The following is a 144,179-nucleotide window of genomic DNA, read 5'->3' on the forward strand; positions in this document are numbered from 1 at the left end:
TCTGGAATTCTAATAAGGACGAACTTATGACAAATACAAAAGGCTATAGTACTTAATACTTAAGTGTAACTCATCTGGCTGTCCTTGGCTGAGGAAAGGACAGTGCTGGGAGAAGATTAGTCCTTTCACAACCCCCTCTCACTCGTGAGGAATGAGCCAGGGAGGCAGCTGCGAGGGTGAAGACGGGGTGGAAGGAGGGGTCAGAGAATAGATGCACACAGAGTTGTGGGCAGCTAGCAAGTATTTGTAGGATAGCAGACAGGCAAGGTTAGAATAATGAGCTGTAAAATAACAGGCAATTGCTTGTTCACTTTTCCTCATATTGTATTGCTTTTAGAAAAAAAAGGGTTGGTAATATTGGAGTCGAGGTGATCACTCTAAAGCCAGTGTCTGGTTAATCTACACACATACCCAGAAGGCAAACAGATGGGGAAAAGGGAGCTGGAGGAGTGAGAGGTGTGCATAGGGAGAAAAAATGGTTTCCATGCTTTTTAAGTCCCAAAAGTTAATTTAAGATTTTTGCTGTGGTGGCCCTGTAACAGCAAGGAGTGTTTTCATGCGACTGCTGTGCTCTTATCAGTATTTCATGTCCTAATGGCGTTCATGCTCGGTGTCAGGAATACCGTTTTAATAAACCCTCTGTAAATTGTAGCACCTGGCTGTGAGCTTGATTGAGCCAGAACTGCCGTGGCAAAACCAGCCCACTGATCCTCACTCTCTGCTTAGGAGATTTGCAGCTCGGTTACCTCACAGATTTTTTTTCAACTGTCTACAGTAGCTGTTTCCGAATACTTAGGACTTTTTTATAAGGCAATGGTTTCTGGGGGCGGGAGGCTTTGTACTTTAGAGAAAGTGCCATTATATAGGGCTTTTCCCCTATGGAAAGGTCATCATCTTCTTAGACCTTGTTAAATAAGGAAAATAAAAAAGGGAATGAAAAGGATAAATCTGCAGCTTCATGTCAATGGGGAATTCAGTAGTGGGAAAGAAGAGTGACAGCTACAGAGAAAAATGATTAATGCTCAGTTCTGCAGGGGAAGCCATTCAGAACCACAGACTGCAGCCATCCTGGAGCGGAAAAGACATCTGTAAATAAATCGCCTGCGGACAAATGGTAAAAATAAATAATCAAACCAAATTTATTCAACCATGTGCCCATAAACAAAACCACAGTCCACAGTACTGTTTTAATAAATTACTTTCAAGATGTACCAAATTAAAGACAGTTTCAACTGTTACAAAAGGCAACTGAAATAAGTAGTCGAAATGCTATCTTTGTTAACAATAATACAGTTGGATTTCGCATTCATCTGAATATCATATCTTTCAAAATGTTATGTACGAGGTGAGCAGCACACATTTTCTTCACGAAGCTAAAGATGATAGGAAATTAGATTTCCAAAAGTTAGTGTCCCAGAACCTGACACAACAGCTGTTGTTTGTCATGCAGTGTGAATGAAAAAGGTTTCTCTGTTCTGGGAATTTTGTTGTCACTGTGCAAAGAAACCTCAACAGAGATGCTGAAGTTCACACTGTCAAAATTCTGGGAAGACAGTTTGGCTCTAGAGTCCTTTCTGACGGGATTCTGATATCCATGGCAGAAGTCCACCCCAATCACCTAATCTGAATCAGTATGATAGGCACCTCTGAGGACACCTGGGAGATGAAATACTGAAGTTAACCTACACCTCTGAGAATTTAGAGGCAACAGCAGAAGAAGATGTTTATTCATATTCACTGGACACACTTCAGAACATATTGCAAAATGTGTATGTTTGCAGAAGCAGAATGAGATTGAGCACTGTAATGCTTTTCTCGTCTGCATTTCAGAATGAGTTCTCAACAAATTGCAATACAGTATGTCCTGAACTCAGCAGCTCATATGCTTACTAAAACTAAATCCTATAATTGCATCACTCCAGTCTTAGTTTCTCTGCATTGGTTCCCAGTGGAGCCCAGTGGAGTCCACAGTCACAAGTAAAATCTTACCGCTGCCACTCAATGGAATGGCTCATCGCTTGATTACACTTGTAATCTAATTTCTCTACACAGTAGCAAGCATAGATTTTGATTTCTCTTCTCAAGCTTCTTATCAGTTTCCAAAAACTAAGAACTGTTATTTCAGAAAGTGAGATTTTACTTACCTATCCCCTAGAATATGGAAAGACATTCCAGAAGTCATAGACGTTACTAATTCTGTAGAACCTCTTAAATCATAATTGAAAACCCATAATTTCAATACCCTGACTTTCATTGGCTCATCCTGTTATTATTGTACATATTTTTACAACAAGTCATTTTTTTAACTGCTTTAATTATTTTTTAACTGTTTAATATTGTGAAGCACATGCAGATGTTCTGTTTGAAAGGGGTTATAAAAAAGAAGATTCTTGTTATTATGAACCTAGTGGAGGACATACTTGAGATGTTTGAAACGAGCTATGAATTTCAAACATTTGAGGATGATTTGCATTCTAATTTGATGGTCAGTTCATAAAAATCACTCTGTATATTACAAGGTGACCTGATTTGCTAATAATGTTGTAGGAAGACATTTCTGTGGACACTCTGGGCAATCTCAACCACTCATCTACTGAGCCCAGTATTAGAACCATTCATGCTAATCAAAATGATGGTTGTAGCCAGTACAACAGTTTGTCACAGCCAAGATGCACCAGAATGCATTTCAAAAGCTTTGACAAAAAATGTCAGGTTAATAAAACCTTATACTGCTTTACTATTTTTACATTAAAATGCAATCCTAGAGCATACTAATATATTGACAAAAACATGAACCAACAATTATACTTTCACAGAAGCTATAGAATTTTGGAGTTTGGCATATAGACAGAAATCAAGGTTTGTTCGGAGGCCAACGGTTTCTTCTTATATAGTGGGTGTGGCTGCAGTCCCTCAGACAGTCTGGCAAGAACATGTTCAGTTCTTAGAAAAGCCATGTTTTTTAGAAAACACTGCAGAGAAAAATAATGTACAATTTACAAACAATGGAGAATGAGTAAATGCACATTATGAAAAAAGTTAAACCATCATTTTTGGGTTGCTTTGGCTGGTTGGTTCAAGTGTGTTGAACGAAATTTGTTTTCAAGAAGCCAAATGATCTCTATAGAGACTAGTTCAGAAGCAAATCTTTAATTCCCTACATGAACACTTTCTGTGAAAGAGAACCTTGGATATTACCACACTCCATACAAGGTATTACAAGGTAATCCTTTCAATTGGCCTGGTCTTAAAAACATGTTCAGCCCTGTATAACAAACTCACGGCAGGAGGAATTTCATGACTGTCACATGACTGTTTCACTCAGCACTCTGGGAATCCGAGTATATTCTTTGATTGATCTGTGACTTATCTGGTCAATCATTGTTGTGAATCTAGAATGCACTCAAGATAAATGGAATGGCCAGTCTTTGCAAACCAATAAACTGGGCCTAAAAAAATTAATTTGGTCAAAATGCACTTCTGGGGATATGACACCTTCTGGAAGTTTACTAGGTCATTAGAGACATACTGTTTTCAAACAGCATTTTCTTCCTTTGTCATAAGTTAATCTTCAGATTTGCCTTTTCTGGCTGTACAGTCTGAAGACAAATACATCGCTTTTTCATTTGCAACAGAATATGTGCACATGCTTTATACACTCATGAATGTGAAATCTGAGATTAATTTTAATTGTTACACAGTGAATTTGCGCTAAATGCCTACAAATGGAGCTGCATACTGGCACACTTTTTTCCCTTGCAGTCAAGAACATTAACTTTTCAGTACCAAGGTTTCATTCAGTTAAACTTTTTAGATCATAGCACCCTTCTTAAATATGAGATTCACATGGCATTTTAAATTTCAAACATGTTCTTTCATTCATTAATGATACACCTTTATGGATCATGTAAAATATTTAGATCCAAACCTAAATTATTGAAGTTTCAAGGAGTTAAAATACAAATATTGTTTGAACAGTATAACATTTGTAAACTGTACCATTAACTGAGAATTTACAAGGAGGTTCTGTTATATTTTCTTCAGCTTTTATGTGCGTCTGAAATAGTTAAAAACAGAAGCATGATCCACAATATGTATCCATCCACTTCCTAACCACTTCTTCCAATTCAGGGCCACGGGAGAGCCAGAGCTCATCCCAACGCAACAGGAGCAAGACAGAGTACACCCTGGACAGGACGCCAGTCCATCACAGGGGACACACACAAACACTCACACTAGGGCCAGTTTTATCAGAAGCCAGTTAACCTAGCAGAATGCTCTTGGACGGAGGAAATCAGAGCACCTGGAGGAAACCCATAGGAACACGGGGAGAACATACAAACTCCACCTAAAACCCCAGTGCTACATGGGAGCAATGCTAACCACTGTCAGCTAACCACTTGCCACCAGCATAACAATATGTACACTTATTTTACCACATTCTGTTTTGCTCAATAAGCAAATATCTCATAAACCATTTGTAATTAAAAACCAGCAACAATAGTAACAGAAAATAGAAATAGAAATAGAAATGTTTTTCCTCAGCTTTAAATCCCAATGAGAAAAATCATCCCTGGGCAATTCATATGAAACAACACTTAACAATACTACACCAGTAACTGGTGACTATTAGAATATTACACTTGTCAAAGCAGACATAAGTGCTTCTACTTTACCTGCACACAACGCAGAACTCAGATCTGAGAGAATGTTCAAGCTTCCACATTTACAGGTGCCTTCAATCAAAGGATGAGGATCATCATAACCTTAACGAAACTACACGAGAGAGGAGACAGAATGAAAACCAGAAGACGACCTCCAGAAGTTGTCCACAACCACATCTGGAAGCCCTTGCTTTACTTATTTTTGAAACTTGCCGACTTCGGACGACTCTTCTGTCACGCCTCCAGGTTTCGTCTCGCAGTGGCAAACCCAGCCCCTGCCCACAAAGAGAATTGGCTCCTTGGATCAGCTATCTTCTTTTGACTTGCAGAAGAACTCCGCCGCAAATGAGACGGGCGTCCCTCACTGTCATCACAGCGAGTCTGTGAAGTCAGAGGGGATGCTGCTTAGCCAGGAGCAAGGACATCCACAGGCGACTCAGCCAAAGCCTACCATAGTCATCAGGGTCCCATTTTGGCTCTTGTCTTGCAATGCTGATGTCAAGTTTAGATACTGTACATGCGTATGAAGGCCTGCCAAAATATTAGAGTATGCCGCTACAAGTATGAAGTAATGATTATAGTCATAATCCAGCTGGTGCATCTATTACACCAGATGTTCACAGATGTGCTTGGAGACATGGGATGACTACATGTTATTCCCACAGAATGCAAAATCTCCCATCCATCCCTTTGGTTTTACAGATTACTGTGGCCTGAATTCCATCTCCTGATGGTGTTTTTTTTGTTTCATCTGCCAACAGGCCCGGTGAAGGAGACCTAGCCCATCTCGTCCAGACCCAGCGCCCTTTCAGTTATCAATTATTTATCGATAGAATTACTAAAAAAAAACATGCTTCTTCCCATCTATGCTCCCTGAGGTGTGCACAAAGGTAAAAGAAAAAAATGTGCAAGCCAGTAAAGAGGACTTCCACCAGCTCCCCAGGGAATAAGGAAAATAAACAACTGGGATCTCCCCTCCAAAGTAAAATGATCATGTGACCACGAGTGTCCATGAGTGTTGCTGTTGCCTTTCCTGCGATGAATCATTGGCATGTGCACCAATCATCACTCTCCCATGACAGCACAGAACAATTTAACATAGGTCACTGAAGACAAGTCAGGTCAGCTACTGCTTTACAGTCCTAAAGGATCGTGGCAGAGTTCAACACAGTTGGACCCCAGATTTGAACTATTGCATTGAACACCCCATGCACAATTCCGAGCACGCAAGTTACAAAACCCCAATGAGCGTCAAACCTGGAGACAGGTACACTTTACACAGCTCCCAGTGATAAATAATTTATCATTTGTGTTCTAACTTATAGACAAACCAAGTGCAGTGTGTCTTGTGACGTGCCTCAAATGTCAATGATGTTCAAATCCGTGTGTCTGCCACAAAGTAATGAAAACAGGCAGTGATGTGCATATGTTTATTTGAGTCATACGCTGATCTGCTGTGTGCTTTTCTTTGTTTTGTCTTTTGCACTTTTTAGAAACCCTCAGCCTTGTTTGCGTCTGCCTTCCCCCCATGAGCACCTGGATGTTTGTGTGAGGGCAGATTGGCCGTCTGGGAGAACAGAAAGAACCCAACCACTGACAGTTTTCAGTGTCGCCCGGTTTATTTCCTCGCAGACAGCCAGGGCAGAGGGAGGTCTCCTGGAGGGCTGTGTGAAGACAGAAAGAATTGGTTGGTAATAACCGGGAAAAGAAAAGAAGCAAGAGAGGCTCTTAACCTCTAGAGTTGGCATTCCTGCAATCAAAGGGGGCCAGATCCTTAACATCCTCCCCACTCCTTCTTTGCCACTGATAGCGGTGCCCACAGAAAAGACTTTCCAACACAGCGGAGTCCCTGGAAATGATTGAGAGAGACTGGGCTGTGAGACTACCCAGAGTGCCCCTTGAGGTTTTTTTCCCTCTTCGGCTATGGGACTTATTATTTATGGAATCTCTTTTGGTTTCACTTGTCTTTTGTGTCCCATTCTCTTTTTACTGTCATACATTAATCTTTTACACAGTCAGCCCAGACAATTAGTGAAGGGAAAAGTCTGTGTATTTTCAGAAGTGCTGAAAGTTTCATTTGCTTTAGTGTTGGTCGGTATACTGTACATACAGGTATGTATCTACAGGTACCAATATTTCATAGATAGTAGACTAATACAGCAATGATTGACCCTACCATTTGTATGCTGTCCTAAATTGGATAAATGCAGGTCTATACTAGTTTTATGTTGGTCTATGGGTATGCTTTTGTCTTTGGGCAATCTCTGTGGAGAGGAAGGTAATGCACCTTTTAAATTGCTAAGCAGCGTAGATAGCCATAGTATTCGTACAGTACATACCTTTCATGTCAAATATCTCAAATACAACAAAAATTAAAGGCTCACTGTCCATAATGTGTCTTTTAAAAAGCAGAGGAATTGAAATCGCCTTGAGGATGAGTCTCTTCAGCTCATCCAGCCACAGTGTGCCTCAGCCCATTAACATGAGGTTTCATCTGGCCATGCTTAAAAATCCCTTCAGATCAAGCAAAGGAAACATCTAACGTAGGGACAGACACACGCTACACTGCAAATAAAGCAGCATTCAAATAGAGAGAATAATTGATTTTTAATGTGTAATTCTAAAGCAGTTTCCTGGAGTGAGTGCGGCTCAGGGATGTCTGCTCTCCACACATATTAAAAAAAAGAGGTGAAAGCCTATATGAACTGCTCACAGCCAAAGTTGTCAAGCACAGGAACAACATAATTACCAGATATTTTTCTGTAAATTCAATCAAAATATAATTGAGAGCTCAGCTGTTACCTACAGTCAGACTAAAACATCAGACAAAGTAGTCAGACAAAAACATCAATTATCCGAAAAATCTTTAATATTTTAATGGATTATTGCTTTTATAAAGTCTGTGACTGTTTTTGAAATTCTGGGAACTCTAACAATATCATTACTATCATTATAGAATTTGTGTTATTATTCCCATGCAGAAATTCTCAGTCTTCAGATCAGAAAGGTAATGGAAAGCAATGTGACATACAGATGCATACATATATCAGAGAAATCACTAGGTCAGTATTGGAACTATTCATGACTGTTCATAGTTTACAACACATAATAGCTTTTCAGTTCAGCAACCAGTGGGTAGGATGGGAGAGGACAGTGCACACTGTGGGATCTATGACTCGATTAACCATTTTACACATTACGAGCCCCACATCACCCACAGGAGAGACAGCTTTGATTGGAGGAGAGGTGAGGGCCCTACTGACAGCACTGTCTACTGACAGATAAGCTCACAGACAACCAACAGGGGTCACTGTTTCATGGCAAGCCAATGAAACCCTATTCAAGCCTCCCTGTCTTGGCTGCCAAGGGAAATCATAGTTGCTTTTTGCTAATAGCAAGTGTGTGATGTATGGACCTCAGACTTTCATCAAGTCATGAAAGGCTCCTTCTGTACAGGAATGTCTCTTCCTAGGTGCAATATACAGCAACATAGCAAGGAAGACAGGAAATAGGAAGGCAGGGAAGGAGGCAGCATGCATCCCAGACTGGAGTGAATGGGAGACCAGTAGGTCAGAGCCAGGATCTGTGCTTAGGGAGCAAATTCGGGAGGTGTTGACCTGGACAGTCCAATTAGAATCTTACTGAAGACATTGAAAGCTGACCTAGACACCTCCTTTGCTCCCTACATATCTGCTGTGCATTCAGCACTGGTTAGGGAGTCTTAGAATTACCTGCAAATGAATCAGAAAGAAGAAGAGAGAAATGAAAAAAAAACAGAGATGTGGTGTTTACCTGCAGTGTACTGCTCTGCTCTGGGCCTCACCAACAGACAGTGAAATGCAGCAAAACTCCAAAGATGACCTGGCATTTAGTTTGTACGTATAAGCCATGGAAGACAAGTTGAATGGCTTCATTACCACTATACACTACATTGTTCTGGACAAGTATACTAAATTATCGACAGACGTGCACCCAGTAAAATGCACTTTAATGGCATTGGTCATTGACCACCTTTTCTTTGTGCAAATAACACAAAGCTCTCAGTTCGGTGACCTTAATTCATCTAACATAATGGGACTAACATGATGATGGCCAATAATGTAAATTAATAGCCTTGCTGTTGAGGCTAATATCCTCGGATTTGTCAAAAAAGTACTTGAATTGGCTCCTCGGTACAACTGCAGCCCAACGGGCTTCCTCTTGTTTTGTAACCATTTCAGTCTTCTACAAACCCATAGGCACAACAAAATGAAGTTGCAGGAAACCCACTGCAGTTCGCAAAGAAAAACACACTCCCTCTTTCTGTACAGTGTTCAGACTGTTGTCTGAGCAGAGAGAAAGAACTAGTGTCTTTCCTGTTTAAATAAAAGTGCCTCCTACGCCACACACACAGAACAAAAACTTCACGTTGTTGCTTTTCTCTCCAAATCAAGCCTTTTATTTCTGATAATTATGTTGGGTTAAGCTTCTCTGCTGCGCTTGGAAGTGCATGATTAACTATTCAGTCTCATACAATATGGCCCACAGGCACACAGAGCACCATACAATGTGCTGAACAAGTCTAGAGGACAGCAGGTCAGTCTGATGTGTTATGTGATTAAAACTTGACAATAGTCAGCAAATGATCTTATAGAACAGATTCCCAAACAGAGGTGGGTAGCAAATCTCTAATGGCTCCCTAAGAACAAAGAGGAGCTTCTCAAAGTAAGTTTAATGTGTGTATCAATACTCTCACACACAGGATCTGCTCTCAGGACAGTTACTGGTAGCCTGCAGTTTTCACCAGTAGTTCTGATTTTAATCTTTTATAATTAGTAATGCCCAGAACAACTACACATACGTGGACGGGACTAAATGTCAGGATGGTTAAGGCAGGTGAACAGATGAATGAAGTTATGAAACAGCAAGAAATGTCACACTCTACAAATGCTGTTTTACGGCAACATGGTCCCTTCTGTACGGTACCATTTACAAAAGTCATTCGGACAAAATTAGCCAGTTTCAACTCTAGATGTCTTCAACACATTGCGAATATCAGAGGGCAAGTCCAAACTGATGATCCCACAGCAGAACAGAGGACAGGGCAACCACTGGTGAGCAACATCCTCCAGAAGAGAAGGCTGACGTCATGGGGTCAGAATGGGAGCAGACCGTATGCTAGGTCAAGCCATGCAGTAACAGAGGGTGAGGAAGGGCACGACCAGCAATATGTGGAAGGACGAGCTATTTGCCTCATGTGTCACAGGGCTCAGAAAGAAAGAAAAGAATATATTTTATGTTTTCTGTAAAACAAGAAATAAAAAGTATATACTCAATAATGCAATGATCCCAAATGAATAACATTATTCAATTTGATAACATTTCTGAAATGGGGGAGGGTGGTCAGTGTAACGGGTGTAGTGAAAGGTGATTTCTAAACCAGCACAAGGTTGAGAGACAATTTTACAGATCATCCTTTCCTACATAGTGTATGAGTGACATGCTCCCTGGTTTTCCGAACAGACTACAGCAATCCCACACTCGCACACAGCCTGCTTGTCTGTAAACTGCACCTCCTACTGTGTGCAGCAGATTAAAGCAAAACACCTGCCACAGATTTTACCACAGAAAACAGATTACTGTCAAGTCACCTTTTCTTTTAATCCTAACTCTGTGTAAGATACATACTGTGTATATATACAGATACATAAGAATTTAAAGTTACAAACTGGTAAATTCTTATTAAGCTCTTCAAACACATCAAAGAAAACAATGTTTGTTGGTGTATTAAAAAATAAACATTCAAATATGTATTTTTAACATGCAACCAAAAAAGCTTTTTATATACTGTATATACTTAAGGCTCTGGCTCTCCCACAACCCTGTATAGGTTAAAGAGGTTAGGAAATGGATGGAGGGATGGATGTATACCTAATACACAAGGGTGAAATACTGCCTTCATGCTTGTGTGAAGGTATCGTCTGAGGATGAGTTTACTGTTGTCTGCTCTTGTGCACTGGGTACACTGCTGCACCTTTGCTTATAGTGAGGCTGAACAGGAATGTTTTTACATGGGGTCTGCATTCCAAAAGGATACTGGTGGGCTTTAGGGATGACCCCTTCACACTATGTTAGATGGTAGGTCAGTTCCCTCTTTTTCATCACAAGAATAAAAGGGTGTTTCATTAACAGAAGTGTATGAGCGCAGGAGAAAGGCAGAGGTAGACATGAGGTCTGGCCCTGGATTAGAGTGGTGTCTCAGATATGAGCACCTGAGTCAAACCCAGTACCTCATCCCTCTGAACCCAACTACTTTTTTTAAGTGTCCGGAAAAGCACAAAGTGGATTCAACTGCTTGAAAAGAGTCCCTAGCCCTTTATTCAATCTCCAACATAACTCTAATCCTAACCCTAAACACAGATGGCATGTGTAAACTGCAGGAGAGGTGAAGATTTGGAGTTTGTAAGTATAGAGATTAGCAACCTGCTGCACAGTAACACTGGCCACACCACTCAGATTTTTTTGTCCTGATTTCAAATCCCTCGTTGTACCTGAAAAATTAACTCGAACCCTTTTGTTTCCAACAGCAACAACAAAATGGCTCTTAGAAAACCATTGCATATTCCTTTTCTGTTTCTTTCTCATTTTCTCACAGTCTTTCCAGCACAGCAGTCATGAATGAATAACAAACAGGATTAAAACAAATCATTTTTTTATGCAACAAAGTAAAACAAAAATGCTGAGACGTCCGACGATCCTGAAGATGACAGTAATTGCAAGACCAGGGAGACTGAAGTCCCTCGCTGTGCTGCTGACACCTTCATTAATAGCAAATAAAATCAGCTCAGGGATGGAGACATGGGGTGTCGGGGCTGGAGGATGGAAACAGTCTGCAGGGAGGGGGGTCTTAGGGGTGCAGTAAAGTCAAGAACAGTTCCAAGGGTAACAGAGCTAGGTGATTTATTGTCATGAATGCACTTATGCAAGAGATGCAAATGAGAGCACTAGATTATGTGAGTTGTTGTGACTGGGAAGTAAAGTGTATGGGCTTCAAATCCTTCCTTTAAAGGCAGTGTTTTTACAGAGTAAATATCACTGCTGCTCGTTAGCCCACATACTGCATTCTTAACTCTATACTGAACATTTTAATGAACATGTCATTAACAATACATTTTCAGCCTTAACCTTAGACCCATCTAATACCTAACCTGGTATTGTCTTAAGACACCTTTTCAATCTTAACTCCTGTGACACTGTAAATAACAGAATGTGTTAGTCATAAGGAAAACACGATGGAAACAAAAATATTTAGAAACGAGAGGTGCTCATTCGGCCCCTCAGTCCTGTTTGGTGGCAAGTCACTGAGTTTGGTTGCTTTCTGAGGATCTCACTCAGCTGTTTCTTGAAAGAAGCCAAGGAATTGACGTTGGAAACATGGCTGGGCAGCTTGTTCCAGACTCCCTTAACCCATAACACAACTACAGCAGACAATAATCCCATAGTCCCTGATTGCACAGATAAATGAGTTTTTGTTGCACATGAAAGGATTTACAGGTGGCCATTGATAATGCATTGGTGATACCAAAACTAGACTCATGTGATGTGTGCAGGAGCTCTCTCAATTATTACAGACACAGAAAAGGAAATTGCTTTCTAATCTGGCTGTGTGTACATACACAAATAAACACCCACACATGGATTTGTCAAAAGCTAACTGACTCTACTCTACAGGAAGATAACAGCAAAAATAAAATCTAAACAGCTATGTCTCGCTTACTGACGGTGATACAACTCATTCCACATCAAGCAGCCCAGGTAAATAGAGCTTTAAGATTCAAATCACTCTAAATTTATCCTTTTGACAAATATTCTACAAAAGAGTCTTTTTTCTCTTAAGGTCTGAAGTACAAGTTATGAGAAAGTGCCATTAGGATTGAAAACATAAGGCTCAATATTTTACGTATTTTAGGTGTCTGAGACGAGCTGCAATATACTGTACCATGCTGTCAAAGGCTTCAGTAAATGTCAACATGAGAACCTCAGGTCAATACACTACCTGCACGGAAGGAAATAAGAACTACAGGTTGAATCCCTAACCTTCGTACATTGTATAAAGGTTCTAAAATTCTTCAAAAGGCATTTTTAAGCACAGAATAATCTGCACATGTGATGAGAGCAGAAAACGCTTGAAGGTCTAGGCTGGATCCTGATCTGTATGACAAGTGCTTCAAGGAAGTGCCAATAAAAGAGCAGAAAGTGTCTCGTCACCTTTCTTCCTGTTTCCTCTAATGGCTCTTTGGAAGTACAGGACACGCAAGCAACTTCACCTCACTGCCAGATCTGGAAAGGCTTGGGGGCTAAAACAAATCTCCCCTACTGTTGCCAAAAAAGGCGCAGCCACCTCAAACGCAGGTAGTCTGATGTGACTGGCAAAGTGGTGGAGCTCCCTGAGGAGAGGAATCCATGGAAATATCTGAAGATGACTAACGCTGTCCTGGGATTCCACTGGCACCAATCCCCTCTCCTTCAAGATATCTCCAAGTACCAAAACCAAAATATACACATATATTTACAGGTGAAGCAGCAATTAGATGCAAGGAGTGAGTTCTGGCTGCATTAGCCTATTGGCTGTGACCTGGAGTTCATGTCTGACTGTGAGATTGCGAGGCAATGTAGCATGAGGCTCTATCGATTAGCCCGGGGAAAGAATGAGCGAAAGAAAACGAGGAAGGAAGTGATTCGCCGTTATGCTCCCCTCCATTTCTCTGCCTGCCCCTGGCCTTGCTTCATTGCACCTTAATTGGAGCTGATTCGCTCCTGCATTATTTATAGCGATAATATCAGCCACAAACAGCCCTCCTGAATAATGCAGCCCCCGGATTTTTCATTATTTACAGACAGTGCCGCACGAGGGGCACCGGCAGCCACAGACGCCTCCTGCTGCTAATGAACAAGCAGCTGCAAATGTGACACTGAGCAGGGAGTCAGAGAGGGGGCAGCGCGGTGCCCGAACACCAGGACAAGAGGCGTCAGCGGACATGGGCTGGAGAGTCCCCTCCCCGCTTCATTTCAGCTCACACCGTTGCACTGATGCCGAGATGGATATGCTCAAGCATCTCAGTTTACTTTGGGACTTGTCTGGCCCATATGTGCTACTATAGGCAGCTATTACTATCGCTACTGCTTCTGCTGGTATTAACATTGCTACTATCTCTACTTCTACATCTAACACTGCTGCTGCCACTAACACTACTAGAAATACTGCTGCTTGTTCAGCCATTGTTCATACAGCTACTGCTGCCCACCACCACTAATGGCATACTACTTCTGCTTCCCAATAACAATCCAAAGCAAGATTTCAGTACTAAACCACTCAGAGGCTCAAAATCAGTTAAAATTTGTATTTTTGATTTTTGTTCTTAGTGGCGCGCTCTGCTACACACATGGCAAAATGTGATACAGCAATCACTGTACAAGAAAAAAAGAAATAGGGAGGTGTGGTACAGCATGATACAAACCATGGGAGAGAAAAGTGCAGGCCATTCACATGGGAAAATTATGAGGAAATTGCTAAATTATCAGGTAGGTTTGCCGAGGTGACCTCTTATAAGAGTGGTTCTGATTTTAGAATAAAACCAAAACATTTTGCAGCCCATATTTGCCCTTTTCATCTTCCTCCAGCAGTGCCTAAGGGTTCATTCTGCCCTGGGGTATTCTGCATAGTGTTTTTTTCTTGTGTCAATGCCACGGCTGCCCGAAACGCAACTCTCCCTTCCCCTGCTACGTCTACAACTCTGTGCCTGTAAACGGGATTGCTGCTTTGGTCTGATGAGGAGTGGGTGCAGGGCAGTCTAAGGGGAATATACATTAGCATGAAGGGGTAATAGGACTACTTGTGTTTATCCTTCTAACCCCCACAACGACTCCCCCCATCCCTTTTCTGCTCTCCTCGATTTGTATTCTGTGGCTCTCTGTTGACGACTGTGTATCCAGGCAACCACATCCTCCCTGGTATAGGAGGGGTGCATGGGATAGAATTCTGCTCACCAGGCTGATGTTTGAACAGCAGACAGAAGAATGGCCAAGGGGTGGAAAGGGAGTTGGAGTGAAGGATTTTGAGAAAGAAAGAGTGGAAAGCAGGAGCCACTAATGCCCCCATGGTCTCTTCCGTTTACTCGGGGATTGGTTTCAGCTAAAGCTAAGCCCTGTGGCTCCAGCAAGGTCTGCAGAGCGGTACAATTAGTCCATCTCCAGAACCTAACTGGAGGGCTAAAACGAAGAGAAGCAAGGCTGTTCTTTATCCACTGAAGGATGTGCTAGAGGAGTCGGAGGATCTTAAGGATTTGCATTGCTGAAGTAAACAGCATGATTTCATTAGGAAAACAAACTAGACAAACACGCACGGACACCCATGCAAGGGAATGTCAGGAGCTCGGATAATTATATAGGAGACACTGAAAGTACACTTGTAATAAACCCCAGTTCATTTGCCCATTGAGTTTTTGTTTCTTTGGAGTAGCTTTCTTTTGTTTCTTTCTATTCCAATAGGGGGCAGCGTGGAGCTGTACACACATCAACATTAATTCATGAGTTCAAGTTCCCAAAGTGGACCACAGCTACAGTATTCTTAAGCAAAGTACTTTACTTTGGAAGATGCAGTCAACAAAATTGTATAAATGCATGCACTGCTGGACTGTGGTTGACCCACAATTTCCTAGCATTACATTTAGAAAGAGATTAGTATTCTGTGTTTAGCACTGCAGCTTGAGAATTACTTTAACCTAAATTCCAGCTGCCCAAAGTATTGTTTGAAATACTGTCGATATTGCTTGAAAAAGCATTGCATATTTCATGAGTGAGCATGGAGCTGTGGATTTGAATCTCAGAAGGGTCACTGCTGTTAAACCCCTGAGAGAGGGGCTTTGCTCCGATTGTTGCAGTAAAGCACCCTACTGTAAAAATGGAGCTTCCCATTGTATTTGAAAATGAGAATTACTGCTCAATCAATTTTTTTATTTCTGTAGCCATTTTATTTTCTTTATCTGCTTTCCTTGGTTTTATAATCATCTTTAATTTTATTTTGCGTAATGTTCTTTTTTTATGTATTGCAAAACACTCTTAGATGATTCCTTCAAAGGCGCTCTATAAAACAGTAACTTCTTCTTTGCTTTATTATTATATTCATATATTAACCTTGTGTTCATTTTTTACTTACTGTATGCTTGCGTTAATATATAATCATATCTGTGTGCCATATAGAATACTGCCTGAAGCAATATCATAAATATGATCTTTCTGGTACAAATGCAGAAATTATCTCAGACCTTCAACAAGCCCACGAAATGACAGTCACAAAGATTAAAGAAATGTGCTATCGGTAAGAGCTTAAACGGATAAAATGGCTAGAATTGGAAATAAATTAACAGTTGCTGTTTTTTTAAATAATTGCATTTCTTCTCTTCTGACCTTCTGGTAGAACTCTGAGAACTTACATATAAAAAATGTTTTAATAGAAGCTCAGTAGACAAACCAGAGCCAATGTTTCAAACAGGAGCAGAATTGCATCGTTCTGAACTTCTTACACTCTACCTCCAAAAACAGTAGAAGCAAGGCTACACAGCGCCTACGCAAGAAGTAATATATTTAATCTCACAAAATAAACAAAATCTTGTTGCACTGCAGAAAAAATCTACTGTTTCCAAAATACTTAGATATCACTAAAGGTTCTAAGAACTGTCACGCTATGCATGAAGAAACAGTATAAAACACTGAGATCAAGACATTTTTTTAATTGGTCTTGATACTATTTTCACTTAAAATGCAGCATATAAATCTAGAAGAGGACTATGCTTGTATGTATTACAGTATGTATTTTTATATTTTACAGAAACTGACAACTTTCTCCACAGTGCTTTGGCACCCTGCCTCAAGCTCTTCAGATGTCCCAGTGAGATCGGCAGGTCACCAAGTCCCAGAGGGACACCACTGATCAGTCCATTTCAAAAGCACTGCAGCCAGGAATGTCAAGCTTGAGGGTCAAATTCCTGTAGGTCTACCAGGCATTTTTTTAATCAGCATATGATTAAGATATAGCTACCATCTTATCCAAATATTTAAGTAATAAATGTTGATCAAACCATAAGAAAGGTAAGAGATGAGAGGACACTGGGCTCACATAGGTAGTTAGTAGCTGAATCATTTCAGGATCTCAACCAATAATTTCAGGCTTAAACAATGTGGCTGGGAGGCTTGGTCCAGACTCCCCCAATCATTTGCATAAAAAGGTTTCCTCAGTTTTTGGTTTTAAATATAATCCCATGTAGTTTTCACCTCTGGATCATATGTCACTGTTGGCTCTGAGAAACTCAGCTGGGTTGACTTTGTTGATACTTTCGATGATTTTGACTGCTTTGAAAAAGGCACCCATGTTGTCATCTCTGTTCGAGACTAAAAAGGCTTAGTTCTTTCAGCCTGTCAGTGTAAGACACTCATTGAAGCCTCCCACATTTACAGTATATATGGATGCTTTTCTCTGGCCTGATTCAAGAGCAGGAATATCTCTCTTGTGTGGTATTAAGGTCACAGTCAGGCAGAGCTCGTAGTGCCTAATGATTGAGGTCCTGTGATGTCACTGCTCTAGGTTGTCAAGAGCACTATAATCCTACCACTGTGGCTTGGGGCTAGGGCTGGTCTTTTCAGCCTAGTGATTCACTGATTGTTCAGCCTTTGCTTATTATAAGGGTGAGGGTTAAGTTTGTGTGTAATGAGGAGCTATCACCCCAAAATCCACTAAAGAGTCTTAAAAAACGCAAAGTGAGATTAGGACATACAGCCTTTCTTTCCTTTCCCAGTCTTCAAAAGCCTGTTTTTACCTGCAACAACAGTAAAACTCAGTAATAACTCAGTAATAAATGCCCATCAAAAGGACCACCTTCGAACATCGTAAAAAAAGGGCAGCAAAAAAAATGTTAGCTGTAAATGAAAAGCTAACCTATTCGCTTCCAGTGTTCAGCAACATAAACTTTTATGGGTCCATAAAACTCACTCCCACAGTATTTCACTACCATTTACCTGTGTACCCAGTGGGAAAATGTCCATTTCCACAATTGGAAATGTTGGCTAAGTCACCTTCTTTCTTTGGCATTTTGTGCTTCTTACAGAGGAGACTGGTAACAAGAAGCCCACATTCCCCTGTGATTTGAGTGGTCATTGGGTTTCAGATGGCAGGTTTAAGTGGCTGTAGCTTTAGAGAGGCTGAAGTGGCAGTAGTTAGAGAAAATGGACGGCTTCTACATGGGACACAGCCCATTATCATCGAACGAAAGTGGAATCATGCTGAGAGGCTGAAGCTGGAAATCATGTGTTGGGGCAGCCGAGTGGAAAAGGAAGGACTTGCAGAAGCCACAGAAAAAAGGGCAACAATGAGAAGGAACTGACAAAACAATCTCTTCTTTCATCTTTCGGAACATTGCACAGATCCATACTCATCCCTCCCAGTCTGATGTGGAAAAGAAGCGTGAGGTTCTGCCTTTTCCAGGCTTGATGAGTACAATGCAGTACAGGAGTACACAAACCTGTTCTTAACAAGCTGCAGCTTGCCCAGTGCTCAAACACTCTGATCCCAAGCAAATAAAAAATGCATGAGCATATAGCACCTATTTTATCTTCTTTGTCAAAACTTGTTATTTATACATGTGTTTTGAAGAACAGTAATAAATATACATATTCTAAAAGGGTCCCAAAGATACCTGTGAAATGCTTTCTCATGTCCACCCACGATCTGGTAACAAACGCTTTTGCGTCTGTTGCAATCAGCATTAATATGAAGCTCCCACAGGGCTGAAGACCAGTAGTTTTACTGGGGGACAGGTGCTGGCAGCTCTGTGGGGGTGATGAACTATGGCAAGCACTGCAGTGATACCATTAATGTTTGGGGGGGAATCACACATTAGCTTTGCCATTCACCTGCTTTGCAAGGAGTTTGGCCAGATTTCCTGTTATTAGATGTCGGCTTGCTTTGGAAGCCTGCCCAGTCCCAGGCAGTGCCCAGCAATGCTGGCTGAATCCATATTAGCAAGAGGCACCCGAGGAGCCTGCTTTTGATGCTGAAGAAAGGCTCTACTGAAATCAAAACACAAGGGAAACGAGTTTCCTAGGAGGACGCAGTCCTGTCATTTTTAAGACCCTGCGTTTAATTAATAGCCCTCAGCAAAGGCCTTGAAGGTGTGACTTTCCTCTTCGAAACGCAACAGACCTCTTTTCACAGAAAAGCTCCAAGCCCAGAACAGGCACTGGTGATTTTATGCGGGGCTAAGCTGCCGAGAAGCGAGGTTGTAAAATAAACAAGTCTCTGCACTAGGAGGTTTAATCCAGAGGTAACCAGTCTGGGTTGTCCACAACGCTAAAAGTTTTGCCAACTATTTCAGATAGCTGATCGTTTTGAATGGAATTGGTCTGTTTGCTCACTTTCCATCCCAGAGGACTTCTGTTTACTTCATTCACATGACTCACTCAGTGTCAGGCAGAAGAAGTATTTCTAACTTCCCACTGGGGTGGAAGGCCTGAGGTAAACTCAGATACATGGGATCACTCCTGATGGGAGCATTTTGTTTTTACTTCAAAGTTTTTACTTTTCGGCTTTCCTATAAGCTACACGGATGTTTTCTAGGTAAGACAAGTGGAGTGGCCTCTTTAAAACAAGAAGCCCCTATAACTCCTGCCTGCTTGTCAGATTCCCCATATGTAGAATTAACCAGCCTTTACCACCACATAGTAATGCAGTGCAGTTGATACACGACATCAAAGACCTCAATCTGCATGTCAAACCATGTGTGCAATCAAAGCATTAGTTCTGCAAGGATTTTACTAACAGTCAAGCATGGTGAAAGGCTGTCTGACTGTTGGGGGAACAGGAACTGATCAGCAAAGAAAGCAAATTGGTTCATCTGTTGTGCAGATCTTAAGCTGGTTTCAGAATTGTTTGTGTGTAAAAGTGAATTAGGAGTAATATATTCTATGCAAGCACTAGAACTTTTACAATCACATCAAACGCATCATAGTGCTCTGAGCTCTGCTTCCGATGTGCATAACCACAACAGCAGAACATTATTAATTGATGTTACATAACTGGTCAGCAACAATGCTGTTTTCTGTCTGTAAAATCCCTGACGGCTCTTTGAATAAAACCCCACAAAAGAGAGATAAATTAGCTAAGAAAAGTGCTGCCTGCAGATACTGTATATAAGATTTCCATAGCTCATCTTCTTTCTCCTTCACCCCACTCAAGTACTCTGTATCTAAAAAGGCCAGTATTCATTTCTGCTCGCACAATAAATAAGAAGAGCACTCTCTTGCCAAAAATGTATTTCAAGCCAGCAGACTGTGGAGGGTGTCTCATGTACAGTATAGTGACTAACTTAATGAAAAAAAGTTATGCCTCTTACGGTTTAATACGCATTATCAGGATGATCGTGTTTGCTAGGACCGCACATCTTGGTATGACTTACCTACGTCAATGTCTTTTGATTAAATTGGGCTTTTGATTAAATTCAGCTTTCACTGCTTTCCAAGGCAGCCTGGGATTTTACTGTAATTGTCATTCCTAAAGCTTAGTGCTGTAAACCGCAGTATATGGTACAGCATGAAATGTACTGTTTAACCCGAAACACACTGTTCAGGGTCTCAAAATGTTTTAGTTCCTTGGTGCTAATGTGGCTTTTCTTGCAAAATCTCGAAACGACTAGGGAAGCCCCCCACCACCATAACTTTGAATCACATAAATCAGCGGACCCCAATCCTGGAGCTCAAGTATCGTAATCCAGCAGGCTCTCCTGGTGTCCTATGTAAGACCTATAGAGATGTGTTACGTCATCCCAGCTGAGCAATTCAGCCTCACTCTTCAGTTACACTGTTTATCATTTAAGAGGCTGGTTCAGCTCACAGCCCACAAGGCTAGAGGTTGGGCAAACCAACACCTGCTGTGTTTTACAATCTATCCATCCATGTAGTCCAGTACAGGGTCACAGAGTCCCAAAGACTGACCTGACAGATAATGAGTACCAGGGAGGATACCCCTGTTCTCCTTGGGGCACACACACTTACACTAATGCTTTTACACACCAACATAGGCACGCACGCATGCGCACTCACATGGGGGAGAATTTTAAAAACCGCTCACTGACCTCGTCCGCAGCCCCCTAGAGAAAACCTACGCGGTTTCACAATCTTCACAAGATTTGCCTTCTGTCTGTGTTTTGCTTCCAGATTACGTTTCTGCCCAAATCCTGAGTATCCCTCAAGGGTCCCACATGGCAGCTCAGCCGCCAATCTGACTGCTTACGGCTTTATTTTAAAACACGGCGTTCGCATTTGTTTATCTTGGGGGGGTTTTGTTTCCATTTTTGCCTTCAACGGCCTGCTGGTCGTAATCCGCTCCCGGCTCCCTCTGTGCATTCTGGGAACTGGTAGTAGCAAACAAAAGGAAGCAGGAAGTGGCCTGCCAAATTTTACGACCTTCAGTGGCACTTAATTAATGGTGTTTAAATGTCCTCTTGTATGATGTTCTGTGCTTTTTGTAAGATTCCCATGTATTTAGGCGAATGGAAATTAGAGGATCCATCTGAGGCACTGATTGATGGCTGTGTAATTATCTCGTTATTCAAGGGTTTTTTTGTAAGCCACTTTCAAGCTCTCCTGTTGAAGAGGAAGAAGTGGGACAGAAATGTGAAGTCTCTTAATGTGTTTGTTCTTTTTCTTTTCTTTAAAAAAAAGTGATCCTGCTGTCATTTCACATCATTAGCATGAAACTCTGACTTTTGACAGAAACTCTCTTACTCTTTGTCAGAGACCAATTTGAACTCTTTAAGGAAGCCTAAACACAGTACATATATATACAGTATATATATGAAATGACAAGTTAACAGTGAATGTCTTAAATTGTCTGCATTGTTGCACACTCTGTTACTCAGTGTTTGTCCTTACTTATTGCTTATGCATAAACACAATTTGATGGTACACATCTTAATATCTTTTACAAAAATGTTATGTTTTGTTTGAAGCTCACAGCTACTCCTGATAGATCTGCAGTTTGTAGCATAAAAAGTAGCCTGGATGTGTAGAGAGGAGAGGATGATGTTAATGATGAGGCCTGACAATCATAAAACTGCTACACTAGATTAGCTGCTACAACGCTTGATCGTGTTTTTGAAGATCGTGATCAACGTGAATTAAACATTACTAAATGACAAGCTTGTTTTCTTTTCACCCAAACGAAGCCATATTAATAACATTCAAAGCTGGTACAGCGGAAGAAAAAAATAGTGGAGACTTTAAGTACTTATATTGTAACTCCTGATCGCGTCTGCGATGTAGAAGACTGTTGCACTGCAGTGTCTATATATTTATTCTGTAAATGGAGTTCTTTCAACAGTGGACCATTTCAACAGACCTGTTGTTTACGAACGCCATCATTTACATATACAGAGTCCTACTACATTAAACAGAGCAGCCTTGATAAACAGGTGACGCATGCGACATGGACACTATTCAGCCCATGTGGATGCTAGTGACTTATTGATCTTATCCAGCTGTGTGAAAAAAATGCACTGCCTCACTGTGCTGATCATTCATATAGACAAGAGGAGGGAAGCGGTGCTGTAGGAAGTAACGCAGTGAAATCGTTAAAGCTCAGGGACAAGTAGGAGGATAGAGAGATACAGGAATCAGGGAGGGGGAGAACAGTATAGAGTTCAAGAGCTTTGAGAAAAAACACCTGAGAGTTTCAAGAGTAGACACACCCTCCCACAAATGAACCAAGTTGAGTGTTAAAATGCTTTTGTTGGAAAATGTCTTGCAAAGCAACTTTTTTCCCCTTGATTTGCTGACTTGCACACACATAACACTCCTACTCCATCTTCCTCTGATACCAAACTGGCGCCCTAGCAACCCGTTGCTATTAGATACTGCTAGGCCTGTCGCCATGGCAGCAGGTTCTCACTCTCCACTTTTTTCTCTCTTATGATCTGAAAAGGATAAATAAGTGAAAAGATAAACTACCTGAAAACAATTTTGTAAGTACTGCTTTGAAGAGATGCGAAGGATGGAGGAATTTAAAGATGTTTCAACCCTTTTCAGGGTCTCAGGTCAAACGTATTAAACCATGCCATCATAAACCCTGTCCACTACTTCTGTGTTTCCCTGGTACACGTCTTAAATAGCTCTAAGCTCTTTAGCTGCAATCTGTGGCTTTATTGTGAACACTATCATGGAGCCGGGAGACAGCAATATTCTCAAAATTGTGAACTCATCAGGAGGCTCAGAGGAGATGGAGAAGTCATCTCCCTCTATTTTATATCACCGCCTACCCCAGCTGTGCAGCAAAGTTTCCAGAAATAAAAAAAAATGGGCAATTTCTATTTCAACCTTATTTTCATACCTCGATAACATTTCATTCTGGCATCTAAACACTTTTTTTGGTGAACAATCAGCTCTGATGACAATCATAATACTGAAATGCATGTGCTTATACCTATTGGAAAAATAAATCGGAGCTGTATATATAATGCATCTCGGATATAGTGCATCTACAGTGTAAACACGTATATTGTTTGTAGCTTTTTATGCAATTGCTTTATAGTTTTCAGGGTATATTGAACAGAAAGAAGAATATATCACCCTTCTATTTCTGCTGCTACTTTAGTGATTTTCCATATGGGACAGGGATGGTGGAGAGTGGAGCCACTGGAAGAAATCTAAAAAACCACCTGCTCTGGAAAAGGACAGAAAACCTGATGCCTGTGACTATTTCTCAATCTGTAGTGATGAGATTAAATTCACAGCCACTTTTGGAGTTAACTGAGGTATCCAATGACATGGGAAAGTAAACAGCTCTGAACAACTGCTAATTTCAAAGGAAACTAATAAAACACGGGAAAGGCAAGTCTAAAAATAAGATCCTTCAGGTCTATAATTACCTCTTCTAGTGATCCTGAAAACACACACGATATTTCTTCTCTTTGCAGAGTTGTTGGGATAATTGGTTTTTTGGGGTTATTGTTGTTGTCCATAATTATTTTTAATGCTTAGATTACACTTACCTTTGTTTAACTTCTAATTAGTCAATTAAGTACCAATTAGCATTTGGTAGCTTTGCAATTTAAAAAGATTTCCCAGTATTGGCTAACAAAAAAAAGCTCACATTGACCTACACAAGGAGAAGAGCTGTGAAAGCTGTCTGCCCACCTGCGAGGCTTTCCCAGACTCTTCCAGAGCGCTGCTCTTCCTTTTCCACAGTCTACTGTTCTCCAGTTCCCTTATTATTGGCAAAGTGTGCTTATGGTACGGCATTCCAAATTCTGCACGTCTTGGCAAGATGTGTGGATAAACGAGAGTGAGGAAGCGCAGAGAGAGTCTTCTGACTCGCCAACCTTTGAACTACTCATCTCTTAACAAATCACTGACAACACAGCTCTATATGGAAGGTACAGCACCACCTGGAGGAGATTGCAGGGAACTGCAAGCAAAGGTTTTGCCCTGGATAACCTTTCCCTCGCTACCCTTGACATGGTACTCAACTAATTGTGCTCTTGGAGAACCCATGTCATACTCAGCAAGTGATAGAACCCAAACTCAGCCCTCTCTCAAGTGAGTCCCTAAACCCATTGAGCCACTTTGGAAGTCTTCCCAAGACTGCATTTCCTTAAAATCTTCACACAACAAAGCAAGAATCCTGACTGAACTGGAAAGGAACTCCTGAACAAAATCAAGCTAGATAATAAGGGAATAATGATACTTAATGAAGATGGTGTCACATGTTAGACAAACAGTAGTTTTGCGTTGTGTCAAAGTAGTGATTAAAGGGGTGAATTGCATATGACACAATGTGAGGTATTCTCACATATGGAATCAGTTCTATGCACGAACAATATGCTGAAAAGCTTAGGAATATATTACTTAAGAAAAGGTTTCTGTGTTTTTGATTTTAAAGAGTCCATATTTAGAATACTTTTTTATGTACGAATAATATTAATACGTTACAAGAGGAATGGATAAAGTCTGCTGATAGCCATTCTGAACAGTAAATTCTGTCACTGAACAAACATAAGAATGAAAGCAGAGAAAGGTCTTAGGAGTCATATTTACCCAACCTTCTTTGACAGTACTTAATGAGAAAACCAGCTCTAGTGCAGGTGAACATTAGCCTTTGATGCTATGTGGTAACACAGAACAGAACTGAAATAGTGCCAGAGAAACTCTGAAAATGAAATGAGTGCACGTTCATTTCCTTTGCATTGAAATATAACTAATAACTTATGCATGTGGCTCAAAAGGAAATAATTTATGAATGTGCTTTTATCCCATGCAGTGCACTGCATTTGTCAAATCACTGTTGAGCCACTGTAGGAGACACTACTTCCACAATAGGACCTGCTGGAATTTAACCCACAACTAGTAAGATTCCTTTACTTTTGCTTGTGTGCCACTACACTACTGCTCCAGCTGCGATTCCCAGATGTAACTTCTTTGTGTTTGCACTCCCTGTTGTGTCACACATGCGTGTGTTGACTCCTCTGATATTTCCTTCTCCGTTCCTCTCTACAAACCTGCCTTCACCGGGCTGACATAGTTACAGTCCAAATACTAAACAGCATGTCAGGTCGCTCCCTCTGTCCCTGCCTCCTGGCTCTCCCTGTCTCCCCTGCTTTGATGTGCTAAATGTTCCTGCGGTTTTCCAAACTTGTCTGCAGATTTTGCCAGTCATTCCTGCTGCTGTTTGCATCCACCTCAATTCTGGCCATGGCCACATCTGCGTTGCACAGACATGCACGATCTCTTAGAACATTTCCCTTTTTTTCTCCTCCTACATCAAGCACCACTGACGTACTTACACCAGCAAGAACCTACTTAGAGTTGATACCCGAGCTCCGGATTTTCTCTTTTTTTCATACCACATGCAAAAATTCAAAAGCTTTCAGGAAATGCCTTAACACTTCACTTACTGAGACCTGTGGCAATGTAGTTGACCTGGAAGTGCCTCAAAGAGAGAGATCACAGAAACATGCTCGATAGAAACAGTACTTGAACTTGAACTGACCAGTGAGAAATGAGAGTCTTTCAGCTTATCTAGCCCATTGGGTAGTAAGCAGCTAATAGATCCTACAATCTCCTCCAGCCCACAAAAACTTTGTGTAAAGACGTGCCTCTGGAACATCCAGGGGGTTAACAGAATTAATGCCCTGGAGGTTTCTGAATACCTGAATCAGGTCCCCACACAGTCCTATCAGGTCGAGACTAAAAAGGTAAGCCTGTCAGTGTAGGACAATCTTTTAAGCTCTCAAGTGTAAATCAAACATTTCACGTTGCCCCGGGAACAGTTTATCATGCCTAAAAATAGTGAAGAGACAAACAGATTTGAAGGACTTCTCTACTAATTTCCATGGCACAGCACAAAACATCTGTCCAAGGCTTGACAGCAGTTATATGAACAGGATGTCCCACTGTCTCTGGACATGTCCCAGCCAGCTGGGTTCCCTGACTCTGTGCTGTCCTTCCAGGCTTGATCTGTTTATCCCTGGCTGCCTGGGTCCATTCACAAACAAGGCAGAATTTCGAGGGGTGTTCAATATTCGTGTGCAAACTCATTCACTCCCCCTCACCTGTCTCTTTTCACTAAGCAGCGGAACAGTTCACATAGGTTCATCCCCAGGTCGTGTGGCGGGCAGGAACTGCAGGAGGACTGGAAGGAAAGCCTCTTCTTCTCAGCTTCTACAGGTCTGCAATTCTTCCGTTGCTGCCTCCCTCCAGGATTGTTTCCACCGCTGCACAAACACAAAAGCTGCAGTTGTTTTTTCTCATTGCTTTGAACCCCACATTGTTAAAAGAGTCCCAGAGAGCACAGAATGCAATGCGGTGATTGTAGTGATTGAGAGTTAAGGCTGGGGTGAGACAGAACCGTGTAAAATGTGACTTGCCCCAAACAAAAGGTGGTTCACACTTCAGTTTCATCGGACAACAAAAACTACTACTTCTGCAGATACTTCTCATCTTCTTACATTTACTTCACCTGTAGCTTTCTCATCTGACTGGTTGCATTAGATATCCCACGGGCAAAGAGCTATTAATCCTTATTACACAATGTTTGGCAATTGGGGGGGAAACTGTATACACACATTGTTAATGGTTTAAGAGCAAAAGAAAATCAGATTCTCCATTGAAAAGTATTATCCCTCCCCTGACAAGCCAGTCCCTCATAAATACAGTCTCCTTAAATAAATGACAATTTTCTCATTGCTGCAGTTGAATTACAGCATCAGTGCATCACAATTGTCAAGCTGCTCATGCCTCATTAAGTATATTACTAAATTTAAAAATGTAATAATACAAGATAAGTTCCTGCCTGCACTTTTTTTTGCAAAAAGCGTTCGTGCTGTTTGACGATTAGTTTATTCATGACAGAAGAACATCAGAACAATGGGCCAGTTGACTGCTGAAGATATAAACAGGCTTTTGTATTTTATCGATCGTGTCAATCAAGATGAAATTAGTGACGGAGATTCTGGTCCTGAACGTGTCATCTTGTACCTATGACTAGATCAGTACACGGGATCCAAATGAAAAGTATGCATAGTTTATACGCAAAGAATTAAGGAATTATCGCTTACTGACAGGAGACTAACTTTGTTGCGAGAATTTTCCTGAGATAACTTCCCGCATTAAGAATGTTTAAAACACTGGCATACTAACAGCGACAAGTTTAACAAAGTCTCGTTAATGAAGGTGCCATGATTAAGTCACGGAAATAATTGATTGTCTATCCTTGAGAAGTTGCAAAGTACAGTATATCGAACATTCTTCAGCGTGAAGAGACAAAAGGGCAAGACATAAAGCATTCTGCCATCAGGTCCCCCCCGTACCCCGCCTCCTCGAGTGTCAGATATTTTCTGCTATAACGTTCGCCTTTTAAATTGTATTAATGGGTGGGCGGTTGAAAGGATAGATGGATATTAACAAAAGAAAGAAAAAAAAAGCACCAGGACATATTTCAGAGAAAAGATAAAAGCGTCTGGGATATGTAAAGTACAGTAAATGGGCGTTTGAGTGATGTGCCCAATCTCTCCACCCTGCAGCGATGGCTCTGTCACAGTACTCCTGTGACGCGAATATCGGGGAGAACTGCGCACGACATATCGCACGTAGAATCCATTCATGATGCTCTATTTCACCAGAAAGAGTAGGAACATAAATTTGGCACTCTAAAAACGTTCAGGAAGGGGACACTATCAAGCTCACAAGGACACTCATTCCGGGGTGGTGGGGAGTTCCATAATTTTAGAAAGCATCTGTTTTTTCTTTCCTCGCCAGAAAAAGAAAAAATAAATAAATCCGGCAATAAAGTAAAAAAAGGCATATGGCAACAATTTTTCTCAGTAAAAAAAAGAAATCACGAAAGTTTATGGTGTATAATATCATCAAACAATACCTGGGTTTGTACGTGGATGTGTTTCGAATTCATTAAAAAAACATCTTTCGATTCACCTGAAAAGTGACAACCGACTCCACACTGATGGCAACTAGAAACTTGCGCTGCGAAAGTGCTGCTTCCCTGCGGTACTGAGAGCGATTTTCTAAGTGACAGCTGCTGCCATTCCTGTTTGTTTATCTTCTTGTTTTTTCCCTTTTGTTTTCTTTTCACACATTTTTCACCGCCTTCCTCTACAGCGTCGTATCGGCAGACAGTTCCCAACCGTAAGACCAAGTATGCATGAACAAGTGCCATTTTGAAAAACAAAATAGAACTAAATAAGCACTTTGTGTTCTCCAGGCTCTTACTAGTCAGAATAACGTTAGACCCGGTCTGTGAACCCAGGGGCAAATGGTTTGTTGGGGGTTTGAGGGGAGGGGGACAATGGGACTCTCTTCTAAGATGACAGACCTGTTGCCTTAGGACTAGAAACATGATAAGAGCCTGGTCTGTGCAGCAGCAGCAGCACCAGTCTGGCTCACACCTGGATGAATGTTTTTGGTGAATGATTGTGATCTTCCTTCATTTTTCTGTATCAGCTACATTGGGTCAAGAGACCTAAGCCCTTCAACCTTGTCACCTCATGGACAAGACGTTATAAATCTTCAAAGAATGAAGACCTGATAGACTAGGTAGCGATCAATAGAATGCTTTTACAAATTTACATAATATCAGCAAAGGGGAGCGGACTAGAATTCTCTCTCCCACGGAGTCCATCGGTTTGATTGCCATCTCAGGAAGGAATTCTGAGATGGAAGGAATTAGAGGAAGGATGGCCTTCCCAATGAAAGAGAGGAGGATAAGTGTGAAGTCTCAATTCTCCCTAAAGAGATACACAGAAACTCACTCTAAAACACCCATTGTATAGGCAAGACACCGTACATATATATCCAATTTCTTTTGGCATTGTTAGCTGTGTCATTCTGATAAGGGCAAAACAGCTGTGCTTGGCTCCTAACTTTGACTTTACACACACAACAGGAGGAATTAGAATCCACTCCAGACGGGTCCACCCCCCTCAGCACTGTGAAACTGCAAGAGCTAATTAATATTGATTCCCATAATTCGTAGCGACTGCATGCTCTTAAAGCACACCATAAACCTGAAAGGCGTTCCTTGTAAGATGTGATATATATGTGTATATATATTAAGCAAGTAATTAAAGGAACAAGAGAACGCTGCACAATAGAACGCTCTCCTGGTGTTGCTATGGCAATGAGTTCCTAACTCCCACTGCCTGTCACCACACTGCCTCTGGGCTTCATTGCCTTTCTCGCTCCAGGGGAGAGAGAGACAACCGCTCTGCATTAATTAGACTGATGAAGGAGGAAGTTTCTGGGGTGGGGGTGGGTGCGGGAGGACACACTGAGCAGAGCAACAAATTGCACCGCCACCCCGCAGCCCAACAGCTGAGCAGCCCAGAGACAGGGGGCCATGGGAAACCACTGCAGAGCACAACAGAGGGTTTCTGGGAGTGGGCAGCACTGTCGTTCAGCCTGGCACTGCCTTCAGAAAAGCTCTCACCAGCAGAACAGAGGGGTTCTGGGAGAGGACGGCACTGTCGATCTCTGAGGCTTTTCCTATTTGGTTGCAAAACGCTCGCTTGTTTTATGGGTAGCGAACCTAAACGGCCCTTTGTGCATTTAAGAGAGATTATGGCAAATAGTAGCGCCTTCCCTTTAGGAGTTCCAAATTGAATGCCATTTAAAAGACGTTTATTAGATTCAGCACATTAGCAGACTGTTAACATCTTCTTACAGATGGCATTTAAAGTCACGCGTATTAGAGGAATGCTCAGTAGATGGCACTTATAGAAGTGTTGTTAATGCGTGATTCAGAGTTGACGCTGCAGCCTGTTTATTATGTAGTCATAAATGATCATTAACAATCCCCTCAGCTAAAGGCTTGCCAAGCCAGCAGTTTCCTCATCTGTACTCTTATACCTGTTTAAAAAAATAACATTTTTTAGCTTAATGCATTGCTTTCGTTAACAACTATGAGAGATGTTCTAAAAAATGCAAATAAGCATTAGTTCCAGCAAAAGACTGCAGTACTTATTAAGCTAAGCCGTGACTCCAAGTAGAGAGCGATGGACCGCTGATTAATATTTTCATAAACTATTCCCAGTCCTACTGAAGCAGGTATGCTTCCTGAACAGGAAGTAAGAGGTTACTGATCAAAACACTCCAACTGACTTGACACAACCCTCTGTGTGACCCACTGCGGGCTGAGAACAGAAGCTCTCCTATAGTATCCAACATGGGCAAGACACAGGGAGACAGGGGAGAGGGAGGACAGTCAAACAGACTGATGAAGCAGACAGGAAGCATTGCGTGCTTATATAGTGATTTGGGCCTCTACTGACTGGAGAGCCAGACATTAAGATCCCAGGTGGGTTCGCTGGTGCTCTACCCCTGAGCAAGGTTCTTTACCCTGCTCAGAAAACCCAGCTATATAGAAGGGCGCTTAAATGTACTCAGTAACCTCTGTTTACAATTATATACCTCTGATTACAGATGTTTACTATAGTATCTTTGGATAAAAATGTCAGAGAAATTATAACTTTTACTGTAAATTTCTACATTTCAGCCAATGGATTCAATAGTTAAATCTTTAGACCAAATGGCACATTCCTTTTGTTCCAAAAAGATCTGGTACATACAGGTTCCTGTACATAGTCAACTCTTCCTTTTCCTACTAACATCTGTTGGTTTCACCTCCTGCTTAATTCCCAAGCCTGAGCCCCTTTAAATATAGGTGAGAGATCTGTAGAAATGCAAAAAAGAATACTCTTCAAAAACTGAAAGGAATAAAAAAAGCACTAAGGTGCGAGGATGGAGGAAAGAGGTGATTGAATACGATATGCATCGTTCTCAATGATTATCCAAGAAATGCAACTGACGGAGGAGCGCACCTTTCTGATGGAAATGAGGCCTACCTACAGTAGCAGCCACAGAAGGCCAAAGTCAGCTCACCAGGAATCGCCATGGCAATGTACTCCAAAAGAAAACAGAGTCAAAGAAGAAAACTAAGGGGGGAAAAAAACACATGAAACAAACACAAAAGACAGCAGCATCACGATTCTAGTCCCTCAAACATCTTTATCATGATTATTATTATTATCTGCTCTATAATAAACACCCCCTCCCAGCTTGCTAGCTCAGGGGGTTGTTGAGACAGTGTGTGGTACAGGCGCTGATATAAAAGAGGCCCTCACCTCCAGGCTTCATTAACTGCAGAGCCAAGAGAGAACAATAAAACCGTTGGTTTGTATATTCAACAACACACTTTCTCTCTCTGTGGTTCAGGACTTTTGCAAAAGGTCAGCTTTTCTTTCTTATCAAAAGGAACATGTTACACAGTAAATTTTCTTCTGATCACTTTTTAGCAAGGAGAATGTCTGGATAATGACTGGAGGGAGATCTTTGTTCTTTTAAATACTTAAACTTAGCAGTCTGATGATGCCTGTCTGTTTTTAGAAAAATCTGCTATACGGATTTTGGATAATGATTCAAAGTTTTGGTTTTATTTTGATAAATCATTCATGACTGGCCACGCACCTCAAGTGAATCTGAGTCCTAAATCACCCCAGTAGTGAGAAAGCGGAAGGAGTACAATCAGGATCAGATGGTTTAACCTGTTAAAAGTCTGGCTGGTGAAAATCAAGAAAGACAGAACCCAGAATGGAACCGATATGTTCTGTTTATCAAAAGAACACAGCTTCTTCTCATTGGTATTTTGATAAGGAGGTGTATATGTATTCCAAAAAATATTTTGTAATTTCCTAAAAAATAAATTTGTAAATTTCTTTTATTATAAGGGATGTTTTTTGAGGCACATTACAGTTTCTTCACCTGAATGCATTGCTTTATGCAAAGGGGAATATAGAGCCCAGTCATCCAAAGGACAGATTATCAGTATTTTGTTTTTTCCAGGTTGCTTCAGTGACAAGTCATGATATACTGTGCAGCGTTTCTACAATTAAAAGACAGCATACAGTACAAGGTGTAAACTCTTCCACTCCAAATTCCACGAAAACAACGAGTTAGTTCCACAAAAAGGATAACCAGACAAAGATAAACAATAAGGATAAGTCCCCATATCATTCAAGCAAGATCATGTTATCGCTTTAAATGCTTAAACAAGTTTTGCTATGTTGCATGGCTCTCCAGTACAGAGGATCAAGATGTGTGAGAGCCCCCAGGAAGAACATTTTCACGCTTAATGTCCTATTATATCTCTCATGCACGCATGAGCCATGCATGGTTCAACTAGCACAGGAACTGTCACACTTGCAAGACCTGCCCACCCTAGCTTTGTCAGAGCGGTTGAATAGACGTTTGGTGGAGTAGGTTTTCTTGTGTATTAGTAGGTGGTGGAGAGAATGAGTGGTTCAACATATTGCAGATATGCTTCATAATCACACTATTAAACAATCCACTGCACATTTAGATTATAATCCAGTTAATCAGAATTAACGTTCATCTTTTAACTGCATCACAGTGTACTTGTCCCAATAGAAAGCACGTCAAACTCATAGCTGACCTAAACTGTACTCCCCTAGTTCCCAGCGCGGTTCATTTGTCCACATTGCTGTTAACCATATGAAGTGGCAATTACATAAAATATTAAAACATTTTCTTAGTGCCAACTCGAGGGCTGGATGAGAACAAATAAAAAAAAAGTGTTTTGCTATTCTTTTAAGAAAAAAAAACTCTCTAATGGGACTCAAACATTCTAAAACATTTTTTGTCATCTATTATATATGATAATGTATACAGCTAATCATGTCCTTCAGGGGGTAGGTGCAACCACGCTATTTCCACAGCTGTGAGGGAGATAGTCCCATACGATTTAACTGACAGAGCCAGCTGCCGATATTGCACTTCATTATAAACCGCTTTCAGTTTAAGGAGAGCAGGAAGGCCTTGGTTTTAATTTTTTAAAGAATTTGTGATCACATCCCTTTGATTCGTGGCAGGTACCCGTGGTTATGATTTGCATTTTTTTCCACTCATTCTTTCTTGCATGGCTTTTGCATGAATAATTTAAATCCTCTGAAAAATATAGTTAAGCGCGAGAGGGACTTGTTTTTTTTTTAAGTCGCTCCTGAGCACCTGTTGGTTCCTTATTACTTCTGGTGCTTAATCAAGACCTTCATCAGAACATGCCGGCCCCATACAAAGCTTAAAAAAGAACAGCCTGACTAGATTTCAGTGATCGCTGGTCTGAGTCTGAACTGTATCTTCAGCCAGCTGTAACTGAAACCCCCCAAGCAGTAGAGTACAGTTGGTTGGATGACCATTGCATGGGTTTGATTCGGTTATTAATATGTTCAATATATCATGCACCAGCAATCCCAGTGACTTGGAAGGCAGCTGATTCCCTCCCCTAATCAATAATAACTCCCAGTGTGTAAAATGATGAATGGAAAGTGCATGTCTGGGAGGAAAGCATGCATCATGCTCATTCCCCCAGTGTGAGATTTGCAGTGATGCGCCAATTGGACTGATTGGAGGTCTCATAATTGGGGAAAAGGTAATGGAAAGACAATCACTGATTCCCAAAATAGAAGTGATAACACAACTATCACCAAAATGCCAAACTTAAAATGGAGCAGACATAAACATGTAATTATCTATGTTAAGGAACAAGTAATAGGTTTATTCCATGCTGAAAAAAAGAAGAAAGAGAACACAACGTTTCGGCCGTGGAGCCTTCTTCATGCGACACTCTTCTTTTTTCAGCATGGAATAAACCTATTACTTGTTCCTTTACAGCCTACGCATGCTGATGCAGCTACCCACATTATCTATGTTAACCCTGTAAATCATACAGAGCCAGGTGCAGACTATCATGGAGAAGGCAGAAGGCACATGTTTGGAAAAGTGGGCTAACTTCACTGATCTGGAGGATACAATATATTCATATAGTGGGGCACTGCATATGCTATACCAGTCCCCATCTGTGAGCTTGCATTTTCTGCCTTGAATTGTGAATTAATATGGACTCGATTATCCTTGTATACCCCCTCTAATTCACTATGAAAACTCTGGAATGGGACTTTGTTAACTAACCTGGCAATTCAGAAAGACAGCTGCTTGAAATACATGAAGGAAATTTCCCCCTTGGCCTTTTTTGCTTCAGTTTTTGTGTGTTGCACAAGGCAGTTGAATACATGGATGACAATATTCTTATTTAGAGCTGCAAAGAACTCTTTATTTCACATTTAAGTCATGCCCTTCATGAGGTATTTTATGCAACAATCTCCTGGTGGTCGGGAGTACTTCCATTGATAAAGGCCGGTTTTAAATGACAACACACTTCCAGTGCATTAGCTATTGTTGATCAGATAATTGCTCTATTATCTGCTCAATAAAGCCAATTAGGTCATATGGCTGTATACACATACACTGAAATGATTGGTATATATGCATCACAAGGGAAGCTGACAGGTAGCTAACCGAGAAAGGTGGTTGATAATTAGAAGTTTGAACTACGCTTGAAAAATATTCCTGCAAGAGAAAAAAGAAATTCTTTTGAAATCGCTGAAAGGCTGTTAACAATACAATAAATGGCTGAAGGCATAAACATTATGTAGACATAAAGAGATTCCCAGAGCTGTCACTACAGACTACAAAAGAGTGTGTCACCGAGATCTGTAAGAAAAAAAGTCAATACCATTGTCCAAGGAAAAAAAAACATTGCCGGCCAACATCAATATTTTTCTGCCTTCCAGAAGAAATAGTTCAGCGTTGTTTTGTTTTGCAATTGAAAGTAAGTAGATGTGATGTTCCTGATTTCAGAGACTGACAAGTGCATTGCATTCTGTGTACTGTATATATTTTCAGTTCAGCTTAGACTGCAGCTCCCTCTTTTAATAATTATTTTCGATTCAAAAGTTCTCAAACACTTAGTTCTCCATTTTAATGGTCTCATTCCCAAGCGCTGTTAAGACAGAGCTGATGCAGCTCATGAACTGTGAGGTGGAGGAGTCCTGGAGGGTGAGCTGGGGCTGATGAAAGCCTCTTTTCCCCTGACTTGATCTCCAAAAGGTTTCTTTCAATTGAACATTCGCGTCAACAACCTAGAAATTTCAGGGGCAGGCCTCTTTAATTGCATTATTTGCATGTACGTGCAGAGCTACTCTGCATAAACTATTTCACCAGCAGTACATGAAAGCTTTGATCTCCTTCGGTGTCTAAATCTTTCATTTTCCTGAAACATAACAAAACAACCAACCATAAACTATTTGGTGGGTGTACCCATTTGTTCTTATTTTTCTTGATGCTGGAATAACATTTAAAAGTGTCTTCCTTCTTTAATCTCTGCATAAGCAAACAGAAATTGATGGCTTTCCTGGCCTGTAGTTGCTTTGTGCTGCAAGGAAGAATTCTGTGAGTCTGGACTCTTTATCTAAGTTTGCTAATGTAAAGAGTGTACATGTAAATAATGTAAAGAGCATTTTTCAGCTTTTCAGTGGTTTTACCATGCTGACAGTCTGCATTTACACTGCTTTGCCTTGGTTTACCATGGTATATACTGTATTATACTACACTGTGCTCTTCCAGTGATTTAATGGTGATTTACTATGCTTTACTCTGTTTTTACCATGCTGCACTACAGTAAACTCTTATAAAGGTAAGTGGAGTATTTGTGTCCAGGATGTGCTTATGAAGAGTAATGGAAAGCACTGATGGCAGAGATAATGTCTTCAACCTTTTGGGTTTGAACCTGAATTCCAAAAACACAAGAATTGAATGAGTAAGTTCAAGCTCTTTTTATCACGTTGTCCAATGTTATACTTAAGTGACTACGACCAGAAGTTCTACTTCCTTTCTGGTAAAGCAGAACAGGTCCATTTCAGAGGCTTAAAAAGAAATAACTCAGTGAGTTTCATACATCATGAGCTTTACAAAACATTATTTTCTTAGCGATGCTCAGTTAAAAGAAAAAAAGACGTTCAGCTGTCATCACTCATCGGGGAATAAATCAGTCTTACTTGTAGCAGCTTTTGTCCTTGGGGAATGCATCATGACATCTACAGCCCTTCAGGAAAAAAAAAGTGAAAAACAGAACTGTGTGTTCTTAAACCACTTCAAAGAGAACCAAAGCCTAGCCTGGCACACTCAAGACAGCTTAATACGCCACTGAAAATAGACAAGCACATAGAGGGTTAGAGTTCGCTTGATTCATCGGTGATGGGGAAACAACCATTAGACCTCTGCTAACTCTTTATTTCGAATGTTGTAAACAAGGGTTTAAAAGATCTTCAATTCACTCATAAATTCATTGTTCTGTGGCATGTAAATGAAAAGGGTTGACAGGATAGAAAATGCAATTCACTGAGCTTCCGAGACTCTTAAAGAAGAATGCACACTTTAATAATGGAACAATTGCAAAAGGCACCATAAAATTTGTAATACAAAGTTGTTCACGGCATCTGGACTAAAGTACGTCTCCTTACCAGCTCAAATCAAATCAGTGAGACATTCTCTCTCTCTGTAGGTGTGCCCTCCGTATTATGTGCCATTACAATATTCTGATTAACATTTTCCATAATGTATAACTAAAAAAAATACTTAGCTTCAGAGTGAATTACTTTGTATTACCTACCCCTATTACATAGCTATAGACTTTCCCTTCTGCGTGCTTCAGAACTCATAAGTTATTTGAATAATTTAAACTATTATTCATGACCCTCAAACAACACAATACAAGACATACTGACAGCAATGACAGGAATTTATAAATCACTGTTTGAAGCACAAAATTCTCAGCTGCCAGAACCTTTTCTTCAGATCTACCTTGTCTAGTGTCTATAGACAGAAACAATATTGTTAATTAGTTACACACATTGGTAGCTGATGTATGAGCTGAAAAGTGGCTTCATTTTTTATTTAAGCTTAATGAACTGTCCCTAAAAGTTCTGTTAAAATAAATGGTTATAAAGAAAGCACAGACTGTGAAGAGATAGGGTGCAATTCTCGACTGGTTCTGCAAAGTCTGCATGTTCATTTATATTATGATTGTGCATGCCACATTCCCCTTCTTTGAACTTTATTGAAAAAGCTACAACGGCGTGCTGCTCTGGGAATTAATAATTTTAGCATCAGCGTCGATAAGCACAGGCCTGGCCCAGAATGCATTCACAGTACGTTTATCACTCTATATAATTCAGAGTTGATTTTTCTCACAGGAAACAAAAAAAAAGTATTTTGCTTAAGTGGGCATTCTCGGTGAGGCCAAAGAGTCAAAGAGCGGGGCAGCTTTGAATGGCTCCTGGCAAGCTGTGCCAGAGCAGCACGTTGAACAAACACTTATGAGGCATTTGCAGGAAGAAAATTTGAAAGTTACACTCCTAATTACAGAGGAATGATGGGGGGGGAGGCAGCTTTGGACGTGAAACGAAAGATAAACCAGAATTCTCCTAAGATGTTGCGTGTACGGTTCTCGTTGAATTCTCTGAAGCTGCTAGCTTGTTTTTTTTCACCTCCTGCATAAAACATTGCGTGAAAGCATGGTAATTGTGTTGTTCGAGTGGGTGGAGGTCTCAGTGGCGTCGATGGCAGGAACATAGGAAGCCCCTTTGCGATTTTACGTGGGATTTGTCGTGTGCACGTATCAGAGATCAAAGTGGGTTCAGAACAGTGTAATCGAATCCTCAGAGCGTATTAATCATGAGCTGTGAGAAAGAGAACTCGGAATAATTTAATAATTCGGCATCTCTTCCATGCTCATGTGGCTTTTACCGTCAAGTTTATGAAGTCGACACTTCCACCCCAGCACCCCTTCCACCAAGGAATCATTGAAAAGGAGGAGCAGGAAGCGTCATTCGTGAAACAAAGTTAAAAAAAAATAAGGTCCCTAACTATAAGGTCCCTGACTTTTTGAAGATTAAGACCATCAGGAAACAAAACATAACTATAAAAGGAACCTTACCAACTTAAAGCAAATCACTTTCTTCCCATCCAGAGTTTTGCGTTTCATCATTAAAAATAACAAAAATGCAAACCACTATTGTGTTTGTTTGACTTCCGGTTTGTATAAAGTAAGACTGGTCTGAGCTATTAATTGTAAGTTTTAAAATGTTAAAATCAAGCAGTGTGCTTACTTAAAACAATAGAATTCTTAGTTAATATTCCTCCTGGAAAAAAACCTCAGTACACTATACACTCAGATGACTTCTACAAACACTGTGCTTCTATAACAGGCTGACGTTTTCAGGACAAGTAACCTTATCTACGTACAGAGCCACCAACAGTGACACAGCAGGAGCTCTCTCTTGATGTAGGATTCCTCTCTATTTTCCAAATTATCAGATATGACTGTGTTTGAAATCATACAAGCCCTAATAACACGTTTCACACCTAAATACACATGGGATACGACATAATTTTTTTCAATCTGAAAGGAAATATATAAAACTGTAAATTTACATGTCAAACATCCATTACATTATCAATCACTTTGACAGAGAGAACTAAGACAGTTTACAGGGGCTGTGGTTGTACAGTATGTATACGCAAAGGTAGTCCAACATCTTTGCACCAAACAAATGTTAAACATTTCTACAGGACTGAAAAAGACAGCATTTTCAAAACCTCAGGGTACTAGAACTGCAAAAACCCACCATGAATGCACTCTTGGAGGAAAATAACCTCGAAAATATTATAAATATAAACCTCAGAATTTGAGCTCTCTTAAAAAAAAACAGTAATAGCAAGAAATACAGTGTGACCACCACCTACTGTTTGGAAAACTTTTCCCTGGTTACAGTGAAGTGATACGACTAACAGAGTCCTACAGGGACTGTGGAGTGTATACAAGCTCTTTTTAAAATTATGTGGGGTGCTGCTGTTTCCAGATTCAAGAGATGGAAGCACTACCATTGCTAGCTAGAATCTCCTTGCAGATGACAAGGCAAAGGGTCTAAAAGGTCAGAGGTCAGAAAAACACACCAATGGATGAGAAGCTGGCTTCAAAATAACTCTCCCCTTTCCCCTCCTCCTCCCACCAACACTCCTGAACAAGCACAAATGGAAAATCCGATAAGAAAGCCCAAGCATCGAGGAGAGGTTCAGCGGGCCAAAAGCCAGCGCTGGGATCAGCATTATTAAACTGGTAGCTATGTATCAAGGGAGTGATTGACAGCAAGCTGATAGATTTCAAGGAGGAGAAAGACTTTTGTGGCAATAAAACGAGATTTGTGATGTGCTTTGGTTCAAGCATCAGCAATCAAAAAAAATGACTCCAAACTCTTGGATCTAACCTTCCACGTTGCGCTGCCTGCAGTTGGGATCACTAGGGTCTAATGGCTAAGCCCAGTCCCTGAGCCCTCCAATCACCTCAAATATATCCACACCTTCTGGTTCTTCAGCTGTAACGTGTCTGTGGCATTTCACCAACAGGCCACAGCACAGGCAGAACAGGTGCACACCATCTGCATTAATCAAATGCTTCAAACAAAACCTCCATGCCTCTCGAATGCCAAACCTGTTCATTTTTAAAGGGAGAAATTCTCTAACTCAAACATCTCCAAGCCTAATCCTGAAGAGCCGCAATCCAATTAGTTTTATAGGTCACTCCAAATCACCTTACAGAATGAAAGAACTTGGAACGTAGTTCATCAACTAAGCAAATAACCTGGTCCTGTGGATCTTCAGATTCTTGTGCCAAAAGTTCTCTGAATTACTTTTGTTTAAAAGACCTCATGCTTATTGGATTATAATTTACTTGTGCCAAGTCTTTGGAAACTGGTTCAACTGATTACCTTTAAAACCTCCTGGACAGGGGCTAACCAGGATCAGGGCAGTAGAGTCCTGCTGTACACATTTGGCCAGACTTCATAACTCCAGTCCCCCAGAATGCGGCACAGTTATCCCACTGTGAACACCATGCAGAGCTGCATTGAATGATTAGTCGATTGTTTCAGGCAGTGGGCCCTGGGAGGAGCATGGAATAACCCCGATTAACACACAAACAGAGGAGCAGCTGACAGTTACCGTGCCATTTAGTCAGCACTGCCAGGGGAAGAAGGGAAGGAAATAGGTTTACCCTGTGAGAACAAAAAGGCCTCAATAACTACATTTTCAGGTTGTCATGTAAAGATCCCCCAAAGCGAATGCAAAACCAATTTTATTTAAAACAATTACTTTATTGCATTTGCACCTGATTTTCTATCGGGAATAGCCAGCAGCTGGTGACAAACACACAGGAAGATCAATGCCTGAACTCTCCCTCCAGATCAATTATTATTAACTCTTCCATTGAAACAGAATCCAAATAATCAGTTTATGTTCCTTCTTCCCGAAGAGAAATCTTATTTTCCACACGCCCCTTCACTACTGCATCACAAATATTGCTTTGTGATAAACCTTTGTTTTGCAATGCCATTGTAAATTACAAATTGAATTTTGGAACTACTTGAGCTGCCCTTAGAATTTCTCTCTGTTTTATTCTGGCTCTGTCTGCTCTGCAGCTCCTCTGTTAAAGATGTCCACTTTCCATCTGGACACACTGTGACATTGGCTGCAAAGTGAATGCAGTCTGACACACTGGAATCCAGATGTAGGACTACTCTGCGTTTATTGTGGAGATACTGATGCATAACATTTTCTAGGCTATTTTCAGAATTTACAAATGTTTCCCCAATAATATTGAAGTAAAACTGCTGCAACTACAATTTCGTCAGCTGTCTACACCATTTGAAGACATGGTCACATGGTCCTAGTTACAGATCACTTGACCAGATTTCTTTGTGGTCAAAATGCAAACGTACTCCTTGTTCATGCTAATAGGAGATGGGAGTGAGAGTGCAGGTGACAGGTGGGATAGGCGGGGATAGATATCTCAGCTCTGGAATAACTGTCACGCTCTCACAAAGTCAACTGCATAATTCGTATAAACACCGGCGCATTCCCATGACCCCTGTCAATCAGACATCAGTCCGATCCAATTCCCGAAAAGTTAATCACCCTATCACGTCTTTCGCTTCCCACCCCACCTGCTGTTTAAACCTCCCCATCCTTCACTTCACCGTTTGGTATTAAACAGTCTTCTGTTTTCCTAGCTCCTACCTTTGAAACCTTGCGATCCCCTTTCTTCTTCAAGCCTCCTGGAAATGACACTGATTGCATACCCGACTACGTCTTCATCTCACCCTCTGGATTTGATTGTACTCTCTTACTGCCTCTCGGATACAACCCTGCCTGCATACCCGACTCCGTCTTCGCCTTGCCCTACTGGACTCGTTCACTACCCGACCTGCTTAGGGTTCTTCACACCACTCGTGACAATAACATCACAAAGCCTGAAGGTCCATATTCTACTAGCAGTCCGAACGTTTTATTGTGTGATCATTAAATATTGCCACAAGGAAGCGAGCAAAAGCACAGGATAGAAATTCGAATAAGAATATTGCTGGAGTGATTTGACATTTTTCAAGTTTGACAGCTGGACGAGATCCGTGGACCATATGGCTGCTGAAAGCCAAAGAAGCCAATTGGTCTCCTCTTTGCAACCTTTCTTGTGGTTTCATGTTCTTGCTTTGTGTTATGGTGTTCGGCATGTTCAGTAAGTTCAATACTGGGGTCAGTCGCACAAACATGGGAAGTTAGATGTAAGTAATTGTACTGATCCTTAATTTGGTGGCTGTATGAGGGGTGAGCAGTCTCACTTCTGGACAGCCACACTATGGTGGATCTTATGAAGCATCCTTAAATAGTAATTTCTGAAGACGTACAATAGTTTGCTGATGCACAAGGTTGTTCACTCAGATCGCTTTGGGCTGAAGACATGAAAATGCCCTGCAGGCTCCCAGCATGAAAGCAGGCCTCTCCTGACTTAACTGAGCAAAGTGCTTAAATTTTCACGAGGGAAATAATCCCGACCAGCCCGTGAAACTTGCTGGACGGTGGCTTTCCAGGAGCTGCAAGATCATTCAAACTGCTGAACAGTTCCCCAACATTACTGATACTAGAAATCTCACAATAATAAAGAAAACAGCACACAAGAAAGGTTTGCAACTACAGAGCGATGCCCCTCTGGACTTTCTCCCCTTTTAACCCACATACTGTAGATACAACTCCATCCAGGATCCTCACAATGAAGGCCTCTTACATATTCAGCAGTCTTTTTCAGAAGGGCCTGCTCATTTTGCAGGACTACCTTTTTATCTGGACAGCAGGTGGGGTGAGAGAAGCCAAGGCCCAGACTCTCAAACCTGCCTTGTGATCTAGAAGAGCAGTGCTTGGGGAGCCCTTCACCTCTGGCATCTCCGTGATGTGAAACTCTCCAGGACAATTAGCCAAGGGAAGAACACCTGAACGCTCCGCCTCTCCTCCCTGCGGTTCTCCCGGAGGCATCGGCGTGCTGCCGTTGCTAAGAGATTTTTTTTTCTTGTCTCAGCTGCGCCGCAGCTTCTCAATTGCACGTTTGAATGCGATCTATTCATGTAATTTAGCCCAATCAGAAAGACATCCACATTTAAATGATTGCATTTAACTCTGCTAATGAGAAACAATTATGGCTCTGATTGTAAACACCACCAAGAATCTAGTGGAACACATGGCTTATCCTGTATTATCCATCTGTCTGCATGTATAGCTCACCTCTTGCTCATTTTTTAATGCCTAGGCTTTGCTATCCCACAGTCCTTCAGCTGTGCTCCTGCCTGTCTTTACTGTGTCTAAATCCCATTTTGAATCCCATTCCTTCCACCCCGTCCCTCCGCTCCAGCCTCTACTCTAAGTTTACTCCGTTGGCCAGTTGTCATTTTCCCCCTCTTCGCAGAGCTCTAACTTACACCGGCCTTAAGCATCATGTTGAGCCTTCTAATTGCCAAAAAATATTTAATGAGCTGTTTTGTTACTGCATGTTTGAATTCTCCATTCCTTTTCATTCTATATGCCCACCCTGTTCGGAATCACCTGTGGCTTAAGACTTGTGGTTATTGAAATGCTGAGGGTGTAGCCGATCCTGGCAGGGATTTGAACTCATGCCAGCAGCTCTAAAGGAACGTACACACTCTCATCTCTGAAAGCTCCGGACCTGCTGACAACACAGAAACACACACCCTGTCACCCAGTGCAGATCAAAGGCATGTACTCATCACACTTTGGGTGTCTTTATCAGAAACCTCCACTACTGTTCTGGGGGTAGCAGGGTTGTTTCTTGTAAAAAAAGGGCTGGTGTACTACGTCGATGAGTTCCATCACATGAAAACCCCTCTAGCAGTGGGAGAAATTTGAAGAGATAATTAAGTTTTGGCGACTGTGTATCAATAAATATTTAGCAGTATTGCTTCTAAAAATCTAAAAAAAATAATGCAGAAGACATTGCTTTTTCGAGTACCAGCACTGTGAGGACAGTCGGTGTGCTGTGCCCATGGGATATTTTATGGAATCCTTGCAATACCCTCCCTCATTTCCACTTGCATTGACACTGAGAGTGCTTTGGAAGCCTAACTCTTGTCCATACTGTGTGTGGAATACAAACGCAGCTTCTGAGAGGTATGAGTTGGGATACCAGAAAGCATGCAGTAGGATGTGTGAATGTGGGTCATTCCAAACCGGAAGTAAAGCTCACCAGGTAATGCCTTATACTGAGCAAGGTAGGTACTGTGGAGTGGGTTAAAGTATTCAGGTGAGTGGAGTGGGGGTAATTGAGAGGTCCGATTGGTTATCTTGTCCTAAGTGAATTACACCTTCCCACATAGGTTGAGGTAGAGGCTTGTGCACGAGGTACTCTCTGCTGGCGGGGAGCCTATGCCGTAACACCTGCAGACTCACTTCATGGACGCACCCACCTAAAAGAGCCATAGAGTGGGAAAAGAAGGCTCCACAGGGAGCCACAGAACCCTACAGTAGAGGTAATACAAGCAGAAGGGGCGTCACATCTCCCTCTGATGCAGATGCCTAAAACAAGAGGGTCTTACCCTACCAGCTGACACCCCCCCTAGTCCTCCAGGGTTTGGGTAATCCTGTTCCCAGCTGGTCACATGACTCAAACAGGCACCGTCTGCCTCAGAGAGCACAAACTGTGCTCTGAGCAGGAGCTGGAAATGAAACTGCAAGGCGGGCTGGTTTGAAAGACCCTCAAGTTGACTGGCTGTGCTCTCAGGTCCCTCCTGCACTGGGTTTTATGTTGTGCTGCCTCCCAGCTCCCAACCCTTCCCCAGTCAAGCCATCTCATCCACCCCAAACCTTCAGTCGCAGTGACATGGATTGTTTTTTACTATCCATATTTCAGAAGATCCAGAAGCAGGAGAAAAAAAAACAAAAAGAACAAAACATGAAAAAACCCTGAGGCATGAAAAGCACTTTTGAAACAAAGATATCATTTGTCACTGGCTGTGTGTAAATACGAGAAGAAAAAGGAAGACATATCCTGTGGACATAATTCAAAGGACTTCAAACAGTCAGACAGTCATTTGAAATTCTGATGCGTTTCTATATTTGGGAAGGGAAGCAAGTGCCAAGCAATCGCAGGCGCAGAGTGTAAGGCCTGTCTTTTTTTCTGCTTGCTTTTTCTCGTCTCTCCTGCTCGATGCCCCGTATCAGCGGGGAAAAGCAGTCAGCATGTGTTGTGAACCGATTTCACCTGCCGACTCTGCCTCTCTTTCAAAGATGTCTGAAGTGCATATTCTTGCTTCTTGCGTCTAATCATCCACACAAATGGGAACAGTTTCAAACACGAAACGGGTGGTATGGTGTTAAACTACAAAAACATAACGTATGGGGCAGGAGCTAGAAGTTTCCATCGACCTGCCACAGCAGGGACGGGCTCCGCCAGTCCTCGAAGCGCCATCTGCGTTTTCATTCCAGCTCTGATCCTAATAATGTCATCAAGCTTGTTATTTGGAGAAGCAATCAAATCACTCGTGTTTAGGTCTGAATCAGTTGCTAATTGAAAAGTGATCGTAAAAACCAGCGGGAGTCCAGCTTTTGAGGAGTGCATTTTACCCCATCCTTGGTGTAGACAATGGGACGCAAGAAAAAAGCCAATAGAAGCCTGGGATACATCAAGAAGACGTCTTAAAACTCTATTTCTACAAACTCTAGAATTCTACAAACCTCACCTACTGTGGAATAATGTGTTTTCATCACAGTGCTACAGGAAACACATTGCTGCACTAGAGGCTGTATAAAGGCAAGCAGCCAGACTAATTCCTGGTCTGAAGGGAATGACATACGCGGACAGATTAAGTGAACTGAATCATTTTACTCTGGAACAGAGAAGATTACAGTAAGTGGGAACTTGATTCAGGCATTCAAAATTCTGAAAGCCATTGACCAAGCTGACACTGGGGACTTCTTCAAGATTAGCCACCATACAGGGACTGCAAGTGGAAATTAAGTTTAAGAGCTTTCAGGACAGAAAACAGGAGACACTTCTTTACACAGAGGACTGTGGGAGTTTGGAACCTAGATCCATGGTTGAACCCGATTCTGGGGGCCCTTTAAGAAATTACATGGTAGAACCATTGATGGATTATTAAATTACCAGCAGCCAAATAAGCATGATGAAACAAATGCCTGCTCTTCTTAACATCCTCTCTCTTTTAATTGAAAAACCTGAACAACTAAACAAAAATGTGCAGTCTGTCCATAGTATCCCATGGTTATAAGTGGTTTTCATAACACTATTCCACACCTTTTTGTGCCTTACCATTATTTTATAATTTACAGTATATAGGTTTTACCATGACATTCAGTAGAACACCTTAATGAAACCCTATAACTGCAAGAACTGCTGTTTTTCTCCTCAGAGCAATTACAATCAACACTGAGTTCTGCTGCCGGACCATTTCATTTGTCTCACCATACGCTCTCTACCGTCATTTCCAGTCAGGGAAAGATAGAAACACTTGCCAGGCTTCTGATAAAGCTTACATTGCAGAGAATGAAAAAAGTTTCTTTGCATTTTGAAGAGTAGTCACTAACCACAGGGATATTGCCAGCCCTGGGGCAGACAAACTGTGCATTTATTCCAACGCTGTCGATAGGCCACTGACCCCATGACACTCTGTCTTCACCCCCTTCTCCTGTGGGGATACAGTGCTAACAAGTCTCCTTCACTTCCTGTGTTCTCTCCTCACGGGGGTGAGTGACTGGGCTCTGTTTTACTGAGTGTGTGTCTCGAACTGGAGACCAGCCTTCACCCCTGTCCCACGCTGATCATCTGCATTTAATAAAAAAAAGGATGCAAGCAGCTCTATTTTTACAGCTATTTTTGTTCAGGCATTTTATTTGATTTCTATTTTATTCCTGCAAAGATCTGAAAGGACTGTTTCACCCTTGTTTGCTTCAGAGTTTCGCAAAAAGGAAGAAAAGAAGACTGAGCATGCCTCTCTCTTTCGTCTTCTACGTTTTGTCCACAGGCCTGTTTTTTTCAGTGGCTATAGTGACACCATTTTCCTTAAGATTTCTTTTTTATTTCTGTAGTATACACTGGAGGCATTTTATTTTGTTTTTGAGATCGAATCACTGACAGCTAGACAAAATTGTGAAGGCAAGTCATTTCCCCAATTTCAAAGCATTGCATACTCTGTTGCTGTATATGTATGGGATGCCTGTCCATCGCAGGGCAGACAGACACCGATATAAACACCCACACACTCACACCAGGACCAGCTTTTCCCAAAAGCCAATTAGCCTACAAGTATGAATTTGGACCGTGGAAGGATTCTAGAGCACCTGGTTAAAACCCACGAGAACATGGGTAGTACATACAAACTCAATGCAACATCTGAGACCAAGGTTTGGTCTGTATATGTACAGTATGTTTTGAGCATACACATCTTGCTCAAAGCCTCCACTTGCATTTTCTACTGTTAAAACAGCTTTGATCTTCTAGAACATGAACGCAGTAACTCAAGGTGAACTACACGTGAACAGCCCATAAGAAGTGCTGTAGCAGCTAATCCATCACATTTACCTATCAGATCTGATTAACCAACTGTCAGGTGCTCCTCATCATTAACATCTTATGTTCCCCTCTACACATCCATTACAAAACACTATATGTACAGCTTAATGCAGATCTCTCAGGATTAACTATGAGTTTAAAACCAAAATGGCTTTAATAAAGGAGAAACATTTTGTGAAAGGGCAGAGCAATACCAAACGTTATCATGTAGCAACTTTCTATATTACAGTATATATCAAGAAAAAATGTGATCACTGCTTCTGTGTAGCTGGATGAGGTTTATCTGAAAAAAAAAACCAAACAAATGATCCTACAATCATTTAAAACTAGTGTGCAACAAAAACACTTCACTTACTTTTTCAGTGATTTGTACACTGCATTTCAACCGGCTCTTAAAAACCTGACTTCAAATTCTGCCTTTTGTGTAGATAAACCCATAATTACACATACAGAAAGGAAGAATGTCACCACAGCATTGTGATATGACAAAAATAAAGAACAAATTCATACTGAAAGCACCTGGTGACTTCATTTAAAAAGATCATATCCCTTGAAGATGCTATGATTTGTAGTTTGAAGGGCAACTATATTTATAAACCTACACAAACTATCAAGTATACGTAGTGTATTCATATATCATGGAGTATGCAGTGTTTTTGCAGGTGGAATAAACAGTAAAAACATTATATAGAATTCCCACAAACAAATAAGTATTCCAAAAATTCTGTAACTTAGCCTCAATAATCACACTTTTATTGCTTTTCTTACATTATAGCAGACTAATACCAAGGCATCCAAATATGTAAGTTTATGGTCTGCTGTTAAGACTGTCTCACATCCAATTATTCTGTTGTTAAGGAGAAAACAGCACCAAGAACACAGTCAGGTCATTGTGATGCTGCACTGATGGGTGAAACCAATCTAAAGCTGAATGTCTGGACGACGTATTTGTCTTTGAGGGTCCTAACAGTGCAGTCAGCTGCTTATGATGTTATTTTTCTTTAAATTTAAAATGTTTCTTTTCAACCCCTGGGCTCAATAATTATGCCTTCATCTATGACTAACTCTTCCAGTCTTCATCTGTTGAATTCTAAAACATGGTTGTGTATGTAAAGCATGAAACCTTTTTGGTATTAAAAACAGTAGCCCAGGGAATAAAGACTATTTGGATTAAAAGGGAAGAACTTACTAATTACAGAGTGCAATTTAAAAGGAAAGGCTGTGAATAATTTTACACCAAAATAACCATGCTCATTCTTTAACACAAATCTTCAGCAGTTAACAAATCCACACATTATATCAACATTTTATCATTATATCAACACTTTACAGTGAATAATTAGCAATGTAATAAATAATGCACCTGATACCATGTTTTAGAATAGTTGCTTCAGTGCCATCATTCAATATAGCCAGTAAAAGGCTCGATTAAAAAAAAAACAGTGGTTAACAGATGAGGTTAGAATGGATACTCAAGAAAGAAAGTGTTGCTTAGCTAAACTGTAGTCTATCTAAACAACACATAATAATGGCTTTAGTACTATCGTCAGCATCCTACTGACAAGAATCAGGCTCTTATTTGCCCAGCAGGGATTGTTGCTGATTTCCCTAGAGGTGAAAGAGGGTTAGGGTGGCGGATGTAGACAGTCCTACCAAAACAAACCGAGAGCAACTTCAGGTAACCAGCGCTCATAGCGTTCAAGCAGCTTGAGTCCTTTTTATTTTGACTTTTTTTCCCCCAGATTTCAGCAGGGAAAATAGTGCCTTGTGAATGCACTCACAGCGCAAATTGGAGCCACCTCAGCTAAAATCACAGCCAATTAAACAGCGTGCGGAGTGGGGCTGGAACTCTGAAAATTACACTCATTAGTCTTCCGTACGGGTCAGGGAAGGAGGATTCCATTTAATGATCATTCCCAGAAACAGAACAAGCCTCATGGAGCAGGACAGAAATAGGAAAGCAGAGCGGATTCACAGGTGCTGGTCTCATGATTGCATGCTGAGCAGGTTTTCCGCTATGCAAACAGATCCCTGCGGAATAACCGGAAGCCTGTCTTGTTGTCTTGTACATTCCCCTCTCTAAATATTCATAGTGGACATCTCCAGTGGGCATCTTTGGAATTAACTCCAAAACATGAAGCGGAAGACACAAGTGGAAACTACAGGAAAGTGCATTTATAACTGAGACTGGGACTGAGACTACACAAAGGGTGGTGGGAGTCGGAAACAAACTGCTTACCCACACTGTTGAAGCAGATACCCAAGAAACAGCTGGATGAGAGCCTCAATGAGCTAGATGGGCTGAATAGTCTCATCTTGTTTGCAACCTTTCTTCTGTTCTTTTTCATGCTTTCCCATGCTTCGCCCTCAGCTGTTCAAACCCATGGTTTAATTCTATGCATTATATTTTTGGTTTTCGTTATCAAAACTAGCTACAACACCAGAAGCATGCAGAGCTTACAACTAAGACTTCGCAGTATAGCGCAGTGCTCTGAAACAGGTGGCCATGTTAGTTAATCCAAAATTCTTAGGGGGTGCAGGCTTTTCTACAAATAAACACTCTTATCCAGACCTGCTTCAGGAGGGTGGAGCTTGGCTTTTGTTTCACTTTCAGACGGACAAGTTGGACTGGCTGGGCTCCAGCATAACAGCCGATATGAAAGCGGAGCTGCTGAAATAATGTGTCAAAAAAGCTTCACTCTTTATGGGATTGATTCTGTGTTGCTTTACGCCTAGATCTTTCCACATCAGGCCTGCACTGCCACCCTAGTATCTAAAAGCTCCCTTTCATTGCACCTGCTCTGCTCTGGGAGCCTGAGCTGTGCAGACAGCAGCACTGTCCTCTAGACAGCAAGAGGAGCCAGTGGTGGGCAATGTGGCCCACGGCCTTCCTCCTTGTCCAGTGACCTCTTTATTACCAATATTACCAATACGGCACAGCGGTTAAAGGCATGCAAAAATGTCAAAACAGTCAAAAAAACGAATAAAGCATCAGTAAGGAGTCTCACCAGAAACCCTTTAACAAACAATGCCTGAGAAAGACAGAGCATTGGAAAATGCTCTTGCAAAGGAATTTAGGTTGACACAACAGAACACAGCTGGCACTGATTCTTTGGAGCTGGCATTAAGCAGTGCAGGAGCAGCAGCTGAAGACAATTTCTTTCTATGGTTAAAGAGATCCTTATAGGTACCAAGAGAACAATCACATCTGCTCCAGTGCACAGCACTTCCACACTTTCTGGTAGATAACTTTCGTTGGAACAAAGCTGTTAAGAGAATAGTCCTGAAGCCTAACAACTGAAATCCCATAAGGCAATAATGTTGTATCAATAAGGCATTTATTCTGAGTTGCACAATTGAACACATACATCACTTTAAGCAGCTTTGTCCACTAGGTGGCACTATGTTCAACATCTCGGTAGGACATTGGTGACAAGGCATGTCTCCACTGGTGAGGACTGCATTTCGTACTGAAAGGGAACCAGGTATCAGTCAAAGGCAGGCTTGGATTGTCCTGAATCCTTAAAAAGTATACTATGAGACCTTCTCTAGAGACCACACTAACTTCAAAGCAAGAAGCAGCAACACAAATTGCATGAATGTTCAGAATCAAAAATTAATCATTATAGCCCTTAAAATTTTGAACACATGAAGGCTAGGAGTGATACTGAACATTTTCCTGTTTCATCTCAAAATACTTCCATCCTTCATTGACAGAGAAGATCACTTCTGCAGAACACGTCCATCTTTGGAGGGTACTTATAGCTCAACACCTTTCAGGTGTGTGAGGAACAATTTAATCTCAGTTTCAATTCTGTAGCACAAAAATGAGAAAAAATGTCAGCAGGTTGGTAAGCCCGAGTCTTAACAGTAATGGCCAGTGAGAGATGAAAAGGATCTTTCCTTGCTGTAGTTATGACTTCAGATTCAGGACACAGAAAAGATACAGAAAATTGGGTATTGGAGCAAAATCCACTGAGAATTACCAGCCTTTCAGTACAACAACTATTCTTTCTGTACATTGTCTGCCAGGGCACTGCGAGTTCCAAATGACCAGACACTCCAACCTTATTCAACTGCAGCAGTATTAAAGAAAAACATCCTACCTAGTATTTTGTAAGTTTCTTTAGAAAAGGTCTGCACAAATTCTGCAAAGGAAATAAATTACAGTGTAAGTGAGGCTGCATATCCATTTTAAAACTGCAGGCTGCCATCTTCATTTACGGGCTTAAACTTAAATAGGTTTCCCTGTGTGCCGAAATACCACATTGATTCACATATCTGTCTTCCAATATATCACTGAGGCACAGGAGCAGAGGCAGATGTCAGCCTGGATTTGTTTACAGTCTCCACATGGTCTCCGGTAGCTCTCTCAGCTGCAGAACCAGTAAAACACAGAGGGAGTATTTTCTACTTACCTGTTTCATCATCCCATAGGACAGCAAAGAGTCCAGCATCCTCTTTTGCTATTTTATAGGAGCAGGATTACTTAATTAACCACCTCTTTACAGGTTTTGTTTGTCAACGTTGCACAACGAGACTATTTCTTGCTCGGCTATAATGATCGGAAGGCAGCAAAGGCTTCTGAAATGGTCGGGTGGGGGTTTGGGAGAGGGGCCTAGATGGATCTTGTCGATCAGGAATTCCATTAGCAGAACGGGCCTGCTGACAGATAAACAAATGACGATACGGAAAGACTAAATGCTCTGTGAGGACTGCGTGCTTAAAACGATTTAAGGCAATTGGCGAGAGAATTGTGTGGGCCATGTTAGACAAGTACACAATGCAAATGTGTTGTTTATCCACAGCTCTCTTTCAGCTTGTAGAAATCTGTGCTCTTTACAGGGATTTGAGTTCTTTTTTGATCCTAGTATCCTAGTTAAAAATGAATAATTAAATAATTTGCTGCGGACTTTGATTTTAAGCCATTTTTACATCATCATACGTTTGTACAAAAGGACACCTGACATATCTGCAGAAGCCTCCATCCTCGGGGGAGGGTTGGGGGGGGGTCAATTATTCTTTTCAAACGCAGACAGTTTATTGGTATTCGGAGGAGATGTGGGCGCTTGCAGTCTCCCAGCATTCCCCTGTGTGCGTTACCTCGTGTCACTTGGCGCCCCCGTTCCGTTTTGATCCGCTTGACGCCTCTTGACCCCTGCCCGGGGATGACATTCTGGGTGAGCGGCAGACAGCGCCGGCGAGCTCTGAGCGAGTCGGCCCGTCTGTCGGCCCCGTCTGCCCCTCTCCTGCGTTCCGCATCGCCGCCCCGGGATGACAAACCGCCAGGCGACCCTGGGTCAGTGGACATTCATCCACATCATCGCGGCACCGGAGGTGCTTCCCAAAGCGGAGGGCGAGCTCCCACACAGGAGCACGGAGTCAGAGAGGAGCACTCGCTCTGTGTTTGAAGCACAGGCGCACAGCTGCTTCAGCCAAGGAGAAGCAAAAAGGGAGTCGTAATGTGTGTGGATGTGGGGCCCAACCACAGGGAGGAAACCGAGCAAGCTTGCATGCACACAATGTTGTGGGCATCACTGAAGAATCAGAATGGATATTGGAGGAAGGAGCTGATAGGAGATCTGGGAAGAAATATGGGGAATAACTGGCATTGCTCTAAGCTGCATGTGCAAATATTAAAACATTTCTCAGCAAAGACTAGGAATTCTCTGTGTTTCATTTGTTATAATTCAAAAAGGATGCACTGTGCTATAAAACCTTATGTCACCTAAATCTCTCTCACACACCACCAAAAAATTCACAAAACCCACAGGTCATCTTGAGACCTGTTCTTTTTAAAAATCTGATCTGTGTTTCTGCAATATGTGATGCACAATTAATAACGAGCAGCCTGATTGATATGATTCTAATCCTCTTTCATTGCGCAGCACATCAAGAACTGGTAGTGAGCTGCATCAGTGCAACTGGTGCTTGGCAGGATATAGGCGCCTTAAAGCAAGCAGATTCATTCCTGGGACACAGCCTGGTGTCAGCCTGATTGGCTTCACTCCACTTTGATCATGCATGTCAGTAGATGCGGGCGACAGGCATGCTTTCACTGAAGGTCAGTGGAACAGCCTCTGATAAGGGTTTAACTGCCAAGGAGGAAAAACACTCCTGCACCCCTCTGAATGTCAGAAAGACCCTCACCCTTTCCCTGATGCCAGACAGACCTGTTGTGAAACTCCTCTTACTTTTGTATTGACAGAAACGAAGGCCTTCAGTCCTTCAACAACAAACTGACCCAGGGCCTGCAACATAGAACACTCTGAAAATCAGCTTAATTGTACAGCATATATAAATGCAATCACTATTTTTTATGTGTCCCTGTATACTCACTCACACTGAGTCTAAAGAAAATATGGGAGCAGATTAACAGTTTATACATTAAGTGGCAGGGTAAAGACACCCCTTTCCCAGGACAAATAGACAGATGGATTCTACAGTTCAAGGTCTAAACCATCAAGCAGCACAGCCTATTTAGGGTTGACATTGGCTCTTTCACAATGTGTTATTGAAATAACACCACTTTGAAACAAAAAGGCCACCAGTCCCACTACAATATCTGTGCCAGTTCTGTAAGCTGGGAGACTCTTCCATGTCCAGAAGCTTGGGCAATAAGGGATCTTTTTAAAAGAAAAAATCTTATTCTGTGCCATGTTATATTCTACATGCAATGAAAGGATTGCTAAGGGGTGACAAATGCAGAGCTACCTTGAAGGAAGCTAACTAAGTCACAGACACATGAGTCAAGTCTTTGTCCGGGTAGCATTTGCAGGTGAAATTTCATAACAACTATTAGTTTATTAATAAATCATTATGAGCTTCATAACTGAAAGCATTCACCGATTTGAACAGCTGTAGCCACTAGGCGGCACTGCCCCCGCGAGTCGGGAGCTCCAGTCATTCGCTGGCAGCGCAGTCACAGGTGGGTATGAATTTATTGTGATTCTAGAAACCTGAGGTGTTGAGGTCGGCTTTAGGAGCCACATTAATTTATAATACAGGAAAGCGAGAAGCAGCAGTACATCTGCATACAGCTGTAGCTGTAAAAAAAGACAAATGATTCTAATCTCTGCGTTCGAACGCACCCCACACACGCGCACTTGCTCTGCTGTTGTGTCCAACCTGCGAAAAGTGTACAGCATATATCCTGTAAACCTGTTAAAACATTTATGACACGACTTGTCAAGAGCCGAGGGGAGTGGGGGAGCCCACCTCATTTCTGTCTGCCGGCTGCTCCCCACTGTGCCACTGGGGAAAACGAACAAGCAGCAATTACAAGCGAGGCTGCAGCGAGGAGTGACAGGGGAAGGCAGACTGCACGGAGGGGAATGAGACAGAATGAATGGGAGAGGGTGAGAGAGAGCAGGAGATGCAGTAAGAGGGACGAGAGAGAGAAAAAATACAAGGAGAGAGAGAGCAGGGGAGACGAAGAAAGTGGAGGGTGGCGAGAGGGAGGAGACAAGCCTGAGAGGAAAGGGAAAAAAATCTCAGCTGAATTCTTCTCCAGTTTACCTCTCTCTGCTCAGCCGCGCCAGCCTCTGACAGCAGCGCGCAGAGGAGGAGAAACAGAGACGCGAGAGAGGGAGCCGGAGACACACAGCTCTGTCCTCCTCAACTCGCCCACACACCGTCAGAAAATAAAGGGATGTTTTGTGTATTGGGTGGGGGGGAGAGATTTCGGTAAAAGCCCGGGAGATGCACTGATGCCCTGATGTGGGGAGAAGAGAAACCGATTAAATAGAAAAACCCAAAAGAAGACATAAGGCAAACGGGAGGACAGGAGGATCCGAGGATGCTGTAGTATTCTGCCTCTTCTCACGGTAGGGAAGTTTATTTTGTTTCAATATTTTCAGTGCTAAAGGATTGGTTTGCGTTATGGGCAAAAACCGAAAACCAGACGGAAAACTGTAACTCCTTGCGTGTATTTGAATTCCAGGCAAATAAACACGCAGGCAGAAAAGGAACGTACAGTGAACCCTCTTTGCTCTAGGGTGCTGTTGCTCGTGGATTGCCACTGTTGCCAGTTTTTGCCCGCATGACAAACATCCACGTCTGATTCTGCAGTTTCGGATTGATGCATTGAAAGGGAAGAAAAGGGGGTTCGTTTTCGCAGTTGGGCTGGCAGACTCCTGTTTCTTTTCAGCGCTTCGTTATTTACCCTGCGCTTGTTATGTTAGTGGGGAAGGGAAACAGTGTCACAGGTAGCTTGGCCGCCTTAAAGCGTTTTCATGTATTATCGTTCACTTCAAAACGAAAAATGAAAATGCATCACTCAAAAGGGACATTTCCAAATGCCCGAATCCATTCCTAGTGCGTAAATAATGGAGGCTTTATGGCCCCCAGCATAATTTTTAGGAGCGACAGAGTTCCGTTTTCTCGTGTCTGCTGTTTTACCGAGCAGAGCTGTAAGTAACGAGGGAACGATTCCACTGTCGCTGTCATCGGCTCAGGCTCGCCTGCCTACGTCGTTTCAGTATTTCCCCTGGTATCGCCGGAGTCCGCCTCGGCATATTGAAGGCTCCTGAATGCTCATCCGCTATACAACATCGCGCAGACGTCAGTCTGCATAGTGTGCTCTTTGTGAGGGGGGGTTAGAAATGCGTGTGGGTGTCTACGGTAAAGGATTTGTTCCAAGAACATGTATGTGCGTGGTTGTGCAATAAATGTAGGCGTGCTGTATGCTGTTATTGCCGAACATGTGTGCGCGCGAACGTGCTCAGTGGGAGAGCTTATCGCTTTGCGCGAGCGTGTGTGTTTTTCGCGGGGTGGGTGACTCGAGTCCGTGAAAGAAGGAACAGGTGTATCGTTGTAAGTCGTCCTGTAACACGCGCTACAGCGCACGACAGAGCGTGTATAGGTATGGCCGTTACAGAAAGAGGCACAGCAGGATTAGACACACACACTCTCAGCAAGACTGTTTACAGCGAACAACAAGGTCTCATTTTTTTTCACGTAGCCCACGCGTATGATTCCACTGTGCCCGGAGAACATCCAGCCACAGTTAACGGGTCTTAAACGTCACAAAATACAGAAGCGAAAAACGTATGATATACTGTATACAGCATTGAAATTAAAAAAGGAGGTAGGTGTTGATTCTACCCACATGAAAAGTTTTTAAAAAGCATCCTCGCTAAAGAAAAGTAGGAAGAAATATAGCTCTGACCACATTCCACCGACACCCCGCAATCAAAGCCTTGAATAGGAGACGGGGACTTTGCCAATTTAAATTTTCAGAGAGTAACGGTGGAATTCCGAATGCGAAGAAATTCAGAAAAATAAATCAATGCAAATAATAGTGAGAATAAGACTGGGACTCTTAGCTTATGTTTACACTTTGGGTCAGCAAACAGGCCTAAGACGGTGCGAAAGTTTGTTTTACGACACGATGATGTTCTGCTGTATCCGAGAAGACTCATTTATGTTGCCATCCGAATACTGTGTTCATCTGGGTTGAGATTTATCTTCCACCCTTATGCAAACTACAGAAATGAGTGCTAAACTGAGACAAACCACGATGTCGCCCCTAATCCATATTAAATTCCATCTAAAACACGCAAATATAAGTAGTAACAATTGTTAGAGGAAGAGGAAGAATTGGTGGTATGTCCAAGTCCATCTTTTCAGTTCGGATGACTTCTTTCACCTTAATTTGGTACGAGACACAGCGAAGATAATAAAGTCTTCATTATTTCATTAACATAATAATCACCCCCCAGAAAAAAAAATCATTGCCGTGATTTAACCTCGTAACCTCGCGAGCTGCTCACATCAAAGCTGAAAAGTCCCTATAAGAAAGTGCTCTTGTCGTTATGCTATTGCTTTGATTGGATTTGCAATTAGATTTCTTAATTTTCTGGCATTCGTACAACGTCTTTAAATCAGCAGTCTGACAGAGTTCTGCTGTATTACTGTCATTTCCAGTTGCTCTCCTCTTTTGGGGTGCGTGATGAGATGGAACAATAGCTGGCGTTTCATGATTTTATCCCGGAGCGCAACGACGATTCCGATCTCCTGCTCAGCGTGTAGGCTGTTAATTGGACAGATACACCTCCTCAGATGAGTGTACTGGTACAACAGGGCATCAAACACATGATAGGCACCCCCCCTTCCCTAAGCCAGCAGTCTTTCTTCTGCAACTTGTAGGATTTAGACACTGTAAGCAGTTATTTAGCAGACGTGCAGAGGTTTGAGAAAGTACAACATCTAAGACGCCCGCTGCCGAGTCGCTCGAAGTAGCACTTCAGCGCTATACTTCATCTGAAGACGGGGCACAGGCGGTTCACTCACCCCCTCAGAGGAGGTACACTGACGGGTCAGTGACGGAGCAAAGGTTTGAACCAGGAACCGCTGCGTGGCGAAGCCCTTTTTTCTTTAACCGCCCAACACACGACCTTAACATTACTCCCTTGTTACCAGGTGGTTTTCAAAACCCGTTTGAGGTTGTTGTTTTTTTCAAAATAAAGAAAAGATACTTTAAAAATAATGACACTGTAGAACAAACTATGGGCTTCGTATAACATTCCTAGCAAAGCAAAGTTCATTGTAAAGGTACAGTATAGGTCCGTGCATTGCACAGGGCTTTGTATTTGAGGCGTGAAGGGTAGCAAATTGCCATACTGTCAGGGTCTTACTTTGAGTGTCGCAAATTATTACTGTGTTCTCAACCGGTCACACACAGAAATTCGAACACCATCAGCTTGGGTTATTGCATGATCCATACTGCACCTTTGCAATCCCAGATATTACCTGTTTATACAACAATGGATTTGACCCTGAATAATACCCATTGTTGTAGAAATACAGTGGCATGGTAACCTGACAGTGTCATCGTCTCACAGCGCTTACACACTTCTTTCTGGTTTCATTTCATTCGCAAAACCCTGAATTGGGGTGTTGGCCCATCTTCCAAACATGCTGGTGAGGTAAGCTAGCGTTTCAGAATGTTTGTGTGTGCAGGAGTAAGTGGATTTTCTGATACCGGATGGGTAGCTGGATAGTTCTCAAATGGGTTTCTGGTATGGCCCTGAATCTAGTAGCATCAGGGCAGAAGTCTTCACATATGACAGCGTTAATGCCTTGCAATGTGTAAAACATACAAATCAGCCACTGAGGGTTCTCAGCGACTGCAGCATGCAAACAAAATCACCAAAAGCCAAGACATTCTCCTTTGCCAGGCTTGAATGTTTACCATCAACCCCTTGGTATGTCAGCGCCTCCAAACTGAGCCCTAGAGTAGTAAAATCTCCTGAGTCATAAGGTCTGTGATTTACTCCCACTCCATCCTGCTTCATTACAAAGTTTGGAAACTGCCTGATATTACCTAATAGCAGTTGTTTTTTCCCTACTGTTTGAGTTGCTTTGGTAGAACGCCTCAAGGATGTACGATGCTCCAGCTTCTATATAAACATCTGTTTCATCATTACCATTGTGTTACACTTACTAACAAGCCTTGGACATGACAGAGCAGATGCTTCCAAGCGTTTAAACACTGTACAGACAGCCTGGTACCACCCCCCCAACCACCACCACCAATTAAGACATTCATTAGAGACAGATGTTTAGCTTATTTTTTTCCCTAAACTATAGCATTTTTGCGTCTTCTGAAATGTTGAATGAAATAGGACCCTAAAAGAACTTTGCAAGCAAAAGCAGAACAGTACTGTAATTGATCACACAGTGATGGGCAGTGATCATGGAGCTAAAGAGAAACTAGATGCTGACACTCCAGTACAGTGTCAGTATTGGCTTCTGGGCTGCGAACCCACAAACAGCAAGAGTTCCCCCTGCCCAGCTGTGCAGTTGCTCCTGAACTGAGCCTTGAACTCCACCATCAGTTAGTTGTGGGATGTGTGAAGGCAAGTTGACCAAACCTTGCCACTAATCTCTTTGGCAGCTCTGTGATCTTAACACATATCCACCGCAGGCTAAACAGAGACCAGTAAACTGACATTCACAGGTTTTCTGACCTAGATGGAAGCCCCAGAGACCTGCACAAGGACAAGGCTGGAGAAATTCGAGCTGTCACCTTCCTCACAAGTTTCAAAGCACTTTTTTCCTCCTTTTTTTAATCACCAAGAGGTGAAAGCACCCCCCAACCCCCCCACCTCTGTCTCTGTGTGGTTATTGCTCTGCTGTACCGGAAATGGCAACCCAGTGGAAGAACAGCCCCCATAGCCGTACGAGCACAAACATTAACTTTGTATTAATAACACCAAAATAGAGAGACAAAAACAGGGGCAGCCAAAACCAAATCCTCAAACTGCAGGCCGTAGTAACAACACAGAGATTCTATCAAAAAAAGAGCCAGTTAAGGACATTGCGAAGCAATATTAAGATTGGCAAATGCGCGCTTCTTGTCTTTACAAATTAAGAAAGGTTTAGCAGATAAGGCTAGGGACTCACCGTGCCAGTTATTTCTGTGAGCTGTCTTTAATTACCTCTGCCCAGAAGAGGTCTTCCCCGTGTGTCGGCAGCCTTGACTTATCTGGATCGGGCTGCCTGCTAAAAGCCCCAGGCTGAGTTGTATCTGGGACGTCTAAGAAGCACGGCTCATGGAGAGACAAAAATGTCTTTTTTTCCGAGGCGCTCAGATCCAAGAGGTTCCAGGACGCCGTCCACAAAGGCAGAGACAAGCCAGAAGATGCAAGACAGGGAAACTGTGTCAGGTCTTTAAGGGGAAATGAATGTCATCACAACTGAGCGCATCGTCTGTGACTCCAAACACTCAGTCATGACATATCCAATAAGAAACACTGTACTTGGAGAATCCCCTCAAAACAAGTCAGCTGAAGCAGCGGTCCAGTAATGCATTTTGATGTTCATCTTCTTCAAAGTACTGTTGCCAACTGGTCCCCAGATCAGCTGGACACCATGAGGCATTAAATCCTTTCATTTCTTTTCCTGTTACAACCAGCTACTCAAAATGAGGCGATGTGAACTAGAGAAGTGCATTAATTACCAGAAGGCAAAAGGCAGCCCATAATATAAAAGTAATTGTTTAAAAGACATGGATCAAATGCAAAATATCAAAGGTAACTTTCATTTTCATTCCATGTTACATTATGGTATTTTATAGCTGTCTAGCTATAATTAAGCTGAATTTAAATAATAATAACAATAATAATAATAATAATAAACTTTATTTTCTATAGCACCTGAGGTGCTATTGTGTTTCATTTTAGAGGTAATGTAAAACTGCTGTCCCGTCTGTCCTGTACAATTGATCTGGAGCCTGTAGAAAGCCCTACATAAAAAAAAAAAACACTTGGGCAGGTTTGGCTTGTTCCGGTAGAGTTTAAATTAAAACCTAGAGCCTGGTTTTACAGTGTAGTAATTGCTAGTATACACCTGGCATACTGTGCTTGCTATCAGACTTCTTTATTAACATAAAATTGTGTAGTTAGACTTGAAATTAGAGAATCAAACACCTCCATTACTCAAGGTTTAAATAAGAAAAAATGTAATCCTATGAAATATGTTAGAATACTTCACACATATAAGGATTCAGGATAATAAATATAAATCTTCAATGTGAGATTGCCTTAATTCATTTATTAGTAACATTCCCATTAAGTGTTTCAATTGTAATGTCCTTTAGAATGCAGTTATTTCTTAGCCTGCAGCCATTCTGAATTACGTGTATTGAAGCTTTTGGAGAGCTGGCCTTCTGTACAGCGAGCAATATCGTCCCTGAGTTTAGCAGCCCTCTGCATGACCTCCTTTTTATAGCTCATTGGGAATTCTATCTATAAAGTGAATGCAAAAGAAGTATCCATATTTTCTCACTAAAGAGGCTTGGCTGACATTTCAGAACTTTGCAAGCAGATGCAAAAGAAGGGAGAAAGGGCTTATGAGCTGCGGTGGCATTTTCCAATTACGAGTTACGAGGGAAGCTCCTTGCCTTGTGCAATGCAATTACTAAAGGGTATCATCTGCACCTTCTGTGTTTCTAACTAAAAGAAGACAAGGAACATGTCTGCATTGTTGGATGTAATTTTGGTAACATTAACAGATGCATCCCTTCTGCAAAAAAAAAGTTCAATTTCTATCCCCAAAAAAGCTGGAAACGATAGCCAGGGATCTGCTGTGGAACTGATGGACCTTGTCGGAGCTTCAGGAACATCTGTCCAAGACAGACGGGACACTTCCTGCAAGCTCCCCGCTGATGAGAGCTAGGTTTCTTTTCTTGTGCATTATGGACCAAAAACAGGAAGAAACCTTCTATTCCACCTTTCAGATTCAGCGCGACCAATTAAAGTAAACAAACAGCTTTCATTCTGCACAGGTCTGTCCTGGGAGAACTCGGCCTAAAGTATTTGCTCTTCAGCCTCAGAATAAAGACATAATAAAGAATAAAGACATCATCCCTGTTTTACTTAGAACTCACATAACAGCACAGAACACCCTGGGTAGCGAATTGATGATAATGTTAAATGCCCTAAATGCCCTAATTAAGAAAACAAGTATCAGCATTTAATACCGATGTTTCTTGTTATGTAACCAGATTCTGGGCTATAATCCTCTCATAAATACTGTCTTTTTCTGGGGTTTTTGAGCTTCCCTTAAAATAGGCCTTAACACTGTTTATCCTATTATTACAGCAGGTACGGCAGCCAGGTGGACCTGAGGTTAGGGCTCTAGATTCGCAGTTGTGGGCTCAAATCCCAGGTGGGACACTACTATTGTATTCTTGAGAAAGATACATCACTCATATTGCTGCAATAAAATACCCTTTTCTTTAAATAGCTGTGTAAATGGGTTCCAGTGTGTGTCATTTTGGATAAAGGGGTCAGCCAAATTAATTATTATGCCTATCATGCCTATTCTTCCTAAGTACTGTATATTCATGTGATAAACTAAGTGAGGCCATCAAAATCAGTTTGCACACAATTCAGATTCCAACCCAAGCCAGCTATTGTTAATCCAATGTGGTGTGCCACCAGCACATCCAATTCCTGGTGGAAAACAAGGATAGGAAGTCACTTGTGCACTAAACCCGAGAGGTATTAGATGGGGGATAGGGTTGACAGAACTGTCAATGGTTACCAAAATGTTGCCTAATTTTCTGCTCCATTTCCCTTGTAACCCCGGTGCCGTCTCCTTCAATCACGACGCTCTCATGTTTCCAACATCTTTAACAAGGTAGATCGATCCAGTATGAAATGACTACCTCCCTGTCGATGGCTCTGGGAGCCTGTTCTTCGCCCCAAGGGGAGCTGTTTTGTTAGCCGTCTTTGTGTTGATTGACATCGACACACACGCGTGCCTCTGGGAGCTGTGGCCCCATGTTCCCACAGCGCCAGAGGAAAAAGGGAAGTCAGATCTTAATGGGTGAAAGAAACCCCTCAGCACCCAGGGGATCATCGTCACAGTTTCAGTGCTTGTCTGATGTTACGGCATCGGGATTGGAAGGCACTCGGTTTTATCCTGTTATGTGTACTACTGTAGGCTTCAATCAAGGATACATGCTTTAGTATGGAGTTAACAGCTGGGAGACGGCACAGGATACAGGCAAGTGAAATGAACAAGAAAGCACAAGGCGCACATGGAAAACAACATTGACAGTGAACGGATCTAATAATTCAATTTTAAAAAAAATCAAACAACAAATGAACAAAGGAAACTTATTGAAAAGAGAATGTGGCGTTTAATATGGAACTCCCAGGACCCTGACACAAGGGGGTGCTACTGTATGTAAATTAATCCCTTTTCTTGTGGGGTTTCGGTCACTGTAGCCATTTTTTTAAAAACTGGACAAGAGCTGTCATGTGGGCAGAAGCTACACAAGATATGCAATTAGTGTTATAAACAATATTTTAAAACACTTGGCAACTTTGCTGGTATGCACGCAAAGAAGGAAAGAAAGACAAGAGGGTCAAAGACGTTTTCCCTTGGTTTGGCATCTGTGATATTGATTGGTTTTCCAAACATTTCCAAATCTCATCTTTCTCACGTGCAGTCTGGGGGCCACTGGATCTGAACATCCTAATTCACTGCAAGTGTACAGCACAGGCAGCTCCCGCTATGTAACTGTTGGTTAGTTTTCCAGTAAAATAGGTTTTTCAGATTTAATCAAGTGATTTTTTTTAATCTGACAAGGCCTATGGATAAAATGCCAGGTCTTTGGTGTGTCAGCTTTCGTTTATTACATAAATGCCTTGAACTCTGTAAACTTCTGAAATCCAAAGAAAAACTCTTTTTCAAAAGACAAGTTAAAAACAGTAGTATGGAATGATCTCCCAACCTGGAAATCAAAAAGCTACATCGGCAGATGACCTGTGATGCTTTACTTTGCCTTAAAATCAAGGAATATTTCCTAAGAGCAGTTCATAATTGCACTGAAATATAGTTCAAATGGAAAGCACAAAATTCTGACTGCGATGCAAAACAACCTGTCAAGGTACAACAAAACAATTAAACTAGCATATGGCAGGACACTTTTGTTCTCTCAATATTGTGTGTCTAGTATGAGGTACTGCTAAAAGGCAATTCACACATATGGTATCCAGCCTGCATTAGTGATTCTGCAATAGCTGCACTTGGGTATGTAGCTAGTGTACTACTGTTAGCTTGGTTTTGTCTTTTCTACTGAAGCTGCATTCCAATTGTACACGTAAAGTCTCCTTGCAAACCACAGCTTTTGCCTTTAATTACCCTGGAAGCTACTAAATGGGTTACATTTCCTGGTCTTGTTTTGACAGAACACGACACGGACCCTGATTAGTTACAGTAGCAAGTTCCTTAAACGGAAGGAAGAGAGCTTAAACGTCTCAATGCTCCAGGTGGGGAGACGAGGCAGACACTCCACATCGAAAACGCGAAAAGGATGGTCCGTCTTCTAAGGCAGGCAACACTGTACCCCAATGGAGCCTCCCCCTCCCCATCCCAACAAGATCAAAGTCTGGTCAATTCCTTGGACTGCTCAAGCATAACTCTTATACTTCCTTACACTTCACAGAAGAAAGAAAACGTGCAGCTGAGCGTATTCGCACGGCTGTCAGCATGCAAAGGCAGAGACGTAATGTAATTATGCATCAGAGCTAATGCAGTTTAAATCTCTAAAGTCTCAATGATAGCAGAAAATTGGATGGCTAGTCTTGCAGAGCTTTGGTTTCTCTGTAATTTCAATCAAGCCCTTTTGATATAGAGAAAAAATAAATAACCTGAGAAACTTCTGTAACTGCTCGGGGAACATTTCATCTCGTATAGTAAAAGAAGGACACTCCTTGTCAGTGCATCTTGGGCTGTGTACACAGCTACTGAAGCTAACACCTCTTATCAGCGGACCACCAAACCGATCCATACTAATGAGGGAGTTCATTACAATAGGCTTTAATTGTTTAATTATTTTGCCGATCATTACTCAATGCTGTTAAATGATGAAGGATCAGGGTGTAAGGGATGCTTGTGGTTCAGAAATGGTGTGTTGATGAGCCATCTAGCAGATTGTGCACCACCTCTGCAATATGACTGTAGGATTCTCAAATTTAATACACTCAATATGCCTAAAATAAAATTAGAAATTAAAATAATAATCATCACATGCTAAGAAGTAGAATGTACTTTTGTTGCATATGTATATTAATTTTAATTTGAAGTAGTTCAGGTGGGTAGCTGCGTCAGCAAGCGTAGGCTGCAAAGGAACAAGTAATAGGTTTATTCCATGCTGGAAAGAGAAGAAAGAAAACACGTTTCGGCCGTGGAGCCTTCTTCACGTGTGAGCCTGAATTAACAACATATTACTTGTTAATTTTAATTTGCTGTACACTTCCAGATTCTTAACAAGAAGTACAGCCATGAACCCCGTAACCACCAGCCTTCAAGGCTGTAATAAAAAAAAAACAGCTACATTTTAAAGAAAGGGGGAAAGGGGGGACTTTCTCCAGACAGGGAGGCTAAAGAGCTCAACAACCTGCTGGGACGTGGGACCGAGAAGGGGGCTCTGGGATAGCGAAACCCCTGACAACCAAACAGATGAGATGAGTTGAACGGCCTCAGCTCTTTTGTAGCCTTTCTCTAGTGTGATTGGAGCCCCATCGGATTCAAAAACTGCACAAAGCTGGGCCCACGCGACCGTGAACAATAAAACTCCAGTCATACCCTGGCCTTGCTAACCCTAACCTGATGCCCACCGTGGCTGGCAGGCTGGCAGGGGGTGGGCTGAGCTCCACGCTTGCTTTCTTGATTAACTGCCTTTACAGCCTGGCAGCACGCACCCAGCTGAGCCTGGTGAGAAGTTAATTGTTTCCCCAAAGGGGTGATGCTTTTAATTAGCATCCGAAATAACATCTCCCGTCTTGCTGGGTTTGGATATTGCTTTCGGGGGGAAGAGGAGACACCCTCTTAGCTTTGCAGGCCGCAGAAAAAAGTCTTTCCCTGGGGCGTCATTGTGGAGCCCTTCAGCGGTGATAAAGTTCTCCTGAATGTGGCAAGAGACAGCGTTGTTGTGTTTTATTGCACAAACACAAATGCAGAAATTCAATACAGCTGAGCTTATTTTAATTACACTTTCTTTATTAAATATTTAGGCTTCATGAGGGAGACACAAGATGTGCGTTGAGACGCGATGGTCTTATTCCATTAGAGCTGAATGATGTTTGCAGACGCAATGCACTGCTGCAATCTTTAGAATAAGGAAATGTTGCAAAATGCATTGAGGTGGCTGTACATCACCGGGAAGCTTTTAATTAAAATCAGGTTTATTCTTCAGTGAGCGTTGGAGGAATGTGGAAATGAAATAATTGAGTTGCAGCACAGATGTAATAAGTCCGGCTGTGACACAGCAATGCAGATGGTTAACTTGACAATCCAAACGCACGCCTGAGTCGACATGAAAAATGTAAGCTTCACACCTTTTCTTTTTATTTAATTTAGTGTGGGGCAGCCTTTTAGGAATGATGTTCTCTGATTCTGCCATTAAAGGAAGTGTTTAAACAGCCAATTAAATTAAATTCTCACACATGCTTTTTCTAATATAAAAATTCATTTTGTAAAATAAAATGTTCACTTGTGAGTGAATACATGAAACAATTATAGTGATAGGTATTTTATCATACTAATCCAAGCGCTGAAACATTGGCAGGTTTAGATTACTGGCTTCTTTCAATTTCTGTTGTTCACAAGTATCCCAAAATGTGCTGACTCTTTCTTTCTTTAAGAAATGCCAATTTCTTAAATTCCACTCCAGGCTCTTGTGTAAGAATTGTAGACAACACTAGTCTTACTGGAAGAAATCTGGGGAGGTGATACCCTGCTGAGTTCTCACAAACAGCTCTCAACACTCATTTGCCAAACACCTCGAGACAATTAACAGGGAAGCACAATCAGTGCAAAACAAAGGCACATGTCGTAATGAGAAATCTGAACCGCTCACTTATGGTACATAAAGTAGCTTAGGCCCATGAAATTGCTGAAATTCAATTATGCAAAGTGCACAGAGAGATTTAAAACAACTGTCCTCATCAAAAGGTGGAGTCCTGTCAGAGGTCATCTCTGTCATTTAGCAAGGACACCAGGATTTTGAAAGAAATCAGTATTCGCAGTCAAGGTTGTGGCTAAAATTTGTATGGGTCAGATGTGAAATTCACTGGATATTTTTTTTGTATCAGGCAGGCAGAAGGACATTCTGCTAGAACAGTATAATTGCATTATCTGAAGTCACACTCTGTTCCTATCTGCAACTGAGTCAAACAACGAGTGCTATATACATCCATCATTTCCATCGCTGGGTGCAGGACTCTCTGCCTACAATAAACGACCCCTAATGCAGATTTGTTTCAAAACAAATGTTCTGCATGACTGGGACCTTGGATAAAAGTGCTGAGCTATTGTATTGAACATTCACCATCTTATCCATGCCTGCTGCATGGGTATCTGCTGGTTTTTCATTTTAAAAAAGCATCATCAAATTTCATCATACACAGCAGATACATATACAGCCTAAAGCATGGTTCTTTTTCTTATTGTACATGTGTCATTATTTCAGTTAAAGAAAATCCTGTTTAATTCTACCTGTTTGGTGGGATATTTTTTTCTTTTTATTTTTTAATTTACCATGGTGCTTTGAGCATACTGGGTGTGTTTTTTTTTGCAAAAAAGCATACAATTCGTTTAAAAGCTTTTGTCATTTTTCTCATTGCTGCACTACACAGGCACTTGGCTTAAAAGTGTGCTTAAACTGCAAAAACAATCACAGAAAAATCATTTCGACAAAAAAGATTTGTGTTTGTGGAATTTGTTCACATTCCCTATTTGTAGGCTAGAAGCACCTCTTGTCTGAAGTTTAGCATGCTAATGGCTCATAAGGTTTTCTTGCGCACTAGAGCTGTTTCAGAAAAAAAATCCGCAACCTGCAGATGGCAAAGGGAGCCTTGCGAGAAGATAATGCGAATAAGTGTTTCTTCCGGCATGGAGTGCATCTTGTGAAGGAATCCATAATTCCAGCACACTTGATTCGTGAGCTGAAGGAGCCTATTTCTGTCAAAAGCCGTGCTTACTGCCCTTGGTTCCTTCTATTGCAGCTGAAGATTTTAAGAATGAATGCAGCACTAATAGGGACAAACGTTTTAAGCAGCCCGAGGGTGCTGTTATTCATATTCATGAGGCCCTGAAGTCTTTTAAAGAGCTCAGTGTGAATCCGCAGTGATGTTAAACTACACTACACAATACAATCTAGGCACAGATAACTGAGTCTGTTGGTTCAGGAACGATCAATGTTGGTTCTTTTTAGCTCAAGGTGATGTGAGTTTTTTTTTCCTGGGGGCTGTCTGCTGGATGAAATTGACTGCAATGTTTCATTCCAATTCACCCGGTGTATTAAGGGCCTATAGTACACACATTTAATGACTGAAGCTTGCTAACTTTATAACACTGCTGTGACCCAGCGCAGTGCTTCTTTCTTTCTCAAATGGAAAACAGAACTGGTCCTCCACGGACTATGTGCAGTGAATTTCCATTTCTGTCCTGCTGCACAGCACAGACCTTGCCCTAACAGCCACTCAACAGCTGAAGTTGGAAAGTAAATCTTTTACTACTAATTCTGTGTAACGTATGATTATCTAAACCTAGCTCCTTGAACAAGACAATGTCTTGTTACATCAGTAACACTGGCATGGTGGCTAGCAAAGATGTCTCACAGCTTGATTTGATTCTAGCCTTCAGGCTTTCTGTGTGGAGTCTGCATGTTTCCCCATGTGCTCATGGGTTTCCAGTATTTGACAGTCTCCCTGGAGTTTGTCCCTTTTACATGCTTGGGTTCCCCTCTGCTTTACCCCCAGTTCAGTTACAGGACTGCACAACCACAGAATTGAACCCCATCTTCTTCCAGACAATTTGGAATCACAGTCACACCACTGACAGTCCAAAAAAAAGTTTTTCCAAACAGAATAATTGCAATGACATTACGCACTTTAGCCCAAAATAATAAGAACACCCAGTGAACACCATACCGGGCCTCTGAGAGCACCAGAAACAGCTTAACCTGTTCAACAAAGGCTGTTGAAAGAATTTGCAGCCTAGACCCAATAATGCAGCTCATTAATACAAAAATGTTTACATTATAATTAGTTTTTAAACATGTTGTTGCCTCGAGGCTTTATTCCTATGGGGTCCTTTGTGTTACATACACAACATCACATAAGAGAGGTTACAAATGAGGACAGGGCCATTTTGTCCATCTGGTTCACTCGGTTGCTCGTAGTTAATTAATCTGAGGATCTCATCCAGTCACTTTTCGAAAGGATCGGTTTTGACAGCAAGACTGGTCAGCTTGTTCCAGATGCCTACTGCCCTTTGTGTACAAAAGTGCCTCCTGTTCTTAATTTCAAACACATACAGGGTACATCCTCTTCGTTTCTAATGGCGCCCCTGGTTCGTGTTTCACTTGATCCTGAAGGACAACATCCACGCACATGACAACACATGCAGGATCTCAGATGACTGATTTCAAACACGTTTCTTAGCCAAAAGATCTGAGATCGTGGCCTCTAACTACCATACAAACATTCGGTGTCCAATAATTTCTTTACATGATGTTAATTGTTATTTTTAAAATGGACCCACAGACAATTTTACACAGATACATTTTTCACAGACAGGATTAATAAATTGATAATTAGGAACGTTGTCCTGCGTCCAGATCAAGGTACTGCAGTGATGTTTGTTACTTTTATCAGGTAAAGTTCCAAATCTAGGCTGAAGAAGCTATGGACTGACTAAAATATGCCAACCCTGGAGCTAGGGGTGGACAACCTCTCTCTTAAGCTTTAACTCAGGCTGACACTCACAGTGGTACTGCTGGGCATTTTATGGGTAGTTTGAAAAGTACATACTGTACAAGAAAGAAATACAGGAATTCATGGGAACATTTTATCATTAAATCTTAAATAGTGTTAACAGTTTTTGGGGAAAAATGTTAAAACAGAATATATATAAAAGTGTGGGTAAACACACATTTAATAAACGACATGAAAAAGAATATCAAGCACAATCTGTACAAACAGTGTTTTCACTGCGGCCCCTGCAGGCTGGGCTGAACACAGGCATGGAGACTGGCTGAGCTCAAGGACAATCTGTACAGTGTGGTCACTGTGTGACTGCGCCCCCTGCAGGCTGGGCTGTCCACAGACAGGGAGACTAAGCTCAAGGACAATCTGTACAGTGTGGTCACTGTGTGACTGCGCCCCCTGCAGGCTGGGCTGTCCAGAGACATGGAGACCGACTAAGCTCAAGGACAATCTGTACCGTGTTGTCTTCGTTCAAAATGATTACGTTATTGGTGTCAACCAAGAGCACCATGCATTTGTCAACAGCTTAATAATAAGAAAGTTACTGAAGGAAAAATGTTCATAATGAGCCAGGTGTCTATTTATAAATTCCTTTCACATGGAAGAAAAAATAAGTTCCAGTATAATAAAAGATTTAACTAATTTAGATTTTTATTTTCTTCCTTAAAAGTGTATTGAAATAGGTCAGTCTAAAAGAAAATGGACACAGCATGCTGTTGTCCAGAGTTTACCTTCACAGATGTGACATATCTGGGCATGACATGATGTGAAAAATTATGTTTGATCTCTATAGATTTTAGCACACAAATACTATCAATAAAACAGGTCTTGTCATTTAAAGGGGTTGTGCTAACCTGTTTATACAACCATTTATACAAAAAAAATGTAAGCATTTAGCAAAAGTATGTTCTTCACCTTTTACAACTGATATCACGGCAGTGATGCCTTAAGATTCACAAATTAGATATTTTTCAGAAAATGCAAGTGCTCGATAACCATCTTCTTTTCTCCCCAATGGGTGAAGTAACTATTATATCAGTATTTACTCTGCAGCAACAATGTGAATGTGGAAAAATACAGTCTTTTTTACAAAAGTTATCCTTTTTCTACTCAAAACACAGAAACTGTCAGACATAAAGCCTTGTGAAATCAAAAGAGGTCTTCTTAACTTTAGTAAAAGAAAGTATTTGTTTTTAAAGCAGCTCCCAATTGCCTCCTCAACTTCCTTGAGAACCTCCCCTAATTCCTGCATGTTTAGAAAATCCTTTGTACTGCATTTGAAGCTTATACTGTATACCCAACCATGTCCCGTCCACCCAGAAAATGTTTTGCACAGGCTATCTGGTAACCCTAATCACCTAAGATAAATAAACCTTTGTGTAGGTCCCTCTTCAACCCTGATACTTCACTCTGACCCACCATGCTGTCTATGCTACATCCTGGGAAGTATGCAGAAACCAGAAGAATCCCAGCAATCCAGTTTCGGCATCATCTCCACACTTCGGCCCTCCAGTGGTTTCTCTGAAGGTTTTCCTGCCTCCTTTTTCAGATCAATGGCAGGCCAATTTGGACAAGACAGCCTATCTACAGTATGAGAAGATTTTGTAAGACAGATGTGAAGAGACTTTCAGTTTATCGTGTCCTTCAAGGAGCCTCAACACCCTCTTCAACAAGGAAATATGTGTCTGGCTACTGGGTTCCCAGCCAGGTTTGGCTTTTAAGCAAAAAAAAAAAGTTTTTCAGCAGTCTAGGCTTGCTACTACATTCAGTCTTTCAATTCCTTCTGTGCCTGTGAGTCCTTTCAAGTGAACCTTGCTGCCTTGCTTGAACAGATAAACGACAGCCTTTACCTTCAGAAAAAAACGCCTTTCCTCCTGCGTTCTGATTAAAGGATTCTTGTTATCTGGGCCGCAAGGCTGTTTCATCCTGAAAGGCCTTTACGAATTTGCAGGACGCACCGCAGTAGGGCACCCCTGCTTCACGTGAGCATTAATAGCTCTCTGCCCCACTGGCATTTAATGCATGTGGGATCTGAAATTAGTTTTGTTTGGAGGCATAAACCTCCGCTGCTCCATAAATGTCAAGCTGACTTTCGCTCAAGCAATTATTAGATTTTCTGGACAATATCAGCACAGTCGTCTGGATCGTAAGAAAATTGGATTTGCTTTCTTGTGCTCCCATTCTTTCCTCTCCTCTGCTTCTGGTTCTCTCTCCATCTCTAATTTGCCTATTAGCGTGTGTGTTTCTTCCTTTGTTTTTGAGACATAAATGCACAAAAGCCTTATATATTTCAGAAACAAAAGAAACTGCCTAAAACTCTTTTGAAGGGAAGAATGCACAAGAAATTTAGCGAGCAAAGTCTTTAGAAATCCATCTATTCGTCTTTCCATTTTCTAACAACTTTATCCAATTCGGGGTAGTGGAGGAGCCAGAGCATATACCAGCAAGCAACAGGCACAAGGTAGGGTACACCCTAGATAGGATGCCAGTCCGTCACAGAGCACATACTGTACACAGAAAAACACAATTTTCCCAGAAGGGAGAACATGCAAACTCCACACAGATAGCACCCTATAAACAATCTAGGGCCCTAGTGCTGCAAGGCAAAAATGAAAACCACTGTGCCACTGGCTGCCAGTTTTAGAAAACATGAGATTTTCAAATGAGATTTGTTTATTATACTGTACATGCTATGGCTTCTGAAACCAAACCCAATCGCTTAATATAACTTCAGCTGAAGCAGGGCAAGCTCATATATTGATAAGCTTTGAACTGCAAATGTAATTACACTGTTTGTCTGTAGATAACTATAGCTGTCAACAAATATATATATATTTAATGATCTTGATTATGTACTTGGATTTACTTTCTGCTGTTTCCAGACTATCTGTGCCATTAATAAATACCACATTTTTCAAGCAGGGTATGAAACAAATATATATTTTTAGATAGCAGAATTTTTTTGGTTGACTTTTTTTAAATGACAGAGATTACACAACACAATTTAATGTGTTACCAGGAGACTGTGATTTTAGAAATCAATTAAAAGAAAATACTTTGGGTTCCCTTGTAATGGAACAGCCTTTATGACAGCATTTTGTCATGCATTGGAGATGGAAAAGGAAATGTTTTGTGGAATAAAACCTGATTTCGAAAAAAAAGAGCAGGTTTCAGCAGATTACGATGAGTCAGGCATTGCAATGAAGCCATCTTTAAGAATACAAAAGTGCTTCTGCTCTCACTAATGTTCTTGTTGTGCAATAAAAACTGACCTTTGATGAGCAGGAAGAGCTGAAGGCTGTGCACTGTGTACTGACAATGAAGAACGCCGTTAAGGAACGACACGCAGGAAGAAAGCAAGATCTTTAAATGAGCACATTAATGATCTAGGACTTTTGAATAAAATGCCCTAGCTATGGCTGGCATTAAAAGTAAATTTACAATGATAATCATCTTTTAATATACAACAAGTATGGCTCTCCAAGCTCCACAGTTCCGCAGTAAAGCTCTGTGCTGTGTTGTAAGTGCACACAAGAGACATGTCAGCACACCCAGGGCTGTCTGCAAGGCCTGGGAACTTGGGAGGCTGTGTTTGTGCCACTCCTTGCCAACAGATCGTTCACAGGCCATGTGCCACAGAGAGAAAGAAATGTTGCCTCAGCGTTTCAGAGGGGTTTAAAAAGAAAATCTTCACTGAAAGCCATAACCCCTGGCTAGAGTTTCTTGTGCAATTTCTCAGGAAAGATTTGCTTTTAATTGGATTGGGCTGATGCGGTTAATGCAGGTAACACAGCCAACTTTAAATGTCAGAAACGCTTTGAGGAAAAGTAATGTTTCAGACAGGGAAACCTACAGCACGAGTTGTCGGCCTTTGTACCTTCTATCTCTACAGTGGTTATACAGAGTTCTCTAATGCTTTGAATCCTATATAGTATTTCCTTTTGCTGTGTTGCCCCAGTTTAAATATGCTGGCCAGACTCCTGTAGTAGGTCTGAGCTCAGTAAATCAGCACCCTGTGCATAGGATTCTGAGGCCTTTTAGTGTTGGTGAACAGGGGTTGATCTTTCCAGCGAAGTTGAAAACATGGCCAGTTATAAATATATACTGTATGTAAACAGGTACAAATATATAAAGTCAGACACTGCACTAGGAGGGGAAACAGCAAACAGGAAAAAGAAAAAACAAAACCAGCACAGTCTCTTTCAATATTTGAGCAACAGGAGTTAAGAGAAAGCTGTGTGTGGAAGTAAAGAACCAGAAGGCACGCATGCGTATATACAGTTTGCACATTTACTGGAGATTATCTCTAGGGTGGCTCTGCAATCTTTTTCCAAGAAGAACATGTCTGTAACCTCTCTCTCTGTCTCTGCAAGTTGGATTTTTCAAGTAAAGGGTAACAGATTTCCTTTTTCGGAAGAGACTGGAAGAGTTCATAAGCGGCCCTGTATGTAGTCTCTATTAACTTTTCAGTGGACTTGTATCCTGTGGTGCAAATCCATCACAAAAAGCTTTGGACGTCATCCTTTATTCAAAGTCATTTCTGGCCCCCCTGCTCCAGTTACTGGCGAGTGCTTCTCTGATTGTGCTGCTACAGCAATGAGAACAATGCGGTCTGTGCGCTGTGACTTGGCTTTAATGGTCTAGATGGCTAGCTGAGGTAGTAAGGGGGTAATTTCTGCGAGAACACGCTGTATGTCACCAGGCTGCTGAAATGAAATTACAGGTATTCCTGCTTTATTACTTTTCATACAGACATGCACAGGATCAGAGACAGGTTTATACTACAAGTCGAGCTGCAGTTAGCAATGCAGTGCTACTGTGCCTTTCACTCAGCTCAGCTGCAATTATATTATTTTTTCCACCCATTATAGCTTATACCAGCGTTCCAGCAATTGTACGGTCATTTACAACCACTCTAACAAGACCTTTTATTTAGAGCATTGTGGAATTAATACCTTCTATTTTCCCATTTTTTGGAAGCAGTGCTTTTTTCTTAGTTTTGAAACAGAGGAATACAACAGCAACACTCAAACGCAAACACACACCCCAAATCATCCATGCTATCATTTCCATGTTTGCACCATAAGGATGCCTAAACAGCTTTACACAACTACAGCAGAGTAGTGCCTCAGTGTGAACTCCCTGTCCAGGGCACACTGAGGATCTGTGTGGTAGAAAACTAAATGATAGCAAGACAGGACAGGATCCAATGATGCCAGGGAGGCAACATGGAGTCTCTCAACACACCACCTCTATTTCAGAAACACCAATGACAGCTTTTACAGTGGTACAGACAGCATTAACTGCAACACATTGTTCATGCAACTGAATGAATTATACAAATACAACTACAATTGATCCTCCCAGTCTTTACAGTACGTGTTCCATAGATGCCTCTCTAGATTTGTATGGATTTTTTTCACTCTCTTTTCTTCACCAGGTAGCTCAGTCCAAATGGAGGGATTACTGCCAATAAGAATAGACAGCCACAGAGCTCCACTGGCGGCAGGCTCCTAACAATGACTGATAAACACAGTGATCAGGGAGACAAACTGAAATGCCGGGAGACTGGGGGATACAGTATGGATTGATGGAGTGATGGATACAGACAGACCCGAGCTGTGCCTGGCTCCCAGACGGACAGAGAAAGCAGACAGAGAGGGATAGTTTTCACAATATGAAGGGAGGAGGTCAGGCAGGTTTGTTTGTGGGTAGCTGTTAGAGAAGATGTGCTAACAAATTGGCTCCACAGCAAGAGCAGCCCACTGAAAAACAGTTACCTGTTTGCCCCCAAACACAAAACAAATGATTCATTATGATGAACCTGATTATTGATGAGATCTAAAAGACAAACTACAGAAGCAACAACAAGAATGAAAGAACAGGTCTGTCGTATTTGCTGAGTCCCCTGATGTCTATGGGTGTTGTAAGTAGTAAAAGGGAAAATTGCTTGTTTACTTTTAGATATCCATTAAGTTTTCTCTCCCTCCTCTCAGTGGAGGAACTTTTTTTCCCTTTCGTTTGACATGAAGGAAAATTATGACTGAGCATCTGGTGGCTTGGTCTCATCCAAAGCTCTAAAAGGAATCATTTGCTGAGCCAATTGGCTTGTTTATTGCATTTTCCTGCCCTTGACATGTGACTGAATGAGTATGAATTGAACAATTGGCCCTTAAGAAACTGTTTATTTCTCATGAGTAGTAGAAAGGTTGAGCCCCAATGCTTTCTGAACATCTTCCCCCATAACTTTTCATTTCAAACAGTATCATGTGAAAACAGACCATTGCTCAAGGACAATATTTTTATATTGTTTAATTTTAACAGAAGAAGAGGCTATGTGAAGCCTGTTAATAAGAGACTCTGTTGCTGCAAAAATGTTGCGGTTTTCTCAGGGAAATATAAGAGGTGTTTTAATCAATCAGGTATTTGCAACAATCTGCTAATTATTTTAAACTGAGTTTCAAAAATCAACAAAAACACAACAAGAGGGAGTGGTGCCAAAAGAAGTTCTATCTTTGCAATGTATTTATTTTTTTCTGGACTATACCTTTACAATACAATACAGGTATTTACAATATAGGTTTAACCATGGAGGCACAACCTTTAGGAACCACTTGTGGTTCAGGAAGAATGCCTGGACTCATTCTTTTGACTTGTTTATCCTCTTTAACTTTTTATTCCTAGCAAAATACAAAATGTATGGTTTAGGCATTAAAAAACCCACAGATTGCTTTTTTCAGGATAAAACCTAAATTTGGTAGAGATGGATTCTTAGAAGGGTCTCCAGAGACCCCCAAAATATGCCCTGGAGTTCCTTGCAAAAAAGTGTCTGAGGAAAAAAAACAGAACTTTTAACTGTGGCAATAACAGATACAGTATGCATATTTACAATAGTTTTGCAAATGAAGTCCATGCCTAAAGGGACAGACAAAGGTCTGCATGTCTTGTCACCTTGATTTGTTTGGTGTTCAGAGCTGTATACTGGGGAATCTCGACTCGGCCTAGATGTGAAGGGTGTCAGTGTTGCAGATATCTCTTAATGGAGACAGTGCACTGCAGGGAGGGGTATGAGCGCTGTGAAAAGGGTCAGATACGGAGCAGATACACGGGAATGCAATTCTCTGTCAGACACAAGCCAAGATGGCACATTCTCACCAGGTGTTACCCAGAGCAGATTTCAGGAAAGCACTGAACTTCAATAAAATAAAATTGACTGGGAAAGCTAATATCTTGGGTATGGAAATTCCTATTATAAACACATTGAAAAATTGATACCACGTACTAAGGTCTTACTTTTTGCTTACTTACTGTTCTTGCGACACTAGAGAGGCTTTTCTCCTCTCTGTTTAATTCAAGAAGCATGTTGGTAGTCTGGCTCTGCTAATAGGCTCTGTTTTACCCCCACTGTATCATGTGACAGCTTGTCTTTCACCCCAAATTACTCAAATAAATTTGTTGGACTGCAGGTTTGTCAGAAATTCACACCACACTGCACAGAGACACTGAATAATAACCTGTTTCATCTCTCCTGCGTGCCAGGAATATGTGTCATTAGTGTCTGAGCTCATTCACTTCATGGGATGTTGTGAGTACTAATTGCAAGCATCTCTAAGACTTAACATTCTGAATCTTTTTTTTCCCTCACGGAACCTGAAAAAAACTCATATTCAATGCAAACATTTCTGATTAAAGTTTTCCATGGCAAATATTTAAAAGACTGTTAGAAGCAGCTATGAATATCTAATGCGCTGCAATATGGAATTTAAATGTACTTGGGAAATAGGTGACTTATGTGTTATTAAAAATTAAGAAAAACACAGGAAATCGCTCAGATAAACCACTAATTTATTTGCAGTTGCAGTATTACAACCACCTGTTTGCAGTTTTTGTACAACTCCTCAAGTATCTCTGTGAACTGTAGTGCCGATTATGTTTTCTAAGGTCGGAGAACTATACTTGACATCTTGTACTCTAAACAGTGGAATGTGTTTTATTTTCGAACTGATAAAGAAAACAGGAATCTAAATACAGTGTTAATTGTATGTCTCTTTCCAATTTTAATAATTAAAGTTGAGTGCTTTGAGAATTAGGAACAGTCCAACATTAATGTCACATTAATTATGCACAGTAGCATCCTACAGTATGTATTTGTAGCATCGTCCAATTCATTTACAATTTTTTGTCATCAGACGTCATCATTATTTCTCAATGTTTCTCATTAGTCTTACTGTACCATTGAGTTCTGATACATCCATTTCTACACAGAATGAAAAGACCCCAGTGAAGACATACAGTAATCACATAACAGAATGAAGACATGTTGAATGTCTTCACATCTGGTTTCTCTCCTGCGGAGAAATTATAGAACCTGTGGATTGACTATCCAGGTTATCCAAGTGCAAGGATAGGGATTTGATCCAGGGAAGAGGAGATTAACCTGAAAGTGTGACACGTTATGAGCTTGTCCCTGGAAAGTACAAGGCTGTCCCACACGAGAGTGCTCTGCAGGAGCAAGTGTAGGAAATTCTGGGTCCCTGTGCATTATTATTTATTCCAAATGGGAAACTCCCTTCCTCTGTCTCCTCACATTCGTTAGTCAAATTGAGAGCATTTCTGCTCCATCCCAATGCAGATGTTGCAGTTTTAGCCATGCAGTGGTTGTGTGAGAAGGGATTTGTGGGACTGCTGGGCTATAGGCGTCTCCCCTAAATGCTAGCAAAGCAGGAAATACATTGTAAAAGTAAACGTGGTAGAAATAGTCTTCAGTCTTCAGTGGAAAAAGTCCGCATCACCATGAGGAAGATAAGACGTTGTGTATTGTTCCATCTGGAGCTTGCAAGGCATGGTGGGATTGTAAACTGAGGCGCCTGATTGCGTTTGGAGTGAGGAGAAAGATGCAGGAGGCTTGGCCTCAGCGGGACTAAATCACAAGAGGAAAAGGCTGGCTTCGCCCTGGCCGAGCCCAGGGAGTTTTGTCATCCCACTAATAGCCTTGTACAGGCGGAGATAAATGACTGCAGCTGAGTGGCTGGGTTTCTACTGCAGCGTCTCTCTTGCTCTTTCAAAGGCTCTCTGACGGAGTTGAGCAAGAGACTGATGGACTGTCCTCTCACTCTCGCTGTCCCACTGCTTCTCCTTGCACCCTGACCTTTCTTTCCCTTTCCGTTCACAAATGGAAGCATGCATGTTTGTTTACGTATGCAGAATTGCGGAACTTGTTTGGCTAGCTCTTGTGAATGGCACATTACAAAGGGCACAAGTTACTAACACTGAACTAAGCACTTGGTGACCTTAATTAATAACAACACTTTTTATCTCATAAGATCCAAAGTGTGTAGCCCCACCACACTACAGATCAGGTGAAGACATGAAACATTAATTAACCAGTTTAATTAACAGAATTTAATTAAATAGAATAGAATAGCCAGGACCCCAGGGTTAATACTCTATTCTTGATCAGTTCCATCTTAAATCTAAATCTTAAATGATCAAATAATCAAGACCTGTTTAATGTCACACCCAAAGGATGGATCCTCCTATATAATAATGTCCTCCATCACCATCGTGGAGCACTGGTTTAGAAATTCTGGTCTAGAAGAAAGAACACAACCTACTGGTCTACAAACAATACAGCAGCCCAGTTTTTCATGCAGGTCTGCCAATCCAGTGCTGACCAGCCCCAGCCGTGCTTAGCTTCTGAGATATGATGAGTTCAGTCTGGAAGGTGATAACGCTGCTGTCAATTATGAGATGTAAATTATCATTAGTGGAGGTCAGTTGCTAGCAGGTTATTCAAAATCTCTTTTTGCTCATTTGCACTAATGTTAATGCAACTCTTATGCAGCCTTATGTTAAATGCTACCAAGCACTGCGGGAGTTTGTCGGCCTGTTCTGTTTCCCCTTGAATTAACCTCTCTGGAGGCTCCGACGTCCCATTGGTCTCTGAACACCAGCCACTGGGTCACAAAGCCACTCTTCGCAGCTCCTCTATCCCAACCTCAAGGCCATAAGCTGGCCTCCCAGTCCCTCTGCTCTAAGCACCTGTTTCTCCCCCAGTCCCTGAGCTCTAACCGCTTGGGCACTGCTGCTGCCCTGCTGATCCCTCACGGCTGACTGAAACAAAGTGAACTGCCCCAGAAACTCGAGTCTTAAACAGCTGTTTGACCACCCCTCAGCCCCTGTGGGGAGATGTGATAAATTCCTCAGGAAAACTCGCGGACTTGGCTTAGAAGCAGGCAATTTGTGTTCATCGTCTCCCTCCGCTCCATGGTAACCTTCAATTCCACACCGCCAGACTGTGAGGTGCTCGCTTCAAGTGTGAGCCATAAATGTCAAGCCGCATTAAATCTGAGGTGATGTCATTATAGTTACTGCTAGTGTTTGTCTGGCGAAGGGACATATTGTACAGCACAAACCACACTGCCAGCTGTGAAAGGCATGCGCTCTGTCGAATACTGCTTCAGCCCTGGCAGAGAGTAGGACTCTTGCACATCTGACTTGCATTGAACCACTAGAGTCAGGAGGTGCTGCCATCTTTCTGCTGCCCTCCACAACATCCAGATCCGACTTCGCTTTGCAGCTACATAGAAGAGCTACATTGCTGTGCAGGTTTTTCCACATGCACTGGGTGTCCCCGAGATATTCTCCAAGTTGATCAGCTTTAACTGATCCTCTCTCGCCTATCACCACCTGTACTGGCTCGTACTCCCAGTGACCAAAACAGCGAGCAGACTATCTTTCTAAATAAACCCATCGGGATTCCCAAGTGGCTCAACCACAAGTACAGGCAAGCACACAGAGAGCAGGCTGAGCTCCGGCATGCACACGTCTCTGGTTCAAACCTGGTCATGCCACTAGCTGATGACTGTGCCCTGGATTATCCAGTTGGCAGAGTGCTGCTGGGGGTTGGGAGATTTCCTGGCCAGTGCTCTTTTGACTTTTCTGCAGATAGCAACCCCCCCCATCGCAGGCGGGGCGCTTTCAGACTTGCAGTGATGTCAGAGAGAGAAGCTGCTGTCAGTCGCTGTGGAGCCGCCAGTGTCAGCCTATGGGGGGGCACGCCCACCTCTCATTCTGCACCAAACAGCACAAAAACTGCTACTGGAAAGCCAAGCCATAAAACAACAGGCAATTCTACATCATAGAATCACAACAGACTAGGCAGTTCCAATTGAAAAAAGAGAAGGCATCAAGCTGCACCCTCCCCTTCATCTAATCGCAAACTATTCTTTCACTGTTACTACACTACTGTGCACATTGGTGTGCTTAGGGTATTCCACAGCAATGATGGTTTTTGTCACAAATTGCACTCAGACCGGAGACATGATCTAACACACTTGCACATCATACCTTTATAGCCATCATTACTCTGGAAATGTCGTAGGCTATGGAACGTTTTTTTGCTCATGTTGCTAGACAATTAACCAGGCCAAAAGCTTACTGTAGGTCAGTATTAAGAGGGATTTTTTTTTCTCCGAATCACGTTTACAAGGCAAAAGAGCTCTTATGCACAGGTTTCCTATTTTAGAGAATGAATACCTTCGTAGTGCTCTATAATGTTTATTACCGGATATGGTGCAAGCAATTAATCATTTGAACACAAGACAGAATTTGTAAGTCATCTTGAATAAAAAAAAAGTGATTTTCCCTGCACACCAGTGCCAGCTTAACAATTTGACTCACCAAAAGCTCTTTTTAGCACTCCTGCTAATAGGGTATTGTATTCATACAGCTAGATAATTATATAAACTAAAAACATGAAAAATGAACTCAGATTCCTCACCATTCATCACAGTAAAAAGAGTGATTTGGGGCTGAAGACTCAGCTGTAAGAGCCATTAGGCTTCTTTTCTTTCTCTTCATACAAAGTGCAGAGATGCTACATGTAGCAGCAAGCGTGGTAAGGGATGGATAAACACTCTTATACATTCCTGAAACTGTTGGATTCCTTCACAGGCGATGCAGTGAAATACTGCAAGATTGATGTGGACAAGCTTTAATTATGCTAGCCTCAGCTGATTCTCTCCTTGTAAAATATATTCTAACTGAAGTGCATATCAAACAGAAGGTAGGAACTGGTCCTCAAGGAACAAAAAAAAAATCTTTTTTTGTTCTATTCCAACATCAGCATCTGCCCTAAATTTAAATACGCCTTGGAAAAAAATAACGTGGAACTATATTGCTGTTCTCCCCTCTAGCCGTTGTAAAAAACCAAATGAACTGAAATAACACAAAAAAAATGCTTTCACTTTTTGTATCTCTGGGAGTTTATACATGTTAAACTGAGGTTTTGACTGTGTGGTCACTTAAGATCTCTTCTTAAGAATAAGACCAGGTGTCCTGGTTAAGTTCAACTATGGTACTGTACAGTCTGATCTCTCTAAAGTTCCCCTTTAATTCAGCTGGTGCAGCATTTTCTCTCTCCTCCCCCTGATCTGCTGTGCAGTGGGGCTGCTGGTGCATAATGGCTGTTGTCTGTCATCCAAGTGGGGGCCGTACCACACTGGTGGGTGAAGTATTGGCATTCCTACCAGTATGTATAAACAAGGCAATGTGGGATCTTTTAGAATGAAAACATGGGAAAAAAAGGAATTCTTTCTATACTAACTTCTATTCTGTAAGCCCATTATTACAAATGATCAAAAATTAGGCCTTTACACAATATTTATTTTAAAGGGCATCTAAACAGTTTTTTTTAAAAGGTCCACTATATCATTACACCCTTGAGCTCTACAAATGTCTCTGAAAATGCTACTGGGACCATAGGTTTAAAAACAGAAAATACTCTGCCCATTCTGCCAGCTCAGACTGTGTTGTGTGCTGTAAAGACAAAAACAGATTTATGGATGTTTTCACATGCACTTAATACCCTGGTTATGCTAAGGGGCAAATGAAATGAAGTTCCAGATTACACTGCATAGACCTTCCTTACAGTTTGCAATGTCAGCCACAATGGAAGGAATTGAAAAAAATGGCATACAGTAAGTGTGCCAGATAAACGAATCATGGTTTTGGTTTGCTTTTATTCTGAAAACCAGCTGTGAGCACCTCTGGAATCCACAAGCCCTTCTATGTCTTCTACCTGAGCTAGTTTCAATTTATTAGACTTAACAATTTCCATCTAGCTTTAGGGAAATTGTGATTTTGATACTTCTAAAAACCTGCAAGATTGTGAGTCACAGTAACCTATCCCTACAGCTCCCACATAAAATACAATCTTGCATGATTCATGCAGAAATCCTGTAAGATTTAATGACCAAAATATTGTTATCTTGCAGAACCTTTGCAGGAGTTTTTTTTTTCTTGTAAAAGATGTTCTGCAGGGTTTTCCTTCATGGGAATCCTAACAGATATTTGTAGGAATCCATTAAGGCATTTCTGCAGCAATAGTGCAGGATTGTTTTTGTGGTGTAATAATCAGCTTATTCAAATTTCTACAATCTCTAGATAAAGTCCTTCCCATGAGCTGAATAGCCACACTCGAGATTCTGCACATTTTAGTTATTTATTCAGGGGACTTCCAATTCAGAACACTAATCAATATTTCAAATGCATGTAAATCTAGAGACAGATAAGGACAATTATCGCATTCAACTGCTGATTTGAACTGTCAAATTGCCTTCCCTCTTCGTCATCCCTCCACCAGGATGTAATTAACACGGCAGAAGTTCCCCTCTTTTCCTTTACTCTTTACGTCAAGATCTGGCTGTAAATGTTTTTATGGAGTTGTAGCACTTTACAAACGAGAACTTGAAATAATCCAAACAGCAGCGGGAAGACAACATTGCCTATGAGAGGGAATCAGTGGTTGGGACTGGGACGGGGGAGGGAGTCTGCTGTTGACACAGGGAGGCTGAGGGACAGGAATGTGTGGTCTGCAGTTGTGAGAGAGCAGGAGCATGGAAGTCTGGGTAACATGACTTAGGATCAGGGCCAAAGGACTAAGGGACAGGGAGAGTTGACTGGGTCCATAGCAAGTCAAGATACACAAGCTATGCACTATGTTTTCACTTATTGTTCAAACACACTGCTGACTTTTCTGTCTTGGGATGTGAGAAGCTATTACTTCCTCAATAACTTTGAAATAGAAATTACGATAGCAGAATGTCCAGCTTGCAAGCCTGATCTCATCAGACCTCAAACGTTAAACAAGGCTGGTGAGTTCCGAGATTGCAGACGTCTAAGGAAAACCAGATGACTTTTGTAAGGGGTGCTGGTAGACCAGTAGGTGGCGCTCTTACCTCTAGGTCAGAATTTCCCAACTGATGCCCTAGGATGGTGACAAGTATGCTGTAGGAGGTGCCATCCTTCAGATGAGATAATTGAATCACTGTAATCTTCTGGCTAAATTTCTATTCTGGGATTATACAGTCTTGCCTCTCTATAGTTGCCCCTTAATTCCCTCCTCCCTCTGAGTTGCTTTGTGGGGGGCTACTGGTATGCACATTACCCATCTGGGTGCTGTTTTTCAGTTGGGAATGATGTGGCTACAGTACTACTTGAAGCACTTTGGTAGGAAATACACTACATAAACGCAACTCTAATTATCAGAAAGCACAACCTTTCTATGAGCGATATTCCACCCCTTACTGCTGACTGTGTTCTGTCCCTGCTTCCCATTACATGTTGTTTTATTATTTCAGATGCACCTCTTTCTACTAAAATAAAGCAAGATGAGGGGATCAGAGGAGAACTTTCTCATGAGAAAAGATACTTCCTTCAACTAGCCTGCCTGACATTTTTAGCAAACACATTAATACAGTAATTAATACTTGTTTTCTGCTGCTTTGCTTGCACGTGTCATTTTGAACTCATTTTGAGTTAATACATTTTGAATCCAAAATGAATCCAAAAATACAAAAAAAGAAAAGTACAAAACAGCCCTAAACTAATTTCCTTTCATACCGCGCCAGTAATTGTGTAGATTTTACAGTGAGGAATTTTGTCTATAATTATGTTTAGGCATGAAAGAATTCAACAGCAAGCTATTGACATTCAGCAGGAAGAGATGTGGGGACTGCTCTTCTTCTATCAGATGCTCTCGTGAAGAAAGGACATTAAAATGAGAAATTAATGTGAAATGAGAGGATCAATGGGGTAGCAACTTTTTAGAGGAGATATTTCCCTCATCTAGCCTGTCAGTCTGACATTTTTAACAAACACATTAATACAGTAATTACTGCAAAACAAACCCTCTGCACATCTGCCTTGATAAACAAAAAGGTTAATGGCCATTCCAGTTCTAGCCAGCATTTGTTTGCAATGAAACACACCGTGCTGTGCAAATCAGACCCCGAGCTACAGCAGCAGATGCTCCTAAAGGCTGCTTTATTTTCCTTTCTTGCCTCTCTCTCTTTGCAAAGCCTATTAGGACTAAATAAAAATGTTCTTTCGCTGTGCATGGCTCCATTCACCCACTCTCATCAAAGATTGCTTGCACTTTTCGGTTTGCACGGTTTATGAGAACATCACCCCACTGGACAAAAGGGGAGCATCAAGCTAGTAATCGACTGGGCACCATTTCACCTGAATGAAATGTGCAATCAGTACAACAAGGTCCATTTGTCCATCATGGCTATTGTGCTGTAAAGATACACAAAATATACACATCCATTCCCCACAGGTTTTTAGCATCCAGCTACTATTGTTTGATCTAATGACTTTGGGTTTTATTTTTTTTTCAGTGTCAAGGAGGATTCTGTGCTTTTTTCATGTTGGGATTTTAAGATCCTACAGTTCATCCCTTTCATGCACAGCTCATTCTTAATTTCTGTGCATCCATCACAACACAGATATCCCTGTGTATCTGGAGAGCATCCAGTACTCACTCACAAAATGTCATGGTCTTCAGCACCATTTTTCATGCAGCTTGCTAATTTTAGCATGCAGCGCACGGCGGTCAACTTTTCAATGCATATTCGCCATCCAACTGATGTGAACCTCTTGGGAAGATGAGTGCATCCTCTTTAATCACTCTCTCCAGGGGTGAAAGGTCACCACGCCACAGCTGAAATCCTATGACCTCACACTACAGTCTGCGTTCGCAACGTACTCTATCAGCGACCTGATCGATGCGCTATTGGCAGCTTGCTCCGCCAGGTTTGGTGAGCAGGGCTTATTTACCGGAGCACTGAAAGAATAGCTCTAATTAATACAGACACACCCTGGATGAGAGCAGACAGCCAGTGCAGGCCAGTTAACCCTTCTGCTTCTTGTTTTTACTTTGGTCCGCAACCCCCTGTATAACACAGCGATCACTTCTACTTTCTAAAAACTACTCTGCTGTTTTATCAGCACTTAGGTCAGCACCATTGTCATTCAGCAAACTCAAGAAATTATATGTTGCTTGTGTGCATGCTGAATACTCTGTTCTCATTGAGAAGGGCCATTCTCCCAGCGAAAGCTGAACTCATTTCAACATTCAACACAGTGAGACCATTCTGCAAATTTTCCTATTTTACCAAGCTATCATTGATTTCAGCTAAAATATCAGAAAATGCAATTGAACATTGTTAAAATTCAGGATTTAAAGACCAATGAACTGTTTTTCTAGGGGTTGGTGGGGGGAGCGAGACATATTAGATTCAAAGAGGTCTACTGCTCTGTAGCCGAGTTCAGATTCTGGGAGAGACCACACAAAGACAAAGAGCCGAAAGGGAAGAGTGTGTGTGAGTGAGGACCAGGCGCACTGACTGTGTCTTTCAGATGGAGGCAGACACACACAGTTAAGTGAAAGACAGATAGGCTGCACACCTTTGTGAGAGTGAGACAGACTGTAGGTGTGGGTGTACGTTTCACTGCAGAGTGGAATACCAGCCTGTGCACCATGTCTAGAAACACAAATCGTACAGGCAATGACAGAAGGGACAGCACACAGATTCTGACTTAGGGATACAAGGTCTATAAATGAGCCATATAGTACCAGGTAATGTCTCATGTATTTCGTTAAGGCTGACTGTTTTTTTAGCTCGAGGGAGCTGTATCTCAAGCTTTCTATTCCCGCTTGATGGATGTCTTTGTTTCAATTATCTTTGGTGATGGGAGTACAAGCTGTTTCAGTGATTTACTTGCAGCCTGGAAAGAGAGAAAAGCTGAGGGAGGACAAGTGGCCTTTTGAGAACACTCGGGACAGTTTGCCTATGAGCTGCAGCACATGAGCCCTTGGTTATCAGCACTGGGTAATAAACAGATATTTTATTGCACTGCTTAGTTTAGGGCTGTATCAGTGGTTGAGACACAGCACTAAAGCCTTTAAACATTTACCCCTAAACTACCACTATATTTATTAAAAGGAAGCTTTCATCCCAGAAGAGTCCAAGGCTCCAAATGTATGACAATGCTGAGACAATCCAGCTGTTTATACTGAAGATGCCTGTTCCACCTTGAGCTGGTAGCTCTCTGATAGCCTCACCTGCTGACTTCAGAAGTCCCACATAAAAAGGGCAAAAAGGGGACAAGAACCTGAACCTGACAACAACATGGAGCTGGGAGTGATTTGGAGAGGCCAGGCTCCATGGTTAATCTCATCTGGCCTAGGGTCTCATTGATTATAGTGATATCTGTAAACTTCACCCACTTTTCAAATGACACATAATAAACAGGCTGCAAGCACTTAATCGCACAAAAAAAATAACAACAAATTTGACCACTGGTGATAATATGTTGTCCCAATCTGTTTACGCTTGGAAAATCCCTGCTGGAAGGTTTTGTCACATAGCCTTTTTTTATCAAAGTAAAAGTGGCCCACAGCAGGTTAAAAAGCTGGACAATACCCAGCTGTAGTTTTCAGTACCCTTGGCCAACCCTTTCAAAGCTAAATCTAAAACACAGCCATGTCTAGCTAACGAAGCCTGGAACGTGATTGCACAATAAATACATCCAAATCTGCAGGAAATTATTTCATACGCCGAGAAAACCTGGTTCAATGGGAATTCATTATACTTCAGAATGTGTGAGATTGAAAGAGCGAGCGAGAGCAAGAAAGGCAGCCATCTGTGTCACTGCTGGGCCTCTGAGAAGAGGAAGGAAGCAGAGGTAGGGAGAGGAAAAGGGGGAGAGACAGAAAGAGAAGACAGATCCACTCTATTCATGCACACGTTGAAAAGGGACCACAGTAATTGTATCACCCTGTGGGAACAATGCTGTCTCCTTTAATTAAAGGCTAATTAGCTGCAGTGGCCATTTTCCTCAGCTGCCCAAGAAGAAGTGTGAGGGGTGGTTACAGGCCGTGTCGCTTGGTGGTTTGCACCCCGGATTAGTGCCACCACGCCACCTTTCATTATCTCACTGTGCCTTAATTACCCACTGCAGACTGTGTACCATTGTCTGGGGGATGTCTAGGGGACACTGAACAGGGAAGAGCAGACAGCAGTGGCGGGTGAGGGGCTGGCTGCTGGTCCCTCAGGCGACAATCCGGAAAAGCCTCACATCCCGCAGACAGGCTGAGACACCAACCAGACACTCCCACAGATCTCCGCAAGGCCCTTCTGCATGCTCTCTTCTGCACAGAATACACACGTCGCCGTTTTTCAATGCGATGTGTACTACTGTACAGGAATAATGTGAAGAATGGGCACATGAAGACGAGACCCTGCCCTACGAGAGTCTCGTTAGCGCACAAAAAAAACCCAGACTGTATCCGGGAAAGACCGTGAAGCAAAAGCAATTAGCGGCGCTGAAAGAAAAACACAGTGTGCATTTGTCCATGCCACCTGTGAAGAAGGTAACATGCTCTGTTTCAGGAAACGTTAATAAGGCTGCTTTGCACTGTGGTTTGATGAACCCTTTCAGGGTTTACAAGCTGAAATGCACCTTAAAGCTAAAAAGCAAATGTCTGAACTTGACTATGTCAGTTTAGCGCAAATAAGGTAAAAAGTATAAAACATCCATCACCCACTGTTGGCTGCTGTATACCTCCGCAGCTGGATAAACATACATTGGCTCTAGATGCCAAGTGGGAAGAGATGGCAGCTTGTCAAAAAGTAATAACAGTCTTCAATTTACACAGCACCTTTCTTACATGAATCTTAAAATGTGGTACTGTATGTGGAAAACACAAAAGGCAACAGAAACATAAAAAAATGACATAAAATAAAGAAGCAACAATAAAAATAGAACAGATTAATTTTCAGATTTGATTAAAGTTTCCTTCAGTACAGTAGAGAGAGTCCGACCGTTTTGGTGCATTGCAACAAAATTGCCAGTCCTCCACAGAACGCAGTCTTGACCCGAGGATGCCGAGCATCCAGCAACAGTATTTGTGTGTTCTGTTTCGCGCAGGAGTGCTCTTCTTAGATCTGCCAGTTTACAAAGGAGCTGATTCTCCTAAGGGCCTAGAGTTCCTTCCCTGTGTATTATCAGGCATGGCTCATTTCCGGATCTGGGTTGCTATCCGTGTGGAGTTTGTATGTTCTCCCTTCGTTCGTCTGGATTTCCTCCTGGTGCTCCGTTTTCCTCCCACAGTCCAAAAACATACTGGTATGTTAATTGGCTTCTGGCAAAATTAGCCCTGGAGTGAGTGTGTGCCCTGTGATGGCAGGGGGTACCCTGTCTTGCGCCTGTTGCTTGCCAGGATAGGCTCCAGCTCCCCCACGACCCCGTACTGGATGAAGACCTTAGAAGACGGATGGGTGGTTGGTGTTTTCATTTTTTTAGACAGAGTTAAGATGACAGCTTACGAATCTGGGGGAGTGTGAGGAGGAGCAGTAAGTTTCCCTGAGGATCAGAAGGAAGGCCGCAGTCTGGGGAAAAGCTGACGAATTGGGCGATTCTGGCCTGGATGTCAAGAACAGGAATTTCGGAAGCAGAACCGGGTCAGCTGGCCTAATGTCTGAATCAGAGAAAGGAGACTAAAAAATAGGAGACTTTTGTCTCCAGCTACTGGAGTCTAGCGGCTTCAGCCACAGGGCCCGAAGCTACACAATCTAGTAAGGCGGATTTCTGAACAGAGCGCCCTGGTAAACTGTTTGTAACGCCACTTCTCAGTCCCACTCAAAGTGCTCTATAACCCGCAGGAGGTATTAGTTAATCAAAGTTAAACTCCAGCACCAGAGCCATGTGTTTCCTGGTTTAGATTGAGCTCCAGGAGCAGCTTTAGTGTATCAGTCAGCACATTGAAAGGACTGGCTCATTTATCAAGGCTGCGCCGATCAATACCCAGGGCTCTGTGTTTCTCTGGAAGCACAAGCTGATTTTATTACACTCCCTCGAAATAAAAAAAATTATCTCCGTGACACCTCTGCAGGGGCTCCTGTTCAACGCGTGCCGACATTTTAGAAAATCTCATTTTGATCGCCAAGAGAAAAGCAAAATGATGACCATGTACCTGCAAAGCGATTAAAACACTGCAAGAGGGGCAAAACACGAATCTCAGCACTAGTGTGGACTATTCAAGAGAAAGAAGGCAGGGCTGACCTCCAGAGGAAGTTTATTTTTAATGGAAGAACAGTATTCTCTCCTGGCCTTTCAATCTAAGTGTGAGAAATATCGATTTTGTTCAACACTTTGAGCAAGTTAAGACATTCATATTTGTTTTATCTTTTATAATCCCAGGTAAAGCTAAAAGCTTACACTAGTATTCATTCATTTCATTTCAAAGGTGACGATGCAATCAAAACTTAAGGTCATGTTGGATGGAAGCAGAATGCTAAATTTCTTCCAGCTGGGTAACTTCCACACCTTATTTTACTGGCATTTAGTGCCAAATGTGTATTAAAGCACACGTAAAGAAGTAAAGCCCCATAAGCCAGACACTGGGGGGTGAAAACCTCAGGTGAACACCTTCACAGAGCTGTTTATGGTCAGGGTGAGAGGAGCCCAGACCCCAAGCCCTAAATGTCCCGACGCACATTGCTAATGAGTAATCTGGAAAGAGGGGGATGGTCCCTGCATTTCTCCACAGCTCATGCTGAGCCGCAGTTCCATTCCCATCACTTTCCCATAATGACACAACCTTCTGTCTTGAAAGATCTTCCTACCAGAAACCGGGCCTTCAATTAGCACATTACATTAATACACCAGAGTGCTCCCATAATCTAGTTAATCTCATTTACGTCTATGCCAGTCCATTTAAAACAAAATCAGCAACTCACAGTGGCTTTTCTAAATCTGCTCCAATTTTGTAGCCTGAAATGTGACACAGATGAATTTCTCTTACTTACCTGACAACAGAAGAATCTACGTGGTTCGCTTATGCAGAATAGTTTATTTCCCTTGGTTTAAAAAAAACAACAAATGCCAAAGAGTTTAAAAAGACTGAAATGAGAGTTTATAAGTACAGGAGAATGAAAGCACATAGACAAACTAAGCAGAAAGTCTACATCAGTAACAGCTACACTGCCACTGCATTGCTCATTTCCAGCAGTCTTCTGAAGCTAAGAAGCAGTAATTTTCAAAGAGTTTCTATCAGTTTTGGCACTTCGTATAAGAGCCATGTGCATTCCCCTGTTGTCACAGATGAAAATCCCTTAGGATGCCATTTGCTTTGGAATTATCAAGTCCTACTCAATTCCCACATCACCGATTCACATGTCATGTTCAGTTCTATTAATAGAGGAAGACAAAGTATACAATGAATTTACGATGGTAAAAAATGCTCTCCTGAAGGGCTGGAAGATGAAAGAGGAAAGATGTGAGTTTAGCTCTCTGGGAAAGAAATCCAAAAGTCTTTTTTTCCCCGAAAGAGCCCGATTGCTGAAATATTCATCTCGTCTCATAGGTAGGCCATGCCAACTGTTCAACACTGACCTCCTGGGAAAGATTAGTTTTGATAAATAAATGAACGTGCTGTCCTGTTTTTTTCGTCTGTGAATCTGGATGTAAAAACTCTTCCTGGACTGATTGCAAGCTTTAATGTTCCCATCAGTGGCAGGATCAATTTATTCAATGAATAGTTAGCAGGGGGTTGGTTTGAGCCCTGACATTCTTAGCAGATAGGCTACTTGTGAAACATTCATAGAGCAGGACTCAATAGGGACAGGGAAGAAACTGGTTTCCTTCAGCCCTCCAGAACGGTAAATCTGCTACTTAGAGAAGTTCAGTGATATACTCTAGTATGCTACAGACAGACCAGTACTGTACAGACTGCTTTGGCTCTCTGTAGAATATCAAACTGCTCACAGAATGCTGCTCCATAATTTAAAGGTGTAGCTCCTGATTGTCCAAAGAATTTGCTGCACAATTCCTGTAGGTTGTTTAAGATTTATTGATGCTGCCAAGACCATACAGATACTCGGAATGGGTGGTGGACGTTTCAAACTCATGTAAAGATGCACTTTTGTTTAAAATGAATTTGACTAAAGGGCAATTTAGAGATAAACATAAGACTGCGTTGGAAAACCAAACAAGCCAGCGTGGCAGATATCAAGAAATGTTCCGTTACCACTCAGGGAAAGGCTACAACTAAAAAAAGGCTAGGAACCTGGAAGTAATTGAAAAGGTTAAAGAACTGACAGAATGGATACATTCCCAGGCAATTGTAGAAAATGAAGATGGCTCTGTAAGTTTGTTCACTGACCCAAAAGAACTGAACAAGTGTGTGAAAGGGACTACTTTCAGTTATTAGACAAAGGAAGTGCTGAGACGTGCACCTTTAACATGCCTTTCGTAAGGTGCTGCTTTAAAAAGCTGCCTTTTGCACTGCATTCTGACAGACCTGAAGGCCGACACAGGGCAGTGCAGCACATTTCCTAGTGCTCTGAGAATAAAACTGCACACCGCTGATGTCTTGATCTGGTGAGCAATAGAGGTTGCCAGACCTAATAGACTAGAGACTGAAACTGAACAGAGACAAATGCTTGGTCAGACAGCACCCCTATTAATGGGAGCGGCTCTTACAAACAGGGGTGCAGATTGCCTAGAGTGAAATAGCAGCAGTTAAGAACACACCCACAACCACTGACAAGAGATTTTCAACAAGAGATTTCTGGGCATGGTGAATGATACTGGAAAATGTGTGTGTAACCTTGCCCAACACGAAGAAGCTTGCTTTCCAAAACAACAGTGGAATTGGAGCAGAAAGTACCAAACACGTTTGGTGATAAGTTTCTGGAAATGAAAGGACACAGGGACTGTTCAGGCTAATCATTCAGACTCTGAATGCTCTTTTCTTGTTCTGTTCGGAAAAGAATGTTGTAGCCTTTTTGATTTCATACGGAGAAATAAATAAGCGGAGACTTAAAAATGAACCTTGCGAAGTCGGGATGCAGCAAGTGGTCTCCAATAACAGGTGGCGCAGAGCCCTGCCAGTACCTGTGAGGCTGGGAGGCGTCTGCTCGAGAGAGTGTGCTTTTTAATGAGGCTGGATGTCGGCTTGGAGCAATCCGGGCCGCGGTGGAGTAAAGTGTGCGTTTACTGCAGAGGGCAACAGCGCGCGCTGGAGCCATCCATCAGGCAGAGTGCTCAGGAGCTCTAATGAGCTCAAACAGAGCCCAGCCAGAGGATGCCAGACACTATCACACACATACTGTACACACAGAGAAACACAAATGAGTCTCTCTTGTGTGGTTCGCAGGTCTCCTTGGGGGAGCTGGGAGTAACCCTTATAAACCCAGGTTCCTTGCTATGACAGTTTGACTATTCCTGCACGAATGCACAGATTCGCAAAGACAGTGTAGACGGAAGTGAATGTTTTGGCTTAGACAAATATTCCTCGCTGGCACTGGCCTGGCTTTAAACTCATCAGTTTCAACTCATCAGTTGAGGATGGTGAAAGAAAGTGGAACTGCGCTCCTCCGAATGAAACCCGAGTTCAATGCCAAAAATGCGCTCACAAAGCTTGAATGCTCTTAGTCAAGACGCTGCCCCCCCAGGGTCTGAGCAAAGGATGAGAGAGAATAAGGCAGCGCCTGGGTTAGGGTTTGGGATTTTCTTCCGAACCAATGCAGGAAAACAAGAAGGACAGCAAAGAAGGGAAACAGCTGCCAAAGAACTGGCACGCGTGAGAAAATGCAAGTGAAGACGAATCTGGAAACCACTGACTCGCTTCTGTCGATATTATTGAAGGTTTTAAGATTTGAGGCTGCGGGTGAGCTGAAGCACAGTCTCTTCAACACAGCAGAGATGAAAATGTTTGCCACCTGACTGGAGAAGAGAGCTACTTCGGGAATCGGAGTGACATCTGCCAAGTCGAGAGATTTTTGTCCTGTTGTTTTTATGAGGATCCTGGTGGAAATTCCAACTGACTGCCACTTTTGTAAGATGCTATTGATCCGTTGGTAATTGACTGAAATTCTTAATTAAAGCATTAGGGACTAGCTAATTGAGCAATGCATTTGGCTGCCTCTGCCACATAATGTGTGAACGGTTAATTTACTCAGTTTCCACCACAGACATGACTCTTGGTTTTTCTGTCAGGTTTTTTACAAATAAATGGGCCGAATTTTAATTGAAACCTGTGAGGGAGTAAGACAGGTAATGAGCTGGGCTTTTCTCACCACCGTTGTGGCTGAATTCTTTTTTTTCCTTTCTTCCCCCCCTCCGTTGTTAAACTGAGCTGCTGACCTATCAGGTTTATGAAATGCATCGTTATTCATTCCGGGAGCATCAGGGGAAAAAAAAAGGAAGAGCTGTAGGGAGACAGAATGATCCATGTCCAATGTCTGCGGCTGAAACAAATTAGTAATGATCCATGTTAAGGCTGACATCCACACTGCAAGTAAAATTAGCGATTTTCTAAGCAGTCCTCGTGCTTTTAAACAGTAACAACTCCAGCAGAGATGCCAGGCCAACCAGGAAAAGCTGTCTGGCCAAGTTCCCATTTTGAGTAGTTTTACAAAACTCTTTTTCACAGGTTGCTTTGATATAGTAAAAAAAAAAGAATTCAACTTTTTTATGAAATTAATGAACATCTGCCAGGTTTAACATCTAATTAAGTTAAAATGCAGATTTGGTAGGAATAGTTATCAGGACTGTTTTGACAGATAAAGACAGGAGATGATATTTATAAATATACACAAACCGGTTGTTAATTTTGCTTTAGCACAACATGGAAAAAGAAGCTGATACATCCATAAATAAAATCTGCTCCAAAAAATATAGTTGCATCATACAGTATAAGCAAAAAATGTATTTAGTCTGAGTAGCAGCTCAGCGGTTTTAATAAGCTGATATGTTCTCATATATATTTTTCTGGAAAGCTTGCTTTACACGACTAGGAAACCCGTTCTAGAAAGCTTGGTTTGACTCCGGAATTCCACTCACAAATGGACTTAAAGAGGCATGGGACACTCCAGACAGGAGGCAGTGGTTATTGTGGGGGAGCTGTAAAGGAATAAAGAAATCCCCACAGTGACCTCAGCTGGTAGCCAGAAGTATTAAGAAACCAAAGGAGAGGGTTTCTGAGCAAAACATGTGCAGTTCCAAATGGGCTGAACAGTGTAACCGAGCTCATTCCATGTTCCTCTGAATTCATCACGAAAACTCAATTTTTATGTGCAGATCATCAGGTTTTCTGTCATTCCTTTTAATAATCCACATAAGCTCCGTAATCGGCTTACCTCTGATGGGCTGCTAATGGAAGGAGAGCTCCCTTAGGCAGCACAGCTGGGACTGGCTCTTCTCTGCTCTAACACACTGTCTTTTTACTGCAGCGTTCCCTCGCAACCACAGTGAGGGAATTAGAGCCTTTTTTCTTCCTTATCAGGCATTCGTGTGGCCAATTGCTATCCGGGAGCCAGAATGTGTATGTGAAAATTATCCCCTGATTAAACGTACGCCTTCTTCAAGCCCTAGGGTTTTATTTCATATTGCCGAGTTTTAAAGTGAAGTCATCACGCTGGGACTCAAAAACAAAATCGTCAACCCATCCATCTCTGCTATCATCTATCTCTCTGTCTGCCTAACAATCAATCCACCATTCGGTCACCCTGGCTGACTGTGAGCCGGGAGGGCTGTGCATTTGAAATGGTGCTCTGGGTTAAATATTCTGGTTGTCTTGAATGGCCGTCTCACATCTTCTGAGTTATTTTGCTTTGTTGGTCTTTCTGTCAGACATGGGGTTCGTGTCACAGAAAAACAACAGTGCAGAAACAACATTTTTCGCAAACTACATTTCAAATTACTAGCGATTCTCTGGTTTCGCTCAGCACACAGCGATTGACATCATGCATTATTCAGAACCTTCTTCTGCAGGTACAAGTCTTGCATTTGGCCTCTGAACACACATTTGTGCAAGAAAATAAATTTATAATTGCATTTGGAGTTATTTCTACCTCTGGAGTGAACAAAAACGGAACAAAGTTGTCTTTGCTTATAAGACTAATGCATGTCAGGGCAGGCATTCACAAAGATGAATACTGTCACAAGGTCTGATAACATGCGGTGAATCAGCCTCCTGTGGCATAGCTGTTTGATCCATTCCAGCTTTCGGAAGCTGCCCATACATTTACATATGTGGCTGTCTTTCACTGATGAAGGGCAATATATTTGTTAGAATTGTTTTATCAATCCTAGATTTTAAAGTCGCAATCTTAAAACATCAAGCTCCTGGCTGGTAATGGCTTTTTGGAACAAACTGGCTGCCATGCAACAGGAGTCTTGTTTGGTTCCCTGGGCTGGCTGTCAGAGAGCAGTGAAAAGAGACAGCATTGTTTCAGAACTTCCTCAACTTTACACTGACCTTGCGCAAGAGTGGAGATGGTCTCCATGGCAACTCTGCAGCAACTGCAGCAGCAGCAGCAATCCCCTCCTAAAAATCCACCACAGGAGGAGGAGGCTGGGAAAATGAGGCTCTCCAGAACTCCGGAATTACACCCTGTTAATACCCCTCTGCTGTCGCTCTGCTGCCTCTCCAAAAATAAAAAATAAGAAGAAATTGATGCACATATCTCAATTAACACCTCATCGGCATGACGTGTTTTAATAAGTCCCCGTGTTTATGATGGGCGATGATGAGGGACTCGTGCTGTTTTTATAGTTATTACTGCTGAGACCTTTAGAAAAATACCACGCCACAGCCATTGCTAGATTAACCAGCTTGTTTTCCCTATCACGCACTCAGAATCCATTTCTTAATAAGAATCATCTGTTATCACTTTCTCTCCATTGTTCACGGCACCAGAATTCATCTTCTTCTAAAGGTCAGGAAACTGTGAGCAATCCAGCATTATAAGAGTTCACATTCATATGCTGACAGAGGGAAGAAATTACGGGAGTGAAATTAAATGTAATGTAGGGAAATGCAATTGAGCGCAAGAACACCAGGACCAGCCCCGAGGGGGGGAAAAAGGACACTGGGATTTGGAAATACAGACCTGTTTAAATAAGAGCATGGGAGGGGAGGGGGAGACAAAAATGAAACCCAGAATCACAGGTACAGCAGGCGTCACAAACCTACTTGATCTAGCCACGGCTTAGTGTCTGCAATTGCCCTTGGAAAACGCCTTTAGATGAGGGGCCGCACACGGGGTTTGAAAAGGAAAGACGAGCAGGCCCAGCCTCAGTGCCGCGTGCGGCTCACTTGTTACAAGGCTTGTTAAGGTCCAACTTTACACATGTTCATTTCAACCTGTCCTGCATCATTTGGTTCCTGCAGAAACAAGGGGAAGCAGCTGCCATGCTCTGTAGTACGACTAAATTAGATGGAATGGAAGTCACACTCCCGGCTCTCCTCAGTGCGATGGTAGGCTACAGACAGCACTTTCCCTCTCCGATACCAGAAAATCGCCCGACAGCACCAGTGGAGAGATGTCAGAGGAGAAATTGCTCACTTAACGACCGTACATTACACTCTCTTTGAAGAGCCCGACACGCAGATGTGCGGCAGGAATTTGGTGGAATCACACGGCGCAGGCTAAACGACGCGATGCATTATTCACAAACCCCCTTTGGAAACGTTTGGATCTTGGTAACACTTTTGAAGTTGCAAGTGATATTCAATAAATGCATCACAGACACACTATTAACGCTGAATTATATACTTGAAGAGTACAGAAATTAAATTTTCAATTGCATGTTCCTACCTGAGTTAACATATTAATAGAAGTAACTACCAGAAGACACGACTACCATGCTTATTGGTATTCCATTAATATACAGTATTCCATGTTATTCTGATTTCATGAACGGAATTTGCAACCTATAACCTAAAGAGTTTTACAGACACTTTTAGGAGCCTGCTCACTATGTATTGTGGAGATAGAGAAAACCATGGAACAACAGCTGTGACTTACCCCAGTGCTTTGTTTCAAACTACTAACCACGCTTTTCCAATAGGTGCCGGTTTGTTTTTTTAGCAAAACAATATGCTATTGGCTGGGTCTGAGACAAAAGTTACACTAAAAAGTTGTCTTCCACATCCACTGTCAAGGCCAAAAAGACCTGTGCTAATTCACAAACACACTCTGAGAAACAAACCACAAACCTTCAACTGCTGCACTAAGCCTGGAGACAAGTTGTCACGGCAACATGCATTCATTTTAACTCAACATCCCTTCTCAAACACAGAAACATTAATAGTTTTGCCATTTACTTTTGGTTCATCAGCATAAGATGGAAATCATTCTGCCTTTCATTTGAACATCTTTAGAGATTAAATTAACTTTAGATGTAGGGTCAGGTGTGTTCAACAACAGATACAGTACATCCCTAACCTCACTTTTGGTTTGCATGAGATTATTAAGTGATAGGGGGCTTCAAAAACAGAATAACAAAGCCTGAAGTCCAAAGAGAAGAATGTTAAGCATATACAGCACGCATAAAACAGAGCACATAATAAGAGGGACTGGGCCCCTCACACATAATCACTACTGAACAGACACAGGTTTCTCCCCTGTATTCAGTGCTGCGGACTTTGAAAAATGATGCATAAGCCGGTCATTTTTGTAGCAGTAAAAATAAAAAAATACTGCTCTCCGGGGCTCTTGCTATAACGTTTTTTGATAAGCAGTCAGCAGGGTGGTATTCAAAGAGAGAGATTTAAAGGGCATCCAAGACTGACAACACAGGTGGAGGTGAGGCCCTGAATGTGGCACTGAGTGGTCTACAATTAGGTTTACAATCGAGTCGTTGGGCAATTAATAACAAAGCAAAAACAAACGGTGCCCCTGCCAGACCAACACACGCTTCGGGTCTCTCTTCCTAACTCTCAAAGCACAAGCATGCAGGTCAGCGGGTACAAATCCGGCACAGAGGAATCGATCACATCGTGCACGTCCGTGACAGAAGCAAAGCTTCGGTATCGGTTAGACACAGGCAAGGTCTGGAGGGAGCACTTTTCACTGTCGCACAACGGGGCCTGAAAATGTTGGTGTTCCAGTCATGAAAGCTAAAAACTCTGCCAAGCATGGAAAAGACACAAGTTTCCTATAATGTAGGGGATTTCACGGCAATGAGCTTTCCACTCTGAGTAAGAAATTATTTTCCCGGGACACATTCATCATGCTGGCGCTGAAAAAAAAAGGACCTCTTTTTGGTTTGAATTGCTGAAGATGACTCTGTGACTGTTGCCCATCATTCTCATAAAGCCCATTACTCAACCTGATGTACTGAGTTGCAGTTTTGACCCCATGTCTTTCTAGTGTATAGTCTAGTTAACAGACTGCTCCCTTTTGAGAGATCTGCACGGAGGTTCAGCAATCGCTTAATGCTGTCTTTTATAACAATATCATAATACATTCCAGGAGAACAGAATTCAGTCTGCAGCTGCTTCACTCAATGTGTATATATATATATTTAGAAGAGCAGAACCTACTCAATATCATTAGTTTAGTAAGATTGCAAACAAATTACAGGCTTGATCCTGTCTGGTTTGTCCCAGTTGGCCACGCAGTCCACACCTGCCACACTAGTGAACTAGTCTTGTCAGCCACAGTCCCTTCACTCCTCCAGCTGATGCCAGCTCCACTGTGGGCACTGTGCCACTTGCAGGGGTGTGGCTGGGAGAGCGAGTGTCTTGGAGGTAAGGAAAAAAGAGCCAGAGCGATCAGAAATGAGGCTTGCCATTGCAAAGTTAAGAGAGTACGAAAAGAAAAGAAACGACAAGCACAAGTACAATTTTTTCCACATAATCATGTAAAACAATAAGCATAAAAAAATGCATTTGTCTTGTCCAAAATCTAGACAGAGCTGTGAACTCAAGGCTAATATTCTGGGGGGGGGGGGGGGGGGTGGGGGCTGCGACTCCGGAGCCACTTGCAATCCGTCTTGTTCTGATTGAGTGTGTTTGTCTGACGTCTGTCACTGTGCCAGTGAGGGTGTGGAAAAGCAGCAGTGGTGTCTCTGAAAACAGAATCTCATTTACATCAGCTGCAGGGGAGCCTCTAAATGTTGAATTTTGTGGCTTAGTCCCACTGAGAGAATAATTAGAGGTTACAGGTTTTCGCAGAGCATTTGAATTCCAACCATGCAATTTCAAAGTGCTTGTTGGGGAGTTAAAGGGGACTTATCAATGCGGTTCAGCCCTAACTACATTCTGCACTGATTCAACAAACCCCATTTATTTCATAACCTACTGTAAGCCATGGCTCATAAAATATAAATAGCAGTCAATTCAGTGCTCCCATGAAACATTTATCAGGGCATATTTTTCATATAAAAAAGGGTGCCTTGCAGGAGTATGAATGTGCCAATATCGGGGTTTTTTTTTACCAATAACACATATCTCAAGTCTCCTTAGATCTGAAAACCAAATTCATTGGCGGCCAATTGTGACAATACCTGTGCTAACCAGAGCCTCTGTAAAAAGATGAACATTATCAGACCTACGCAACTGAAAAACAAGTTGCTGTTTCTTTCAACAGGATTTTTTTCACTACCCCCTCCCCAGTATGCCCTGATGACCCAGGAGACACTTAAATTATCCATTTTATCTGTGTGTTTTATGGAATCTACACGGGAAGAGCATTAGCTATCAGGAACACATTTCATTAGGCATAGAGGCGTGGGGCGGAATTCTAAACGGTTCCGCTGACCTCGAGGGGGAGGAGGAGAGGAGAGAAAAAAATTAGAATCCATCAGCATTCGAGCGAAGACGGCTCATTTGGCTTTCTAGCGCTGATCAGGCCTTAATTGAACGTCTAGCTGCTTGAAAATTGACAGTGGCAAATTAATTAAGCAGCGTTCGTTAGGAAACAGAAAATGTATTTTTTAAAAAAAAAATCGCGAAAGGGGCCATAACAATCAACAGCGGCAGCACTGTGGGTTTTGCCAGAGTTAGTTAGAGCTGCTGCTGCTAATTGGTGGAAACAGTGGCAGGGCAGAGTGTTTTCCTCACCTCTGGAATGCTGAACAGTGACAGCTAAGACATCCGGAATTCTTGCTCTTTTCAGAAAGCTCTGTCACAGCTCAGTAATGTGTGTGTGAAGGTTCCTGTGTCGGGCATCTTCATAAACACTGTCCTGCTCTCTGCTCAACAGGGTGCCGTCAAGCAGCCTGCGAAAATGCAAATCCACTGTGGTGCTTCTCACCACCTCCATCTTCAGCTGCCATCCCTGTCCTTTCTCAGCTGCCTCTTTATTTATAAGCAGTAAAGCACTCCATACACTGGTGCAGCACACGTGCCCCCTTCAGAGCACTAAACACACACAGTGGCCTATTCTGCAGAACTTTTGCCTAACTAATAAGAATTTAAACTCTGTTCTCTGCTCTCCAGCATTGCAATCTCAATAATGAGGTCTGAAACACTCTATTGTCTTCACTGCTGTAGCCCCCATAATGAATACCAAAGCACCACTGTCAGCTCTTTAGCACATTCCTCCTTATTAAGAGCTACTGAAAAACTTCCTTATTAAGGACAGTAGCCTACTACATTCACCTGTCTAGTGCATGGAAATCAAAGCCACTCGGATCTCGTTTCCCTGTGCGGTGCCTGCAAGTCAAAGCCTTCGCAAAAAAAACACCTATGTTCAGTACAACTGCTTCTTCTAAGAGAATGAAGAGTCGCACTCCTTGCCGCCGGTGTCTTCATTTGTTAAAGAGCATTTCCTTGTCCATCCAGCCGTACAGAGCAGCAGGAGGAGAAGATTAGTGAGAAATAAGGGCGATGCATTATTTAACAAGCAAACCGTGGCCCGTGCAAACATTTCTATTCGCTTTGTATTAAAGCATCTCATAACGACTTTATGTGTCACCTGCTGGTGAAATTATTCTGCGGGACATCTGCATGAGGCGCAGCCTGCCAAAAAGGGACTCTGCGCGGTACCCAGGGAGCGTGTGATCATTGTCAAAAACAGGGGGATTGAAACATGACGCTCCGCAAATGAGCTCAGACACCAGCGTTCTCAGATCAGTAGCGGCAGAAATGATCTGTTGCGAACACACCGCTGGTGATATTTCAAATTATCTGTCACTCGCGACAAGAGGTGTAAGCAGAGCGGTACAGTACGTGCAAAAAAAATAGCAGGTAGATTTTCCTGGAGATAACGGGAATATTAGGACTAATTGGCCATTCAGAAAGAAAATGGATTTTGCGAAGCTCACTTTGCGGGGGGTGACGTACACATTGGAAAATTATCTGACAAAACCGAAGTGCACATGCCAGCAGGCTAATTGCAAACACTGTGATGTTGGCACTGCTAATGAAGGAGAGATGTCACTTTCTTGATGTAAAGCAGGACGCTTTGACAATCCTGAAAAAGAATTACAGAGGCAAAATGCGTTGTCTTTATTGATAGTGAATGTATATAAAAAGAACTCCAAATTTTGTCATTCTTAAAAGTTTCTATAGCAGTAATAAAGAATTGTACATTCTCTGAAATTGACACTTTCAAGTTCAACTTCAGGAAAAGTCAAGGATCATAAAATCTGGCATCAAATCCTCAAGCATTAACCACACCATCCTGTACATTTGAAAGGCTTTGAGAGGTAGTTGCAGTACATACTAATGTACAGATCAATAGATCCTTTATTTTGTAAGTGTATTCTGCAGTTTATGAAGACTGCAGCCTTACCAGCAGCAATGTATGGAATTTCACTGTGGTAAAGCACTGGGAGAAATGAAATCAAAGACTATCCAAAGGGAAAACCACAGTAATAAGGTGTACCTGTGATAAGATGCTATGAATCAGTACAGTGAGGCGACAACACCCAATGTCAATAAATAAAGGTGAAGCCATTTGGTTATTTTGCTTGTTAGCATATAGTACTTGATCAGAGGTATTCCACCCCAAGATTGCTGGAATAATGTAATCATGAACTATTTAAAACCTAAAAAAGGAGATGATTTGAGTTCTTAACTGTCCATCCCTGGACTAAATCAAATTTTTCAAAGGACAAAGAAATTATTTCCACATCATAGTGGCTTACATACACCTACAGCTATTCTGGGAAAAAAATATCTTGTTCTCAGTCTTGAGTCTTGTACTTCATTTTCTTTCACATGGTCTCCCTAATGTCTATGCCTGTATGTTTGAAAATGTTGGGTTGGCTTCATTAAAATCTCCTCAAATCTCCTTTATGCATGTAAGTCTTTTTTTTCTGGGACAATGTGGGTGATTTCTGATTAAAACTCTTTTCCTCCAGTTCCAGGACCATGGTTTGAATCTGATTGACAGAGGCATTTCTATTTTATTTTTTTACACAATTTTTCTAGTTTGTTGCAATTGCATTTCTGTCATCACAGAAAATTTCTCATTTTCCTTCAACCTGTGATGATTATGTGATCAGCTGTGCATATGTAATATTCAGGTCTGAATTGCATTCAAAGCTAAATTTTTCTGCACACAATTAGTTCCACAATATTTCAGCTTCTTTTCTTGCGCCTCACAGCTGAGACAAATGCAGGTAGGTTTAACTGCACTGTCCTGGAACTAATTTTTCACAGCTCATGAAAGACAGAAATCTATAACATCCTGGACTGTGGTGCGGCTGAGTGAGTTTTTAGACTGTCAAGCCTCAAATTAAAAATGATTGCTTTTTGAAAGCTCCAAAATGCATTTTCTTCTCTTCTGATATGGACAAAGTTTGAAAAGTAGTTTTAAAACCAGATTTTTAGTACAACCCATACTATTAAGGATAACAGGAGAATATTTTCAGAAAGATGCATCGAAGTAAGCAGTTTGTGACACAGAAAAGGCCAAGGTAATTCATTCTCTCGCATCAACCAAAAGCAAATCTGTTAATGCACTTCTCCTAAATGCCCAGCTGCAACAGAAACTGTAAAATCTTCAGAACAATAAGAGACATAACCTGTATGCTTGCAGCCATGCTTGGGTTAAGCCAAACAACTAAACATTCTATATCTAGAATGTGTCTCACCCTGATTTTTCTGACTAGCAAATGTGAAAATTTTATTTTGTTTCCTTACAGATGTGCTCCTGAAAGGAGGACATCCCATCTCCATCCTCCATGACTTCAAGATGTAAAACATCTGGCCACAGAACAAACGACAGTTAAACTGACCAACAGGAGGAGAAGGCAACACGACCCACCAGTGAAGAATTAGGCACACATCCCATGTGTGGTCAGCGGATCACTGTGAGAATACATTTGCAGGATTTACACAACATCCCAAAGAAGTTATTCTTTTAATGAACAGCTGCCTGTTGATTGTGGCTTAGTCTCTGGCTTTGATGTGTAACACACCTGTGCTCAGAATAAGAAAATTAGAAAACGACAGCTGGAAAAAAAGCACTGCATTACAAAGGTCTGTTTTCCAAAAGAGTTTTTAAGATGAAAAAGTTTTTGTTCAAAATGAGAGCAGTAAGCAATCTGCTGAAACCAAATCAGCTGTTGTCTTCTTTGGAGAAAGTGACCTGCTGAATCCAGCTAACAGATAAGTTCTAAGAAACTCTATCCTAATGGGAAACATTTATGTCTGCTCTTCTTTAAAAGAACTAAACGAAAACAAAAAAGCTCTGCATCAATTCTCCCATTAAACTGAACCTTAGGAAAAAAAAACAACACCCAGTTTCTTTTCCGCATTGGGAATTTGTGAATTTAACATTTCAAACACACAAAAAAGCCTGAATTATTTTTTTTGGTCCTGCTGTAATTTGTCTGATTTTTCATTAAAAATGAAATACAATACTCTGGTACTTCTGCAAGCCCAGCTCATCCTGAGTATAGCCAGTGCTCTGGTTATTCATTCTGTGCCCTGGAAGGTACCCTGCCCGAGACAGTGTGTCTGCCAGATCAAGCCCTGGTATTCACCCCGCTCTGTGTACAAGGAAGCCCCCACAGTGGACTGCAATGACCTCTTGCTTTCACGGCTCCCTGCTTCCCTGCCAGTGGAGACCCAGACCCTTCGTCTGCAGAGCAACCTCATCAGTACTCTCGACCAGAGCGAACTACAAGGCCTGGCAAACCTGACCGAGCTGGACCTCTCGCAGAACAGCTTCAGCAGTACCCGGCACCTACGGATATCAGACATGCCAAGGCTCCTGAGCCTACATTTAGAGGAGAACCAGCTCAGACACCTCCCTGACTCCGCGTTTTCTGGTTTCCCTGGCTTGCAGGAGCTGTACCTCAACCACAACCGATTAAGGAACATCTCTCCAGGGGCTTTTAATGGCTTGGACAACCTCTTGCGGCTTCACCTCAACTCTAACCGACTTGGAGTAATTGACCGTCGATGGTTCCATGCTTTACCACAACTAGAAGTCTTGATGATTGGAGGGAACCCAGTGGAAACCATCCAAGATCTCAACTTTAAGCCATTAGTCTCTTTACGTAGTCTGGTCTTAGCTGGGATGGGCTTACGTGAACTGTCAGAGAGGGCCCTGGAAGGACTATCCAGCCTAGAAAGCATCTCCTTTTACGACAACCACTTGACCAAAGTACCAAAGGAAGCCCTTCAAAAGGTGCCAGGTTTAAAGTTCCTGGACCTCAATAAGAACCCAATCGAACTCGTCCAACCAGGGGACTTTAGAGACATGCTTCACCTGAAGGAGTTAGGACTGAACAACATGGACCAACTAGTTTCCATAGAGCATTCTGCCCTGGAGAACCTGCCAGAGTTGACCAAGCTTGAAATTACTAACAACCCTCGTCTCTCTTACATCCATCCTCAGGCATTCCAGCGCCTCTCCAGCATGGAGAGCCTGATGCTCAACAGCAACGCCTTAAGCGCGCTGCATCGAGAGACGGTTCGTTCCCTACCGGGTCTTCAGGAGATCAGCTTACACACCAATCCCATCCGCTGTGACTGTCTCATTCGCTGGGTGGGGGCTGAAGATGACAAACCTGTTCGGTTTATCGAACCCCAATCCACGTTCTGCTCCGAGCCGCCAGAGCTCAAGGCCAGGAGGGTGAAAGAAGTCTCTTTTAGAGAGATGGCGGACAGCTGTCTGCCTCTGATTGCCCCAGGGACATTCCCATCTCATGTACGCATCAGACATGGCGAAAATCTGGCACTACACTGCCGGGCATTAGCAGAACCAGAACCGAGCATTTATTGGGTCACACCAACAGGCCAGAAGCTCTCTCCTTCCACAAGTTCTGGGCGATACCAGGTCCTTCCTGAGGGCACTTTGGAGATTTTTGGGATCACCCTGGAAGAAGCAGGGTTTTACACTTGTGTGGCAGAGAATCTGGTTGGTGCAGACACTCGCAGTGTGACAGTAAGGGTTGACGGGGTGGGGAATGCTGTTATGATAAGCACCAGGAGGAGCAATGATAGCCTGGAGCTGAAGGAAGTGAAGGAGCGCTACGCCCTCTTGACTTGGGCAGCCAGCCAAAACGTGCCCTCCGCCCGGCTCTCCTGGTTAGCCAACGGAAGCCTGGAAGACCTGCACCAGCACAGCAAGCGCATCCTAGCAGGAACCAGAGGATTCAACTTGACCCGCCTGCAACCAGGTACCCAGTACAAGGTGTGTCTGCACCTGGGCTCCAATGATACCACCTGCATTCAGTTCAGGACTAAAGAGATCACGACCCTTGCGTCGTCGCCCGACCTCACCCCAGCAGCTATCCTGGCAGCCTCTGCTTTGCTTCTCCTACTTGCAGCTAAAGCCTGTCAAGGTGGCGGCTCGTCCAGCTGGCGAGAGCGGGACCAAGGGACTGAGAAACCAGAAGTCTCTACTTCGCTCCCAAACAGGGAGCACCTCGTGGTCCCAGAGCCACAGCTGCAGTCCTCAGCCAAGGACAGCACTGACAACATCCACACCAGTAAGGGAGACACTCAGAATGCTGCGAGATCTGAGGCAGAATTGTGCTGAGTTGGGAATACCACTGAAATAAAAAACTACATGAATTGAAAAAACATGCCATCAACACCAGAAATCACTGGGAGGAACCACCCTTTTTCGAGCATTTCCAACCAGCTCAAGACAGACATCCTAAAAAAACTCAACACTGGGTGGATGTTCATCACTAAACGTATTACAAAGAGACTTCATTTGTATTTATTTTATATATAAATATATTTAACAGAGTACAAACATTCTATAGATGCAGTGGTACCCAACAGTATTTTAGATTAAATTTACCAACCTAAATTCATTTCACACTACCTGGCTTAATTTTGCCATTCTGAAGATGAGACAGTAACATTGTTTGGAAAATTATTAGCCCTGCAGGACCACAGTGATGCAATACAGCCAATGCAGTTGCAAGCAGCAGAAAACTAAGCCAAAAGAATGCAGTTGCCTACAGTATATATATATAGTGGTCATAAGCAAGAAGGGACTGAACTGCACATGATTTTGCACACTGAAAATCTTCTAAACTTATTCCTGCAAAATCCAAACCAGGCAATTCTACATATTATCAAAAGAAACTTCAAAACACATTCTAGTTAACAAGGATCAAGAAATCAGTTGGGTTCCACTGTAAATATACGAAATACCCTTTTTATTTTTAATAGATATACTGTATAGTACAGTAAGAGGAGACAGGCCTGGGATTCTGTTAGCTAAAGAACAAATGGAACAGAACACAACCTAACGACTGAACCACTTGGAGGATATCACAATCAGGAGTTTTTCCATCTTTATTGCTGAACCGCTCTACAGATCTTAATTGTTCAATCTTGAAATGGTCCCTTGCCTCACAGTGCTTTCATTCTGTACTCCTTCATTCTGAGTTGGATGCGACCATGTCATTTCTGAGCGGCAGAGAGATGGGACAAACCAAGAACTGTGGTCTAGGAGAAGCAGTCTACAAGGCGGAGCACAGCTACATCCTGGGTTTATTTCTGCACTACACACCTGCTTAAAACGTGTGTGTATGGGGGGGAGGGTGCTGAACTTTGTCTTTTAAAAAATGTCACTCCCTGAAAGGAAATGGACTTCTCGGAAAAACGAACAGACACAAAAAGAACTACAATCAAGAACTGACAGTAGGGACTTTGTGCTTCATGATGCTTGCTTTCTTTCAGGCATTCATTGTCTCAGAGAGAGTGGCAGAAATGTCACACTTAGATAAGCGCGGGAAGATTCCGCGGAGCGTGGGGCTGCAGCAGGAGCCCTGCCCCCGCAGCGGAGCAGATGGCCGCCTTGTGACCATTTTTTGTTCAGCACCCCAATCTCTGCTCTGGCCCCTGCCTCCTGCTGCTCTGTGGTGCCTAGCAAGCACTTAGAACATCATTTCAAATGTTCAGCTGCTGAGGCTGCAGCAGCCTGGGCTCCGGGAGCCGCAGATTAAAGCGCTGGAGAAAATATTACAAGCACTTCCACTTACCACACATCAAACACGGCTGCACTCACTGGAGGACAGGGATGGCACGGACGACCATGCCATTGACTCGAGTGCACAAAGGGATGGGGAAAAAAAACTGCTTTTCCTGAAATTCTTGCTCTTGTATCCTGTTATTCACCATGTCTTCTTGAAGTCCATGCTTTCTGGTGTACTTCTTGCGACCTGTGACCGTTCTGAGATTAAGAGATGTCTGAAGTCAAGCCGAGCGAAAGGAGAGGTGGGGATGTTGAGGTTGGTGGGGGCGGTGGGGAGCAATCAATCTGTGAACCTGCCAGCATCAGTCAGTCAAACAAAAGGCTGTGCTCCATTAGAATGTCATACGGGATTTATTGGCCAATCAAGACAGACAGGCAAGGATGCATCACCCAATCAGAATTGCTCATCAGGATCTGCCGGAGTAGCTATAACCTGGTAAGGGATTCCTGTTTTCTAAGGTGCTTCAGGTGATGAAGTGTCCCTCCTTTCCTCTGAGTTTTGTAAATGAAGTGGTCTATTGTGTCTTCTAGTTTCAAAAACATCTCTCCCCCACCCCACCAGGTTTTTTACCCACACTTGTACATATGCCATTCTGGATTTCCTACTTGAGTGTACTTCTCTTCTTTCAATGATTTAGATGATGATTGTGTGTTAAATTCTATTTTGAGCTATTATTAAAACATTTTGGACTGAAACCAGTGACTCATATGGTTTGATTACTACAATGACAGCGGCGGCACTTTAAGAACACTTTGATAATATTCTGTACAAGTGTCTAATTTTTTTGGGAAGAGATTAAAAAAATTAGCATCCTTAGATCCATTTTTTTAGTTTAGAATCCACAATTATTATAATTTTTGATATAAGCCCAGCAAATTTCAAATTGCCAGTCGTGAAGTTTTTCCAGATCAACTCAAAGCTCAGAGGCCTGCTCCTCTGATCCACTCACCTCTGAGCCCTCCATCCGGAGGCTCAGCCCCAACTGGAGTCCTTCACTGCCAGCACTGCAAACCTGCAACCACCCACGTGCTCGCAGGGCTTGCAGTGTTGTAGAGAGCCCAGAGAGCTTAGCTGGCCTATCCCCACAGTGCCAGGGCAGCCCTCAGCCGTTCAACTGCTTGGAGAATCCCAGCCACAGCCAGCTCGTGACATGACCCAGGCTCAAACCCACGACACCTGGATCATAGCGACTGAGCTATGCTCTGACCAGTGCCTTTTCCACCTCTTGCAAACCCTACATATCAATCAAAACACTTTAGTGATAATACTGTTTTGAGCATCGCCTTGTGTGTGGTATGTACAGCATTAGATCTGCACAGCCCATTTACTTACAACTCACCAGCAATTAAAACTCACCATCTCCTGCAGGCAGTGATGAAGCACATATTACTCATGTCACAAGCACTTAACAAAGCATGACCTCCTACATGAGTATGCTCTGTTAAAGCATCACAATGAGGCTATTAGTCAGTTAAAAACAATGCGTTTGTTCAGAAAGTAACCAGTAGCTTTATACGGTGGTTATGAATGCTTATAACTTCATAAAAACTCACAAATAAATGCTATGTCTAATAGGTGATGCTCCACTTAAGCAGTCCTGTAATTTTGTCAGCCAAATACACACATTTAGAATAATTCTTTAAAAAACTTCACATCTGTAGACAATTCGCCCCTGGACATAGTATCTGAATCTCAGTTCAAGCTTTCCTGAACAGTTAAATCTTGTTCTTATTTATGTCACTTAAACCCTTTATGACTTTGTTTACCACTGTAAATGGATGCTTCAGCAAACGAGCTTGGACTTCACCAGAATCTCCTCTGCAGTACTGTCTTACTAGGCACGGCAGGACAGCAAGGCAGCTGGATTTAGCTTCAGTGGCGGAAGAAGAGTAATAAACATGATCACCTACCCATGGGAGATCTAAAGAGGCCTTGAGATCCCATGTCTCGCCAGGCTTTGATGGTGCTGTTGCCAGAGAACACAAAGACCAACTCTCCTTAAAAAAGCAGCCAGAGTAAAATCTCCATCAGAGAAGCCAGCTGTCTGTGTGGCGCTCTTCAGTGCAGGAGCAGATGGTGATCTTAACCCTCCCAGGTTGGGCATTTTCATTGTGCCACCGAAATAAATGCCAATTACCACTAGAAACCGTTTTTCTAAACGGAGAAAACTGGGAGCTATCAAAGAGTGATTAATGAGCACCAGGAGAGCTGAAAGAAATTCCTTTCCCTAGAGCTTCTTCACAGCGTACACTCTTGACCGAGAAAGCTTGCATCAAGAAAGTATGCAGAAAACATGCAAATAGGGGCTTCAAATTCACAGGAGGACATGCTGCAGTGCACACAACACAATCCCTGTCTCTTCACGTGGTCACTTTGCCTTAAAATCATTCTAACGTACCTACATTTTTTAGTGATAAAAGTTGATGGGATATTCTCCATACATTTATTATTTAAAACAGGTGTCGCCAAGTTATAATCTAGGACCTGACACTAGACAGCTGTGACCGTATTTCATTCAGTGGCGATGCAGAAAGAGTTAGCAGTACCATAGGTTAGACAAGAACTGGTCGGCCAGGACTCTCTTGGCAAAACGGCAACACCTGTGACTTCCTGGACATCTGCACGCTTGCATTGCTGTCATTAAGAGACACACTGCACTTCCAGTCAGTGCTGGCTCTACCGAGGAGCGTGCAGTATGCCAAACGATGAATGGTCCTGATGGGTGGGCAGGTCAGAGGAACATATCTGCCCTTCCTTATTCTCCTCATGCAACACAGGAGTCATTGCTGTGAGCTGAGACAAAAACAAAACAACCAGCGATTCCAAATTACAAGGATATAAAACAAGAAAAAAACTAAATTAGAAATCAAAAGGCGTCTGGCACAATGCTCTAGAGATCACAGTCTACCTTCATACCACTAGGCTCAATAAAAAAGGAAATGAGACTATTCCAATTCCATAGACCATTAAAAGTATGTCATTTGTACAAACGGAAAACTTATCTATGACTGCAATTAGCAGTCAATTTAGCCTAGAGTAAATCCCATGTAAATGTCCACAATGGTAAATGATTGTTTACAAACTACATAACGCGATCTTGCAAAAATAAAAAAAAATCAGCACAATAGGACACCTCTTTTGTTTTACTCTTGCTTTTCTTCCTCCTCTTTTGAAATCCGGAAAGTGGCTGTGTAGGATAATGATAGAAAAATTGATTGTGAAATCTATTTAGTGTGGCTATTGATTTTCTCATAAGGGAAGAGGAGGCTGGCCGGCGTGCAGCCGTGCGGTGATGGAATATGGACGAGGAAGCAGGGAGAAATGGGAGGTGACACTGGCTAATGGACTGGAACTGGACTGGTCTGGAGAAAGGGTGGGCTCCATCACCCCTTTAAGCTCTGCTCCCCATGCAGTGCATTAGAGGGTCCCCCACTTTCGCCATTGTGAAAACCAGGCAGCTCCATTTCCTGTCTAGCGCCAAAGCTCTTTAGAATTTTTGCTGTTAATGATTTAGTTGACGCTTTTATCTGAGGAGACCTGCAGAGAAAATCAATGAACTGGAAAAAATTAATGTTGAGTAGCAAAAGAAAAAAAAAAGGAATAAACAATAATTTGGCATATGATAACTGAAACAAGGTACCATAACAGTTGTGATACAAACTTAATCCTGTGCTCTAAAAGCAATCTGCAATAAGTCAAACATAACACAATGCTGTAAGAGGCACAGAAATTACAATACAAGGATGAATCTAAAAAGCAATGCTTTACCCGCAAGTCTTAGCTTTCAAGCGCAGCTCTTGTCTTGAAGGTCTGGATCTTTTCTCACAATCTATTGTCTCCAACGAGTTGCTCTAAACAACACCATCCGCCTATTTCCCTTATAAACTACATCATTAACCACGTAGCTGTACCAGATCCCTACTCATCATAGCCCTGAAGTGTGACCCTGAGTTACAGTGTCGGAATGGGGCTCCCTCAGCCTGCTCTGCGATATGCTCCGTTCCTTCCAGTCCCCACCATTGACACACCAGCCCATATCACCGCTCTCCCAGCACAGCGACAGTATCCACCAGGCCACTGGGGTGGTCTCCGCGTTTGCTTATCTCTGAAGGATGTGCGGCTTTGCTCCTTTCCTGATGTGTTATCTCTTAACCGTGAGGTCCCCCTTACCTCGCTCATCTTACCCCAGGACATGTGGTCAGTTTCGTGTGCCCGCTAACTTGACACAGGCAGCCGGAGCTCGGCTTCGCTTGGGAAAGTCACTACAGTGTGTGAAAGCTCTGCTGTCCTGCTGCAGAGAGCTCGGTGGCTGTCTGAGCACTCTCCGTGACCCCGGTTTGCATGCTCGAGCACTCAGGCATGCAGAGAGCATCGCCGGCTCCGATCCGTCTCCTCGCAATTACTTCAGGAAATTTCAGACAAGTGTCCAGCCACGTTCCAGGCTATCTACTGCGCTGCCAGACACGGCCCTCAGCGAGGTTAAGATATTTAAATCGCAGGTTTGTGATCATGGCGGGGGGGAAGGGATGGAAATACAGCCCTGCAGGGAGGACTACTGGTCACAGAAAGCAAGAGCGAAGAGGAGGCAAAGAAATCGAGACAGGACATCACCGCCAACATCATCTTACTCATTTCGATTTGTCTGTCCCTCTCAATAAGCAAGGAACTACAGCGAGACGTCAATCTGACTAAAGCACCCTGCACTGAGCTCTGTCAAGCTTAATCACTGCATGTTAAGATAAGATTGATCACTGCATGTTGTACTTACAGTGGTGTCAGTGCAGCACTGAAGACTGTAAGTTTGCTAAGGGACTTGTGGATCCAACAGTGGATTAACTCAGACAATGGAAGGGGAGTGGAATGTTTACCTAGGTCCTCTCCTTCTTAGTTTGACCCCAGCTCCATCCTGTTCTTAGCCTCTATTGCCAGGTGACTGTGCAGATGAAATCATAGCTGTAGCGTTCAAGGACAAACACTAACTCCGGGGTATTCTATAACCACAAGTACAGCCATCCTTATGTAGCAAAATCCAAAACACATTTATTTTGCCTGCTAACCTTACTTAGCTGGCACTTTTATCCAAAGCGACAAGCAGAAGCTTGGAGGTAAAAATCAACAGCTGCTGCTGCTGCAAGTCATTTACCGCAGGTCTTTGGACATCTCATCCAAAGGTGGCTAACTTGCTCAGAGTAACAGGCAGCAGGTCACTAAACCAGACTCTACACGACCGTTCCAAGCAATTATATTGTCTGAAAAAGTAAAAACAAATACATTTTAACACCAGCCACACATTATGCTAAAGACAGTATAAAACCACTGTGCAAACATGAGATTCCATGTCCAGATTGCAGCCATCCCAGGTGTGCTGAAATTGCCTACTCAGGTCCATAGCTGTACAGTGCCACAACATTCTTGGCACCTGTTACTAGCAGAGCGATTTTCCTCAGTGTCACACAGCATGAACACATACAACAGCTTCCCTAGTGAGAACAAGCACTGTAAAAGCTGGTGCTGGAATAAGCACGACCACCTTAACATGACGCCTACTGCATGTTAAACACAAAACATGAAGCCTTTTCGGGGGGAACAGCAGCAGCAAACAGGCAAAATTTAGCGCAGTGGTAGGCAACTCAGTATGGTGAAAAAGCTTCAAAAACGTGATCTCATCTTTTATTAAAGTTCCTGTCATTCTTCTTGTCACTTGTCCAATAAACCATTTCCTAAGCACACTGGCCGTTGTGTTCTACTGCTCACAACATGCCAAGAGCCCTGGTCTTCCGAGCATGCCATGTAAGATTTAATACAGGCCCTGGCTGCAGCCGTGTGTGTGATCAGTTTTATATTACAGCCCGTCAGGTCCACTTATATCACCTGATGTCCCCGCTCCCCCCCTTCCCATTAAAGCACTGACCTGGAATGGAAACGGATTACCGAATGATTAGAGGAGGAACAAGGTTTCCTTTTGGGAAACAGGTCTGCCTCTAGGGAGACGATCTCATTAAACCCCAAGTACGTCTCCACTGGCCCCTGGGGAGGAAGAGCGCACATGCTTGCTCCCGTACACATGCACATGTGTGAGCGAGCGTGCACACACACACTGACACAGATCTTCAAAGAAAAGCATAATAGGGGGCGTTCATTTAAAATGTTTAAACAAGAAAAACATCTGGTTAAGTAAATGCTTTCATTAACAGGCTGGTTCAGATTTCCTTCATTTTTTCCTTTTTGCTTGCACTGCTGTCCTTTTTTATTCCTTTTGGAAAACATTTTTTTGCAGTAAAATGCATAATTCATCACTTATGATCTTCAGTAATGAAGCCTTCAGTTACACTGCAAAAAATATTAGTGGTGAAATTTCATCAGTAACTTTTGGCTCAATAGCTATAGAGGCTATTTCATAGCAACCCCTTCCCCCATGAAGAGTTCATCAAATGAATTCTATCATTCAGCCTACTGAAGTGCTTCTTTATCTTTCCTTTGTTGACTCACACCAACAGCTTTATTTACCTTATATAAAACAAAATAGAAATGTTACATTTGCTGCCCTCTTCAAGAAAATCAATGGACCTTTACCGCCACCTGGTGGATATCAACACTGGAATAGGGACGCAGATGCATGGTATCAACACCAGACGAAGGAATACGCTGAACGAAGCATGAAACATACTGAAACCACAATACTTCAATACACAAGCTGAGCATAGTTTGATAACATTTGAGGTGGGGGGGGGGTGTAAGAACATAAGAAATAAGAACAATGATTTTACTGACCTGTACAGAGATCCAGTCAGGACACTAGGTTTATGCAAGCTCGCCTGCTTGAATGGGACACCTCTTTTTTCCATGTCTTTAATTGACATTTGGGATCCATGAGTGAAAGCAATAAAATATTTCACACCCCTCTGACAATCTTTAACAATCCGTAATTTCCCCAATTTGCATATTGCATTATGCTTGGTTCTTTTGGTGCTTGGAACAATCCGATACACACAACCCCCACATTCTCAACTGGAAAGGTGCCGCGACATCCTTTCTGTAAATATGAGACATGCTATAAAAGTAGGTGGGGCAAAGCTGCACCTGAGCTGGTAGGATTCAACCTGCTTCGATCTCTCTTACAAAGAGCAAAAGAAATCAAGAAAACGTTCAATTTTTCAAAATCAACACAACATCAAAATATGGATACGTGTAGAAACATTACAAAATGGCAATAGAAATCATAGTCTTTCACTTAGTTAACCCATGTTTTACAATGAGGTTCTCGGAGCTCATGCCATTATTAACCTATATATATACACGTGATTGGACACACAGGTTGTAGCATTGAGGCAGCAAGCTGCACTGTTTTTTATAAGTTCAGGTGGGTAGCTGCGTCAGCATGCGTAGGCTGCAAAGGAACAAGTAATAGGTTTATTCCATGCTGAAAAAAAGAAGAAAGAGAACACAACGTTTCGGCCGTGGAGCCTTCTTCAGGTGTGTGACACACCTGAAGAAGGCTCCACGGCCGAAACGTTGTGTTCTCTTTCTTCTTTTTTTCAGCATGGAATAAACCTATTACTTGTTCCTGTTTTTTTATAATACATACAAAAACAACCACGTTGGATGGGACAGACCTCAAACAACACATACATGGAAAGGTATTTTGTGTGATTATTTCATGTATACATTCATATATTTGTATGCAGTCACCCTTATTGCCCCAACATCCTGGAAATGAACCCAGTTACGCACTACTTCATCACCAAAGCTATTATAAATATTACTCAGCTGCCATTTACACTGTTTTGCAGTGGTTTGAATGACACACAAACACAGAGCTTGCACACTCACCTGGCCAGGTTGATAAGCCCATGGCACAGAGGATAGTCTGAGAACAAGAACACACCAGGGCAAAATCTCTCATTTTCTTAATTTGTAATAACCTCCCTAGTCAGAAACAAGATAAATCCACTGGGTTGCTTCATACAAACAGTCCAACTAAATTTCCAGCTAATCCTTTTTGATAGAGCACATAGCAGACAAAGCTTTCTTCTAGCTCTGTGGAAGGAATCATTGGGAAACAACTCTTTAAAAGACAGCTAGAGTGTTAAAGAAAAAATGGGAATATATTTATTTCGTTTAGTGGGATTACAAGACTTTTTTCACTTACATACCAACCATCAAACACAAAATGAACAAAGTCAAACTGAATGCAAATCAACATTTATTGTATTTTATTTAACATGAACAGGGTATTGCAGCACTTTAAATAATACTCATAGCCACAGATAAGATTTTTCTGATTCCCTTAACATGGCAAAGAATTCTCTAAACATGGCAGTGATGATGTGCAGTAAATGTGTTTATTAATACAGGCGGTGAGATTTTCATTTCATCCACTCTGTCACACACTCTATGGCAGTGAATGAGCCGAGAAATCAGAAAACAAACGTAAAGGGAAAATTTGGGTACTATGTAACACCAGCAACTGCCCTCCTCTGGTGCTCAATGGTGTACAGGCACATGGCAGTAAAGGTGGCATAGAGGGCCAGGCCCAGCCATTCTTCCAGTAAAGTGCAGCATAACATAACATTCTTGTCTGCATGAAATCATTGCAAATCCAAAGCTAAAAATTATTTTATAGTTCCTGTCCTGTCTTGATCACGAAAATTACTAAAGATATGTAAAAAAAAAACAAGCACCCCACATAAGAGCGGTTAAGCATTGAGAAGAGTTGAGGAGCAACACGTGTGAATTGTGCTGAGGGTTCCTGGAAGTGACAGAAGGAATGCTTTCTTTGCCTGTTCAACATGATACAGACGAGTTAAACATTTGAAAAATAGTGGCCTCTGTTAAAATGTGATTAACTCAAATAAGTTATGCCCCCTGGCAGTTAGAAGTTTGAAATCCAAAACTTAATGTTGGTTTATCATTCTGGATAGAAGATTGGAGCCTCTGACAAACAGATCACCACCATCAGATACAGAGTCATTAATTTGTGACTGATGGGTTACATTTTTATATAGGCTAGGATGTGCAGAATCTTCCTTTAGGTTAGGTATCCTGTAGTGCAAACAGCAATTATGAATTACAACAACTACTCAATTTTCCACAATCTTGGATATAAACAGCATCTGTAACACAGCAACACAGCAACACTAGTCCTGTTTAGCATTGCCATTAAGATATCACATATTCAAAAAGCAACTATTTTCCACAAAAAGCAAAGCAACAGAGAAGGGTGGCAGAGGAGCAACCAATCCATTCTTACTTTCCTGAAAGATGTAGCTTTTTTTTCCCCCCCCCAAATGTCAATCCAACCATCAACCTAAAATTACAAAACCAAAGCTTGATGTAGGGATTTCTAGAAGAAAGCATTTAATGTAAGACTGCCATCATTAAACACTCAAGTTTACAATTTACAACAGGGATGTAGTGGATTTAATCCAAGTCTATCTTCAGCAAAAACAAAGAGGTTACGCAACTGCAAGGGTATTTGTCAAATGAATGTACAAGCCCACAAATTCAACCTCAATTTTATAAAGTACACATCACAATAGCTGTAGCAGGGCTATTTAAATTGGCAGTGAAATGCGAGTGGTAAATCAAGATGAACTGTCTGAACTATTCACAATTAGATGCACAGCCAAAATTTAGACCACAATCTGGTTTAATTAGGCTGTGATGAGCTGCTTTCGGACAAGATACTGTACAAAAGAAATGAAAAACAGTGCAACAGGTGAACTGTGCAACAGGTGAACAGGTGAAAAATAAATGTCATTAATACCACACAGTGAAAGACACCCATTATGAAATAAACAGCGTTTTTCTCCACCACATTTTTTCATTTTGCAATTAACTTACGTTTCCGTACAAGAAGGTAACACTTAATGCTGTAGATACAGTCTGTATCTTAGGCATGGTGTGAGGACTTCTGTGAAACTCATTGCATTCATGTTCAAGTGCAAGCAAATGTTCTAGACCAAGTCCCAAATGTCCCACACACATTCTCTACCTCTGGATGTAGACATGGATACAGCGAATTACTGTATACTGTCAGCTAATGCAGTAGAATCAACACTGACCCCGATGCTTTCATTTTTTCTTCAGTGGAACAGTCTGTATAGACTCCAACGAGAAACATTAATTATGGGAGAACAGCACAGTGAGTTATAATGAAGGCAGGTCACAGGGGGCATCACCTCATGGTCAGTCAGTCATACTGTAAATATGGACTTGGGAGCCTTGAGTAGCCAAATCAGTATTGATTCCTACTGTAGTCTGCTTCCATGCTCAATTGCTCTTAAGTATTCTCATCTGTAGGCAGCACATTAAGTCAAATAAAACACAAAATCATACTTAAAAAATGCCCACAAGCAGTTCAGACAAATTGGTCAGAAGCAGCTGGTTACCACTGAACTGTTACTCTTGTAGAATGGCCTCTTAAAAAATGTGCAACAAAGAGTGTGGGAGTAGGTCAAATCACCAAGGACACACACACTAAACACTGAAGCGTTGATAAAGATAAAAGAACTGGAGAGAATAATTCAACATCAAACTTGCAACTGTCTTGAGAATTAGGCGGCAAAATTGAACACCACCACCTTTAGCACCAGGCTTTTTAAACTTGGTCCTGCACACAAATTACAGCAAACACACAAAACTTGGAGGAACCTGTGGTTCACACTCAGCTCTTGCAAGTACTCCTGCTCTTGCATCTTGCAAGTACTGCTGCTTTTTTTGCCCCCCCTGCCCTTCCTCAACAATGCACAGACTCTTTAAAAAAAGCACACGACTGAAAATGAAAGAGATAAAATTAGACTGCCTACAGCAACGAGGGATTCCAAAACAACTGATGTTACCCAATTCGCTCGGGTTACTGCTTGAGACCTACGCTCTCGGCTGAGGCAGCCAACTGTGTGAAAGGGGTGTGAAGACAAAAATACACTTCTCAAAAAGATATAATATTACCGTTACGGGCCCTAAATACATTCTGGAAAAAAGCAATTTAGGAAACTCAATGTAAAAAAAGGAACATTAAAATGTGCTATAAATCCAACTGAATGAAGGCAGGTGTTAAGGGTCTGACACTATAGCCTACATTGTCTTGATAAGTGTTAGGTACTTCACTGTCCAGCACCTCAGAAACTATGCTACATGTTTAACACCAAGCAGCTAACTCCACAGCAATGAGCCAGTACTCCATTTCTTAGCTCTCAATTGCAATGAACTAAACAGATATAAAATCATATGAGAAGGGAAGAAAACAAGTACAATAGCACTACATGAGATTTAAGAAAGTAAACATGCAAGCTACATTTTGGGTAACTCTTTAATACACTCTGTAAGGTGTACCAAAACAATATTTTGGCAACTGTTTTTGCTTTAAACATGCTCATTAAATACTGAGTACTGCAGAGCTTTATGGTACAGGTCTTTCACTGCATGTTAAAATACTTGGGAGAAAATCAAACTGTACTCTTTGCAAGTAGTCACTGTTTATAAAGAAAACTAAATACATCTTTTCCAATATCTTGTCTAAAGTATTTTTTTACACTGCCTCGCTCAGATTTATACTGAAATAAGAAAATGTCTCATACCTTCTTAATCTTCTCAACCATTGCCACATGGAAGAAGACAGACATTACGGTCACGAACTCAGGTATACTTTAAATAAAATTTGAATATGCTTGCCCAAAGACATTTTCATTTACAATAAATAAATAGTTTTAATTTACCAGTTTGGACTTGATTTGAAGAAAATTGGAAAAAAAGGGTTAGGCAACTGAATGCAGCTTTAAGTTTTTTTATATAACCTAACCTTCAGTGTTGACAACACTGCTCTGAAAATAGTTCAAAAGAAGTTCAAACTGCGTACCTTTTTATAGGCCTTTATTTAGATAGCTAATTTAAACAAAATAAATTAATAAATAAAAAGGAATGAGTGTGTTTACATGCTATATCCTTACAGTTAGTCAGGGTGTGTGTGTCTAGGGAGCTGCTAAGCGATGAAGGTTTTAATGACATTCTGGATCACCTGGCCACACCCAGGGCAGGGGGCGTGGAACTTGTGAAGCTTTCTGGCACAGGAGAAGCAAGCTATCAAGTGCCCCGTGCGGCCGTGAATAATGTTGCCGTTACGGGGCCGAATGCGGCACAGCTTGCAGGGCTCCAGAATGGCTTCCTGCTTATCACCCATGGTCTGAGCCATGTCCAGCATGTCCTGACTGTCTCCCTCAGAACTCTCCAGCCCTTCCGAGATCCCCGTGGGCCCATAAAGAGAGCACCTGGGGTTAAGATCCCGGGGAAGACGCCCCTTCCCTTTGTCAGCTGGCTGTTGTCTTTCGAGGCTGTGAGAAGGGAGGATTACCGGGTCAGACACGGTCCGGGGGCAGTCTGGGATGTCGATGCCATCGTCTTCTCCGTCCTCTTGCGCACCCACGCTAGTGGGGATGTCTGGCACAGAAATAGAATGGACAAGCCGCGGGCAGTCCTTGTACCAGTCCTTCTGCAGTGCCCAACAGCGAACACAATAGCGCTGCATAGGGGAGTTGTACTTGCGGCACTCTGTGCACTGCCAGGCATCCTAAAAGAAGGAGAGATAAGCTAACTTTGGACTTCTCTGCTTATTAACAATTTAAACATCTACAAGTCAGGTCAACAATGGTGAATGATTGTTTTTTTAAAAAAAGGGCTTCCACATCAAAAATGGTCACTTTTAAATGTCATGTAAAATAATAGAAAATGTATATAGAACTCCAGATACTTCCTTTACAACATGCATACAAGCTGCATGAACATCCCACCACAGCTTTAAATAATTTGACATAAAAAGTCAAGTTTATATGCAACACTAACAAAAGATACTATGAAATTCAATAACAAAAAGGCTGAAGTATGAGAATATTGTCACTGTTAACATAATTGCAGCTCGTTGAGAGATTTTTATTTTTTATCTGTTTGTAAACAATTATATGGCAGGAGTCCCTACACTTAAAAATAAATACTGACAGACCTGTGTGGAAATCTCTGTGTCCGTGTCATCACTCAGACACTGAGAATCTTCATCCAGATCATCCTGCATCTGAAACAGAGCACGATTGAGGGAATGGACTGGCAGAGCTCAGATCCACACAGTCCAGCACACATACATACAGGAAGCACCATCTATATTATCATCTATCGTAATCTGCACTTACCAAATTCTAATTATAACCGTAAATCCAAACAGCTCATCTTGAACAAATTATACAATGGCTAAAAAAAGTTGTTCAACAAGAGTACAAAGTGTGTAAATGATGTAAATGACACAAATGAAAATGAGCACATAAAGGTGCACAAGTTGACACCCAAGACTACTGTATTTCTTTCATTACTATTTTATAATTGCATCACTGCACTTAAAAGAAAATAACGTGGTTTACACCAGTGGTAAAGTAAACCTGCAACATGGGGAAAGAAAACTGCTTGCCTGTGGTGTACCACTTTCTTCAGTGCCTGGCAGTACAACATAAACTGGCTTAGCCAATTCATCTGAGCAGCATGTAAGCTGTACCATGTTAAAAAAACAGGCTTGTGCGTCATCATATCATTTTCTCAACCTGTGAACTTCAGAAATTGGGTTTCACAAGATGAAGGGGAATCAACATCGAGGGAAGGAAGTGGTGTTGTGCTGTTGCCAAATGTGTTCCAATTCACAGGCTTGGTATAAATGCAGCCAGAAACTTTCAAACACAATAGGTACCAAAGATCCTTTAAGTTTTACATGCATTAAATTCTACCGTAAAAAGACTCTTGCCTCCAAAACAGGACTGCACAGAGAAAATGTGAACTAAGTGAAGATTACTTTATCTGACAGCTGAATGTGAAGCAGAGAGTTTAGCTGTTAAAACAATGGTCTTGTCTGACAAACAGAACACAGTGCTGTGCACCCAAAAGTGACATTTTAAGCCATTAATATTGCTATAGCTTCACACACTGCTTAGAGTGTTTGACATTACAACAGGGATACAATGAAAGTATAAGCAAACCCACCTCTTTGTCCTCCTTGTCCCACTCCTTCTTCTCCTCCTCCTCCTCTCCATCACTTCCTCTTTCCAAGGCTGCTTCCTTCATTTCCACACTGACCTGCTCACTCTCAGCCTCATTCAGGAACCACAAGTCATCAGTAGTGTCTGACACAATGGCAGTATCTTCGTCCTGGCCAGGAGAAAGCTGCCTAATCAGTCTAGTTGTGCAACAAACCTCCTATTTTCTTTTCCCCATAATATCAGGGAGTTTTCCCTGTATTTCAAATGATAAATACCTAAGGCCAACTAAGCACTGTATGTCTGCAAGAACTCTGAATCATTAAACCCTACAGGCTGATTAATGGCTTTGAATGAACTACACTCTTTTCTGTAATGAAAAATGATAATTTTCCATGGAAAAAAAAGATCAAATGACAATACAAAGCTTACAAAATTCAAAGGGTATCATTCAAGCTCAAATAGGAAAATCAAAATCTTCCAATGTCTGATCATTTTTGCTCATGATAAATCCTTATCTGTGACACAATATGCACAAAAAATCCTCCATTATGTTTTATCTCAAATCTTTAAAAAAACCCAGAGATTATTTTCTATTAGGTTTGACTTACAACCTTGGATCTTAAAAACAGAACTTTTGAATAAGACTCTTGACATGTAATTGAACCAGCTAGGAAAGGAAAAGAACGCAGGTGAACTCACTTAGCATGCATATATAAGAGAGTTAATTAATTAGCCACAATTTGCCATCAGGGTCTTCATACCTGGTTGGTGTGAATGTCTGTGGAACCATTGCTCTTGCGCCCATAGTTACTGCGCAAGTTTCCCAGGAACCACCATGGCAAACCAGATAAGTCCCATTCTTCCAAACTGACGTCCAGTTTTGGCCGCTTACATGCAGACCTGGGCAAGTCATCCAAAGAGTCTGGAAGGCAGATAGAAGACCTAAATCTGGTTTTAAAACCACACTGAGATAACTGAAGAAGTGGCACAGGACCCTTCCAAGTAAAAAAAACTCCTCGCATCACTGATGTATATTTAAAAATTTAAGATTCATATAGATTTAGAATTTTCCACACCTTAACTTAAAGCCTAATGCAAATACACAAAATGTACTTGTGCTCAACTGTCAAGATGCCAGGTTTTGCCATTTTTAAATCATTCATCCCCTTGGAACCCAGAATGAAGTTACCTCCATCGGTTTCCCTTTGTCTGCGATGTGAGGTAGGCTGTGTGGTGGAGGTGCTCATTCCCTCAGCTGCCAAGGCCTGGCTGAGCTTGCAAGGGTTGCTAGATGTCTGTACAGGGTTGGAAAGAGAGCAAGCAGGGACAGCATGTTAGCATGCCAGATCCAGGAAGTAAAGAGAGGGGATACAGCAGCTCTTCCAGGTCAGCAACCCCAAAGTGTGGAGGTGAAGGGGCAAATTCGAAAGCAATCCAAACATACAACATGAACAGGAAATTCATCCTGTACACTCCAAAAAATATGGTATTACCTTAAAGAAGCGATTAGCAAACTTATTACAAACCTCCCTTTTCAAATTCTAATAAGCTTGATTAGCACGGGAGGGTGGTTTAGTTATTTGTTATTGTAAATATCTAAAGACGTAAGTTTCTCACACCACAATGAGATTCCGCTGAAGATTTTACGATAACTTACATGTATATGCCACGTTCAAGACAAAAAAACAAGAACTGCAAAGTGACTTTACTTTTTATGGTATATTAAACCCTCTCAAAGGAGTAGATTCAGCAGTTTGCTTCTAGTTTCTCATAAAAACAGTTGTTCTGAAAGGGTCTACTCATAAGCTGTAGTTAACAAAAGCAGCACTTAAACATCTTTCAAGTAGGGATTTAGATTGCAAAAATTTAACTAATCTGATGAACATGCCACCACTCACTCTGAAATACTCCTTTACATGAACACAGCTTATCACCACAAAAAAGTAAAGTCACTTTCAGATACATAGTTTATTTTCAACTGACCTCAGACTGTACCCCACAACCCCAATGTACATACAATGCTAGATTCACCAATGGTTAACACATCCGCAGAGAAAGAACTAAGGACAGAGGTGTTGCAGACATGCTGTTTGCTTTCATTGAAGTCAAAGGATGTCACAGTTATTTGGGGAGAGGGGAAGGAAGGTACTGCATAGAGCCACTGAGTGGAAAAGGAGCTGCTGTACCCCCAAAATAATGAGCGTGGCAGAGAAGAGAACTCTGAGAGACAAACAGAGACAGTAACTCTGTCCCCCATCTGCTGGGAGTCTCTGGTGGCTTTCTAGGGGCAGCTTCACAGTACTTTCCTTTAAGAGCCACCAGAATTCCCCGAGACAGGGATGTACAGAGACGGTGCAACTCTGTACAATCAAACCAAAGAGACAGCAATCCTCTCTTTCATGGCAAACATCCACCTGATTTCACGTTACTTTCATGTAGAAGGGCATCAAATTAGAAACGCTTAGAAAAGTAATTTGATATTAAAGTATTTTTATCACTTGAGAAGGCACTAATCCTAGTTATCCACATCAACAAAATGGAAGGAAAAATTTCATAGAACAGATAAGGTATTGACGCTATTTCATTGCTAGCACTAAAAAAACATTACTATTCAGTATGAAACACGCTAAACCTATAAAATCAAATCTAATAATAATTGCATGCATTCATATAGTACTTCTCATCCCAAAGCACTTTCCACACAGGAAGTGTCCCACTCCACCAACCAGTAAAGTACACCTACATGAGTGAAAAGCAGCAGCCATTATACACCAGAAATTCCACTTCATGGCAGATCAGGTGGAGAAGTAACGCTTCATCTATTGAATTAACGGGGAACTTTACAGAAGTCAAGATTTTACAAGGGCAGAATAGAATTCAGCCAGCATACTGGATTAACATTCCTACTCTCCTTCCCTTGTGAACAGTTCCATGGGATCTTTAGTGACCAAGTAGTCAGGACCTCTGTTAAATGTCTCACTAAACAATGGCACCTCCTACAGCACTGTGTCCTCTGTCGCCATACTGGAGCATTGGTTTGGGAATTCTGGTCCAGTTGGAAGAGTGCTGCCTACTGTTCAAGCAACATAAACCTCTTAAAGCAGCAACTAGCACTGGATCTAACCGGATCAGGCTACAACACAACAGTTTATGAACAGTTTTACAGGCGTTAAAGTAATACAATACAGAAATTATAACAAACTGCATTGTCATTTTAGTTCCTACTTTTCACATAACTAAGTGTTGACAGATGCATATGCTGTACCTAGGTGATTTCAAATCACTTTCAAGTAATTCCAGAAAACCTCAACTCGCTCATATCTCATAACCAAAGTTTTGTTTGCCATGAAAAAGGGAAAAGGGCTGCCTCTCCAAAGCACCATGCTCGATTTTTACCTGACCAGGATCTTCGCTTGGGGTCACATGATTTGAATCCTTGGCGACAGAAAGTGTCTTTGCAGCGTCTGCATTTCAGATAAAACACGGGAACAAACAAAAAAATCCTTCCCCATAATTACTTATCTCACAACACAATCTTTCAGAACAACACACAGCTACTAGGCTTCTGCTTTTGGACCATCATAGCCACATTGCTGTTAAAAGAAAAAAAATACAGTCTCTTATCCTAGAGATCTAAATTCATCACCTCACAACAGTTTCACACCTCTTCCAACACTACAATCAAAAAAATGCTCACACTCAAAAACACACACTAAAAGCTACCAAATGAAACAAAACAAAGCAGAACTACATGCTCTTTAGAGTGGACTGTGTCTTTACTACAAAATGAACACAAAATGAATCTGTTAATACGTTACCAGGGAAGCCTTTTGTGTTTGCCATGCTTGGAAGTTTAATGTCAGCCCAAAAACCTCTTGGATTTTGTTTTTGTACATATTAAGCAAAATCTTAAGAAACTGGAGGCATTGCCTACCTGTGCAATTCAGGACAATTAAATTCTTCTTGAGCATCTCATATACAGGGCTGTGAAAAGAGCAGTTGTACAAATTTTCAAAACATTTTTTCAAACACTCCCATTCTTGCTTTATACTAATTTTAAAAAGTAGATTGATTTTAAAACTACGATTCTTTTCTTAAGTTAAAGGTGAGAAGAACAAAAGATACTTTTTTACTTTAACCTTCACTGCAATATTTTAACTATGTTGAAAATTAAAAAGGTTGAATTTTTTACAAACAAAAAAACAGTAAAACTAGCTTCCATCAAGTTGTTAGACTTTTCATAGCAATATTTAAATATCCCTTACTGTAACACATTTTTATGTAACTTACATTTAATATCCAACATTAATTGCTCACCTTGGGTTTTTTACAGAGAAGCTTTCCACCTCCAGCAGTTCACCCAAGGGATCATCCTGGCAATGAACCAAATGTTGCCTTTGTTTGTCATACAGTTGTTTCACCATAATATACTGCCCAAGGTAGTGCATGACCTGCAGGGAACAACATGATTAGGGAGGTTTTATTTACTGTTCCTTATATATTAAAAACAAGTGACCTTAAACCCATAGCTTTCACTGGAATGCATTATTAAGAATGACCTGATAACACAGAGGAAGATCAGTGCACAAACTGTCCTCAGGTAACTAAAAGTAACTAATTTCCCATTCCTTCTCCAACAAACATATTCCCCAGTTGGTTTTGCAGATCTGCCAAACAATTTTGTTATTTCCAAAATACACCTACTGCCTTAGAAATTCACCTGCTCCGCTCCCTGAATCCTGAACAGTGAAGACCCCCAAGGGTTAATACACCTTAAAAATCATGTTAATATTGGACTCAGAGAAGACTCCTCAGAGGCTCAACTTCTAAAAGAGCTTGGGCAATGTCTATGACCCATGTGCTGTGGGTTCAAGCCTGGGTCACGTTACTTTCCAACAGTGGCCAGGAATCCCCAAGCTGTGGAGCACAACTGGCTTAGCACCGCTCAGAGTACGGTGGAAACAGTCATCCAAGGATCTCTTAACTGTCAGCAAAACAGCCACCCCAACTGCCACAAGGGCACGTGCAGGCGTGCAGCGAGGGACATGCCTCTCATTCAATCTACGTCTCTAAGATAAGGTCGTGCTGCCTGTGACGTATCAAAAAATGGGCGGCTCGGGAGTCTGTGGTCAAAATGGTCAAAGGAATATTTGCAGCAAGCCAAGGGGTGAATCATAAGCAAAACCATTGATTCCAAATTGGATGGGTAAAACAAAAAAACAAAAATTCTAAAATCTAAATACAACACAAAAATACTGGGCTCACAGTGACAAGTGGCTGAGAGACTAGTGTACAACCTCACTCTCAGCTGTGATCCCTCATACCTCCTTCAGTGTAAACGTGTCCTCCTGAGCACCGGCCATGTGCAGTATATGCAGAAGTGGAGCCTTGGGCTGCACCTGCAACATGACACAGAAGACAACCATGGTCACACTGCCAGAGCAGACCTCATTATTCAAAGTCCTAAATCTGAGAAAGTTTCTTCAAAGATAAAATCAAGCAAGCGAAACTTTCCGAAACTTATCTGTAATATGAAGGGCAACGTTAATGACGCATTTAAACCTCAATATACATGCATATGAGTATCTGATCTGTCCATACAAATGTACATGTTAAGATACACAAACGGTATGTACTCAGGGAATTATAAAAGACATGAACATGCCAGCAGGCTTAATAGAAAACAAGCTCAAAAGTGCAACTAGATAAAATCTCTTCCAACAAAAGTGATGTATGAAAAAACCAGCACAGTACCAACAATGCATACCCTGCCCGTTTCAATTTGTTGTGCAGTAAACATTATTCTAAGATGAAGTGTATTATAATCAGACCACATCCTGTGCCTGTGGAACTAATTTAAAAAAAACTGTACAACAAGGCTGTATTTTAACGTGAGAAAATCTTTGACAAAGTACCCAACACTTTTTTTCTCATCCGATCGATAAACCACATTGATTGGTGCAAACAGCCTCTTACCTGGCTGCTGTCCCCTGGTAATAACCTGCATGATGGGTTTGAGGCTGGATATTGCGTTGAGGTTGACGCTGTGGTCATGGCTGGCAGTGATATAGCTCTGAGGAAAAAAATAAATCAATAACTGTTTTATGTAACTGCCAAAGTAAGCCCCCCACTAACCCACAAAGTGCAAACTTTTAAACTTTTAACCCCGCCCCCCACATATACTTCTAAACAAGAAGCATGCCTGATGTAAAGTATACTCGGCGTTATGGAATGGAACATTAGGCATAAACACCAAGATAAAGAGGAAGAGAAAAAAGAAGTATATATTTTAAAAATGTCAGTTCTAGGAACCAAAAGTATTGGAAATGGCACCTGCACAGGAAATAACAGTTTCCTCCAGAGTTTCTCTGCATTCTAGCTGTGATTCTTCTAGATCTCAGCAGCCAGATCAGTAAAGGAGTACTGGAAAGAGCCCTTTCCTGACATGTTAGGGCATGCAGGGAAGCAATGGGTGACATTAGTCAGAGAAAGCAACAGGAACAGCTGAGTCAACTGCTAACCAGCCATGTAATCCAAAGAATACCAAAGAAAGGAAAGAACTCACGCTACATTAGATAAAACACTTCACACTGACCTAAAAGGCCCATTTCTTTTAACTGTGTACTTCACGGTAACTTAAAACCTCTTCCCCAGAATCATATTTCAAATTTTTTTATTGCCAGTGGACCTACATTGATGAAAGATGCCACTTCATAGAAGAGTGGGTCAGTAGCAACTACGTATGTGGCTCAAAAGGTGTGAGAGTGAGTAGGAGGACAAACGTGTGGGGGAGCAAATGTCTTTAGAACACATCATTAACAGTCTATTAAGGATAACCTCACCCACTCTAAAAACAGTATAAAAATACATGCTCCACTTTCAATACAAGTGACGTGTTGAACAACGTTTACGTGCTAAAAAAAGCGACGTAAATACACCCTACACATGCTGTGGCCAAGTGAAACCATGATGGAATAAATGTCTTAACTATTATGACCATTTGTGAAGGATATATGCACAACACATCAAAACAAAAAAATCAATTTAATCACAGAGATCGCAGGAAAACATTATTTCTCAATACTCAGATATCTAACAGTGTTTGCTTTGAAATTAGAGAAAATAATTCTCAGAAAGCATGCCTTCTTAAAATGTCATGCTGCAACAGAAGTCCCTGAAAGTGAGCACACCTCTTCCACTTCTACCTCTGCAAGGCACCTGGGGCCTCTCAGTTCAGACTGAAATAATAATAATGAGGTATTTAAAGCCACAAAGTTGCACTACATGAGTCTAGCCTGCAGATGGCAGACTAGACTTTATCAAATCTAATGTTTTTGTTTATCTTTTCAGAACTCATTTAGTATCATAGGACAGCACAGTGATTAAAATTGCTGCCTCACTGTGCCAGGACCCTGGGTTCAATTCCAACCCTGGGGAACTATCTGTGTGGAGTTTGCATGTTCTTCCTGGGTTTGCGTGGGTTTCCTCCGGGCACTCTGCTTTTCTCCCACAGTCCAAAGACAGTAGATTAATTGGCTTCTAGGAAAATTGGCCCTGATTTGAGTGTGTTTGTCCTCAAATGGCCTGGTGTGCCATCTGGGATGTACCCTGCCTTTGCACCCTTTGCTTGCCGGGATAGACTCCAGCTCCCTTGTAACCCTGTATTGGATTAAGCGGTCAGAAAATGGATGGGTGGATGAAATATGTAAATCCATTCATAAAAATAACTAATTCTATTCCATCATCTTTCGGAAAGATCTTTCTTTTAAATGAGTACCCATGTGATAAAATTAAAGAGATCAAGGCAAAGCAAGAGCCTGGGGGGAGAAAAGATTTTATTTAAGGAAAAGGTTGCTGCCAATGGGTGGGCAGTGAAGTATCACACAGGTACTACTATTGTACCTTTGAGCAAGGTACTTGATCCTGATTCCGTCCAGCTCACTCGGCTGTACAAAGACGTACCGTCACTGCTGAGGGTAACCCTGTGGCAGAGCAGGAGCGAGCCATGTACTTGCAGCCAGCTAGCGTATCACTACAGAAGCCAAGATAAGCTACATCCTGATGAGCCACAAGGCTTGTTATTACTGTGCGTTCAGGAAGGGGCTTTTAGAGTTTCAACTTTCAATAGCGCCCCCTCAAAAGATGCAAATTTCAGAACATGGATAATAATCTGAGGCTTTTTATGAGCCTTAAGAGTTTATAAAAGAGTACAACTTGAATGTACTTAGAAGTGCTAGATCCACCATATGCTTACACACAATGTAATTACCCTGGAAGAAATACAAGGAAAAATATACAGATATAGATACAACACAATATTACACAAGGATAATACTAGCATGATACACAGAAAATCTGGTCTACATAAATAATTTAATGTAAAATGCAATGACACCATGATGCAAACATTTAGATTTAAATTTGCTGGATCCTAATATAAAGGGAACATTAAATTAAATATTATGGAAGCCATCTGTTTCATATTGTTAATTTTTATACTTTAATTTGAAGGCTGTCTGTTTCAGAAAATGAAACTCTGAGCCCATCAGGAAATAACACACAGAGCTGGGGAAGGTTGTTTTTTCTTCCAACAAATAAACCCTTTTCAGCAGGACTGAATGCTCTGGGTACAAGACACGAAAATCAGGGAAATACTTTGTTCACAGCGTTTGTCTAACTACATTACATACAGCAAAAGACAAAATTAATATGCAACTGAATTAATATCCAAGAAAGGGAAGTTAAATTCAAGGTTTTATAAAGTCATTAAGATGATTGCTTTCTGAAACCAGATATTAAGATACAACACGCACATGCGAGTTTTAGAAGCAGGAAGTAATCAGATGACAATGCACACACAACCGCGGGAACTTGCGTGTATATGTAGATCTGTGTTTCTGGTGAAATATACCCAATGTATAACAGATAACGGAGGGATGCATATCGTTAAGACGCTATCCTCACAAGAATCTCATCAGCCCGTCGTATTTAACGCAAAAAAGACTTGCAACCTTAAATGGACGCCAATGCATCACCGAGCCCAGTTCAGAACAGGGACTGGTAGCTTCATGTTTTTGTTCCTACCTCTGTACATTTTTCCCTCTTCCGCTCGTTCTCTCTATATAGGATGTTCCTTGAGGTCATTTCCAGCTGATTACTCAAAACGTTCACTTCAGTTTAACTGAAGGTACGGTTATCCACAAAACAGCAATAAATACCCTGTTTATAATGATGCAGTTCTGCACTTAATAATAATAATAATAATAATAATAATAATAATAATAATAAGATCAAACACACAACAGAGCCTGAGTGAAACAAAACCCAGGAGATACCAGGCCCTACAGAAACTGGGTTACATGTAAAATATAACAAATTGGCATCCGTGGGTAGTATAGGATTACAAATTATGTAAAAAGTAAAAGCAGCATTGTTTGCAATAGTATAGCTTTATATTCCACATATGTAATTTAACATTTTGAGAATACACCCTTATCAGCTTGTCCCGATGCACGATAAAAAGGAATTAGCGGAACCACGAGGTTCAACTAAATGCGATGTAAATCAATGTATAAAATTAACTTTGAAGCAACAGTAAAACAGTAATAGCATAAATCAGCACGACTTATATAACGAAAGCGAGCACACACACACATATATATATATATGTAACACCTGCGCGGCACACGGAACCGTACCCAGCCCCGCTTCACATTGGTGGTAGAAATGGAAAAAAATAAACGGCACTCCAGTGTAAACGCATTAACAACTCTGCACCAAATCAATCGTTTAGTGTGAATAAAACAATCACTACATGCGAACACGTTTTATATACAAGTATTAATTTTCTTCACGGTTTAGAAGATGTTTGGCGCTTTCGTTATTAAAAAACTGGAAAAACGAAACTCACCCTTAAGTGCTTTTATCGGACTCCTACATTGTAGCTACAGATCCTGAACGTCCCATATCATCGTTTAAACTCTATCATATATGACTATTAACACTTTTTATAATAGCATTTACGTATTTACTAGATAAACTCTGCAGGCCGCTAGCGTCTCCATGGAGCTATCTAGTCCAATATGGCGGAACACAACTTCCGGGTAAAAGCATATTTTTTAGTTCCTTCTACTAAGCCGCAGCGTCATAGGAAGCCTGTAGAATTATTTTTCTGCTTATTAAATACGATACTTGTTCCTCTACAATAATTGTACAATAATAAAAATTAGGTTACCTTATTTCAAGAATGACAGTTTCGAACTATATTATTCTATTGTTTGATGCTGTAACAGCCAGGTCAAAGTGTAGGTTAATAATAAAGTTGGGTAAACACGTTTAATTTGTTACAAAGCTGTTAATGGCAAACACTTTTAAACTCAGTAAAGCATACAATAATAACCACAATCATAAATCATTTATGCCTTTTTCAAAAAGCTCTCACACAGAAGCACTGTGCAAAGGTACACACCCTCAAAAAGACAAAACAAACAAACAATAAAGCAACCAAATAAAACCAGTAGTAAAAAAAACATACTGTACATCTTTTATCCAGTTTTAGAGATGTCGACAGTCAAAGATTCTGTAATGGATTTGGGCAAGAAGTAGTGCAATCATGCCTTAACCGCAGAAGGTAATGTCGACCTCTGTTTTTGGAAAAAAAGTTTTCCACTGAATTAAGTTCCTCAGCCTTCCATTATTAGATTAATCCTACTAAGGTGGTTACATTTTGTGTTGTTACTTAAGAATACAGTGTATTTTGCAGGATTTTACCAGTATACTACTAAATACATTTCAACACAGCTGTGGACTGTTGATTTTATTTGCTGGGTAATTAGCTCTTTTAGGGTCTGCAGAGTACTGTATGTAAACACTTCCTTAGAGTTATTTTACAGATCATAGACTTCAAGTCCATTTCAAACTTCCCATCTGAAATGCTATATTACCGTACTGGGACAAGTTAAAAGGACTACAGGTTGAGACAAAATCTCAGTTTAACTATTACACCTGTCTGTACATTTGTATTGCAATCATAATAAAACTTGAGAAACACTTCTAAAATTGTTTTAAGTCTGTGTTACATCATTTTTATGTGAAAAACAGAAATCGTATAAATCAATTAATAAACATTCCTGACTTTTAATGATAGTATCTCAAAGTGGAATTATTTTCAAAGGTTGGATTCTTAAGTATTTAAAGAATGATGAAAAGGGAAAGTGTTGTGATGTAAGGGAAATAATGCTGTGATTCCTTGTAGTTACATCTCCTATCACCTATTATTTTCATTGTAGTTAAAGAGATGTACAGTATGTAAAGCAATTTGTCTAGGTCTCGTGATTGTGCTAAAAGGAAATGGTTGCAGCTGTGTTTCAGGGACATGTTCAGCACATGCATTTGCACATAAAAAAATCAGTCACTAAATGCCACCCTTTTATAGGATTTGATGCATTTTTTTAAAAAAGACAGGATAATATGGAATTAACGTTTCACTTTATTTGTGGTATAAATTCACTTCCAATAGAAGAAACAAAAAAATAATTGGCAAAAATGAAAAACACTTGGTAATGCATTTCAATGCAATCTGCAAAAAAGCAAAAACAGGTAATTGCAAGACAAAGTTTTTTTTATTGCTAACATAAAAAATATAAAAAGGTTAAAAAAATGCATAATGCATAATGTCCCATTTTAAAAATATTTTTAATCTGAAAAGTGGTCTCCTTATATGCTCTCATTTTCCATAACTGGTGAAATTCAGTTTATTTTCCAACGTGATCATAAAATGACAAATCTGTGCTGATAACAGGTATCAATAAAGACGGACAGGAGGTTTGGTCTTATGGCAACAGGGTCTGCCCACGCTGATTTCTTGTGTCAGCTTCTGTGCGGAGGCACTAAACCCTCTTGTGACTAATTGACTAGAAAGTCAGCAGTGAAACCTATTGAATCACTTAATAACTAATGCCAACAAATCCAGGTGAAAGGTCATCCTGACTTAAAATGAGACAAAACAAAAAAGCACACACACAAAAAGTGGAAGTCATTAATGCTTCAGTTGCTCTTGGAAGTACATGTACTCTTCTACACAAAAAAAAAACGTAAGAAGAAACACTGATATCAATACCAAAAAATGGAAAAAAGGAAACATCTGCCATTCACTGACACTGCCTATGCATTCTGTGAATGAACCAGCTTAGACGCAAGTGGCCTGCCTACTACATGTACAGTAACTATCTGAGATACCATGTGGGGTCAGCCTATTCAAATAAGGTGAGTGCTCCTATGATTGTATGAACTTCCTTGTATTCATTTCTTTACTGTGGGATGTCCATCAACCTTCATGCCTGGTAAACGGTCTCATTCATGGTCCTCTTTTTTTTTTTGCTTCACACTGTGTTACTGTTTTCCTCTGGATCGGGGCGGCTAGGCTGTCCTTTTAGGTACTCCCAAATCTGTTCCTCTGGCTCTGGAATCCTAAAGATTTTCCAGGCATCATTAAACTGTCAATAGTTTAAAAATGCAGAGACATAATAAACGATTCCTTCATTGGAACAATTTAGCCCGCCTCCCTGGTGCAATGCTGTTTACAAATTAAAGCAACTTTGAAAACCAGATGGAGTCTCCAGTCTGAGGATCGGAACAGAACCCCTGCTCTAAATAGCACACAGACACCAAATGGCTCAACTTCTGTTACTTTGTGGCATTTTATCCTTCATTTTCATCATATGGTTTTTTATTTTAATGGAATGCTTTAAGAAGTAACCCCTTCTATTACAGTGGTCCTGTAACTGTGGTAGTTATGTTTGTCAACACAGTTTTCAGGCATTGAACAAATGTAATGCTTTTCTTCTAGACATCTTGTTTACATCAGATGCCAAGTGATGTGAACAGTAGCTTTAGTGAGAAAATTAGAAGCATTCTGCATTTTTTTTGTCTCATCAAAGTTATATAGAATGAATACTTCCTATTAGCTCAGTGTTACTTTAATAATATAATATTGAATATTATATATTATATATTGAATAATGAATTTAATATCATTTAGAAGACATTATAATCAAAGGTTCCCTCTGGAATTAGGAAATTGAACTAAAATGTGTCCCATATCACCCTATGAAAAGAATAATAAAAATATAATTTGCATTGCTGTGGTTGAAGACAGCGATTAAAGCTAACTCTGAATCACAGTAATAATGTCAAATGTAATGTATATTCTTGAAGATGGAAGATCAAAAGATCTATCTGTAAAATACAGATATGTAGATTTCTTCATAGTTACATAATGACAAAGCCTCAGTAATAGATAAGAAAAAAAGAGAGAATTCACTTTGGAGCACTGCTATTAAAATTAACCCAGATTTTAACTGCTACAGAACCCACCTACACATTTAATTTTATTATCTTATGTATACAATTGCTGAGACATTAAGGATTGTCATCAAATCTAGACACTTTGAGCTCAGTGTGAAGTCCGAGAGAAAGTCGTTCTCTCCTCTGATGAAGCGTGAGATAACCTTTTGTAGATACCTCACAAAGTCTTGAGAGCGCAAAGCAGTTACTGTGGAGGCTTTCCAAACTACCACTCATAAGGCTCTGGAAAACCATCAACTAAATTAAGTTATGTGCACCAGAGTTTGAAGTTTAAAATAACAAAAGTCTCCTAGCTCGTCAGTAGATGACTCTAAAATGAGAAAGCAAAAATAAATTAAAATGTAATTTCTGTTGCTCTGTATTAATTTCAGTTTTATATTTAAGCCCCATTGCCTTGTTTAACAAAAAATCAATTAAACACTAAGAACAGTATTTTTATGTTTTTCTTTTATATGTACAATAGCTACATTTTCCCAAGTGAGTACAGTATATCCTTTTTATGTAATTAAATGTTAAGACGATGGAATACTTTTTCATGCAAGTTATACAGTAGGAAAACAACTTTTTAAATGAATATTGTTTTTCTGGTTTAATATTATTCAAATTATCTAATCCTCATTTCCATCCCTTAGAACATGATATTATAAATTCCAAGATGGAGCATGGAGTCAGATTCTGTACTTTTTTTTTTCAAGGGCAGGAGTACTGTTTTAATGAAGAATAAATTGCTCCATTTTTAAGAAAGTAAAGGAGATTCTGACTTTGACCTCCAGGAAGTTAAAAACTGAACCTGGATAAAATTGAGAAACTCGCCATTTGTAAATTACCAATCAAGCTTCAGGTGGTGAAGATTTCTGTGTGCTTTCTGACTATGTTTGTCTTTAATAATGTTAAATAATTATGTTTTTATGTATTTGTCTTGCTCTCTTTATTGTTGATGGTTGTTATGTTGTATTATTGCGAATTACCCTGTCAGAAAAAAATCCTAAGGGGATAAAAAGTTAGAATTGCATTAAATTTAAAATTTCATCAGGATTTGGAATTTGCAAGTTTTGAGTGAGTTTAGTTTTGGGCTTCAGCTATAACTTAGTATTTTTGAGAAAAAATGTTTTGTTTTCATATTTGTACTTATTGCAAAATCTGTAATCCTACTTCTCTGATTCTTTTTGGAAGAAAGCTGGGTGCAATGAAATGGGTTAAAAACTGAATTACAAGATGTTGATAAAAACTGGAACAGAGGAGAGATGGTGTTGGACTCCTTTGACAAGTCACCTAGCTTCTCCCTTTGTCTTCCCAGCAAACCATTTCAACGTGTCAGAAGAAGGGCTCCAGTCGGCAGTGTCCGCATCACATGGTTTGCTCCAGAAACCATTTGCAGTGGCTCAAGAATACTTTGTATGTGCTCTCCGAGCATCAAACACTGTCGGATTTCTCTCCACCCACTGACTGGGTGCTGGACTGAGGCATAGAGGTGTCCTTGCTATTCATTCCAACAAAGTAGTAGTGCCAGATCTTCTTGAAGGTGATTCTGAACTTTTGGATCTTGAAGGCATAAACTATGGGGTTAACGGCGGAATTGGCGTGACTAAGAAGGATCCCGAAGTACAGGACAGGCCTGGGAATGGAGCAGGTGGAGCAGAAGAAGCTTACAGTGTTCATGATAGGCAAAGGAATCCAGCAGACGGCAAAGAGGAACAGAACCAGTGCCAGAGAACTGGCCAGTTTCATTTCCTTCCTGTAGTACTTCCTGGAGACCTTGCATGCCACCTGGGTGTAGCTCAGCTGTCTCCTGATGGTGGCGAACACCAGAAAGTAGAGGCCAGTCATTATCACTAAGGGGCCCAGGATCAGCCCAAAAAAGTTGAAGTAAATGATATAGTCCATGCTCATTACCAGAGGAAAGGAGCAATTTATGTAGGGGCCGGTGCTGTCATTGCCCTTAGCCCACTCATCCAGGATGGCCTTGTTGTGCCAGCCCATCATGGGCAACAGACCCAGAATGGCAGGCACAACCCAGCAGACTGTGACAGCCAGGCATGTGCAGCGATGATCAATCACTGAGCGGTACCTGCAGAGACCAGAAAGAGAGAACAAGAGAAATTTCACCTGCGGTATTCTAAAACACCTCTGTAGCTGTCACTGTCAAATAAAATGTGTACAATTGAATATATATCTTAAGCAACATCCATCTATTCATTTCTAAATGCCTCAGCCAATACAGGGTCATGGGGGAGCTGAAGCCTATCCCAGCAAGCCACAGGCACAAGGCAGGGTACACTCTGGATGGGACACACAGACGTGTTCACACTCACACTCGCACCACGACCAATTTTTGCAGAAGCCAATTAACATACCAGTATGTTTTTAGCCTGTGGGAGGAAAGAGGAGTACCTTGAGGAAACCCATGTGAACATGGGGGAACATACTGTACAAACTCCACACAGATAGCACCCCAGGTCCAGAACTGAACTCAGGGCCCCAGTGCTGGAAGGTAGCAGTGCTAACCACTGAGCCACTGTGCTCCCCTATATACTATGCAACATATGATTATGTAAAGGAACAAGTAATAGGTTTATTCCAAGCTGAAAAGAGAAGAAAGAAAACACAACGTTTCGGTCATGGAGCCTTCTTCAGGTGTGAGCCTGAAATACATACAGTAATATGTATTCATAACAAATCTGATTAGAATAAAGTTAAGTTCTATTTCATGTTTCAAAATATGCTGATGTAGCTTCTTACTCGAACATCCATAATGAACATAATACAACCTATATAAAATAAAGAGTGCATCAATATACTAAGACATTCATAAGTTGTTGTATAAGATCTCGGATTAATATTTACATCTTAAGAGCATATACTGTAGGCAAGAAGGCCATTTTGCCCCGTCTGCCCCGAGTCTCAGATTAAAACATGAACCTCATATGGCTTCTTGTTCCATACCCTCCCCACTCTTTGTGTAAAACAATAGACTGTTCAGACAAAACACTCGCGCCCAAAACGGACGGAAAGCATGGCTTTCGGGGTCCATTAAGACAAAAACGCTGGCCTTTGAATCACCTCAACTATCACTGTCAATTATAATAGTGTTCAATATGTTTAGAAAAGGTTTTTAACACGTAAATATGTCTTTGTGAACGATATTAGCGAAATGTATACACATGACTAACAGCGCCAAATAATTCCTTTTCAAAACATACTCATGTGGCTTGACAGGATCATCATCGTTGTGGAAAATTACACTAAATACGATTCCAGTAATTGATTATTTTCTGGGGAAAAACGACTGTCTAATAATAGTTGTATTAATGTGCGTGTGTAGCAACAAGATTTTATAGACGCACCGGGGTATAACTTTTCCGTTATGAATCAACTGTGATCTCGTTTTATTGAAGCATAAAAATTACTGACAACAGTAAAACAAAACTGTGAAATATACAGACACGACAAGGTTTCAATTTTCCTTTTTAAAAAGTTTCTGAAACGTGGATTGTCACGCTATGCGGGCGCCAGCAACACCAAGCCGAGCCGGCAACTTTAAAACAGTTTGCAGGTGTTTCCACTTGACAGAGACAGAGTGAGCAACGCGCTGGTCACGAAGTTGTTGATCTCGACATCACTATCTTCACAAGAAGCGCACAATCATCATATAAAGAAGAAACATACTGAATGTTATCATTAATACCACTACTGCTAGAAAATCTAAGCTTTTGGGATCACACGTAACCTTAAAACATAATACAGATACATCGTTTCATCCTCTCTAATAATTTTGTGACGTACTTGAAATATAAACCTCAGTCTCTTTAGCTTTTTTTCACAGGCACAAAATTACAATTATATTTTTAAAAAGTTAACAAGCATCTACATTTCTAATTGTATTTTAAAAAAACGAAATCCAGCATCTGTTTTCTTGGGTTTCATTTCTGAACCAAAGATGACAGCTGACGATAACCGCATAGAAACATTTTTTAAAAAGGTGCGATACCCAAGCGCGCGTCTCGAACTTTAATTTGTCCTGCTTATGAAGACCCGAAAAGAATAAACCTTTATCTGCTGGCAAAAAAAAAAACTCGATTTGTCTGCTGGACCTATGGCGACGCTTTTTCCGTAATAAAGTTCTGTAATGAACTTTTGAATCTTTTTCATCATACAGCAATAAAAATAATTTGCGTCTCCACTTATTTGCCATGAAAGAGACTCAAGCTTGCGTCCGACGGATTCAAAATGCTACAAATGGTGCATGTAATAAATTCTTGTCTAATGTGACCGCCTTGGAATATTAGCTTATTGGACTCTTAAACGTACAGTATATACACGACTTGACTATACACCCCAGACAACTGTTCTAGGGGAAGTGGTGTTTTTAGATGATTCACACACCACAAACTTGGTGTGCTATAAATATATAATATATGCGTATATGACTCTAGATCTCATTAAAGGTCTAGAAACATAAGATATTTTAATTATTTTTAAAATATTATCTCTGAATGATTAAGGAGTACTGTATGTTTCAGTCACCGAGAGAGATCGGTTACAGTAATGCCACCGCGCTGGGGCTTTGTATAAAGGAGACGTAGACTCACACCCATCTGGAATCCATATGGAATTTGAAAGGATTCAGTGAAAGGTTTGTATTGACGGGTCGTTACTTTCTGCATTCAATATACCACCTTTTGGCTGTTACAAGAATCTGTCATCGTGAATATTCTGAGGGCGCACAAGGGGTTATCCCAATTAGGTATAAAAAACGTTAAATGTAGCTCAGGATGTGTTTAAACGTAAATCCCGAAGTCTTCATTTTTGCCCTCGAAGCACGGGCTTTCGTGAGAGGGCTAGACACTGACAGAAAACGCGACTTTTTCGTGGGTAGACAGTAATGTTTCAACTATTGCAGGTGAGTGATTCCGAGATTCCAGCGGCCGATCAGCTTTACACGCGACGTGATTACATGCTTCTAGAGAAGTCATGAAATTCAGAGACTGAGCACAAAAACACATTTCCAAGATCAGATAACTTACTTTTCACCATTTATCCAGAATAGGTAGGTTTCGGATCATTATTATATTTTATTATGATTTATTCTGCACCTAATTAATCTATTTGCCCGTTGAAATGGATCAGATGAGGATATTGGCTATGGTTTGCATCGTAAAAGTTTGCTCGTAGCTCTTCTGACAAAACGTTTATCTAAAAAAAATAACTGCAAATAACTGTAAAAACCCTACTTCAGACAGCGATTAGATGAGATTCCATGTGCTGCCAAATACCATTTCTAGTGCTGGTAAAATTAACAGAAATGTTAAAAGTGCTTATGGTGCTTGGTTAAAGTATATACACCAATTATACACTAGAATCTCTCACTTAGGTCGCACGAAACGATTATGTTGTTGATGCATTGGCTGCGTTTTCCTAAACCTTTGATCTCTTTCTGTACACCTACACAATGAGGAAAATAACCAGAGCCCGAATTCAATGCTTACCTGACTGGCATCTTGACTCTGAGGTACCTGTCGATCGCGATAGCCAGGAGCGACAGTATGGAGTTCTGCGTCAGGATGCACAGCACACAGCAGCCGAAGAGGCACGAGTAGAACCGCGTCTGGATCTCCAGGCTGACCAGAACGGCTGCAGGGATGGCCAGCGCGGCGACTGCAATGTCCGCTACGGCCAAGGAGACTATCAGAGAGAAGGTGGTGTCCCGGAGAGCGTGATTCAGCTTGACCGCCCAGACCACCAGGACGTTACCTAGGACCGAAGCCAGGGCAATGACAGCCTCAACGCTGATGTACGCGACATGCCAAGCGTCTAGGGAGTAACTCGCCACCTCCATGCCGAAGAGTTAGCGTCGAACTGGCACCCTTCTTACCGACGAAGTGTTAACAGGGCTTAGTTCCTGCCCACCCCAGCGCTTTCAGGCGTCGGATAACGGTGTTAGTAAGCCAGCAGGCAATTACTCTTCTACATTTGAGAATGGCCAATGTTCAAAACATCTAGATCAAACTTTTGCACGCAGTGAAAGGAAACCTTTTCGTTTGGGCTTTCAAAAACTAATGGTTGGGTGTCCTCTACTTCTTTATCGCTTCGGGCGTAGCCCGCGAGAATGACTTTTTTGTTGTTGTTGTTGTTGAGTTCTTAGGTTCCAATTATTTCTGGTTTCTACAAAAAATTTTTTTACTGTTACAGCTAAACACAAAACCAGCCCCTTTTAAGAAACATGTAGGGAAAGTAGAAAAAACGGTGATTAAAATGGAAAGTCTAAATCGGTTTGATGTCTGTGGAAAAAGTACTTATAAAACGCCTAGAACGTCTTCTTCAGAGAGAAATTCGAGATGCTGGGAGGGACCACAAACTGCAGAAGCATCACCTGGCCTACCTTGCAGATCAATAAAATTAACTTTGCAAAACATCTCCTTCGTCGCTTCTAATATGATCACCGCTTTCCTTTGAAAAGCGCAAACCATTCACCTTGATGTGGCTTTAGAAAACCGTGGTGTTTTAAATTTAAAAAATGCAGCTCAATTACGACTGCGAATTTGTACTCCAGTACATATAAACTTGGTTTATAAAATAAAGGCATTACCTTTTCAATAAGAGGCATCCGATTTCCTCGGTGTTGGAGTAATTCTGAACAAATACGGTGTTTTATATTAGGTCATTGTATAAGTACACAAGGAGGCCGGCTAAATCTTGACTACTTTAGTAGAACAGCACAAGTCAAAACTAGATTAATACATTTTTGCTCCCGAGACCTTCAATAGCATTTTTATATTAACGTGGTCGTCTTGTGGCCCAATTATGTCGTAAATGAAAATTGTCAAGGCTTAATAAACCTGTTTTCAGACTGTATTGATGTTCTATATCGAATAAACTACAAATGTGAAAGTGATTACGTTTGCGTGGTAAAATATCCCCCTGTGAAAATTAGATTGTATTAACGATTAGGAGGCTGGGAGCGAATATGAAGTGAACAGACCGTTTACGGATTTACAGCGTTTTCCCTAAGAATGGGAGTAGCAAGTACGAGCGTCACGGAGGCACAGTAGACTCATAAAGGACCCGCAGAACTCTGAAAAAAAACACACCGAGCTCCAACTGGGTGAATTAAACAGCCTGCTGATGACTCCGAAATAAATTCCTGCAAGGATTACGTTGAAACCTTTAAAAATTAACCTTTTCTTTTTGTTTTGGAAAAATAAATGAAGATTTTTTTTATTTCTGTGTGCAGTTGCGTTACGCTACTGCTCCTCTTTTACTCATGGGCAATAGGGAAGGTCGTCGTGCTTTGAAGTGCATTTCATATTAAATCCATGAGCAATTATGCATCGCTACCGCGTAATTGCATTCAAAATAAGGGCACCTTGTGAAGTGTTAACTGTTTAGGAATATAGCCCTTGCAGACACACAAGCACATTTTTATTTGTGTGAACTGTAATAAGCTATGATGTACACTAGGGGGCACTTCAGAAATTACTGTACTTCAGATTATATAAAATATTGCAGACCCCTGCCTGCGTTACTTAAGTAATAAAAGAGCACTTCGTCTACGCCGGTTTAGCTAAACATGCTGTTACAGACATTGGTTACTCAGTAGCTCAGTGTAAGGCTTCTTAACATTCTAGTGTTTAACGCCTTTATTCAAAGTAAAAATATACTTTCCATATTAAAACAAATCTGTATACACTCTATTAACCCATTTATAACCTTTCAAATTTCTTTAAAATATATAAAACCGTGAAGGATAAGTAACCGAAATCATTTGTTTATATGGTAAGTTTGAATCAAGGGAAAAATGACACTAGAGGCAATGTAATTCAAACCCAAATGGCTTTATTTATGCATCTTTATATATTTATATATAATTACCTTCACCTCGATTGCTCGTGGATATTTTTCTTTCAAATGGAACCGACAGGACATAGAGAACAAGGCATTCCACACTTATATATTACAAAAGAGTAAAGAAAAAAAGTGGACCATATATTCCTATATAGTAGTTCCGTATAAAGAAATTAAAAACAGGAACGATCACATCCACCAAGACATTAGAGAAAGACATACACACACAGAGACAGAGAGAGACGCAAGGATATAGTCAACCGTGAAAATAACTCCAAGAGATCTGTTGCATAGTTCAAAGCAAACAGGGGGCCTTTTGGCTTAGTAATGGATCGTAATTAAAAAGGGACGGTGGGGCGAATTTTAACATTATTGAGTTTTATTTTTATTACTTTGTGAACTCAAATGGAGCAGCTTCACACACACATTGAATATATTCTGTTTGAACTCTTCTTTTCCACAAGTTGAGTTGCATCTATGGGGAAATTCAAATAAAAAATAACAGCTGAAAATAAAGGTTACAATCCCCAACGAGAAAAGTATTTCCCATTCAGGAAAACAACAACGAGGAATTTGTGTCCAGTGTACACGCATACACCCCGGCCCATGATGCTGGAAACGTGGGATTTCGGAGGCCTACAGCAGCATTGTAGATCAGCGAAATGCTTCATTTATGTCTGTACACGACCTGAACATTACACACCCGTCAGCACATCTCACTTTGCTCCCCTTCCATCGCGATGATATGCAATAGTAAACGAAACCATAAAATCTAGACTACAATTTTTTTTTCCGTGACAAGTTTGGTACTGAAAAGTGTCAACTCTACTCCAGCGCAATGAGATGTTTCTCTCTTAATTCCCCAGGCGTAAACGGAGCCGTCTGTCCGTCTGAAAGCCAGATCTATACCCGATGCCAGCATGAATCAGAAATCTGTCTCACACATAACTGATCAACAGTCATTTCTCGCGTCTTCAGGGTGCTCACCTACCACCATTACTATTGTGGTGGAATTTACTGGACACAGAAGGACATTTTT

General features: G+C 41.5%; 4 protein-coding genes across 9 annotated transcripts in view; 1 reads left to right on the top strand and 3 right to left on the bottom strand.

Annotated features, from left to right (window-relative positions):
* The first annotated feature begins 54,398 nt into the window (after positions 1-54,398).
* On the top strand, positions 54,399-108,619 carry lrrn2 (leucine rich repeat neuronal 2). Its single transcript, XM_088920858.1, has 2 exons — positions 54,399-54,917; positions 103,620-108,619. The coding sequence occupies exon 2, from the start codon at positions 104,327-104,329 to the stop codon at positions 106,466-106,468; it is 2,142 nt and encodes a 713-aa protein (XP_088776984.1). The 5' UTR covers positions 54,399-54,917; positions 103,620-104,326; the 3' UTR covers positions 106,469-108,619.
* A 7,491-nt stretch (positions 108,620-116,110) lies between these two features.
* On the bottom strand, positions 116,111-132,029 carry mdm4 (MDM4 regulator of p53). Of its 2 annotated transcripts, none has more exons than XM_088920862.1 (11): positions 131,844-132,029; positions 127,910-128,006; positions 127,258-127,332; positions 126,251-126,384; positions 125,868-125,917; positions 125,330-125,397; positions 123,123-123,228; positions 122,695-122,855; positions 121,938-122,102; positions 120,919-120,987; positions 116,111-120,489 (listed from the first exon to the last, which is right to left on the bottom strand). In XM_088920862.1, exons 2-11 carry the CDS (start codon positions 127,985-127,987, stop codon positions 119,905-119,907), a joined length of 1,491 nt encoding a protein of 496 aa, XP_088776988.1. In that variant the 5' UTR covers positions 127,988-128,006; positions 131,844-132,029; the 3' UTR covers positions 116,111-119,904. The 2 variants fall into 2 exon arrangements, with proteins under 2 accessions (XP_088776988.1, XP_088776987.1); XM_088920861.1 differs by having other exon boundaries at positions 121,938-122,117.
* Positions 132,030-133,536: 1,507 nt separating this feature from the next.
* On the bottom strand, positions 133,537-141,218 carry LOC148831002 (adenosine receptor A1-like). The gene is made up of 2 exons (XM_088920867.1): positions 140,785-141,218; positions 133,537-137,366 (listed from the first exon to the last, which is right to left on the bottom strand). The coding sequence occupies exons 1-2, from the start codon at positions 141,132-141,134 to the stop codon at positions 136,712-136,714; spliced, it is 1,005 nt and encodes a 334-aa protein (XP_088776993.1). The 5' UTR covers positions 141,135-141,218; the 3' UTR covers positions 133,537-136,711.
* A 1,893-nt stretch (positions 141,219-143,111) lies between these two features.
* atp2b4 (ATPase plasma membrane Ca2+ transporting 4) overlaps positions 143,112-144,179 on the bottom strand; it is a 96,598-nt gene continuing 95,530 nt past the window's right edge. For all 5 annotated transcript variants that reach the window (XM_088920845.1, XM_088920847.1, XM_088920844.1 and 2 more), the window contains one exon: positions 143,112-144,179. This exon is cut by the window's right edge and continues 9,127 nt beyond it. The gene's annotated coding sequence lies outside the window, so the exon portion shown is untranslated.

Source organism: Atractosteus spatula, chromosome 7 (genome assembly GCF_055471065.1).
Source record: "Atractosteus spatula isolate fAtrSpa1 chromosome 7, fAtrSpa1.hap1, whole genome shotgun sequence".
Lineage (NCBI taxonomy): Eukaryota > Metazoa > Chordata > Actinopteri > Semionotiformes > Lepisosteidae > Atractosteus > Atractosteus spatula.

What these genes read in the sequence shown, in the direction of transcription:
- lrrn2 (XM_088920858.1), top strand. Translation starts at nt 104,327, where the DNA reads ATGAAATACAATACTCTGGTACTTCTGCAAGCCCAGCTCATCCTGAGT.
- mdm4 (XM_088920861.1), bottom strand. Translation starts at nt 127,987, where the DNA reads ATGACCACAGCGTCAACCTCAACGCAATATCCAGCCTCAAACCCATCA. An exon ending in TACCAGGGGACAGCAGCCAG is followed by an intron (nt 127,333 to 127,909) that starts GTAAGAGGCTGT and finishes GTCATGTTGCAG; the next exon opens with GTGCAGCCCAAGGCTCCACT. An exon ending in CAGACATTCACACCAACCAG is followed by an intron (nt 122,118 to 122,694) that starts GTATGAAGACCC and finishes CTGATTAGGCAG; the next exon opens with CTTTCTCCTGGCCAGGACGA.
- LOC148831002 (XM_088920867.1), bottom strand. Translation starts at nt 141,134, where the DNA reads ATGGAGGTGGCGAGTTACTCCCTAGACGCTTGGCATGTCGCGTACATC. An exon ending in AGAGTCAAGATGCCAGTCAG is followed by an intron (nt 137,367 to 140,784) that starts GTAAGCATTGAA and finishes TGGTCTCTGCAG; the next exon opens with GTACCGCTCAGTGATTGATC.